The sequence below is a fragment of the Grampus griseus genome (assembly GCF_964374135.1).
Source record: "Grampus griseus genome assembly, chromosome: 13".
NCBI classification, from domain to species: Eukaryota; Metazoa; Chordata; class Mammalia; order Artiodactyla; family Delphinidae; genus Grampus; species Grampus griseus.
Genome location: NC_139007.1, coordinates 63890349 through 64012244, shown reverse-complemented (window position 1 = coordinate 64012244; position 121896 = coordinate 63890349). Strand labels below are relative to the sequence as shown.

At 40.4% G+C, this 121896-nt stretch overlaps 2 protein-coding genes across 2 annotated transcripts; both read right to left on the bottom strand.

Annotated features, from left to right (window-relative positions):
* Positions 1-768: 768 nt before the first annotated feature.
* On the bottom strand, positions 769-60688 carry ECT2L (epithelial cell transforming 2 like; the record flags this gene model as incomplete). Its single annotated transcript, XM_082668715.1, is given in 30 exon segments — positions 769-896; positions 2576-2748; positions 11161-11249; positions 12571-12630; positions 13331-13380; positions 13383-13436; positions 13439-13485; positions 13584-13657; positions 15348-15495; positions 17377-17459; positions 22511-22577; positions 22579-22634; positions 24501-24604; positions 26599-26781; positions 28351-28384; positions 28386-28444; positions 33973-34101; positions 35950-36052; positions 36055-36097; positions 37059-37227; positions 38033-38188; positions 38191-38284; positions 41980-42069; positions 42071-42128; positions 42130-42180; positions 59321-59340; positions 59344-59397; positions 59401-59433; positions 60587-60589; positions 60593-60688. Coding segments are annotated over 30 exon segments (2508 nt in total).
* A 14966-nt stretch (positions 60689-75654) lies between these two features.
* CCDC28A (coiled-coil domain containing 28A) lies at positions 75655-92102 on the bottom strand. The gene is made up of 6 exons (XM_082669208.1): positions 91961-92102; positions 89890-90089; positions 86554-86717; positions 82168-82322; positions 80364-80386; positions 75655-76220 (listed from the first exon to the last, which is right to left on the bottom strand). Exons 2-6 carry the CDS (start codon positions 90045-90047, stop codon positions 76166-76168), a joined length of 555 nt encoding a protein of 184 aa, XP_082525334.1. The 5' UTR covers positions 90048-90089; positions 91961-92102; the 3' UTR covers positions 75655-76165.
* Positions 92103-121896: the final 29794 nt, after the last annotated feature.

Sequence of the window (121896 nt, the reverse complement as noted above, 5' to 3'; positions counted from 1 at the left end):
TTTAATGCTCTCTGGAGGAGTACATTCATATTAAGGATATATTTGACAAGTTTTTAAATAAAGTACCAGTTATATTTCTTTTTTTTTTTTTTTTTTTTCAGTATGCGGGCCTCTCACTGCTGTGGCCTCTCCCGCTGCGGAGCACAGGCTCCGGACGCGCTGGCTCAGCGGCCATGGCCCACGGGCCCAGCTGCTCCGCGGCATGTGGGATCTTCCCGGACCGGGGCACAAACCCGTGTCCCCTGCATCAGCAGGCGGACACTCAACCACTGTGCCACCAGGGAAGCCCCCAGTTATATTTCTTATACATATTTTTTAAATCCATAACTATTTCATGAAAATGTTAAAGATAATTGGTAAATCACCAACAGATAAAGACATTTCTCTGATCATTTAAGAAACACTTTTCATTATGACTTTATTTTTCATTAGATCAGAAAACAAAACTTTAAATACCCAATATCCTTATTCAGTCTTAGGTTCTGTCAGTCAGATTACTCTAAATAATACTGTTCATGAAAAATAACTACCAAAAGAAGTGGTTCAAAATATCGTACTCAGATTTTTCGTACTGTGCATTTCACATAATTGAGCATAGATGATGAAGTTTAAAAGTTAGGAAGAGCTTTATGGGTCATCCTAGTTCATCCTCCCATCATCCATGACAAATAATCATTCTGCTCCTTACTGGATCTTCTGGAACAGAAAATAACATGCTGTCTGTCTTTGCCAGGGCAGGTTGGAACTCCCAGTGTTTTAAGTCCAGTCTCACTTTTCCATACTACTTTCGATGGCATTTTGGAGTACTGACAACCACAGGAATTTATCATCCTCAACTTCTGTAGCACAAATCCATTCATGTTTTGGACCTTGAAGAATAAATGCATTCTTGATATCTATAAAAAAAAAACATTTGAGGTACACTAATTAGTCTTTGCAGGTAAAAATCAAAAGGAGAAAATGTTTTAAAATTCAAGTCATCTTGAAGAATTTTTCGAAAATTAAAAAGAGATTCAAACATACAAATCCAGTTTAGAAAATAACTTCCTAAATTACTGAATTATTCAAATATAGTCTAAAATAGTCTTGTCTTTATAATTGTTTAATTATAATTAGCAATTATTTTTAAAGACTAAGTGATAGACGATGCAATGTTCTTTAATTCCAGAAGGTACTGGGACCAGTAAAGGTCTTTACTAAGAGTTAACTGTAGATAAGAAATGCTGAGAGCTAGACCTAGGCTGCCTTGGTATGAGGCCAGGACAGAATTAAGCCAGTGACTTAGCTGAATGCCCACTTTTAGCTAACATTATGATGTTCTGACATACAGCATAACTGATTAAGAGGAGGTGAAAGGAGACATGTCATACATGTTATGGGTAACTAACCCTTCTTAGCTGAGTTTGTCTTCTAGGTGAAATGTTTATTCCCACATTTAATGTTCATTTTTTCTCATCCTCAGATTTTAAATGGAGCTGAAGCTAATGGGAAGCAGACCTTTTTAGATAAATTCCTTCTCTAAGATCTTGGTTCTGGCTTTAACCTTAAGTTCTACCTTCACATGCAGTGAAGAATATTGGAATGAGAGGTGTTACATTCAGATTGCCTGGCCTAACAGAAATATAGGAAAGAGATACGGATCCTTTTAAGATTGGGAAGTAGAATGTAAGATAAAAACTAAAAATAGGTACAGTAGGTTTAAGTAGGATTTCTTTTTGTAACAAATGATATTTCTGTTGAGATTATTATGAATGAAATGTTTGTTATTAAATACCCTTTACAAATCGATCCTTTATAGAAGAACTCTTAAATACGAACTTACGGAGGAAGAGGTACAGTCAGATCTGCAAAAATCACTTAGTCCTAGTAGAATGGAAAAATAATAGATAAAAACCTAAAATTGTAACATCCTCAAGCAAAATAGAGTAATGGTTAAGGACTCCAGCTCTCCTGTCAGACTACTTCAAAGAATCCTTCACAATGATGTAGGGTTGTGTTTCCCTTTGTGATTTTTTTTTTTTTAAGATGTTGGGGGTAGGAGTTTTATTAATTTATTTATTTTTGCTGTGTTGGGTCTTTGTTTCTGTGCGAGGGCTTTCTCTAGTTGTGGCAAGCGGGGACCACTCTTCATCACGGTGCGCAGGCCTGTCACTCTCGCGGCCTCTCTTGTTGCGGAGCGTGGGCTCCAGACGCGCAGGCTCAGTAGTTGTGGCTCACGGGCCTAGTTGCTCCACGGCATGTGGGATCTTCCCGGACCGGGGCTCGAACCCGTGTCCCCTGCATCGGCAGGCAGATTCTCAACCACTGCGCCACCAGGGAAGCCCCCTTTGTGATTTTTGAAAGCTGTTTTCTTAATGTCTAGGGTGTGTGTCTGACAATGCCAGCATTCCTTTCTTTTGCTATTTTAGAGGTAGATGAAAGTTTACATTAATGAGACCCTAGAAGTATTTGGGAAATTATTTGCAAGCTGTCAAATTCTAGTTCTTGTCCTGCTTCTCTATTTTAATAGTTAATATGTTTTATATAATGTAGCTTTCTAAAGGTATTTAACTCTTGGGAGGAAAAGAGTACATACATTTGGAATCTGGAATATCTTCTATGAGTAGTCTGTGAAGGGCCACTGATGCAATGAACTGGTAGGTTGATTTTGAAGTCCTTTCAAACGGAGTATGAGACGTGCCCCCACTAGAAACAAGCAGTGCATCGTTGAAGAGGAAAAGACTGAGATCACAGGTATGTTCATAGAGCCTGGGTTTAAAAAGAGAAGGAGCAGTTTTAGAAGTTTTACGTACGTGTTTTGTTACACAGTTCACCATCTTTACGCTCATAAGCTGATAGTCAAGGTTCTTCCCTACCTCAGACCTTTTGAATGGCTTATTGAAGTTCTCTGTATATTTTCCTCCTGGTGTGAATAGTCCCTCTGTCTCTCAGACCAGTCATGTGGGTGGGCCTCAAGGTTCCTGGTGAAATGGTTTGCGATTATCCATTGGACAAGTATCCAATCAATGCAGGAAAAATGAACACTGCACTTTCCCAACTTGATGACATGAATCAGGTTAAAGCTCTGTTTTTAAACTTTTGTCAGAAGGTTGGTATTTCGTGTTGATGTATTTAGGCAATCTGGGGAAAATGCGTTTTCATTTGGTTTGGTTTCATCTTTAAGGGTAACACGTTGGGTTAGAAAAAAGCACAAGAATCAGTAAGGTGCAAGGTGTCTTAAGTAGGAAGCAGGGGAAAGAAAAGCATTCACTAAGTAGGAAATAGGGATTTTTCTAATTTTGATTGGAGGAAAATTGCTAAGTATGAAAAGCTGGAATTAAGTAGCTCTTCATTTCCACAGGGGTTGCTACCATGGTCAACGGTAGGCATGTTTATCAGCAGGCAAAATATTGTGTCCCTAACCTCCATCTAGTATCTTCTGTTGGTGGACCCAGGTCACAGTGTTTAGTAGGTTTCACTGTACTCTAGTATGGGTTATCTCATGTCAGTACTCAATGGAGCATCAAGTGATGTGCTAGGGAGGAGCTTCGGGGAGCCCCACCGAGCCCCCCCCCATCTCCACCCCCACCAGGAATGGCCAAGTACAGCAAGCTCATTATTTTGATGGAGGATGACTGAAAAAGAATATGTTTTGCTGAGAAGCATCAAGCAACCCACAGGAAGTTACTGTGAGGAAGTGAGTCAATTTACTGGCTTTTTCAGAGGAATTCTCTTATTTTTTATCTTCATCGTCTTTGTTTAATTTTTAAGTTGTTGATTTAGATCCACATAAAGTTTTACAGCAATGCTAAAGTAACATCAGAATATACTATCAGCTTTTTTCGTGCACTGTTCTTTTGTTTCACTTTTTCTTTTTGCTTGGCTCACTCCTCCCTCCACTCAGGTCACCCTAGTGCACATCTTTCCACTTTTCTTTAACCTGCCCAGGTAGTCACTCACAGATGTACCTGTATATGCATCTACTTACAGGTAGGGTGCCATTGTTTCAAGTATTATTCGAGAATTTTTTCTTGATTTTCTCATCAATGGAAATCACTTCAAGTTCTTTTTAGTGACTAAGTGATACTTAATAGTGTGGATGAACCATGATTTATCCGACTCTTCCCCGTTTGATGGGCATTTGCTTTGTTGACAAGCTCAGGTCTCTTTCTTCCCTCCTTCCCTCCCTCTCTCTCTTCCTCCTTTCATTTGTTCTTTCTTAATTGCCACTGTGATCAATGTTGGGATAAATCGATTTCCTTACATATAAACAAATTCCTTACATGTGCTGTTATTTCTATCAGGATTCCCAAGGGTAGGATTGACTGGCCAAATGGCATATATATTTTTATCAAAGACTTCCAGATTGTTCTCAATAAAAGCTGCTATAATTCACATTTAGAATCCACTTTATATTATAATGGCTCTGACATATATAGTACAAACTTTAATGTGCATCTGAATTACCCAGAGATTTTATTAAGATGCAAATTCTGATTTGGTAGAGCTAGACTAGCCTGAGATTCTGCATTTCTAACAGCTCCTGGGTGATGCTGATATGCCGACCACACTTTGACTAGTGAGGCACTTAAGTTGTTTATTTATTACAGTCATGCGTGTGACGTAGGCAGAGGACTAGATCGGGAGTTAAACATTTTTAAGGAGTGCTATACTTCAGGTTCAGCTCTTTGGAGCGTGTTGGGAAATGCAGGTCACATTAGGTGTGTGGATAGATAGAAGTGCAGTGGTCATCCAGCCACTGGAGCTAACTTCCTTTTTCAAACATTTCCTTCCCACCTCTGTGATTACTTAGGCTGGAAGGAGTGGGATGCTTCATATTTACTCATAGTTTATAAGAAATAATGTTCTAGATCAATTTGATAGCTTATTCTGAGAATAATGGAGCACATAGAGCTAGGGATGAGGGAGAGGGGAAGCAAGAAAGATGGGGTGCGTTTAAATCGGTGTGTGGTGGGCTGTATATGGTGAATGGCCACTTTAAATAGGCAGAAGAACTTCACCCATATCCTTGACCCTTTTTTGGCAATATTTTTACTACTGATAAGAATCATCATATCATTTTAGAAAAATGTTCAAAGCTATAATAAAACTTTGCCGTTCTATCTGAATGACCAGGGAATGTGCCTACAAGAGTGTTTTGAAGAAGTAGCTTTGAAAGGGGTGTTTGCTTGGTAAACAGATGTTTGGTTTTTTCCTTTGGAAGGGACAGCATTGAAAGTAGAGGTAAATGAAGGAGAATTCTAGTTTTGTGACCCACTTGGACTGAGTGCGTGGATGGCCCAGAGGAGGGAAGGAGCAGGCACATTAACTTGAGCTTGGAGTTGAGGCCACTTGTAATCTGAGGACATGAGAAGGGAAAGATAAATGCACAAAGAGGTTTTTATTATTTTAATCTGATTAGGAAAGTGCTATTTAAATTATATATAAATGAATTTTACCTACAATAAAGCTTTCCGAAAGCCATTTACACACCCCCCCCAAGATCTCCAGTAATTTTCATCCAAAGACAAAAAACAACAGAATCTTTTTTAAAAAACTTAGTTCTTCTGCACGTGTAAAAACAAGTGATTTTGCCCTTCGTACCGACATAATGGAGCAACTGAAATGGGAGCTCTGGATCCTACTAGGGTTTCATAAAGCTGCTTCTGCTCACATTCAAAAGAACCAACTCCAGGGTTAGAGTTCTTTCCTTGAACTTGGATAGGATTTCTTTGCTAATTCACAAATAGGCTCAGTGACTCAGCCAACCATAGTTTAAATTCTTAACACCATTCGAGAAGTGTTTTGTTGTTTAATTGCTACATTAGCCAGACCAAGAGACAAAGTACCCAACTTCCATAAATACATAAAACTTTGAAAGTAATTTTCAGAGCACAACCTTTGGCATGAACAGACAACAGTAGGTCATTGGTTCTGTGAGCTGACCTGAGCCAAAACTCTGAACGGTGGATCATTGTGGCTTTTTGGGTTGCCAGGATAAAAATCAATTCGGAGCCAGAGTCCAGCATCCCTGAGAAGTCTGGGTATTTCTCTCTCCCCAGTGCCTAGCTGCCCTGGAAAACGACTGTAGGTCCCTCTGGGTAAGCCAAAAGGAATGTTAACAGTGTGCATGCTCGGTAGTGTGGTAGTGTTTTTCCTCAAGAGGACTCGGGGGTCTGAGAAGTGGATGGCTCTGTTTGGTGGTTTAAAGCCATGCCTGTATTCACCAGTCTTAGAGGGCTCCACTTTTGCATCTTTGGCGACACGCCCATTAGAAGGAGAACAAAAATAAACAAAAATGCTAAAAATCAGCAAGCTTAAAGTCACATAGATGAAAATTGGTGTTTCTGAAAAAAACAATAATATAAAAATTCCAAGGTACATAATGTATTATAAAAGCTTAACAAACCCAGAACTCTGAGGGCTGTATCCGGAGAGGGAAAAATGCCTCCAGATTCCCTAACTCTAAAATGACTGCGACTTCATCTCTACCCCAGAGCAAATTTTTTCATTTATAGTACAAATATTTACTTGTTCTTTTTGTGTCACTGCTCTTGTTTATTAGTAATTTGTTTAGTACTTTTTGCTATGTTGGTGAGTTTATTATGAGGAAGTCTCAGTTCATCTTTCCACCTGCTGGTCTAATCAGTGGATAGAACACTGAGACCTGGTTTTGAATTCTAAACAAGCACTTGTTAGTAATGTGACCTCAGACAAGTTACTCAAGTCCAGATTCCCCACGCATAACATGGTTCCATTCCTACCTTCCTCACCAAATGATTGTAAAGAGTATATCAAATGAGAGAAGTTAAAATACGTGGTGAACTATAAAGCTTTAGGCTCATGTGAGTTGGCCCTGTGTGCAAAATATAAGCAGACTTTCCCCTAGTAGAAATCCCTGATAGAAATCGTGGGAATGTCATTTCTTGGGTTTCATATGACTTCCTAAAATGACAGAAAACAAGGTTTCAGCCTAAATGTTCTGAGATAACTTTTGGAATATGAACCTTTTTTGCATTTACTTAACTTAAATATTAATGTAAAATTACATTTGTATTTACTGCTTGGCAAATCACTGAGATAGTGCCTACTTAAACATAAATGTACCTTGTAATTAGAGTGTAAAATAATGTAGTATTCCCCTGTTTTCCTGAAACTCTCAAATGTACTGTTGTCCAAATACTAAAGCAGAAGTCTAAATTCTAATATTTGAGACTTCTGGTTGGATGTGTAAAGAGCTTGGAAGTCATCACTTCCATCGCACGACAAAAAGGAAGCTGAAAACTCAGAATCAACAATTCTTCCTAGATCCATCGAAGAAGTGAGGTTATAAAGTAGATTACCACCCCAAAGCTGAAGAGACGAGCTGATACGTAGAATCACAGCTTACTGAAAGTAGAAACTGCTGTTGGAGCCAGCATCAGGTAAGAATATTAAAGCGTAGTTGACTAATTGCTAGAGCCTGAGTGTGAACTAGTTCAAGAGGTTACGAATTCCTGGAGGCCTAGCACTGGCCCACACCACACCTCCGCACCCTTGCATGAGTTTAAAACTTGCAGGAGTTTTACCTCCAGGAGCCTCACCAGATTCTCACTGTGACACTCAGAAAAATACCCTCATTCTTCCCATGGGGAGGGAGAAAGTAACTATTTGAAACATGCCCAGAGTCCTATTCTATTCTCTTAACAAAGGCCTGCCTTCAAGGGAAACAGTTTTACCAGAATCTAACCAAGATGAGGAAAGGGAAATACCCAACCCCACAGCTACCTCTAACCTTCCTGTCTCGTCTTAGAGGTGACTAACAATAATAATAATAATAATAAAAGTAAAAAAGCTGATAGACACTTGTAAAGGTCATAGCCCAGGGGTACAGTCTCACTAAAAACCTGAGACCTAATGATAGGACATACAACTCTTCCCTTCCCCTCACATCTTCCTACCACATCAACAGGACTCCTTATAATAACAAGGTATTATAGCTGAAAAGGACTGCAAGGTTCAAGTCCTATTTAAGGAATATCTAGGAAAACCCAAAGACAACAGGGGAGACAAAAATGAAAATTTCAGCCTCTGACACCACAGCTACAACAAATGGTAAATACAGGCTAACATTTAGCCAGATAAATGTAAAACCTCATACTAAAGACCTATTGGCCTCATTTCCTTTTATCCAATATATGATGTCTAGCTTTCAACAAAAAAATTATAAGGCATGCTAAGAGGCAGGGAAACACAGTCTGATAAGACATGGCAAGCATCAGAACCAGACTCGGATATGGTAGAAATGTTGTTAGAATTATCAGACCAGGGAGTTTAAAATAACTAAGATAAGCTAAGTTAAGAACTCTACTGGAAAAAGTGGACAACATGTTAGTACAGATGGGTAATATAAACAGAGAGATGGAAATTCCAAGAAATAATTAAAAAGAAATTCTAGAAATCAAAAACACCATAATAGAAATGAATAATGCCTTTGCTGGGCTCATCAGCAGACTGGACATAGCCAAGGAGAGAATCAGTGAGCCTGAACTACATCAACAGAAAGAAAAGAGAAGAGTAAAAAAGAAGGGAACAATATCCAAAAGATGTGGGACAATTACAATGGGTGTATAAATGTCTAATGGAAATATCAGATGGAGAAGAAGGATGAAACAGAAGAAATAGTTGAAGTAATAATGGCTGAGAATTATCCAAAATTATTGACAAGCACTAAACCATAGGTCCAGGAAGCTTAGAGAATACCAAGAAGGATAAATCCCCCCAAATCTATATGTATCACATACAAATTTGAGAAAATCAAAGAGAAAGATAAAATCTTGAAAGTATCCAGAGACAACAATGAAAAACAAAACAAAATGAAACATCTTTCTTATAGAGGAACAAAGGTAACGATTACACTGGATGTCTCTTTGGAAACCATGCAAGCAAGAAGAGGGGGGAGTGAAGTAAGTGTTGAAAGAAAAAACCCCACCAAACTAGAATTCTGTAGCCAGAAAAAGTATCCTTCAAAAGTGAAGGAGAGGGGACTTCCCTGGTGGTGCTAATGGTTAAGAATCCGCCTGCCAATGCCGGAGACATGGGTTCGAGCCCTGGTTCAGGAAGATGCCACATGCTGCAGAGCAACTAAGCCTGTGTGCCACAACTACTGAGCCTGCGCTCTAGAGCCCGTGAGCCACAGCTACTGAGCCCACGAACCGCAACTACTGAAGCCCATGTGCCTAGAGCCCGTGCTCCACAACAAGAAAAGCCACCGCAGTGAGAAACCTGTGCACTGCAACAAAGAGTAGCCTCCACTCACCGCAACTAGAGAGAGCCTGCACCCAGCAGCGAAGACCCAACGCAGCCAAAAATTAATTTTTTTTAAAAAAGTGAAGGAGGGGCTTCCCTGGTGGCGCAGTGGTTGAGAGTCCGCCTGCCGATGCAGGGGACACAGGTTCGTGCCCCGGTCCAGGAAGATCCCACGTGCCGCGGAGCAGCTGGGCCTGTGAGCCATGGCCGCTGAGCCTGTGGGTCCAGAGCCTGTGCTCTGCAACGGGAGAGGCCACGGCAGTGGGAGGCCTGCGTACCGCAAAAACAACAACAGCAACAAAAAAAAAAAAGTGAAGGAGAGGGACTTCCCCCTGGCGGTCCAGTGGTTAAGACTTCACCTTCCAATGCAGGGGGTGCAGGTTTGATCCCTGGTTGGGGAGCTAAGATCCCACATGCCTCACAGCAAAAACAAAAGAACAAAAAAAACATAAAACATAAGCAATATTGTAACAAATTCAATAAAGACTTTAAAAATGGTCCACATTAAAAAAAAAATCTAAAAGAAGTGAAGGAGAAATAAAGACATTCTCAGACAAACATTGAGGGAATTCATTGCCAACAGATCTACCTACCTAGCAAGAAATGTTAAAAGAAGTTATTCAGAGAAAAGGTAAGTTATATAAGTCAGAAACTTGGACTTACATAAAGGAAGAGTGTTTGAAAATGAATATATGAAAGTAAAATAAATTCTAATAATAAAAACTGGAATAATCCCTAGCATGTCTCCTACTACACCAGTGCGTTTAGAATTGCTGGCTTGACAGCTAGTTTCCTTCTACCACTGTAGCTCATTTCTATTGCTACTGACCAAAAACAACAAAACAAAAACACCGTGACAATGAGAAAAGTGATACGACTATGTGATTTGATTTTCATTTAATATCCACTCCAGGTGGGGATCGAGGTGAAGGGACTGGAAGGGACTGGTTTCTTCCAACCTCCCCCGTCCCCCGCCACTGCCACCACCCTGCCCTGGGCCTTTGGGAAACATTCACTGAAATATTCATTGAAATAACAGGCAAACCAATTTTCATTTCTTTTATTGCAGTTAATTCCTCTCCATTTGGTTGCTCTTTGTTGAGTTATCATCTTTGCCATTAATACTGAAAACATAGATTGGCAAACAATTTTCTAAAGCAGGAATTGAAAACCTATGGCCTCACCCCTTGTCTTCTGTAAATAAAGTTTTATTGGAACACAGCTACACTCATTCACTTAGGTATTGTATTGTTTTTGAAGATTGTATTATTCATTATGTATTGTATTTATGTAGCTGCTTTTGTGCTACAACAGCAAAGTTAGGTAGTTGCCACAGAGATCATTCAGCAAGAAAGACCTAGAATACTCTACAGAAAAAGGTTGCCCATCCTTGTTCTAAAGGAGGAAAGGGAATGCTAGCACCCTCTCGTCACAATAGCTCTTATACTGTGAGCACTGCACAAACTAGATATGTGAGACCTCAATACCATGGTGGTCTTAGGGTGAGACCTTCTGAATACTGACCTCAGTAACTAACTGCGGACAATCAACTGGTCTTCTCTTTCTCAGAGTTGAGCAGATCATCCATTTGGTACCCCGCAACACCTGGCTCTCCTCTCAGTAGGAAAGTGACCAAACTTCAGAACTCCTCTTTCAGTGGAGTTAGTGGTCCCGGCAATGACAGTTCAGTTTCTTCCATTCTACCCAGTAGCTGCCTGGTATGCGAGTAAGGTGATAAAACACCTTACATCATCTCAGAGAGGGGTGTGTGTGTAACTTTTTAGTTCAACACAAAGATTTATCGTAAATTTACAATATGACAGACATTGTACTGGATTCTGGGTACAAGATAAATATGATACAGTCACAGCCATAGGATAGTTAAATATTTACCTTAAAGAGAAACTTAGTTCCTCATCACAGCAGTGAAGTTGGGCTACATCTTGGACCCTAATCAGATATCTGTTTACTTCTGATAGAGTCTATGAAATAAAAAACAAAATTAGAAATATATAAATTTTTAGAAAATAATTTCCACTACTGAAGAACCATTTTATATCCCAGAAGATGTAAGTGTTGAGTAGAACTCAGTTCAATTATGAAAAAGCATTGTTTGTCAAACAGTGAAAACTGTATTTTTAAACTATTGAAAACATTGTTTTATTATAAATGCTTTCCTAGCATCAAAAATAAGGTGGGGGTGGGGTGAGTCAGAAGGGATCTATGGAGAAAAGGAGGTGAATGAAATGTTACAAATTAAGAAGTCAGGCCCTTTTACTGATCTAGCCATGGAGATGATCACTTGATGTGTATAGTGATCCAAAGGTAAAGTTCTGTGGGCTCTGTGAGTTCCAAGATTTTGGATTTTCTGTAATCCAATCAACTCCACCTCTTTCCCTATCAAAATGTGCAGATCTAAATTAGGCCCAAACAACTCCACCTTGCTCCCCAGTTTGAGCAAATAACAATAACACTTCCAGTCAACTGATATTTTAATTCAATATAATTCATATATTGAACTCCTAGTATATGCTGAACACTAGAAGACACGAAAATCATAGTTCATACCTGATGGAGCTCCCAATCTTGTGAATAAAGGACTGAAGGAAAACGTGGCAGAGACCTTCAGGGTGCTGCAGAATACCTAGGAAGGGGCAGCTCACACTGGAGACGTTGTGGGATACTTCACAAGGCAGACGAAGATTGAAATGGATCTTAAAAGGCTGAATAGGAGTTTATCCAGTGGAGTAGAAAAAGAAGGCAATTTCTGAGAAGGAAGAGCATGGGCAAAGCACGAATGTGTGAAGAGAGGCTCACGTTATTAGAGAACCGTGAGTAGATTTATGTGGTTTGTCATAAGGTGCTAGGCGAGGCAGTGAGAAGGAGGGTAGAATGGGACCAGATGATATTCCGTAGGTAACAGATAGCCAGCAGAGGACTTCTAGGATTCCCGCTGATGTCCTCAGTGGGCAGAATCCTGCACCAGATACTATGTGCAGGGAGATATAAAACAGTAAAGACACGGCCCCATTCCTCAAAGGGGGTCATGATCACAGTAGTCCCAAGAAAGGTGCTAAGACTGCAGAGAAGTTATGGGATGGGGTCAAGACCACATGTGCCTCTTCTCATCTAGCATCCTTGCCAATAACAGGGATGTGGAATATGAGAGCTTGGCAGCCCCTGGCACACAGCAGGCACTCAATGGATGTTAGCTGAATCAAAATCTGTATGTCTCCTTTTTGCCAGTGACTTGAGGTTATAATTCATGAGCCTGAGATGGAGCAAGTGCATCAGAATACATACCAGGCACCCACAGATGATTCTCTCTATGTTTGACAGCTGATCTTTCATATTGATGTTCTGCTTCATCCAGAAAACAAAGTGATTTTAGGGAAACTGAAATTGTGATGTTTTTATACATAAAAAGTAGATTAAAATATTTTATGGCACTTGATAAGGGCACGGTATTTTCATAAACTATTATGAGAATCTCCATTTCCTGTACCCAATATGTTTTAAAACAATGAGGCTAGCGACAACACTGTATTCAAAAATTTCTTCTGGGCATAATGAGCTGTCATTTACATTCAGCCCAGACTCCCATGCACTGTGCACGTCACAGTGATGTTTTCAGAATGATAGCACCGTACTCCAAGACGCTGAATTCCTGCAGAATATAGTTGTGATTGCTCTACTTACTTAGGCAGGAAAGTTAATTAATACATGAAAAAGTACTTTCAGAAACAAAGGGTTTTACTCTTTTTCTTTTCTTTTAGTTATCTAGAAAAATCACCCAAATACTCCATTTTTTAAACTTTTATATTAATAAAGATTTTATTGTACTTCTACAGGTATCTGAAAACATTGTCTCATGTGATTTGGTTTAGAATAGGTGCCCTCCGTGCTCAAAATCACTGAATACAATGATTTCACATTAAAAGGATGAAAGACTTTGAAGTAAAGAATACCCCAGGAGGATAAGGTATTTCAGGATCTTTGAGTTAAGAGTACACAAAAGCACTGTAACATTTTTAAAGGACACAGGCTCTTAGCAGCAGCCAACCTGATCTATGTAACCTTTGTATTTCTTGATTACTTCAATTGCAGTGGTCGAGTCCCGTGGTCAACATGTTCTGCAGAAGTGTGAAGCCTCAGAGCGTAGAGAAGAGAATATATTCTTCAGACCTTCGGGATGGGTGCAAAAGCAGCTCTGGAAGGCTGTATGAGGCACAGACAAGGGAGCCCTGGTCTCTTTCTGACGGCCAGAGAACGCCCATACTTGGGGTGCCCCGGCTGTGCTCTCCCTCAGAGCTTACCTCAGCATCTTTGTAACAATGGTCTTATCATGCCTCTTCAGGAAAGCTCGGAGTGCTGGTATCATTTCTCTGCACTAAAGGTGAGCATTATATTGTCAAATCTCTATAAGACAGTTTGGAAGCATTCAGTTCCACCAGGCGAGCACCATCTGTGAAGCGCTCAAAAGCAAAAAGGCAGCATCTACATCTAATCACAGTGTTATTAACACTATAGGTGCTTACTGATATCCCAAGTATAGTGTTTTAATTGTACCATAAACCTAACCCTATTCATTGAACTTAATAAGTATAGAAAACTGAAAATGGGCTTTGTGTGCAGGTAGGTCTGGATTAGAATTAGAATTCTAATTTAATTCTATCTAATTCTATGTGACTTTGTCAAGTTACTTAACTTCTCTGAGCCTCAGTTTTCTCATGGATATCATATCTAACCTTGCAGTGAGTGGGGAGGGGGCGAATCCTATCCGTAAAGTGCCTGTCACACAATAAAGGTTATTTCCTAATAGTAAGAGACTATTAATGGGTTCACCTGTAATACTGCTGTTAAGCATGTTTTCCACAGCAACATTAAAAAGGTGCTCCACTATACTTAATATCTGTTTTAAAATGTATTATTCATCACCATTACAGCCCCCAGGAAGTTACCTCATTTTTCTCAGATGGAAGTGATGCTAATTTCTAGAAGTCAAATAGTCACTGATTTCAGAAATGTTAAGAGCTAACGTTTATTGCATGCTTACTTATATTCACCCCCATGCTAGTGAAATAGATACATTATTATCCATAACTATAAAAATGTTGGCACAAATTTGCCTGTAATAATATATGATGCTTTGTTCCAATTCTTGTCCTAAATGTCAGTTGTATGAAATTGCTTTATTCATGCAACTTTCACATAATCGAGTTGTCCTGCAGTGTTTAAACTCCCCAGGTGGGGCAGGAAGAGGACAGCAAAGGGCAATGTCTGAGGTCAGGAATCGTCCAGAGACTTCCCAGCCCCGGGCTTTCCCTTCAGGGCCTCAGTGCGGACAGGTGGACATGGCCACAGTGGACGTGGGGACGGTGGCAGAGTGCACCACCACGTCACAGGGTGCCTCTCCTGCTACCCTTTTGATGTAAACTGAGGAGGGAAGAGAGGTATCCTACTGCCATCAGAGGAGATCCCAACAAGAGCAGCAAGGGGCATAGACGGGAGCTGCATATTTCCGCTCAGACGGTGTACGGCAGGAGTCACAACAGGGACAACTGTTTATAATGCACTCGCTCGGGAGTGTACGACAAAGGAACTCCTCATTTCATCGTGAGATTTCACACATTGAGTGTTTTTATTCCAATGTGTGGATTATGAATTCCTTTTCTCCATGAGAGAGCTGGACTCGCCCAGGACGCCCAGGCCTGTAGTGGCAGCATGGAATCAGGGTTAACAGTCTTGCTTCTGCCTCATTGTGAAGCATGTTCCTGTAACCGAGCCCCAGGGTAACTGGGACAGGTGGGAGTCTGGCTTTTTGCATGAGGATAAGTTCAGTCCCACAACCGGTTCCAGGGCGCTGCTGGGTCAAGCACTGTGCCAGCCCGTAGCGACACAAAATTAGGTAAGTCAGGGTCCCCGTCCTCAAGGAGCTCACAGTAAACCAGAGAAGATCTGGAAGCCAAGAGTAGAGAAGAAGTCTTTCCTGGTAATTCTAGTCCTTCGGGTTACACATGAAGCTTCCTCTCAAGCTCAGAAGGGCTAATAGGTGCCTGGATGGTCACTCAATCTTTTACCTTCTCCATAGTTTTCAGAATAACAGGGTAATTGTTGAAGAAATTGGTGTATATGTTCAACTGGCTTCCAAACTTTATGAATATTTCTCCCACGCAGTGAGCTGGGCCCCATTCCTGTAGTCTGTCTCTCAAGTCATCTAGAAACCACCTGCAATATGAGGAAAGCGTGGCCATGAAATATTGGCTAGTGACAACCTATAAACCTAAGAAATAAATTCGTGGTCAGTCGTTTAGGGCAGGGCTTTTGTCAAATCCTTTTGTCTTGACACTGAGCGGTTCAGATTTGACAGGAAAGGAGGAGATGGGAAGTGAGGACGCAGGTTGAGTCAGGTGGTCGTCCACCGAAGACCTTCCACCAGTTTCCACCGAAACTCAGGCTCTTCTTTCTGTGTTTAGGGAAAAGTACCTGTGAACCCGCCACTCCTGGGTAATTAGGTTGCCTGGTGGTCCGTATTTTCTATATATCAAAGTCCTGTTTTATTTTGTAATGCAGAGGGAGAAGGCATACACTGGTGTAAAGAAATCCTACATCCTGATATTAACTGTGCTATGTTTATGTATGGAGAAATTAATTTTCCTTACTGAGACTAGGTAATTCCTTTCCTTATATTTGTACTTTTGAAAAGTTGTAAAATTAGTATCTTTACAATAGAAAACAATTACAGTATTCAATTTTTAAAAATCTAATGGCCTTGTAATATTTGAGGCTAGAATGATTAAAACTCCTAGAACACAATTTCCTCTTTCCCCTCCAGCCCTAGGTCTGCCCCACACTGCCCCAAATAAAATATGGTAATACTAACGTGTAATGCCATGTGATCTTCACCTGAAACATCAACCATAATTTCATGAACTAAAATTAAAATGTAAAAGTAATTTAAGAGAAAAATCAGAAAACTCATTCTGTTTGAAATACTATAAGCACTGTTCTTGGTTAAGTTTTATCTTTCAAACACATGGTCTGTATATAATGCCTATTTAAACATATCTAATGAGTTAAAAAATACATCTATATCCCACTTGGCAGTTGGCTTACAGCCCACATTATATTTTATGTGTATTTACATATTTTTAAAATGCTGGCGTTATCTAATATTTATCATCATTTTGACTTAAGGTTTCAGTTGTCAAAACTTCTGTCGTTGTCTTAAAACCATTGTCAGGTATTATTACCAATAGTCGGATGAGATTCTATCATGACTGCACTATGTAAATGCCCTCCTCCTTGGTGGTTCCCGGGGTTGGGTTTGGGGATGAGTGAGCGCGGGGCCGGCGAGGTCCACGGCGGCACCATCCACTGTAGGCGGACCAGCCCTGGGTGTTGTGTGACCGGGAAAGAGCCTTGGGGCTGAGCTCCGCGCTGCAGGATTCAAGATTCTCTCTTTGCCTGTTGTCTAACCTTAGGGAAATCCTTTAAGTTTTCTGACTTTACTTCTTCCTCTACAAAATGTGGGTTCTAACACCTGACTCACAGGATTCTGTGGTTGAAACGTGATAATAAATGTGGATGTGTGTTGCAGAAATGCTAGACGGCACGCATGCACTGTGTGTTACTGTCGCACAGGACCAAGCCTCTGCCTATCTGCACCTGCTTCACCCACTACTACCCTTTCTAAACGGAAAGACAGAGCCCTAAAAGTTATATTGATTATACTCAGCGTTTGAAGTCAGACCATAGCTGATGGGTCGGTTAAACCCTGTGAACCTTCACGTCCACGTACCACTTCTTTAAATGCCATCCTAGCGTCCTATCAGAAAAGCAAGGAGTAGCACAGAGATGGCTCTTGCTGCCGAGATGTTACACGTCCATCCTCTTGCCTCAACTTCTTTTTAGACCAGGATTTATTCAAAAGAAAAATCTACTGGCTGGATTTCCCCCAGTTATATTTGGAGGGTTCTTTCCCCCTGAGAGAAACTTTCAAGAAAAAAGGAAAAACAAACCAGAATAAAGGTTGAAGCTTTTTTTTTTTTTTTGGTCAGGAGCAAAACAAATAGAAAATTCTTATTATGTGATAATTGGCTTACCAACTCAAGCAGCAACTCAAAATTTGGACCGTTTTTGCCGAGACTTGATTTTGTGTCCTGAGGATTATCTTCTATAACATTTCTTTCCTGAGGATTAAATGCAGACTTGGTTATTTGGGGCGGGCCCTGGGATGTCTAACTACCCAGTCAGCGCCAAGCCCCCTGAGGGTTCAGAAGCTCTGCCCTTCAGCCATAACCATAGTGGCCCTGAGACACAATGAATTAAGCACTCGACAAATTTGATGCCTCTCTTAAATTAAATGTTATGTTAAAAAAAATAATAACCTTTTGCTTCCTAGGAACTGCACGATACTTGAGAAAGTAAATTCAGTGCAGCTCCCATTCCCCTGGAGTCAGGAGAGGGATTCTGCTCTTCAGCTGCTCCTCCCAGGTGCCTGGGACCAGGCCTCTGCCTCAGCTCTGCTCTGTCACCAGGCAGCAGAGTGCAAACAAGTTATCTTGCTTTAAAGCGCCAGAAGCAAAAGCTCACAGTACTTTGTAAAATTCACCCCTTTGTTCACCTCGTGAAAAAGCGTCAGAAGTAATTCACATGCCATTTCTAGATCTGTTTCCACATTAAATATGGCTTATTCTTTCTTTACTTTGCCTTGTTAATTGTTCTTGTGGCTTCCATATGATTTAGCACGTTAAAAAAAAAAGCCCCCCCCTTCGGCCTGCAGCATCCCAGGGTCCACCCCAGCAACGGAACAATGGTCCCATGTTTGTGCTGAGGCGTATGATAATTAGTGGCCACTACTGCTGCCCTTCCTAGTCAAAGATAAAACTATCTATAGCAACCCATTGATATGTAGGAGGGAGACTGAAAAAAAACACCAATTTATAAGCAAGACTCCTTTTGCCTTACTCTACTCAGGCAAAAACAAGTTTTTATTCTGTACCTGCAGCCATCCCTTATGGCTGCCCGAAGCCTTTGTATGAGAGGTCCTGGAACTGCATGCAGCCAGCCAGCGCCTGAGCCTGAGCGCTTCACAGCTGCCCCACAGAGCCTTTCTGCCATGTCCTTTGTCTTCCCCGTTCGGGGCTGACCCATAGCGGCCTGGCACGTATTTATACTTAAATCTACTTTGAATTTTGACACAATAATTTCTATGCATAGAACACTCTCTTCTTTCAAAATAAATTATAGTGCTGATAATTTATATGGAGAAATGATAACTTCAACCAGTCAGGGTGACAGCCGTAGTTGTGTAGGTATACGTGGTTGCAGGCGTAAAATGAAAATGAAACTCAACCTGCCTGGCCGAGGTTAAGAGAGCCCAAGCGGTACAGATCGGATTGTGGATCCCACAGACGAGGGAGGCCCCCTTATCTGGGATATCATCTTTTTGTACAGGCCCCCATGAGTGCTCAGGCATTAAACTTAAGGAGTGGACTCCTCGACCCCTCTGGCTCTCCTAGAACCTGCTTGCTCATACTGGGGCTTTGTTTCATCTCTGGCTCAGCAACAGCTTTTTAAATTTTTTATTTATTTACTTTTTGGCCATGCTGAGTGTCTTGCAGGATCTTAGCTCCCTGACCAGGGATCGAACCTGGGTCTCCTGCAGTGGCAGTGCAGAGTCCTAACCACTGGACCGCCAGGGAATTTCCAGCAACAGCTATTTTTTAAAGGTAAAATTTTCTCTGTGGCTAAGAAATCAATTTGATGCAGTAATTGTGTTTGAACCTAAAAACAGTGAGTTCTCTCATATTATCCGTCTAATTATTAGGATTTTTAGAGTCTATTTTTTGGATAAGATACCATCCCCTCTTCGTTTTTAGGGATGAATTGGGATGAAGTAACAGGGGCAGCAAACTTTGCACATTTTTAAGAAAACAATTATTCGGAGTTGCTGGGCCTTTGCCTTGGCTCTGTCCATGACCCGTAAGGGAGACCTTGGATCACACGTTAGGAATTTTCCTCTAGGATCTTACTTATTGCTAACATCCTAGTTATTGCTGGCGCTTCTCCCAGAAAACACTTGGCTGCCTGAATTAGGGACCAGAAATAGTTGTGAAAATGACAGGTACAACTATGTCATACGTCATTGTCAAGAACAACTATGATTCTGGCTGTGACTCATCACTGTGGTTGTATAGTATCAGTGTAAACACTATAGGCATATCGAGGCCAGGAGTTAACTACTCACTGGGCAGCAAGATGATAGATAGATAGATAGATAGATAGATAGATAGGTAGATAGATAGATAGAGTGAGTGAGCTATATATGTATCTGTCTATATGTATATACGTGTGTGTGTGTGTGTGTGTGTGTGTGTCTGGTCCTGGATATGGCAGACAAGCCCTCTTACACAAGCCCCTGTGGAAGGGTCTTTCAAACAATTATCTCAGAAGAAGGCATTACTTTCCACTCCTATGGCTGAGAGTTTGTGTGCTCTTCTGGACGAGCATCTACACCTTTAAAAATAAACCCCGAGGTGTGGAGATACTCAGCTTCTCTATTTTATCTGAATTCAGCACCTACGTTTAAGCTGTGGTTTTCCTTCCTAGGGTCCCCAAATTTGTTTCATGGGCATCACGCACAAGCTCTCAAGTGTATAACAGAGAACCAAATAAGGATCTAACACCTATTTTTTCTGATTTGATTTTGAAAAAGGAAGATATCAAAGACATTCCTAGGCACTAAGGTGTTTCACATTTCTGTAGTTTTATTACAGGCAGACGATGTAACAAGAGCAGGCCTGACTTCCAGCATGGAGGCAACTTTAAGCCCAAACTTTCTGCATCATTTTATTAAAGTGATTAGATGATTAGGTTGAAAAGACTTAATTCGGTGTGGATTTTATTTGGCAGTGGAAAGAATGAAAGTATCTTTGAGAGGAAATGTTCTAGGTGACCATTCTTTTAGGGGCCAGAGATTCCAGAAATTGTTCTCAACAATAGTAAGGTCTTTCAGATGTAAAATGAACACTTCACAAGAAGAGGCACTTACAGTTTTGTTCCTTTTGCTTTCTTCAAGCTATCCTGCTCCAAAGAAGGGCATTTCTGGGGCCTGTATGTCCATGGTTGAGGGTGACAGCTTCATTCTTAAGAATAAAGGTTGATGGAAGAACTTCAGTAAGGTTTCCAGGGGGTCAGGAATGACCCAGATGTTGTAAGGACTTTGGAATAATTTGGAACCTGTGTGATGTGGTTACATGTCGATTATTCCCTTTAGTGAACCAAGGGGAAATTAGTGGTACTGGAGCCCTGGGTGCTATATTTCAAAGGTTTTCACAGGCTGAAGGAGGGATGGAGAATACATCCACCTTTTTGGGAGAATAATCCTCAGAAATCTCAAAGAGATAGTGGCCACCATAACAAGGCAGAAGGACTCTGAGAAGCAGAAAGAGCATCTCGATTAAATGCCGCCCCTTGTGCCCCACCCCCTCCCGTGCATTCTGCTAACAGGCATTGATCATGCTGCGCCATCTGTGTATGTGTCAGTCTTATCCACCTCAACGGCAGGGGCTGTGTGTTATTTTATGTCTATCCCCAGGGCTAGCACAGTGCCTAGCACGTGATTGCTTCCTATAAGTATTTAGGGAACTGAACTGAGAAGCTGGGGACTTGACCTCTGCCTGAGAAGTGGTTTGTGATGGTTAATTTTATATGCCAACTTGACCAGCCCACAGAGTGCCCAAATGTTGGCCAAACATTATCCTGGGTATGTCTGCTAGGAGGTTTTTGGATGAGTTAACACTGAAATCAGGAGACTGACTAAAGCAGATTGTCCTCTCTAACGTGGATGGGCCTCATCCAATCAGTTGAAGGCCTGAGTGGAACAAAAAGGCTGATGCTCTTGCAAGTAAGAGAAAATTCCTCCTACCTGAAAGCCTTCAAACTGGGACACTGGCTTTTCCCTGCCTTTGTATTTTAACTGAAACATCAGCTCTTCCTGGGTCTCTAGCCTGCCCTGCCTTTGAACTGGAACTACTCCGTTAGCTCTCCTAGTCTCCAGCTCACTGACTCACGCTGCAGATCTTAGAACTTGGCAGCCTTCATAACTGCATGAGCCAATTCCTTACAACAAATCTCTTTCTCTATATATACACTCACATCCTATTGGTTCTGCTTCTCTGGAGAACCCTGATGAATACATGGTCCGTGAGCGTTTCCTGAAGAGAGAGATTTAGGGGTGGGGCATCAGGGAAGCAGGGCTCGGACCTCTAAAGGGTTTAGATGTCCCTGCGAATGTGTTTATTAAGACTCCTCTCGGGGAGGATGCTTGTGGTTGGGAAGAATAAGCCACTTCAGGGGGAGGAGGGGCCGCTAAGGTGCACAGTCTGCTAATGACGGAGGGCGGGGGCTGAATAACTGCAGGCCTTCCGTTCTGCTGAGCAAGTCTGGTGGAGGGGACGCTGCCTCCAGCCGTCCACCCTGTTTGCCCCTCCCTGCACTGTGCTGTCCTCTAAAGCCAGGTGGACAAAAACTTCCAGAATATCAGGTTAATGGGGCAACAAACGATTTGCCTGCTGGGGGAACCCACAAGTCTATTCCTCCTAACACTGTCCATGGTGACTTTGTGTTGGGGGTGGCATCCAAGCCTTCAGTCATCACAGATGGGTGCTTTTTCAATGGGCATGAAATGACATTTTCATAGAAATCAGCTCTCTGAATGACGATGCAATTTTCAGTGTTTCCTGAATCCAGATTATTTCACTTACCCAAGAATGTACGGATTCTGAATATAGTACTGGCAAAATTATTTTTTCTTGACTAAAGAACTAGCTTCAAACCCACTTTTTTACTTTTATGAATTTGAATCTCAACTTAAATTTAAAAAAAGAAGAACCATTTTTAGTTTCACCAAAAAAGTGTCCTGGGCCACAGATGAAAAAAAATTCTTTAGGTTATGTTGGGCAGAATGCGAGTATCCAGTTCTTCCCCCAAAAGCCAACTAGTTTTACTCCTGTCAGTGTGATGCCACGTATGCTTGTAAGTGGCTTAGATGTTCCTCACATTATGAAATTACAAAGCATACTATTTTAATAATAATCCATGAAAAGGAAGTTCTTAGGAGAAATGACCAGGTGAAAGCTTTCCAGGTAGAATTATCATTTTTGTTTATGAATTTCTTAAGCACATGTGTCTAGCTGTACAGTGAAGCAATGGCATAAACATGCAGGAGCAACTTTACCTTCATGAGTAAATTGCACGTTGCCTTTGGGTCACATTTTGTCAGAATAAAATTTCCTTCAAAGTCTGCTCTTTCTACTACATTTCTTCAGCAGAAAATATGACAAAAATTCCAGAGGGTTGTCCTGAAAAATCCACCCCCCCCCCAAGAAAATTTCTATTTCAAATACAGGTCAACAGAAGTGCAGCAGAAAACACATTTTTTAAGTAGAGTTTTCATCTCTCTACCTAATTAATTTGCAAGTCCAGAAAACAAAGTAACTGTTATTCAATTAGAGTCAGTAAATGGAGCTTTCCAGTTAATCTTGATTCTCAGCTTATGGTCACAGTTCAGTTAGGATGCCAAGATCTTGTGGGAGGGTCTCAAGATCTTCAGAACCAAAGTGGCCCACACTTTTTAGCCAAATGAGGAAAGGGGACAGGACAACTCTTGTGTCTTCACAGGAAAAAGAAGGTCTGGGGGAGAGGCTCCAGCAGCAGAATTCCCGGGGAAAACACCCCGTGAGACTCCCAAATTTGGTTGCCTCTCTGACTGTAGGTTTGAGCACCACCAAAATTATATCATACAAGGTTATTTTAAAATAATTTGACAGTAATAAGTACCATGAACCTACACCAAACATGTTGACTAATTCGTTGGTGTTTGGGGACGGTGCGGAGAATTTCAGGGCCTCAGGATCATCCCTGTAAACGTCTCTGATCGTATTATCAGCAAAGTTTTCCAGGGCCTTTACCACTGAGCTGCCTGAGGATTGGCTAGTGCGGTGGGAGCTGAGTCTCCAGGGAAGAAATTCATGGCTAACGGCAGCTCCCCAGGGTTCTCACTGGACAGCGTACCCAGGAGATATCTGGTGCTTACCCAGGAAGCCAAGTGGAAACCACGATAGATAAGGAGAGAGTGTCCAAAGACGTCGTTAAAGCACCCACAAAGTGGAATTACTACAGTGAGAGGGAAGGATTTGAGAATTTTTCCTTGGAAAACTAGAGACCTTACACAGCATCAGGTATGTTAATATCGCCCCTACTCCTGTCCTATTCTCAACTGCCTCTGAACTGAGCACTGCATACAACTGTCCCTCCGTATCCACGGAGATTGGCTCCAGGATCCCGACAGGTGCCAAAATTCTCGGGTATTCAAGTCTCTTATGTAAAATGGTGTACTACTTGCATGTAACCTAGGACATCCTCCCGTATACTTTAAATCATCTATTACTTAATACCTCGTACAATGTTAATAGTTGTCAGTGCACAGCCCAATTCAAGTTTTGCTTTTTGGAACTTTCTGGAATTTTTTTCCCCTATATTTTCCACATGTGGTTAGTTGTCCTAGGATGCAGGACCCATAGGTGCAGAATCCATGGATACGTATGGCTGACTGTATTTTATTTTCCTATAACCTTGCCATGGTCTTGGGGCAGAGTGTGTTCTGTACACTGCCTCTACTCACTGTGTCCTGGTATGTGGACTGACCTTTGTAGAAAAGCGTTCAAGATTTGTTTCTGATGAAAATGCTTCTTCAGGCTTTCCCCCATGCCTCTGCCCAACCAAATTACTGATTTGCTTATTTCCGTTCTTGTGTTCTCTTTCCTCTCTTATCTAGCCTTCCTTGCCCTTCATCTTTTTATATCTGATTTCACACTTTCTTAGGTTTTCTGCCATAATTGTTTTAACTGTTGAATAATGTTTATGTGAAATATAAGCCACTAAACATGTTTTTTAAAGCCACTTCTGACTGAAATTAATCACAAGACAGAAAACAGTGCGTCATGTGATCAACTTTAACTTATCGAGATTTTTCCTATATGTCTATTTTATGCAGCTGATACATCTTGGGTTCAGAATCTCTCAGTGGCTTTTTTTCATTAATTGATGCACTTTCTCTGAGGAATTGCGTCCCAGAGGGATAAACTGGTAAAAAACCATAAATGCAAACTAAAAATTTATTTAACGTTGGGGTTTTTGTACTTTGTTTTATTCAAAGGAACACTTACAGAATTTTCTTTTGAAAGTTCAATCAATCCCTCTGCCAGAGCTTGTATAATTTCTCGGTTATTCAGAATGTTAGCCATACTCATGGTGTCAGATACAAATTGCCCTGAAAATATAAGGTGATAGGCCTGTAATTAAAATATGTAAGAGATATGATCAAGAAGAAAACTCAGTCCTCACAGTTGCTTGTTAGTGGATAAAAACGCAGACTAAGAATAAAAATTCTACTATGCGGGCTTCCCTGGTGGCGCAGTGGTTGGGAGTCCGCCTGCCGATGCAGGGGACACGGGTTCGTGCCCCGGTCCGGGAAGATCCCACATGCCGCAGAGCAGCTAGGCCCGTGAGCCATGGCCGCTGAGCCTGCATGTCTGGAGCCTGTGCTCCACAACGGGAGAGACCACAACAGTGAGAGGCCCACGTACCGAAAAAAAAAAAAAAAAAAAAAAAAAAAATTCTACTATGCCATGTTATCTACCATGATAAAGTAGAAAATGAGCAAAAGCATCTAGATGTGTAGCGTATAGAACGTACCCACCCTGACAAAGCTGGTATTGAATGAAATCTGTAAATTGGACAAGGAAAGAACATGTGAAAAAAAACCTTATAAAGTTTAGATTCTCAATTCCACCAGAAACGCTTCCATATTCTGCATTAACTTTGTGCTCAAATCCGTAAATATTTTAAGTCCATAGGGAATAACATACAAACATACATACATAGACATCTTCTACATTTTAAAAATATTTTGAAAAACTTGCATTTATTTGAAAAACAACCTTTTTCCATTTGACTTTTCATTGCTTATGACCTACATGACATACTTCTATCATTCCTCTTGCCACTTTTCTTTCTAGTCCTCAATATCTGTGAAAGAACCAGGAAAAATAATTTCTCCTTGTTTATAGTCTCATAACTTTTAAAATACTGGTTGAACATCCACTAAATGTGGTAGAGTTAAAACCAAGAAGACAGGGCTTCCCTGGTGGCGCAGTGGTTGAGAGTCCGCCTGCCGACGCAGGGGACACAGGTTCGTGCCCCGGTCTGGGAAGATCCCACATGCCGCGGAGCGGCTGGGCCCATGAACCATGGCCGCTGAGCCTGCGCGTCCGGAGCCTGTGCTCCGCAACGGGAGAGGCCACAACAGTGAGAGGCCCACGTACTGCGAAAAAACAAAACAAAACAAAACAACAACAAAAAAAGCCTAGAAAACCAAGAAGACAAATCCCTGCTTTGGAGACCTTTGTGTAAATAGATGTAGGCATATGTTGACATAAAATATCCCCATGCATATTTGTGTGTTACAGCTCTTGTGTAGACAGTAATTATGTTAACAGATGTCAAATAAGGAGCAGGGCAGGGGAAGGGAAGAAGCAAGGCATATGACTTGATTGGTACAGTGCTTCAGTGACATGTGAAGAGTTAGGGAAAAATGAGTAGGCAGTTAAAGACACAGGAGAAACCTATTTAAATAGGTGGGCTTTGTTTGTTTGTTTGTTTTAAAATACTTCATTTTAAAGAACTGACTGGTTTAGATGAAGATCTAAAGTTGAAACAGGAAGTGGTTTCCAAAAGACTTTCTTGTGATAATTGGATCATGAGTATGACGTGTAAATGAGAAAACACATTCAGTGATGTCCGATAGGCTTGTCCATGGAGCCCATCACCAAATTAAATATTTTAGATAGAAAATAAATAGAACTTAATTATAGAACAATTTAAGTCATGGGTGCTGTGGTCTAAGAGATGCTTAATTGGGATGTTGGCAATTAACTTTTAGAGCAAATTGTAGAGGGAAATGGACCGAACTCTCTGGCTTAGCAAACAGTGAATTTTGCCTAGGTAAACAATTGACTGACACAGAATTAATAAGATGGTAAAATTTGAACCCAGGAACTAGCTTCAGCATTTTGAAGATGAATATATTTTTTCTTAGTGGATATTCATGATATTTTGAAAGGAGATATGAAAAACAAAGGGAATAAAGTTTACCAAAGATGCTTAAGAGTCAACTTTTACTTGTGCATTCCTACACTTGTATTCACTCTGGATGTGTAACAGGCTTCAAAATTAAGCTGCAACAGAAGTAGCAAGAGTTCTTACCTGTCATCCTGCCACTTACGTTCTTCTGCAACTCCTTGAAGAGAGGACTTAGCTGTTGCCTTACTGATTTCAAGGTGTCTTCCAGGAAGTCGGTGAGGCTGGACCATGTCTGCAGCTTTGATTTGCTGAAGTAGGTGGAAGGGGGCGCCTTTTCCCACTGCCGTCCCAGCCAGTCACTAAGAACTGACATTATTTTCTCCTTTTAGCATCGCAGACTTAAGCTCAGATGAAAGAATTCTTCCTGTTTACAGTATGAAAAAAAACTTAATTGCATTTATATCAGGCTTATTATCCTTTCTCATTAGAAGACTAAGATAAACACCCATAGTCTGCTTTCAAAGGTAAAATTAGAAACGCAAAAAGGATGCAATGAATAATTTCAAATGCCTATCTACTCTTTGATGGATAAGGCTGACATGTTATACTGTATTTGAAGTCAAAAATTAAATAGCTGCTGGATTTTTGCATCAGAAAGCAGAATAGACATCCAAGTAAGGATATACAATTGTGTGTTTACATCCTAAAAATAAAAATACAGAAAAACCCCCCTCTGCCTGGTTTCTCCATCGTGTCATCCAAAGTCATCCCCATTGTAGCCAAGCCTGTATCTTGTTTACATCATGTCAAGCTACTCTTTCTCTACAAATATCTCTACAAGACTGTACTGGGGGCTTAAGAAAGTTCCTGTCCTTGAAAATCAGTGACTGAATGATACAGGACCAAATGAAATTTGATTTTCTGTCCTAAATGGACAGTTTGATTCTTCTCCCCACATTTTTTGCTGATAAACGTGAAAGTATTTGTAACATGTTCTTCTAGAAGGAGAAGAAGAAGAGTGGGAAAAGGAGGAAAAGGAGACAGAGGAGGAAAAAAAGAAGAAAACCTGTTTTATAAACAGCAGTGTCTGCACCCCGCTGTCTCTGCAAGGCTGATTCCTCCCTGCTCGGGGCCAAGTATGCTCTCATTGGATGATGGTGCTATATAAACTAAAATTAACAAACACTTCTGCTACAAAACTATATTAGGTCAATGTGCTTTTTGTTGTATCTATATGGAAACTTTCCCCTTACAAGCCTCCCAATCATGCCAGCTTTCCTCAGTCTTGAAAGGCCCTTAGCGTTCAGGATTAGAGAAGCAATGCTTTATATAGTTTTACATCACTCTGAGTCCTCTTTGATAGAGGGTGAGGGATTTTTGAAGGGGTAAATGATTAACATTATTATAGCAAAGCAATTTGGCGCTCTCTGTTCATCAGCCTATGTTACATTTTGATCCAACAGTTGCAGCTTTAGTATCTAAGTGAAATTTTGCTCTCAGGTGTATTTTACCTTTGTTCTTCCTCTCGGATAATGAAACTTGAGCTGGCCCCTTCACCATCTCTTTATAGCTGCAATTCATTTTTCCAAATGAAAGCACATTGATAATGTTTTACTAAGAAAAATTGTTCTCTGTATTTATTATTTCTCTAAATCAGCTACTATACATCTTTGTTTAGCTGTTAAAGCTAGTGTTCTCAATGGAGTTTTTGCAAGTGATGGTTTGAAGCAAATATTTGCAGTAATAATCCCCTTCTGAGCAATAATAATCCCCTTCTGAGTGATGAGAAATGACCTAGTTTGGGAAGTGACAGCATTCCTTCAGAGAGGAATGAACCGTCGCCAGAACCAGGATTATGAGCTGTGCTTTGTCCTTGGTGATCCTGGAGTTGGTGGCTGTCATTGGGCACGGTGGTCAGTGCCCATATTCCCTTACTGTGTTGGTACGAGACGGTGGCAATCCCAGTGGGGGGCGGTCAATAACGTGCCAGTCAGTTGAGATAGCTGAGAAAGAACTTCTGTTCCTGCCTCTGCACAGCCAAAAATACTTTCATGAGTTTGCTCACAGGTTTTGCCATGAACAGTTAAATATTACTTAGAAGCACTAATGAGCTGGCCAAGAAAGGCCACTTGTAGGTCTTGTCTTCAATTCAAATCCCTCATGGAAGAGTCCATCAGCACTTTGCAGTTCACCCCTAAGTGCTGAAGTCCAGACACTTCATTCAGGAGGACTGACAACAGGTTGGAGAAAGAGGCGAGAAGTTTGACCTGGTGCTAATTTTCAAATTTGGAATTCTCAGGCCAAAGACAGAGAAAAGTCTACATATATTTTCTAAAATAGTCTGATTCAAAGAAGTCTCATTATAAGGGGATAGATTTAAAACTGTTAAACACATAATGGAATACAATGGTCAAATTTTAGCATTAATTTTACCCCTTCTTTGGAGACACAGCATATAGATCGAACTACTTCAAATAAAACTATAGGGTAATATATTTGAATTCTTTGTGGTCTAGGAGTAAATAATTACTCCAACTTGTTTCAGTTGCTTGCAACGAGATGGTAGTGGCTCAAAGGTCGGGGTGTCTCTCACTTATTGGTGTCTAATGTTTTCACTGACAAATAGATCAGTGAAGTTAAAGAGCATTCATAAATGTACCTACACGTATGTAGTCAATTGATTTCAACAAAGATGCAAATGAAATCCGCTGGGAAAAGGATGGTCTTTACAAGGAATGGTGCTGAAATAATTTGATAGATGGCCACATGTGTTTAAAAAAAAAAACTTCAATCCATACCTTGTGTTCTATTTAGAAAAAGCATAAATCAAATGGATCACAAACCCAAATTTCAAACTTAAGACTATAAACAATTTAGGAGAAAACACAGAAGTGACCTTGGTTAGGTAGAGTTTTTAGATATGACATCAAAAGCATGATTTATAAAACTTAAAGACTGATAAATTTGACTTTATCGAAATTAAGAATTTCTTGTCTTCAAAAGAAACTGTTCAGAGAAGGAAAAGATAAGCCATAGACTGGGAGAAAATATTTGCAAACAACTTTTCCAGAATATACAAGGATCTCTCAGTAAAAAACAAAAAAACCTAATTTTTAAAATGAGCAAAAGGTTTGAACAGACACTTCACCAAGGAAGACAAATGGCAAATAAGCACATGGAAAGATGCTCAGCGTCATTAGTCATTAGAGAAAATGCAAATTAAAACTACAGTGAGATACCACGACACACCCATTTGAATGGCTCAGATTAAGAAGACTGACCCTACCAAGTGCTGGGCAGCTGGAGTGGAAATATAAAATGACACAACCACTTTGGAAAACAGTTTAGCTTTTCTTTTTTTTTTTCCTAAAGTTAAACATACACCTATCATATGACCCATTCATTCCACTCCTAGGTATTTTCCCAAGAGAAATGAAAGCGTATGTTCACAGCAGCTTTACTTGTAAAAGCCCCAAACTGGAAAGAACTCAAATATCTATCAACAGGTGAATGGAACAAGTTGTGGTATATCAATACAATATAATCATTCCCAGCAGTAAAAAGGAATGAACAATTGATAACAGCATGAAGTGGATGAATCTAAAATAATTATTTGGAGTGAAGGAAGCCTGACAAAAATGCATGCATACTGTATGATTCCATTTATGGAAAATTCTATAAAGTGCAAACTAATATATTGTGCAATCAGTGGTTACCTCAGGTTGGAGTGGAGAAGCGGAGTGAGAAATTGCAAAGTGGCAGGAGGAAACTTTGGGGGACGATGAATGTGTTCATTATCTTGATTGGTTTATGGTTTCACATAGTGTGTAGACAGACATATGTCAAAATTTACCAAATTAGGGACTTCCCTGGTGGCACAGTGGTTAAGAATCCTCCTGCCAATGCAGGGGGACACAGGTTCGATCCCTGGGCCGGGAAGATCCCACATGCTGAGGAGCCACTAAGCCCATGTGCCACAACTACTGAGCCTGTGCTCTAGAGCCCACGAGCCACAACTACTAAAGCAAGCGTGCCTAGAGCCCATGCTCCGCAACAAGAGAAGCCCGCGCACCGCAACGGAGAATAGCCCCTGCTTACCGCAACTGGAGAAAGCCCGAGTGCAGCAACGAAGACCCAACACAGCCAAAAATAAATAAATAAATAAAAATTTAAAAATCACTTAAAAAATTTATCGAATTACACACTTGAAATACTGTATATCAATTGTACCTCAATAAAACTGTTTAAACAATTTAAGTAACACCGAGAAAGATGAGTTTTAGGTGTCTGGCTTACGCAGTAACTGGTGAATGATGATATCTTAAGTGAGGAATCCTGGGGGAGGGGGAGGTTTGTGCTGGGAGGCAATCAAGAGTCTGCTGTAGGCGTTTGAACTCTGAGATGCCCATTAGCCATGCATACTAAACACCCACATGAAGATGTCGAGTAAAGGCTAGATATGCGTGCAGCTGAGAGATTTTAGAGCTGGAGACATAAGTTTGGGAGTCTTCAGCATCCAGGTTGAATGTAGAGTCATAGGAATAAATGAGGCTCCCTAGGGGAAGAGTGTAGTCATGGAAAGGATGCGAGCCCGAGATCAAGTCCGGGACACATTTAAGGGTCTTGAGGAGGAGAAGCGGGAGCCAGCAAAGGAGTCTGAGAGCAAAGAGACCCCAGAGGTAGGAGGCAAACAAGGAGAGGGTAGTATTGGGGAAAGCACGGGAAGAAGAAGAGTTACCAGAAGTCTTCATCCTCCTCAAATGCCGCTGAGAGGTCAAGGCCCGGTAAGGATGGAGAAGGGACCGTCGGATTTGGGCACATGAGAGTCACTTATAGTTTTCCCAAAGTGATTTCAGCAGAAGGAGACCACTTGGACGAGCTTGAGGGGTGAGTGAGAGGTGAGGACGGTGGAGGCAGTCAGCTAGACCAGCGGTTCTCCAAGGGTGGCCCCCGGGTTAAGCAGCATTCGCATCACCTGGGACCGTGTTAGAAATGCAAATTCTCAGTCCCTGTGCCAGACCTACTGAATCCGAAACTCTAGGCTGGGACCCAGCAATGCGGATTGTAACAAGCCCTCTGTGAGTCAAATACACGTGAAAATTTTGAGAACCACTGGTATAGTCCACTCAAAAATTGGTGAGACAAAGTTTACGGTCTCTCTTTGTGGTGGGGGGGAGCGAGAGGGGAGGAGCTACTACAGGTGTTCTTGATTTGATAGGAATAATCCAATAAAGAAAGAGGACTCAGGCTGTGGGAGAGGATTTGAGCATAGGAGTGACGTCTTGGGAAGGTGAAAGGCGATGTGTTTACAGAGTCCAAGCGGAGTAGTTGATGTTTGATTCGAGCAGGGGTGCTTCTTCCATCGTAACAGAAGGGAAGACAGAATGAAGGTAAGAGGTGGGATAGGTGGTGGATTTTGTGGTGGGCGGTAAATTAAGGAGTTTCCTTAGGGAAGTAAAAGGTGAAATCAAGTGAGAGAATTATTGAAAGATTGACTAAAGGAGAGAAGGGGGCTTCCCTGGTGGCGCAGTGGTTGAGAGTCTGCCTGCCGATGCAGGGGACACGGGTTCGTGCCCCGGTCCGGGAAGATCCCACAAGCCGCGGAGCAGCTGGGCCCGTGAGCCATGGCCGCTGAGCCTGTGCGTCCGGAGCCTGCGCTCTGCAACGGGAGAGGCCACAACAGTGAGAGGCCCGTGTACGGGGAAAAAAAAAAAAAAAAAAAAAAAGGAGAGAAGGGACATCATAGTCATTTTAAGAGTGGGGAAACGAATTTACCAAGGAAATGTGATAGGATTGCTTATCAGAGCTGCAATCCCATTTGATATTTATGCCATTAAAGTTAGAGCAGTAAGAACGGTTGTGTTACTCTTTCCAACAGTCTTCAGCTGCTTTAGTACAGGCAGGCATAGATTATGCAGATGGTCGTGTTTTAACCAGCATTGGGGCTTAGCCAAATGAGCTGGGATTTGGCCAGGAGAAAAAGAAACAAAGAAGTTCAGATTCTTTGCAAGAGAGTAATGATAATGACGAACCATTAAATCCAAGTTTAATGAGGAAGGAACCAAGGTCGAAGCCATGGTGATAGAGAGTGAAAAAGTGGGAGTGTGTGCATTGGAGGTCCTCAGACGAAGAACTGATAGAGTGGGAATACTTGAGTATATGATTTGGAAGTTGTATTCGGAGAGACAAATGCTTGAGATCAAGATTTCAGAGGTGATACAGCTACCGGGGAGGACAAGCTCAGGAGTGATGCCTGAGGTGGTGGGAAAGAGATTTGTGACTGAGAAGCCTGGGCCTTTTGACTGAACCAGGGGCTTGATGGTTCACCCAGGTGGAAATTATATTTGACACGAAGTTCAGCGATGATTTTGGAGCCCAGAATGGCGGTGGGAAATCCATTGTTTGAAGACCATTAAGTTTCACTTGAGACCATTTTTGTGTCACCAAATCTATTATTCTTTTCCCTTTTCACCCTCATTCTCTCGGCCTTTGAATACTTTACTTTCCCTCATCCTTTCTTTTTTTCCAAAACAAATTTTAGAAAATTTGTTTTGCTCTCATTTTAAAAGTAACACTAGTTCACTACAGAAAATAGAGGCAAATAAAAGAGATAAAAGAAAAAGGAAAACTCACTCATCCAACTATTGTTAGCATGTTGGTATACATCCTTCCAAACCCCTTTTATACACACACACCACCACCACCCTCCCCGACACATACACGGGATTTAAGCATTGGGATCATACCTTCCATATTCTTTGTAACTTACTCTTTTCAAACTGATTTTAAAAGTAGGAAATTTGAAAAACACATCCAGAAATAGATGGTGTTAAGAGTTTGCTATATTTCCTCCTAGAGTTTTCTATGCCTATTTTCTACATAGTTGAGATTATATAATTGTAGTAACTGTAAAAAAAAAAAAAATTTTTTTTTTTACAATAATTTATACTTTGTTTTCTTTTAAACGCCTTTCTATCGTTTTGCTTTTTCCTTTGCCTCGTGGAATCCTGCCAGGGTCATGCTTTGTATGTACTGAATAGTTCAGTGAAATCTGAGGATTAAGAACTTTAAAACTCACAGTTCCCTAAGGAATGGGTAGTAAGAAACAGTTTGAGAAACTTTAATTTCACACTCCCTCTCCTCTGCTTGATTAAAAAAACAATAAAAACAGACAAACAAAAAAACATAGCCCATGAGTCCATGAATACAGAGCTTTTATGTAACAGATATCTGTTAAATATGGCTGATATTAGACAGGTAGGCACTTAAGATTATCAGCTACCACACATCTCTACAAGGCACTCCACCGTTTTTAATACTCAGAAGAAACAGAAATACATTTCCTGGCTGGCTCTTGCCACTAGTGACTTTATTTCTTTAGGGACAGTTACTCTGACCACTAACCCTGATGCCCTTTCCCCCTAAATACCTGAGTATGTGAAGTATAAAGAGAAAAAAAAAAAAAAAATGTGACTGAATCATTTGAACTGACGGCATTTTATAAATCCACAAAATACCATCACGAGGTAGGTATGACCACTACCTCTCAAAACTGACCTGATGCTCCGAGTCGTACAAAGAGGTCCACGTGGCCCCCTTCTTCTCCAGGGGCCACATAGCTTCCTAATTTCTCCCAGAAGTCTCTCACTTCAGGCCTCAGTAAATTTTTAATACCAATTTTATAGCCTGAGGGGGGAAAGATCAAAATGTCATATCTGCTCTAACACTGTTCACCACCCTCTAGAAAATGAAACCAGAACTGTAGGAACCAAAGCCCATTACTTTAGAACACTTATTAATAAATTAAAAACAGTGAATATGTAATCTGTGATTTTTAAAGACTATTGTTTTTCTTCAAAAGCTATAGGAGGAAGATTTCCCCTTCATTTGTTCCTTTTTAAATTATTTTGTTTCTTTTCTAAGAGGGGAAATTTAAGGGCATTTGTACCTCCACCACTCAGAGAGAAATACTAACAAATTATTTTCCTCTAGCTTTTTTCCTTGTACACACCCATGCACAGAGACATATATACTGCTTTTAAAAATAATAAAATCGAGATCATACAATTTTGTAATGGACTTCTTAAAAAGATTTTGGGGGCTTCCCTGGTGGCGCAGTGGTTGAGAGTCCGCCTGCCGATGCAGGGGACACGGGTTCGTGCCCCAGTCCGGGAAGATCCCACATGCCGCGGAGTGGCTGGGACCGTGAGCCATGTCCGCTGAGCCTGTGCACCCGGAGCCTGTGCTCCGCAACGGGAGAGGCCACAACAGTGAGAGGCCCGCGTACCACAAAAAAAAAAAAAAAGAAAAGATTTTGTTTTCCTCTTAATTATGAATTTTCAAATGATCAATGTTGATAAATATTTCCCATTTAAATAAATATTAAAACCACTGTTCTTTTAATTCAACAACCAAATAAACCTTTCATTGTGATATAGTTAATTCATTAGCAGCAGACAGGTTGGAAAGTCATTGAAGGCATTGATTTTTCCCAAAACTTCATGCCACTTTCTGGAGGTCACGGTTCAACTGAATAGAGAACCGCCACATGGTTACATTCTGGTTTTTACCTAAACCTCCATTACATTCATAGTCAAATAAGTAATTATGGCATAGTCTTATGTAAAGAAGACAAATAGGAGAATGGACTCATTTGATTCCAGTTTATTCACCCTAACTCTGTCACCAGTTATCCTCTGTGCCCAGCATTATGCATTTTTAAACATTAGAGAAACTATCTATGGCCCACATGGAGATCAAAGCTCTGATCTTGCTTTCACGTGGATCCATTAAGCTAGCCAGTTGTAAATGATCCAAGTCAATTCCTAGATGCCCAAAAAGAAAAGCGATTTCATACCTTGACAGCAACCATTTGGTTACAAATAAGAAATTTTTGCAAAAATTTTCTAGGTAAGCCATTGAATGTAGTCTACTAATGCCATCCCTTACATATGTGCTTATGTGTGTATTAATGCATGTATATATACACATATACACATATACATACATATATAAATACATGCTTCCTATGTCTTCTTTGTGCTTCCTTTTTCTTATATTGAAATTTAAAATATATAACTTCATTATAGAAAGCATATTTTCATCTAATGGCACCCTCGTTAAATAGATCACAAAGTAGGATTTCTGACATTTTTCTTTTGAGAGATGGTAGTTACATGATATTATTAAGTTCCTTGGTCATTCCAAAGAAAATTTAAAATAATTTGTGTCACTTTGCTCTTTTACGGATTAAGTGCAACGAATTCGATTCAGTAAAAATGTATTGGACACCTACTAAATGCAAGGCAGTTTGGGTCTTTAATACTTTTTAAAAAATAATTTTGATTTATGGTTATTTTTATTGCTTCTGATTTTAAAAACTGTTTGGGTCTGTATCTTTCCACCTAGATCAGACTGCTTTTCTTTTAGAAGATGAATCACTTTCGTACACATGGTGACCAAAAGATTGCCATACGTCCTCTAGGGGAGATGAAAAAAGACCCAATTCAAAAAAGGACCAGCCTCCTAACACACTCTGTACCTCATATGCAGGAATCCGAGACGATATTAATATGAAGTGTGGCTGGAGAGCATGTGAAGAGCTGCTGTCATTTTTATAAACTCCATGCCAATTTTTTTCTTTGATAATAAAGGGTAGGAATGGCATCCAAAAACATTGCTTCTGTAGGGAAAAAGGGAGAATAAGTGAAGTTTTGATTTTCTCTTAATTTGACTTTGACAAGTGAGCACCAGTATGTCCTCTGGACATCAGCTGTCCTGTACAAGGCAAGCAGCCTGAGTACCTCAGTCTCTCCCTGCGGTTTTCAGGGACAGCGGCAAATGGGGCTCCTGGGCGAGTGGGTCCAAAGCTGCCCTCTGGGCCTCTCCTCCTGCATTTGTGGGATGCCAGAAAGGGCTCTTGGAACTTACTTTTGTGGGGCACTTAAAACCAACGTAGTGACATACTTAAGGGCTCAAAATGACATTTGTAGAAGGAGCAGTCAAAAGATTTTATTTATTTATTTATTTGCAGTACGCGGGCCTCTCACTGCCGTGGCCTCTCCCGCTGCGCAGTACAGGCTCTGGACACGCAGGCTCAGCGGCCATGGCTCACGGGCCCAGCCGCTCCGCGGCATGTAGGATCTTCCTGGACCCGGGCACGAACCCGTGTCCCCTGCATCGGCAGGCGGACTCTCAACCACTGCGCCACCAGGGAAGCCCCAAGAGATTTTAAATTTCCTTAATCACCTGTGCCTCATGATTTTCTGAGTAATGTCCATTCTCTCCACAGTCACCCCTCCCCCATCACCATTCAGATAGGCTTACTCCTTACAAAAAAATTTCTGGAAAAACGTTACTTTTGCTCAATAACTTTATACAGAAAATACGGTACGTCCACAATATAGCCTCTTTGCGGGGTTAAGAATATTTAAAACGTAAATTTTGAATGTTATGTATCTCCCTCTTCAAGAAGCACGTTTAAGACCACTGTTCTTGAAGATTAAGGAACTATTTCTATTGCTATTTCATAGGATAAGAGCCATATAATTACACAAGATCCCTGCATGTTAGCTGAATTATTCTAGAATGAATTCTTGGTGTCAGGATGGTCCTCCACCTTCAGTAGATGGAGGTTTGCTTACCGCTTGGGCAAAGCTTCTAAAGATGCAAAAACAAGCTGTTTCTCCAAAGTGTCCTGTAATCCCACTCGATCCCTCACAGTTTGGGAGAGACGTGGTTGGCATTTGGATTCAAACAATCTAGAGCAGCATGTTCCATTCACCCAAGGGGGTCGAACTTTGAACAAATTCTCTGAAAAACAAACAGCAGCAGGCTCGGCTGTTTACTTCATGCTTCTCCCAGCCAAGTCTACACAGTTAATGGCATAAAAATAGAGCTGTTCCAAGGCAGTATTCCAGATGGCAGTAATTAGAGCCACTTTTTACACACTCTTTGGTTTTCTTATCCTCTCGGCTCTGTGGCTGCAAGTTACCAGTCACTTCAGGTCAAGAAACAAGCTCAGAGAATAAGCAACTCTTTTCTTGTAGAAACCAGTTCATCAGTTTGTAGGCTTTACCTCATTTTTGGCCTTCTTGGCTTCAAGTAATTTCCCATTTGTTACAATCTCGCAGAGGGTGAGTAAGTGAAAACAAAGATGGGAGAACTCTAATCAGGTTTGCTCATTACCTTTACACACCGTGTAAATCAGAAGGCTTAGCTCAGAGTGTCTCATCCTTACTCCCTTTCCACTTAAAAAAAAAAAAGTCATTATTCCTGCTTCTGTTTCCATTTTCATTTTTCCTCCTTTTTCACGGATCCTAATTCTTCCGAATTGTCCTGATCCTATTTATTTGCTTTTGCCTGTATTCGTACTTCTCTCTCCTTATTTTTGGTCTCACAGAGGCACTGACATTTGACCTTACATATTTTATCAGAAATCTTTTTGTTTTTCTTAATTAATAGTGAAGAAAAAAAGAGTTTGTCCTGAGATACTTTAGAGAATGCCACTTACAGGCTGTTTCAGAAAGACCTTGCTATCTTCTGTGGGAATTTGTATGTTAATCCATTGGTTTCTACAATACTTGGTTAAGATATAAAGTTGTAAAATGCCACTCACTCTTACGTAGTGCAATTTTCTCCCAAATTATTTTCCTTAGGCACTTTTCTCTTTGCCTCTCCTGTAGTTGCTCATCTTCTGTTTTGGGTTCATTCAGGGTCCCATAAAGAGCTGCGGCTTCCCTAGGGGTTAGCCAATCTAGGTTGGACACACAGCAATGTAATGGTGCTTCCAAGCACCATACTCATTATCTGTTGGTGTATAGGGCAGAAACCATCCAAACTTCATGCATTTGGACATCCATAAGCAATCCTTCAGAAAAAGAAATGAGAAACATAAGTTACGAGGACCATTTCCCAGTAATAATCTTTTCCAGTACACAGATCATTTTTTCTTATTACATTGAGATTTCTAGTGCAGTTGACTTGCCATCTAAAGTTGACTCTGAGAAATAAGAAGCGTACACCTTACTACACAGGAAAAATATTCTTTGATGAACATGTTTATTATATATGAATATATGTATTAGTCATCTTTGTACACTTATTCAATGCTCTCATAGCATTTGGTTACTTTAACCCCAGATTTTGAGAATTCTGCTTCTAGCAATTGTACAGTAGTTTGTCACAGACCAACCCTCCCACTGGGACCCATATGATATTGCCAATAGGCAACCAATTTTGAGATACGAAAACTGCAAATTTCATGTAGTTTCATCTAATCAAATATCTAGACAAAATACTATAAAACAATGACTTGAGCTACCAATTCAATAAGGACTTGTGCAACCAAGACCTCAGAGAGGAGGGAAACCCAGAGAGGTAATATCCTGATTTGGCCTCACTTTTCACTTCAAGGCACTTGACAGTTCCAAACTCAGCCTTAAAACTAAGGCTGAGAAGCAGAGAAGGAAGTTAAGACTGAAAGACTTAGAAGCTGTTAAGAATTTTAGGCATTTTCGCAGGGAAGAGAGGAAACAAATTTAAATTCAGGGCCCACTAAGGGAAATAGCCCTGGTAATGACACTAGGCTTTTAGCTGAATCCTTTTCAGTAAGGATGACAAGGAATTAGACTGAAACTAGCTTTGAAATACTCTCTGATTGAATTTAAGTGAGCGATTCCTAGCCTAACCAAATGCCAGAAGCAAAAGCAAGATCTCTCTGGAGAAAGATAATATCATCCAGCAACTCAAATTATTGCATCGATTTTTTATATTCAATATTTGGTACTCAACCAAAACTATCAGGCACACAAAAAGACAAGAATTGTTTGTTTCTTCTTTTGTTTTTTAATAAATAGAGACCCTCAGAAGATCCAAAAGTTGTAATTATCAGACATGAACTTTAAAAAAGCCCTGTAATTACTATGCCTAAGAAATTAAATTGCTGGGTGGAAAATTTTGGCAAAGTAAGCAAATTGACACTCTAGAACTAAAAAATATAATAGCAAATTTAGAACTCAATGGACCAGTTTAAGAGCGAATTAGAATCCAGCTAAAGAGATAATTAGGAAACTGAAAGCTAGCCCAGAAGAAAAATCCAGACTGAAACACTGAAGGCCAAAATGATGGAAAAGGCACATTAGAGAATATGAAACTTACGGGACATGGTGAATCAATTAAATGTATTGAAACCCAGGGCTTCCCTGGTGGCGCAGTGGTTGAGAGTCCGCCTGCCGATGCAGGGGACATGGGTTCATGCCCCGGTCCGGGAAGATCCCACATGCCACGGAGCGGCTGGGCCCGTGAGCCATGGCCACTGAGCCTGCGCATCTGGAGCCTGTGCTCCGCAAAGGGAGAGGCCACAACAGTGAGAGGCCCGCGTACCGCAAAAAAACAAAAAACAAAAACAAATGTATTGAAACCCAGGAGAAAAAGAGAGAAAGTGGAGCAAAAGCAATATATGAAGAGATAGCATCTGAGAACTTTGCAAAACTGATAAAAGACATTAAAACCCCCAATTAAAAAATCAATGCAAAATACAAAACAGGATAAATACACACACACACACACACACACACACACATATACACACACCCCTCCAGGTACATTGTAACAAAACTGCAGAAAACAAAAGACAGAGAAAAAGATCTTAAAAGCAGCTAGAGAAAACAGAAATATTACCTTTAAAGGACCAAAAATAAAACCCCCTACTTCTCCAAAAAAATTATGAAAGCCAGAGAACAATGGAACATTTTCAAAGTTCTATAAAAAATGAACTGCCAACCTAGAGTTCAAATTCCCAGTGGAAATATCCTTCAAATTTGAAGGTGAAATAAAGACATTTTCAGACAAAAACTAAGAGACTCTGTCAGCAGCAACCTGCACTAAAAGAAATATTAAAGAGAATTCAGAAGAAAATTGATCCCAAAAGGAAAATCAGAGATGCAGGAAGGTATAAAGAACAACAGAAAAAGTGGTTACTTCCATGGTGGTGCAGTGCTTAAGAATCTGCCTGCCGATGCAGGGAACACGGGTTTGATCCTTGGTCTGGGAAGATCCCACATGCCACGGAGCACCTAAACCCATGCACCACAACTACTGAGCCTGTACTCTAGAGCCTGCGAGCCACAACTGAGCCCGCACGCCACAACTGCTGAAGCCCATGTGCCTGGAGCCTGTGTTCCATAACAAGAGAAGCCACCGCAATGAGAAGCCTGTGCACCACAACAAAGAGTAGCCCCTGCTCGCTGCAACTAGAGAGAAAGCCCACGTGCAGCAATGAAGACCCAATGCAGCCAAAAAATAAATAAGTAAATAAATAATAAAATTACTTTAAAAAAAATAAAGTATATTTTCTGACCACAATGCAACTTTGAAAAAAAAATTTTTTTGAAGTGGTTACTCATAAATAAATATTAACTATATAAAACAATAGTAGTAAAGCCTTGTGAGGTTAATATATATATTTTTTAATGTGTGTGTATTTTATTTACGTATGTATGAGTAAAACTAAAATATTTGAAAACAAAAGCGTACAAACCGAGCAGGGAAGCAGACGGAGTTTAAGAGTTCTGTGCTCCTTGCATTACCTCAGAGGTGGCAAAATAACCCTGGATAAGTGGTGTAATCTCTATGGTAGCCATAAGAGAACTGCTAAAGAATTTACAATTAATCTACAGAATATTTAAGCTAATCCTAAAAGAGACAAGGAGAAAAACAAAATATAAAATAATAAATAAAAATAGTAAAATGTTGGACTTAAGCCCAAATATATCAGTAGTTACATAAATGTGAACAGACTAAATTACCCCAGCTAAAAGTCAAAGATTGTCACCTGTTAAAAGAAAACCACCACCACCATATTCTGTTTACAAGACATGTTCCTTAAATATAAGCACACAGAAAGGTTGAAAGTAAAAAGAGAGGAAACAATATACCATGGGAACACTAAGCTTGGATTCATAAATGCTCTAAATCCAGGGCTCACAGTTGCCTTTTGCATGTGGCTCCTCCATGGAGAGCCAAGTATTCTCCAAGATCAGAATCTCAACATAAGCCCATTCTGGAAAGTTTGTATAAGTTAAAGGAGTAAATTATTGACTTGTATTTAAAGTATGTCTACCTTTACATTTCATTAAGTCTTTTAAAAGAGAGGAGACAAACAGGCCAAATGCAGAGATAATGGCAGAGGATGTAGATCTAGATTTATATTCTTCAACGGAGGTTAGCCAAAGAGGAGCCGTTAAAGTTGTGGTTGTATAGCAATTTTTGAGGTGGGTTATCACGAATAAAACAATATCATGTAAAAACCAAAGTTTAAGTAATTCTTCACAAAAAAATGGACTTCTTAACCAAGATAATTAGTTTCTAAATAACTAAATTGAATATTTAAAGATTATTAAAATTACATGAATTATTACAAGAGTGTATATCCCCCTGACTTATAAAATAAATTACTGTATTTAATTCATCCCCATTTTTTTCTCTTAAGGGTAAGTTAATTATGGTTCAGATATGCTCAGTTATTATCTTCAGGAAAGGGAGCTACCCCAATCACCTCATTACAGATGACAGCTGCATTTGGGCCCTATTACTAGGAAATGACAAGTGGTAAAGCTGTTCAGTTAAAAATTTCCAGGGCCAGCTGACTTGTGCCAGCTGCACACAAATCTTTTGGAAAGGAGAAGATACATAGAGAAATGAAGCGTGGTAGAGAAATCCACTTTGGCCACTTGCATCCTTTCTGAAAACCAGTCTTGGACAACCCTAAAAAGAAAAATGTAGAAATTTAGTTCAGATCACTAATATCTAAAATTGATTAAAATCCAGTATAAATATTGGTCACTGTTCTTTCTCTAGTGCTCTACCTATTAAAAAATTAAGTCCTGAAATAACATAAGGCTAGATTTTTAAGTATCCACTTTCAACGATCCATTCTAAACAGCAAGATGCATTACAAAAATATCTAAAATCCACAGGGGAAAAAAGTCTGAAATAAACATAGTTGTATGATATAAATCTGGATTTTTTCCTTTTTCTTTACCCAAATTCAATAAATCAGCAAGTCCTGTCGGCTCTATAGATATATATCCCCCAAATATGTCCCCCATCCCAGCCACTTCTCTCCACCTCCCAGCCTTCACTCTAGTCAGGGCACCTCCACCTCTCTCCTGGGCGGTTGCATCTACCTCCTGATTGCCTCCCTGCTTCCACTCCAGTCTTCCTAGAGCCCATTCTCCACACAGCAGCCCAAGTGGTTTATAAAAATGTAAATTAGATAATGTCACTCATGCAAGTAAAACCCTACAGTGACTTCCCAATGCAATTAGAATAAAAACCTATAGCTCCATCACACTTAGTAGTGAAATAGTAAACGCCTTCCTCCTAACAAAGCAAGGTTGACTACACTCTCTACTTTAACATGGAATAGAGGTTCTAGCCAGTTCAATAAGGAAAGAAAAAAATAATGAAAGGTATACGTATTGGAAAGGGAGCAGTAAACTGTCTCAATTCATGTACCATGTACGTGGAATCTATAAAACAACTATTTAAATTGTTGAACTTATTAATAAAACATTGTTGCTAATTTTCTTTATTTTTCAAATGTTTATAGAATCTATAGCAACATCCCCTTTTTCATTCCTGATATTACTAATTCACATTTTCTCTCTTTTATCCTTGGTTACTCTTCTTAGGAGTTCATTGATTTTACTACTACTTGTAACAAACCAGCTTTTGTTTTCATAGATTTTCTCTATTGTTTGTTCATTTTCTATTTTATTGATTTCCACTCTTATTTTCATTTCTCTCTTTCTATGTACTTGGGTGTAATTTGCTATATTTTTCCCCTAGTTTTTTTTTTTTTTAATTTAATTATTTTTGACTGTGTTGGGTCTTTGTTACTGCACACAGGCTTTCTCTAGTTGCGGTGAGCATGGGCTACTCTTCGTTGTGGTGTGCGGGCTTGTGGTGGCTTCTTTTGTTGCAGAGCACAGGCCCTAGAGCACACGGGCTTCAGTAGTTGCAGTGTGTGGGCTCAGTAGTTGCAGTGCACAGGCTTAGTTGCTCCTTCCCAGACCAGGGATCGAACCCGTGTCCCCTGCATTGGCAAGAGGATTCTTAACCACTGTGCCACAAGGGAAGTTCCTCCCCTAGTTTCTTTCTTTTTTTTTTTTTTTGGCGGTACGTGGGCCTCTCACTGTTGTGGCCTCTCCCGTTTCGGAGCACAGGCTCCGGACGCGCAGGCTCAGCGGCCATGGCTCACGGGTCCAGCCGCTCCGCAGCATGTGGGATCTTCCCGGACCGGGGCACGAACCCGCGTCCCCTGCGTTGGCAGGCGGCCTCTCAACCACTACGCCACCAGGGAAGCCCCTCCCCTAGTTTCTTAAGGGGGAAGTTGAGATCATTAATTTTAAAAGCTTTTTCTCATTAACATAAACATTTACATTATATTGTTTTCCCTCTAAGCTGTGCTGCAGACCACATGCTTAGCCATGTTGTATATTCATTGTCATTCAACTTGAAATATTTTCTAATTTCCCTTGTGATTTCTTCTTTGACCATAGGTTATTTATAAGTGCTGTTAGTTTCTAAATGTTTGGGGATTTTCTAGATGTTTTATTTTTATTAATCCCAAAATGTATTGCATTGTTGTTAAAGAATATACTTAATAAGATTTCAACCATTTTGAAATGTATTGAGTCTTAGTTTGTGGACCAGGAAATGAGGTATAAAGGTATAAATGTTACTTTGCTCATAAAAAGAACATATATTTGGAAATTGTTGTGTCTAGTTTCTATAAATGTTAGTTCAAGGTGGATAAGAAGATTGCTCAGTTCTTCTATATTCATACTGATTTTTTTCTTTAGCTCTATTCCATCAGTTTTTGTTTCATGTAATGTGAAACTCTGTTATTTGGTACATAAACATTTATAATTGTTATGACTTCTTGATGAATTGTTACTTTTCTTATTATAAAATGTCCATCTCTACCTATCTCTCTGGTAACACTCCTTGTCTTGAAGTCCATTTTGTCTGATATTAATATTGCCATCCTACTTTTATATGCTTACTATTTGCATGGTGTATCTTTTCCTATCCTTATACTTTACCAATCAGTGCCTTTATATTTAAAGTGTATCCCTCGGGGCTTCTCTGGTGGCACAGTGGTTGAGAGTCTGCCTGCTGATGCAGAGGACGCTGGTTCGTGCCCCGGTCCGGGAAGATCCCACATGCCGCGGAGCGGCTGGGCCCGTGAGCCATGGCCGCTGAGCCTGCGTGTCTGGAGCCTGTGCTCCGCAACGGGAGAGGCCACACAGTGAGAGGCCCGCGTACCGCAAAAAAATAAATTAATTAAAAAAATAAAGTATATCCCTCATAGTCAATATACAATGAAATTTTTTTTAGCTCATTTGACGACCATTGCCTTTATTTGAGGGTTTAGTCTGCTTGTATTTAATATAATTATTGTTATAGTTGAACCCAGGTCTCAATTTTGTTATTTGTTGTTTGGTTGTCCCATCTGTCTTATGAGCCTTTATTCCTCCTCTCCTGCCTTGGTTTGAGTTAATACATATTTTTGTATTTCATTTTAATTCCTTTATTAGCTTTTTAGGATATCTTTGCATTAGTTTTATAAGTTGTTGCTAGGAAGTATAATATGCATCTTTAATTTTTTGTAGTCTACTTAGAGGTAATATTCATATAAAATTAAAGACCAGTGCAACAATATAATTCTCACCATGGTTTGTGCTTTTGTTGTTATCTCTACTGCATCTACTTATGTTATAAACCCCACAATACATTGCTTTTGCTTCAAATAGTCATATGTCTCTAAAATAACTTCAAAATTTTATATCTTCTCACACATTTATCATTTCCTGTTCTCTTCATTCCTGTTTATAAATCCATGTTTCCATCTGGTATCAATTTCCTTAGCCTGAAGGGCTTCCTTTAGCATTTCTTTACTGCAGGTCTTCTGACAACAAATCTTGTTAGTTTCCTTTTATTTGAAAATGTCTTTATCTCACATTAATATTTGTAATACTATTATGACCCCATTAATTAATTCAAATAATTATCATCCTGTAGCCAATCTGGTTTCTGCTACATCCTATTTTTCTTCTTCCTCCCTCATGCCGCTATTATTTTAAAGCAAATCCAAGACATCATATAATTTCTTTTTTTTAATTATAATTTTAAAAAATTTATTTATTTACTTTTGGCTGCGTTGGGTCTTCGTTGCTGCACGTGGGCTTTCTCTAGTTGCGGCGAGCGGGGGCTACTCTTCATTGTGGTGTGTGGGCTTCTCATTGCCGTGGCTTCCCTTGTTGCGGAGCATGGGCTGTAGGTGAGAGGGCTTCAGTAGTTGTGGTGTGTGGGCTTAGTCGCTCCGCGGCATGTGGGATCTTCCTAGACCAGGGATGGAACTTATGTCCCCTGCACTGGCAGGTGGATTCTTAACCACTGCGCCACCAGGGAAGTCCCAAGACATCATATAATTTCATCCATAAATATTTCAGTGTGTATCGATAAATAATATGTTGTTTTTTGGTTTTGGGGGTTTTATTTGGCCACACCTCGCAGCTTATGGGATCTTAGTTCCCCGACCAGGGATAACCCAGGTCCTTGGCAGTTAGAGCATGTAGCCCTAACCACTGCACCACCAGGGAATTCCCTATCACTAAATAATAATAATAATAAATTTTTAAACATATACTGCATATAATACTATCATCATACCTTAACATTCAACAATTTCTTAATGTGACATTCATAAAGAAAACTTTTTAAATATGACATCCATCAAGAAAGACTTGTAAGTGAGGATCCAGAAGAAGTAAACTTCTTACAAGCATGCCACCTAAGCACAGACAGATCTTGAATGAATACAAAATCCAAGCCCCTACTCAAGTGGCCATCTTGGAAGCTATATAGATCTTAGGCCAAAGAAACATTTCATGGCCCATGAAGGATGTACTGCTGGCTCTGCAGCTAACAACTACACACAAAAAAGGACACTGAATACCTGATTGTCCTCTGTATATAATTAGCAATAAACATCTGCTACAGCCCCAAGCCACCAGATAGCAATCCAGGTATGAGTAAATCTAGCTCTTCCCTGAAACTCCTGATTTCCTCCAAACTCAGCAGAATTACAGATATTTGTGGCCAATCTCACAGCTGATTGGAAACTTTGGTATAAGAACCTACCAGAACTCATTTACCTAAGGCCACTGGGAGTACAAGACTTCTTCTCACTACTAAGTGGCTACTGCTACCCAATTACTGGGTCCTAATGGACTCAGATTAACTCACTGAAAGAAAAGTTGTAACTCTGAACAGACTTCGTCCTGCAGCGGATCTTCTCTGACCTGAATTCCCATAGAGTGGGTCAAGCCTCAGAAAGTTTCAATGTGAAATGAAAATGACACCTCCAATTAGGTACAAACAAGACTTTAGTTACCCCCACCAACACATTGTTGAATATCCATTAGACCCAGAGACAGTCTTGACCATGAATTAACAAACTTTTGGCTTAACTGGAGCCTCACTTACAAGTCTTGGGAAAGGAAATGTTCTACCTTGCTACACAACACCAATTCATACATGTAGAAGGAATTAAGAAATGAGAAAATCACCACTTGGTAGCTATCACAGTAATAAGTGCTTCAGGTAAGAATCATCAATGTATGCTAAAACTAGTAAGTAAAAGTCTGACAAGGAAAAAAATACTTGCATAGATTCAAATACTTTTTAATTAAGTTAAAAGTAATCACTCAAATACTTTTTAGTTACTTATTAATTAATAAATACTAAATACTTAATAATTAACCATCTTAGCCGATGGTAAAGTTAAGATTATAAACAGTAGGCCAAATTGACATGCTATTCCCCCAATATGATCCACTGAGAAGAGCATAGCATTAAGTCTGTGTTATTCCTGCCAAGAACGTATGACCTCAATGTCGTCTTGAGGAAATATCAGCCAACCACAAACCGAAGGTCATTAAACAAAGTAGCAGATCTATGCTCTTCAAAAGTGTCAAGTAAGAGGGTGAGGAAAAACTGAGCAATTGCTCCACATCGAAGGTGGATGTAGAGACATGAAAACTAAATACAACAGATGACCTTAGATTGGATTTTGGACTGAGAAGGAAAGGACAATTATAAAGGACACTGTTGGAACAATCAGGAATATTGAATGGAGTCTGTGCACTGGACAGTAGTGCTGAACCAATGCTGATTTCCCAACATTGCAGGATGCACTGTGAGTTTTCAGCAGAGCGTGCTTGTTTTTTAGGAATCATACTGAAATGCTTAGGGGTAGTGGGGCACTATGTTTACAACTCACTCTCAAATATTTGAAATAATAAGGTAAAAATGGTAAAATGTTAACAATCAAGGAATCCAGATGAAAAGTTTAGAGGAATTGTTTACACTGTTTTTGTAAGTTAAACATTATTGTAAAAAGTGGGGTTTTTTGTTGTTTTCTTGTTTGTTTTTAAGAAGCAGCTACCTGCTTCACTTCCAAGGTTTAATGATTGCCTGTTATTTTTGTGTGTTTCTACTCCCCTGACTTTAAGTCACTGCTTTTTCTTGGTCCTTGTCCATGCAGCTTTGTCATAACTGGAGACAAAACAGAGTGGCTTAAAATGTACCTGTTGGCAGGGCAGTCTGGAGAGAGGGTGGGAGTCGGGGTGTAAGCAGGAAAAAGGAAGCAGGAAAAAGAACGGAGTTGTGTGTGTGCTGGCAGCACAGGGTACTCACAGGCAGAGGTGTCCCTTAGGGGTCTTCTCAGTATGGATAGAGATTAACGTTCAAACTGAATGAGACTTGTGACCACACCAAGGACAGTTAATCCCAGTGGATTCGTGACCTTAGCTCCTGCTTCATAGTCATTCCACTGGCCCTTGAGAGACAACTTGCTCTCATTTGGAACTCTAAGACAGATCAATAAAATAAAATGCAAAACAGAAACGTTTTCAGCCTCCTTTTCAGAGACGGGTCTCAGTATCTTCAGAGTCTTTGTGCCCATCCTCACAGCATCTACTGTTCCGTCCCAGCCAAGCAAAAGAGAATTGCTTTTTAAAGTAAACCTTAATCATACATATTTTATATTTGTTCCTAGTCTGTGCTGCTGCAAGGACACATTCGAGTATAATGAATTTTAAGCAAGAAGGAAAGAAAATGCTTCAGTCACATTAAAAAAAAAATCAGTACATGAGGAGCAGAGAACTAGGGTGGTTTGCGGTAATGAAATTGTGGCTCATTGCATTTTAGTTAATGTCGCAAAGTAAGAAATCCGTGAAGAGAAATACCAGCATGTGAGGAGACAATGAAGAAAATGTGTTTCGCTCGTTTGTTGTGACAAAGATAGCTTCATTGGAATAATTCATGATAGTGCCTCGCAGCGCCACGCACAATGTGTGCTTTGCAAAACTAATAAGCTTAGCGATATGGGACTTGAATCTAATTCTCTGCTCTGAAGTTTGTGATAAGAAATAGAAGGACGCTGCCCGAATTGTGATGAAATGGCTGAGGAGCAGATGGGGGAGGTGACCTGGAGAGGGCCGAGTGCCTTTGGCAGAGGTCCCTGCACTCTAGTGGCCGAGGCGGCACCTCCTCGTCTTGTCTGGTGGCTTGGCACACGCTCCATGGCGTGGTAAGGGTCTGTGTTGGGTGGATTTCCACATGGAGGCCAGTGTCACACAGCATAACGACCAGGTCTGGGGTGGACAGAAAATGCAGAACCGTGCGCTGAGCTCTCCAGTGAGTGAGAGCAAAGCTGGTGTGGGTACAGCAATAAGGAGGGTGACTGAAGGGTTTTTTATTTTAAGCTTTAAAAATAATTTGTATATTCTGATTTGTAAATAGTTAAATGGGTACATAAAAGCATAAAAAGTTAGGTTATACTTAGTTGGTACAATTATGGGTGATTGGTAGTTTCCTCTTTTTGCTTATTTAAACTTTCCAGTGTGTCTCCAAAGGCCTGATTTTACCACTGAATGGTAAAAAATGTCTTGTCTATTTCCTACACATCCTTCAGAATCCAGCCTAAATGTCAAGTCCTCAGGGAAGGCTTCCCTGAGCCCCTGGACTAGGTGAGGTCCCAGTTACTTTTCCTTTGTCACTTAGCATCACCGTAGCTATTTCTTTGATATCTATTGGGTTGGCCATGCCTGCCCTTGGGTGGTGGAAAATAAAGGATAATGCATGCACATGGATGTGACATCACTACATGAGTGCAGGATGACTTCCCTTGTGTGATTCTTATTATTATATGGCTTGTGGCCAATGAAGCAGTAGGGTCCTGAGGAAGGAGTAAGAGACTTTCTCTGGAACCAGCATGGCAGATCCAAGTCACGTGGCTGGTAAAAAGCGATTTTTGCAACAATGTAGGTAACACTATAAGGCGATGTTAGTGGGTTGTTTTGGGGTGGTATTTCTGGGGTACTGCCAGAATCCTCTCACCTTCCCAACAGGCTGACCGTTCCTGCTCCCCAAACACTTCCCCGTGGGACGCTACTCTAGCCCACTGAGCCCTGCCTACTCCACGCCGTCTCATATTCTTTGCCGAAACCTGTATCCTTTACACTTGATGTGCACTGAAGTGTAACCTAAGCACTATTTTTGTGTTTCCTTCCTTGCTGACCCTCAAATTTAGTCCTTTTTTGGACTCATTCACCATTTAAAGTCTTTCTCTTCCACTGGACTGGAAGCCCCATAAACAAAAGGTATGGCAGCCGTCTTGTTTGCTGCTCTGTCCCCAGCATCTGGTATGGTGCTTGTAACTTAGCAGGGGGTAAATAGATATGTGTACATTAGAATAAAGAATGTAAAAAAAAAGTTGAAAAACAGGAAGAGAAAATCACTGCTTGTATTAATTTCCTGTTCATTATAACAAATTACCACCAACTTAGTGGCTTAAAACAGTACAAATGTATTCTCTCAGAGTTTTGGAGATCACAAGTCTGAAATCAGTTTCACGGGGCTACAGTCAGGGTGTTGGCAGGGCTGGTTTTTTCCTGCAAGCTCTAAGGGGAGAACTTGTTTTCTTGTCTCGTTCAGGGCCTAGTAGCTGTCTCTATTCCTCAGCTCAGGTCCCCTTTATCTTCAAAACCAGAAGCATAGGATCTTCAAGTCTCTCCATCTCTCCCATCATCACATCATTTTCTCTTCCGACTCTGATGTCTCTTGCGTCCCTTATAAGGATCATTGTGACTATGTTGAGCTCCAGTGATGCAGGATAATCTCCCCAACACAAATTCTTAATCACATCTGCAAAGTCCCTTTGCTGTACAAGATAACACTCATAGGTTCCAGGGATTAGGGCCTGGACATCTTTGGAGACAATTATCCAGTCTACCACAGTGCTCTAACTTCTGAGACATGCAAAACACCCCCACTTATTTCCAGCGGTGCTACGTTGTACCGTCAGATATCCAGTGAGGTGCATGAACATCCCTCTTGTTCCATTTTAGGCCAAGTTTTAGTCTACTAAAATATGAACTTCAGAGGGTAGGGGTCTCTTACACTCTGTTTCGTGTGGAATCCCACTCACCCAGAACTATGCTTGCTATACAGCAGACCCTCGGTAAATATTTGTTGAATGCTGCATGAATAGACTTTAGCTTTTGTCATCCATCATTTACTTCCTCTTCTTTAGATAAAATAACCTCAGTTCCTATTTGGTGGTCCATGTGCTTCTACAGGAGCTGACTTCATTCCTGACTCCACAAAGCACATGGTCAAAGCTAATGAAATTCATGTGGGTCAATCCTGTGGCCACAGCCACTGGCAGGAGGGGCATGGACCCAAACTGGTCCAGAGGGAAACCAAACAGAGAATTCTTTTCTTCTGGACACAAATGAGGAACCATAATAATGACGCCATGACTGCTGAAGGCAGAGCAGAGGGCCAGAAGGAAACAAGTCGTTTCATTGCTGAATCTCTGGATCGAGCTTCAGCTGCAGCCAAACCTACCTATGGGTTTTCCAATTGCATGAGAGTCAAATATTTCTTTTATTATTTGTGTCAAGTTTAAGGTTACTTATAGTGAAACATTCTAAAACCACTAAGAAGTATTGCAAGTGAAACATGAAAAATCTACAGAAACAGAACAAATAATTTTGTTTTGCTAATAGAGAATAGGAGCGATGGGACACTCATACCATCTGTGTTCCAGCCTCCAAGAAGGAGTAGATGAAAAGGTGGAAGAAGCCTTGGGGCCTTTAGGTCACCCAGGCCTTGTGTCTTACCCTTGGCTGGATACCAAATCACCATGGGAACTTAGTAAAAACAGCTTCCTCAGCCCCATCCCAGGTGTTTTGAGCCAAAATGTCTATGGGTGAGGCTCATAGTTCATGTTTTTAACAAACTCCAAGTGACTCTAACGGGTTCACCCTCCTCAACATTGGTGAACTTGACGGCCCACTGGTAGAAGAGGCAGCCTAGCAGATGCTGATGCCAAAGTACAAAGTGTTGAATACATGTATGGTGTCCTTAGGAGAATGTATAATCCTATTTGAAGCCCTGATTTAATTAAACACTTAGACTCTGCATGAGGGTCTGATGCGCTCTCTCCTATGTGTAAAGGACATCAGTCTGACTGCTAAATGCTTTTTGTTTTTCCAAACCTGGCCGGTTCTCTGCTAGATTCTGGAGAGTTGGTATAACAAGAGAAGTGACAACTAGATACATGGACTATTATGGACCATTTTTAAACCTATTTATCTTCCTTTCACTTTCCTTAAATAAGGGAAATCAGGATAGCTCCAGGGTTAGTGAATTCAAGAACTCAGTGTCACTAATGGCCAAGGATTTTCTATATTTTCACTCTGCCTGCTCAGTAATTTGTTTTGGTCCCTCCAACTTGTTCCCTGAGGTGGTTCCCAAATGACTGACTGTTGTGAGCAGAGATCTGCACACAACAGAGATCACAGGCTATAGGGCAGAAGAGGGCATGTCCTTCCCTCTAGTTCCTTTTTAGGTCCCTTTGAGAGTGAAGAAAACTCTCCCAGAAACTCTAGCAGCCACTCTCTTGTGTTTCCTTGGGCCGAATTAATATCTACATGCCCTTTCTAAACCAGACGCATAAAAGAGGATGGAATGACCATGATTCTGTCCAACCCTGACTCACTCTTTGGGGGTCAGTGTGACCCACCACCCCTGAAGTACATGATACCTGAGGGAAAAAAAGGGTTTTGTCAGGAAGATGGAGAGGAATTGGGGAATGGCATGGGTGTGTGGGTGTGTGATGGACAGTGTCTAGCCCACTAAACAGGAATTGGTGCAAGAAGAGGAAGGATCTCTAGCTGCCCAAGCTTCTTTCTGATCTACCCAACCCTTAAAGATGCCTGCCCTTTCCCTTCCCTTCAGAGCACTTACTTATCTCAGTCCTTGCTTCCTGACACTTGAGATACTACATGGGGATATTTCATAAATGGATAAAAGTAGTTTTAATATCTGGTAGTACAACTCTTACTAATCTTTTTCTTTATATTTAAATTTTTCGTAGCTGTTGTAGTCCATTTTCTTTTCCAGATTAGCTTTAGAATCCGTTTCTCAAAGTCCATAAGAAAATGCCATTTTGGGATTTGTACCAAGATTGAATTGAATTGAAAGATTAATGTGGAGAGAATTGGCATCTTGAAACATAGCATATCTATCTATTTACCCAGGGTTTTTTTTTCTACTACCCTTTAATACAAATTTCTAATTTCCTTCATAAGGGTCTTGCACTTATCTTTTTAGTTTTATGCAACACACATAAGGAAGCAGAGCTGAGAGAAGGAAGAGAGTGAGTGAGCCCTGGTAACATTGAATCTAAGGATCTAGCGCAGCCTAAAGTAGACAAATCTTAAGTCAATAAATTCCCTTTTCTTCTTAGGCTGGTTTGAATTCCATTTCTGTTATTTGCACTTGAAAGCATTCTGACCATGACATCAAAAGAATACATAGAGAGGGTAGGACAAAAGATGACAGGCAGTCACCGGGCACTTACTCTGTATGTAATAAGAGCATCCTCCTTCTGCTTCTAAGACTTGCTAGCCGTTTAGGTCTCACAGGGAGCTACGTCTACTCTAATTCTGCCTCAACCCTCCTGAAAATTTCCTAAAGAGATTTTAAAAGACAGAATGGAGACAAATGGTCTCTTAAAACCTTGTCTCCATTTTCCAGTGAACTATCTGTGGATTTGGCCCTTCGCAGAGGGTAAAGGATACTTGGTAGATCTGGAAGCTAACATCATGTCCTTTATGAATGGCTGGTAGTGTCATCAGGGCTGCTACACTTGGGAAGTTGTGCAATGAACAAGTTTAGGAGGTGCCGTTCACACAGCTGATAGAGTGAAATAGCGTCGCCTGGAGGTGTGCGATAGGGCAGGCTTGGGTACTATTACTATGCATAATTCCTTTTGGAATTGCTTTATAGAGGTCTTGAATTAATTAAATAATGAAAAGTCTTCAATGAAGCAAAATATTAGTAATATCTTGTGTTCTAAAACTTGTAATATCTTGAAAAAAATCCTTCCTCTGAGAGAACTACCAAAGGAAAGCTTTGTTCTGAGTACCTTTTTGTTATCATCGTCATTAGGAGTGTTTTACACATCTTCATTCATTCAAACAAGCATTTATTGTGTGGCTACTATGAACCTCGTATTGTTGTAAGTGCTAGGGACAGAAAGAGTTACCAGAAAAAGTCCCTGCCCTCAGGGAGCTACCTTCTAGTGGAATAGGCAGATGGTAAATGAACAAGCAAGTACTACGGTGTATAACATAATGGCAAGTGGAGCTACCATACTGTAAAGAGAAGTGAAACATTACAGAGGGAGAGTAGCAACACTTATAAAACCGGAAGTGAGGACTTCAAGTGCAGGGGCTTTGCCTAATGTAAGCCGGTGACCGTCCTACCACCCACTCTCCCTCTGTCCCCACCTCCACCCAGTAAAACAGCTTCGGGGTTTGGCTTCTCCTTTCAAACTCCAGGATTTCCTTTCTTAGCTTCATCCACCCCTAAAAGCCACCCAACAGCAAATGCTAATATTATATGTGGTTGCCCACGACCATCTGATCTATGTGAAAGGACAGAAATATGTCCAGAATATGGGGCTGAGGGGAGGGAAGAGTCAGGATGACCCACGTTTCCAGACCTGTCTTGGATATTTAGAAAACAGTGGGTCTCTGAATACTCCCCTCTCCCCTCCACCACCTCCACACAGAAATGTCCTTCTTTCACATGGACGTCAGTAACTCAGCGTGATGTAGCTGTTCTATATTTAAGGTTAATCTAGAAGTGTGTTGTCTCTGAAAAATTTATGTACCAGATTTCCTCAGAAATTACAATCGAGATAAACATCCTCAACTGAGCCCTCTCAGGGGCTGCAGGGAAGATGGGGTGGGTGTACTGTGGCGAGAGTGCGGGACGGCGGTGTTCCCTCTTAACTATACATGGGTTGGTATGTTTTTTGGTACATTTTTCTGCCCTCCAACCCCCCTTCCAGGTGACTCTGATGGAGACAAGCAACAAGAGCTAATCCTTGTTCGGTGGTGATCTCCCTCTCCCTACACACACACACACACACACACACACACACACACACACACACACACAATCCATCCATGTCTTAGGACTGCAGTTACATGAATCATGAATGTTGCCCCACCCACCAGGAAAAGCTACAAGTTTGAACAGCTCCAGCCCCGTAATGAAAGGCCTTTGTAGGAGGCATTACCTCTTGCTGAACAGAAGCAGTTTGAAACCGGTCCCACCAGTGTGACTAGGAGACTGATTCAATCTTCTCATAGGTTTCTTCAAGTGTGGCAGACACAAACAGCCCAGTTTCCTTTAAGGAGTCACAGGAAAGGTCAGCCTACTCAAGTGGCAGGGGGACAACACCACTGGAAACCGTCAGACGTGTGGACAGATAAGCATAATGTACAGTGAAAATGCCACGATAGAGGTTTGTAAAAATGATGGGGGTGAAAGATGAGCAGGAAAGGCTTCCCAGTGGAGGTGACATTTAAGTTGAAGTGAGAGGGAGAACTTGCCAGAGGGAAGGTTTAAGAAGATGAACCTTTGAAAAATGTCTTAAATATTATAAAACTCCATTTAAGAAAATTTCCAAAGTCTTAACAATATGGAATATTTATTAGGATAGAAAAGAAAAATCTTAGATATTTGAATATATCTCATAGAGATTAAGAAGAAACTTTTAATGAAAACTGTGACAACATATTTCTGACTGGTACTTCAATATCCTGTTTAAGCTTTATAACTGCCTGAATTAAAACAAAGTTATTCAGAAATTATAAAACAAAGCATCTAAAACAATGGCTTCTCTGTCTGAAAAGCAAGGTATTGCACAAATATAGCTGAGCTTACATGCAAAGATTTCAGGCATTCGAATAATGCTAAATTCTTTCTTTTATTCACAAGCTTATTCATAGTTATGGGGGAACAGGGACTAGAGGAGTAAATATAATTCAGAAAAAACACTTAATAATTAAAAGTTGATTGCAGTGCTACCATTTGATCCAGCAATTCCATTTCTAGTTATATACCTAAAAGAAGTAAAGCATCCATATAGAAAGACTTATACACAGTTGTTCATAGCAGCATTACTTACAGTAGCCAAAATGTGGAAACTACCCAAATGGCCATCAACTGATGAGTGGATAAATAAAATGTGGCATATCTACACTGTGGAATATTATTTGGCAATAAAAGGAAAGTCTTGATATATGCTATAAAACAGGTGAACTAAAGGCCACATATTGTATGATTCCATTTATATGAAAAGTCTGGAATAGGCAAATTTATAGAGAAATAAAATAGATTAGTGGTTGTGCAGGGCTGGAATTGAGCGGGATTGGAATGGGAAGTGATTGCTAATAGATAGGGGGTTTCTTTTGTGGGTGATGAAAATGTTCTAAACTTAAATTGTGGTGGTGGTTGCACAACTCTGTGAATGTACTAAAACCAGGGGTCCCCAACCCCTGGGTCATCAACCGGTACCAGTCCATGGCCTGTTAGGAAGCAGGCCGCACAGCAGGAGGAGAGCGGAGGGCAAGTGAGCAAAGCTTCATCTGCCGCTCCCCATTGCTCCCCATTGCTCACATTACTGCCTGAAACACCACAACCCCAGCCCTGGAAAAACTGTCTTCCACGAAACCGGTCCCTGGTGCCAAAAAGCTTGGGGACCCCTGCTAAAATCATTGAACTGTGTCCTTTAAATGCATGAATTTTATGTGTGTGAATTACATCTCAATAAAGATGCTTTAAAATTTTATTGCATTAACTTTAGGCTAAAAATGAAAATAAGTTGGGCTTTTAGATTGGGTTAAAATCAAGCACAGCTCAAACTGGATTAGACCATCTGCACATGGTGTCTTCAGCTGTCAGTAAGAAGCAAGAAATGGCTGACCAAAAGAGATGGCAGGAAGTCATGTAAGAAAGACTTCATCCAGACTGTGGGGAATGACCTGATGGATGTTCAACAACAAAAACCACCACTACAAATTAAAGATCCTGGTTTCAGGATGCCAAACCCAGAGACCAGAAATTGACATACAACTTCCCCCGAAATTAGTAGCCCAGAACATGTAATAACAGCTTCATGGGACTATGAAATACATATAACTCTGCAGAAACACAGCTGCTGTCAAACAAAGCAGCGTAATTTCACTTAACAGGTTAGTTCCATATCCTTCTCCCACAGAAAGAAGAATTCAGGTGCCAGACAGTGAATGAAGTTTCCAGTGAAAAAATGTCAGGCCTACTGTTGATGAGCCTCAAAATATACCACAAGATCACTAATGACCTCCAGTGGTTACAACTAAAATTGCTCGGTTTGTGATACATGAGACTAGAACAGGATGGCCCACAAAGCAATTATGGATAAAGGGTTTGGTCTCTTATTTTCTTATCTTGAAAGCTGCAAAATTGAAGTCAAAGGAAGCCTACCCAATGACTACCATAAAAATCTCCCTTCCTCCTGATTTTTTTTTTTTAATATACATTTATTTATTTTTGGCTGCGTTGGGTCTTTGTTGCTGTGCATGGGCTTTTCTCTAGTTGCGGCGAGCAAGGGCTACTCTTCAATGCGATGCGCGGGTTTCTCATTGCGGTGGCTTCTCTTGTTGCAGAGCACAGGCTCTAGGCACGTGGGCTTCAGTAGTTGTGGCACGTGGGCTCAGTAGCTGTGGCTTGCGGGCTGTAGAGTGCAGGCTCGGTAGTTGTGGCGCACGGGCTTAGTTGCTCTGCGGCATGTGGAATCTTCCCGGACCAGGGCTCAAACCTGTGTCCCCTGCATTGGCAGCCAGATTCTTAACCACTGCTCCACCAGGGAAGTCCCCTCCTGATTTTTAAGCATTGACTGAAGAGCCTCTTTGTCTGTGGCCTGTCTTTGCAGCCTCTTTTGACATGCCTGGAAGATGGCTGTCTCCCTCCAGTGACTTGGTGACTCCATCAGGGATAATCCACTAGGAGCCCCACGGATGCAGAGAAAGCGGACGATGGAGAAGGTGCGTTCGTAGGTAGGAGAGATGAAATGACTGTGTGAAAGTGTAAGAAAGACTGAGAGAAGCAGGTATTGTAAACTAAAATTACCCAATTTGGTCTTGCACAACTCTTGACACTTTTTGGTGAATATCTAAGAAGTTTGAGGGTTAGCCTGTCCCCCAAGCCCCACCACCAGGTTGTAGTGAAAGCAGCCCCAAAGGATGCCCTACCTGGAGTTTCACTGAACAAACTTTAGTAAATAAGCCCAAACCACTTCATACAGCCTCCTCTGTAGGCCTGACAAAATCCCAGCTCTCTGCCTTTTGGGTGAAAGATTCATTCAACTGAGAAAGAACAATGTTCCATGAACAGGATTCTATTACTATCCTTTTTGTTGGCCTCAGGCTACCAGAAAACCCCCAGTCAGACACGGCCATGTTTTGGAGATGAAACCATCCTTAATAAGCACCAACTGGCCTGGCTGGATTCTTCAGACAGGTCCAGGCCTGCCGGAGGGCTCTCTGGAATATTTTGGTCAGTCCACATATCTGAATACCTTTAATTTCACCAAAGACAGGCCATTTCTAGCATTCAACCAGCATGTTAACAAGACACTAGTTGCTCTGATAATAACTAATATCTAATATTTGCTATGCTAATTAGCAAAGTGTCTGGTAATAACTAAAACACTGTGACCTTTCCAATACAGTGCTAGCTAATCACCCCTAGAGTACTAACTCTTGATCAGAACACTAGCTGCCCCTGGGTGTAATTTCAACTAACACTTTCACATGTCACACCAGCCATGCTGGAGTATTTTGAAATAAATTACAGAGATAATAGGATGCAAGGGAAAGAATAAGAAGAACCAGGACTTAACGGCAATCAGTGACCACTGCCATATGAGTCTTACCCATATTCCTAAATGCTGCTGCCACTGTCATTTCTCAGATATTTTTTGGATCCATTCATTCATGTAACAAATATTTCGGAGTACCTACTTCAAATATCTTATCTGTCTGAGAGTTCCAAGGAGAATTTAATATACTAAGAGAATGTTAAAAATTCATTGGCTGGGGCTTCCCTGGTGGCTCAGTGGTTGAGAGTCCGCCTGCCGATGCAGGGGACACGGGTTTGTGCCCCGGGCCGGGAAGATCCCACATGCCGCGGAGTGGCTGGGCCTGTGAGCCATGGCCGCTGAGCCTGTGCGTCTGGAGCCTGTGCGTGTGGAGCCTGTGCTCTGCAATGGTAGGGGCCGCAACGGTGAGAGGCCCTCGTACCACACACACACAAAAAAAATCAGTTGCTTTTTTTCTGTAGAAAAAAAGAAACTCTTAAAAGTTATGTGAACATTTTATGATATTTTATTTTCTTTAAGATAATTACATCATTAGGCTACATTTACCTTAATTGTAATTTAGTGCATCATAAAAAAATCGTGAATAAGAATTCTTGATGTTGCTTGTTAGTCCAGAGGTCAAATCAATGACTTATAAGAGCAACTCTTTCCTGAAAGAGCGATAAGGGAGAGGAAATGACATTTTCCTTTACAGTTCAATATGTTCTTAGTTGCTAAGCAATCCATAGGCAACCTAACAACCTCACAGCTAATATTTGCATTGCACGTTACAGTTCACAAAGCACTTTCACATATGTAGTAAGGGTCTCTCCCTTCAGCTTAAACTCCTTTTATCTGGGGATGCAGGCAAGCCCAGGCTTGTTGGGTGGGCTGGTGGGAAAGGCTGGCAGGGATGTAATTGCAGAGGGGCTCAAGGAGGGCCCAAAGAGATACTGGATCCTCACTATTGTTTCCACCTAAGCTAATGTGGTCCGGGAAACAGATCCCAAACATTTCATCTTGAAAACACATACTGGCTACTTGCTTAATTGTGAAAACAGGGCCATGTGAAGTAGGTGTGATTTTACTAACCCACAGTCCTACCTCTTCATAGCACCCACCAAAAGGAAAGTTAGTAAATTTTGCTGAAGAGCCATTGTTAGGAGTGTCTCCATGAAAGACATACACCAGGACCAGCGTCCCCCCAAACCAGGACTTCAGTCCAGCTTGGCTCAGAGGACATATATAAACCCACTGTCTTTATTACTAGTCAGGCTTTGGTCCCAGCCCATCTGGTCTCCTTCCCTTGTGAATGCGCCTGGACCACGCAGGAGCTCTGAGGACCCAGGCAGCCCCCTTTTCCAAGAAGGTCTGGCAGAGCTGCCTGGGCCATTCCAGTGACTACTTCCTGCGTTATCTTTCAAAGGAGGGGCATCCCCTGGCCCCAGGGAACCATGCAGTTGGCACAAGAGGGAAGAGAGAATGAAAGAAACACATATCAACACTCTCCACACCAAAATACCACCAAAGCACCTTCTCTTGTCTCCTCCCCCTTACAGCAACCAGGATGTGTCCTGGAGGTTTCTGTTTCATCTCTGGAGGTGCTGACAGGGCAAAAGTGGGAGCAGCTCTTGCACCTCCCATAAGATTGGAGTCGTGGACTGGGGTGAGGAGAGACTGTCTTTGGGGTAGGTTTATTTTTGTTTAAAGTGACTCAAAAACTAAGTTCTTTACAAGTATTTATTTTATTTTAAATATGGCAACATGAGACCCAATATATCACAGTAAAATTCACCTTAGAAAGCTTGTCTTATTCTAGAGTATGTGACTCACCTGTCAATTTAATGACTTGTTGCTAAAAGGTGTCCAGGCACTGAATCTTGTGTGGAAGCTCTCCATTTCCAAGCTTTCCCTGGGAGAATTCCCAGCTGACATCTCAGCAAATTATTTTCGTCCACACCTAGAACATCCAGTATATTAATGTTGTCCATATAGGAATAATAGAATTACAGCAATTCATTTACATATATTTGTTTATATAGATACAATTAGAGCAATTCATATATATATATCCATACAAATATACACAGAGAGTTCATGAACTCTAAATCATTGCGATTATTCTCTCCTCAACTACCTGGACCCAAATGTGAATCCAAACCAGAGCTGTTTTTTACTTGGCTGGCAAAATGACTCAGAAATTGGAATGATTCTTTATCAGCCATAAATACTGAATTTTTCTTTCTCTGGAAAGCAAGAATCTGAAGGGCTCAAAGGGGGCGCCCCCACTCCCACCCCAGTACCTAGCTTTTGAGGACATAAGTCAAAAAGGATATAGAAGAAAAAGTTAGGCTAATATATTAATGATTTATTGCTGCATAGCAAATTACCCTAAAACTTAACAGCTCAAAACAACAAACTCTTCTTATTATCTCAAGTTCCTGAGGGTCGGGAATCCAGGCACAATCTAGTAGGGTACAGTATTGTTAGTCTACTAGGGCTGCCATTACAAAACACCACAGACTGGGCGGCCTGAACAACAGAAATTTGTTTTCTCACAGTTCTGGAGGCCGAAAGTCCAAGATCAGCATTGTTGTTTCTGGTGAGGCCTCGCTTCCTATCGTGCAGGCAGCAGTCTTCCTGCTGTGTTCTCACAAGGCCTTCATTCTGAGCACACACGGGGTGGGGTGCAGGAGGCACTCTGGTATCTCTTCTTCTTCTTCTTATAAGGATACCAGTCCTATTGGATTAAGGCCCCCAACCCTATAACCTCATTTAACTTTTATTACTTCTTTATAGGCTCCACCTCCAAATGTAGTCACATCGGGGGTGGGGGCTTCAACATATGGATCTAGGGGTGGGGGGACACAATTCAGTACATACCAGGTACCTCTCCTTCAAAATCTCCCATAGGCTGCAATCATTGTGTTGGCCAGGACTCCAGCCCCATCTGAAGGATCTGAAGCTCATTCATGTGGCTGTGACCAGGATTCAGTTGTTCGTGGACTGTTGGGTGGAGGAATCCTTTGCTTTCCTTGCCAGATGGGCTTCTCCATAGCGCAGTTCACATGGCAGCTGGCTTCCATCAGAGGAAGCAAATGAAAAAGCAAGAGAGGGCACACAAGAGGGAAGCCACAGTCTCTTTGTAACCTAACCTCAGAATTGGTATCCCATCACTTTTGCTCTGTTCTATTAGGTAAAAGCAAGTCACTACGTCTGGCCCATACTCCAGGGGAGAGGATTACACAAGAGCGCAGATAGTAATACAATCTACCACAGTTCACCCTTTGGATCAGTTCCCTTCCTTTCCCACATGCAGAACACGCTCATCCACGCCTTAAAGCAGACAACCCCAAAGTTCGATCTCATCAGTATTTTGAGCTTAGATCCCAGGAGATAGAAATGATTCATAACAGCCTCTACAGACCCAGATATACCTACTCTTGATCTCGAGAACTCTGAACTAAAAAGAGAAGCTATCTGGTACCAGCTCCTACACACAATATATATAATGGTAGAACAGGAAAAGGATAACTACAATAAATATTCCCATTTGTAAAGGAGAAGAACGATATATAAAAGAGTTAATCCGTAGCAGTTCTGAGATCCTGCTGTAGAAGGCTGGAACCCAGTTATCATTTTTAGTTTCAAACAATCACATTCTCTTTTATACCGTGTAGGTAACGCCTTTGACAAAATGGCTTTCTCAATATCTATCTCAAGTTATTTGATTCCAGGCAGTGCTATGTGCCACAATTGTTTAGAGACTTGTCTCTCTCTCTCTCTCTCAATTTAATTGCAAGTAGTTTGAGCCTATCAGACTTTCCTTAGGAAGAGCCAAACCCTAAGTCTCCCCTCTTTGAGATATTTTCCCAGCGTGAAAGTATTTGCTGGGTACCACCTTATTCCATTCAGAGATCCTAACAATGGTGTGACAACCATACTCTTCCTGACTTGGTCTTTGCCGCTAGGCAGAGTTTTAAGCAGACTTTTTTGCTCAAAGGACTTCTCTGTTGCTTCTTAACTAGTTGAACATGTGAATCAGTTGCACCTTCCAAGCTTGCAAAACCCTGAGTTTTTTGGTTGTCTCTGATTTCCTTTTCATTCCTGCTTGCAAACCAGCCAAATATTTTCTGAGCTCCTTTAATTCTTGTAGTACCTTGGCAAATGCAGCCAGTAGAAATGAACACATTCTAATAACAGTCATTTTCTACCTCTTTGTATAAAGTACAAGCTCATTAGGTATGTAATATGCCTTTTAAGCTATTCTAGACTATACTTTTATACATTTTTTTGGTAACATGGATTGCTGACTGTCCAAGTCTCCAATAACAATTTCATGCTGCCAGACTGGATGTTAATGTCACATAATTTGGAATGTATTGATGTTGGTATGGCAGCACCTTACTCCTGGAACCAATATTTGTATCTACCAAACATTTAAGGAAGAAATAACAAACTTATTCCAGAGAATAGAAAAAGTGGTAATTATTTCCAGGTCCTTCAATGAAGTCAGCATAACCTTAACACCAAAACCCAACAAGAACCTTATAAGAGAGGAATATTATAGGTTTATTACCATAAACATAGGTCCAAAAATCCTAGTCAAAATATTAGAACACCAAACCCAGCAATGTATTAAAAATGTTAATATATCACCAGCAAGTTGGAATGTAAATTTGATTTGATATTACAAAATCAATGCACTTCTCATCATTAATAAAACAAAGGAGAAAATCATGAAAATCTCAGTAGATACAAAAAGTGCATTTGATAAGATTCAACTCCCATTCATAACAAAAAAAATCTTACCAACCTAGAACTAGAAGAAACTTCCTAATCCAAATTAGGACATATTATAAGAAACTAGCAAACATTAAACTTAATAGTAAAATGTTGAAACTTTCCTTATAATTGCCACTACCATCTTTATTCAATATTGTTCTGGAATTCTGTCCAATGTAATAAAGCAAGAAAATTAAATTATAATCATTGAAAAGGAAAAAACTGTCATTATTTATTAGTGGCATAATTATATGTAGAAAATACTGAAGAATTTACAGGTAAATTGTCAGATTTAATGCATGTTTAGGAAGGTTGCTATACACAAGGTCAACATAAAAAACCTGTATTTCTGTATACTAACAACAAATTTTTATTAAAAAACAGTATGTCATTTATAATAACTTTTAAAAATCCAATTTAAATCAGAGGTACAAATGTTCCACATAGAATACTAAAAATTTTATCAAGAGAAATTTTTAAAGATCTAAGTAACAGTAATGTCTATATAGATGTTTAGTTGTACCAAATTAATCTATTAATCAAAACCCAGCAGTGGGGTGGGGTGTTTGTGTGCACGTGTGTGTGTGTGTGTGTGTGTGTGTGTTTGACAAACTAATTATGAAATATGTATGAAAATGCAAAGGGTCAAGAACAGCAAAGACAACTTTAAAAAGAATAAAGTAATAAGACTTACTCTACATGGTATCAGGACTTATTTACTATAAAGTTAGTGTAAATAGACCATGAGATATTGGCATAAGAATAGACAAATAAACCAGTTGAGTCCAGAAACAGACTCGCAAATATATCTCACTAGATTTATGACACTAGTGGCGCTGCAGAATAGTAGGAATGGAAGATTCTAGTCAGCAACACATGGAGTAGAACCACTGCATTCCGTTAGGCCCAGCTGATCCTCAGAATCATAACAGTAAAAGATTGTTTTAAGCCACTAGAGTTTGGAGCATTTTGTCATTCAGCAATAAAAACTGATAGAAAAAATTCATACCTGGAAGTAGAGTATTGCCATAACATAACTTAAAGCATATGGCAATGATGTCGAAAAAGAGCAGCAAGTGGAAATTGGAAGGGTGGTGAGGAGACTGTCAGTGGAGCCTAGAAGAACAGTGAAGTTGCTAAGAAAGGCTAGAAAAAGGATCACCTGTGTTATGTAGCAGTGGAATGTTTAGTAACACTGTTGCCTGCATTAATGTGGACAATAGGAAATCTACCAAGGAATGTGCAGACCTGGCTAAAGAGATTCCAAGCAGGATATAGAACGTTCTGACTGGCTTCTTAGCTGAATATGATACAATAAGAGAGACATGAACTGACCTGAAAATCTAGTTTTTTAGCAGAATCTAACAGAAATAAAGAACAGTACAGTACAGTACAGTATCTCCAGCCAGCAAAAAGTCTCAAAGTAATAAATGGCTTCATTTCAAAGACCTCCTTGATAAGGTCTTTGAAAGGTTTAAGGTGGTGTGTCTCATAGACCCTCTCATTTAGAAAATAAAAGAGTTCCTAAGAGTCTTAGAGACTTTGTCCCACAGCACCCTGATTCATATCCCAAGGCAGCCAGGGGCCTATCTCAAAGGGATTTGTGGATGCAGCCTTTGTTGAAGAGAATGGATTATAATAAGATACACAGAAAACCCACAAAATTGTCAAGAAGATTGTTCTGGTGAAAGCATGACCAGCTTGAAATAAAAGGGACTGAGAAGGCCTGAAATAGTCTCTGAGCCTCCAACTTTCTACAGGTAAGAAGCAGGCTGAGAAAGCTTTGCAACTGCAACCACAGATAATTTCTTATTGAGAAAGATGGGTGACGCAGAGGACAGAGCGAAGAGTCAGTAGTGCAGAGCCAAGAGAAGCTGAGATCAATGGATCAGGAGATTACTCCCAGGGAGTAGACCTGGACCATAATCAAGGAATCATCAGGACAACTGGTCTGGCTGAATTTCAGAATTGCTGTGGACCAGAAACTGCCATGTGACTTGTTTCCTGCCTTTGTGAATAGGAAAGACTGCTGTGGTTACCCTTTTTGTGTTTCACTAGTGTAATCTAGGTGTCTGGGAGACAGCTAAACTCACAGGTCTCCAGTTCAAGAGCAGCGACAGACAAGGAGCCTCACTTGCAATTGGGCCTGATGCAGATCACGAGAGACTGGACTTCTAGACTGATACCATAATTGGATGAGACCTTGGGTGTCTTGGGATGGGGTAAATGCATTCTGCTTGTGAAAGGCATGTGAATTTTTGTGACCAGAGGAAGCAACGTGGTATACTGTCTGTACATATGGCCAGGAATGATTGCTCCCATCCAGTTCTCCCATCAAGAAGTGGGGTCTTATTGCCCTTCCTCCCCACAAATCTGTACTAGCACTGCCTTGTTATAACCAATAGGACGTTATGGAAGTGATGATATATGACTTCTGGTCCTGGGCTTTGAGACTTGCAGTTTCTCTTCCTGCACTCTTGAGATCTAGCTGCCGGGTAAATAAGCTTGGGCTAGATTACTGAGTGAGGTGAGACCACATGGAAAGACAGAGGTTGAACCAGCCCCCAACTATTTCAGCCACCCCAGTCAGAGCACCAGATGTGTGAATGAAGCCATCTCGGGTATTCCAGTTCCAGCTGAGCTCTCAGGTAAATGCAACCAAACGAATGACCCCAGCCTACAACAGCAAGTGGAACTGCCCGGATGAATTGTGAACCCACAGAATTGTGCCAAACAATGATTCCTGTTTCAGCTTTGGGGATGGTTTGTTATCCAGCACAGACTGACAAAGTTGTGTGTTGGTGAGCATCCAGAACTCATATATAGTTGGTCAAAGTGTAGATTAGTATAAGTGCTTGAAAAACGGGCATTATTTCCTAAAGTTGAACATATGCATACACTTGACCCAACAGAAAAACATGCACGTGTGGACCAAATATATCCACAAGAATGTTCATAGCTGCTTTGGATAGCTCCAAACTGGATACAACCCAAGCATCCATCAACGGTTGAATAGATAAATATATTGTCATATATTCATGCAGTAGAATGCTACAGCTCAATGAGCAGGCTGCTGCTACACACAACAGTATGCATGAATCACACACCTAAGACATTAAACAAGGGAAGCTGGAAACAAAGTAAAACATTTTGCATGGTTTTTTTTTTTTTTTTCCTTTTTTGCGGAAAGCGGGCCTCTCACTGTCGTGGCCTCTCCTGTTGTGAAGCGCAGGCTCAGCGGCCATGGCTCACGGGCCCAGCCGCTCCACGGCATGTGGGATCTTCCCGGCGGCATGTGGGATCTTCGCGGACCGGGGCACGAACCCGTGTCCCCTGCATCGGCAGGCCGACTCTCAACCACTGCGCCACCAGGGAAGCCCCTTGCATGGTTTTATTTATACAAAGTTCTATGCTCTAGTGGTTGAAGTCAGGATAGTGGTTACCTTTGGGGAGGAAAGAGAAGGTAATGACTAGAAGGGATATGAGAGGGGATTCTGGGGTGCTGGTATTGACCTAGGGGTGGGAGCCTGGGTGAGTTCACTTTGTAATTCATCGAGTATTACACTTATAACATGCATATTTTTCTATATCTTCTATTTTGATTAAGAAGTTTTAAAACAACATCAAATACTACTAAGTACCTAGAAAAAGTAAAAGTACAACTTTATAAAGATAGAAAACTTTACTGAAAAACAATTTTTAGAGACCTAAATCAATGGAGAGAAATGTTTAGAGATATGTATTAGAGATTCAGAAAAATGAAGAGACTAATTCTCTCAAATTGATCTACAGATTCAATGCAATCTCAAAAAAATCCCAAAGTGATACTGTATGTGTGTAACTTGAAAAGCTGATTCTAAAATATTTATGGAAATTTACAAGGCTAAAGTAGTCCAGACAGTCTGGAAGAGCAAGAGAGGGAGATGTGTTTCTAGATATCAAGACTTATTATAGGAGAGGAGGGATAAATTGGGAGTTTGGGATTAACATATACACATTAACTGAATCACTCTGCAATACACCTGAAACTAACACAGCTTTGTAGATCAACTGTACTTCAATAAAAACAAACAAACAAAAAAACAAGGATATATTGTATAGCACAGGGAATTACAGCCATTACCTTGTAATAAATTTTAATGGAGTACAATCTGTAAAACTATTGAATCACTATGCTATACACATGAAACTAATATAATATTGTAAATCAACTATACTTTAATAAACAATGTAGAAAAACTTATTATAAAGCTGCACTAATAAGATGACATTGTATTAGCATGGGGACAAATAACTAATCAGGGGAGCAGAAGAGAAGGGTCCAAAATAGATAGACTCATGTATACATGGGCACTTCTTAGATTTCAAATCAAAGAGGAAGAGAGAGAATTTTCCATTTATAGAAAACAGAGTATCTATTTAAAAAAGAGAAAAGCAAGTGGACCACTTTCTCACACTGTACCACACGTACATCAATGTCTGGAGGCTTTTTACATATAAATTCAATTACACGTGGCTTGTGAGTGCCCAGAAGACAAAATTAAGAACAATGGATGAGGTCAGAGAGATGGATTTTGGCTCAGTCTAAGTGGGAAAACAATCACTTCAGCAGCATTAGCTGTCTTGGGAGGTTATGTCCATTACAGAAGATGTTAAAACACAATTGGATGACTGCTTCCACTGAAATTCTAGCTGAGATTCAAGCATCAGAAATGTCTAAGTTTCTAAGCAACCCTCTGTTGCTATAAATACCAAGAAGAGAGGGAACAATGTGAATTTCTTCAGCCTGGAGTAGCTGAAGAAATTTTATTGGCAAGTCAGAAGAATCTGAGAATAAGCCAAACGCTGGTGGTGCCTCTTCGCTTATTACACTTCAATGAGACAGAAGCACATTTTAAAAATGAATATCTCGGAAAGTCACGTACCATATTAGGAACAGTTTTAGAAATATTACAGAAGGGCAGCATGACATGGTGAGCACCAAATTTGAATTCCTGCTCTGATCCCCCTAAATTGAAGCCTTAGGGACTTCACTGGTGGTCCAGTGGTTAAGACTCCATGCTTCCATTGCAGGGGGCATGGGTTTGATCCCTGGTCTGGGAACTAAGATCCCACATGCTGCACGGCCAAAAACAAACAAAAAACCTCAACCTCCCCACCCCAAAATTAAAGCTTTACAAGTAATTTCATCTCTGAGCCTCAGTCTCCTCACGTGTGAAGCAAGGCAGTGATGTGTCCTGGCAAACTACAGTACAAATAATGTTCAGATAAAAACCTCATGGCAATGTGGAAAATTAAATACCTCCCTCTGAATCAACATTAAATCAAAACAAATCCTTAGTTTCATAAGATGCCCAGCTGTTGTTATGTGAAATCTCTCCAAGAGCCAACATAAGGGATTTTTATTTAGCAACTTCTCAAAATTGGTATTATCCTCTGTGGTAAGGTATTACTGAGTTACAAAACGAGCAGAACATTACAGAAAGAATAGTTGCTATCTCTGCTGGTGGGCTTCAATATGTGAGTACAGTACATCATATACAGATATAAACATAGACACAGATACAAATTCCCACAGGATTACATTCATTCTCTTAAATGAATATGTTACTTTATTGACTAGTTATTTGATCCAGGGAGAGACGGCATGCTGGCAATCACTACTTCTTTAAATGGAATGATTTCTTTTCATAGTCCAGCATTTAAAATCTCCCCAGGGACTTCCTTGGTGGCACAGTGGTTAAGAATCCGCCTGCCAATGCAGGGGACATGGGTTCGATCCCTGGTCCAGGAAGATCCCACATGCCGAGGAGCAACTAAGCCCGTGCGCCACAACTACTGAGCCTGCACTCTAGAGCCTGCCAGGCATAACTACTGAAGCCCGTGCACCTAGAGCCCGTGCTCCGCAACAAGAGAAGCCACCACAATGAGAAGCCCATGCACCACAACGAAAAGTAGCCTCCACTCACCACAACTAGAGAAAGCCCACATGCAGCAACGAAGACCTAACGCAGCCAAAAATTTTAAAAACAAAATAATTTTAAAAAATTCTTTCAGCCTCTAAAAAATAAAACACAAAACTCTCCAAATAGTAGCTCCATAAGGTATTAATAGGTATTTCCCAGAAAAGCAGCATCTGTGGTTAAATATGCCTGGAAATGATTGATTGAACAAAATTAAAACTTTTTTTGTAGGATGTTTTGCAAATTTAGTATATTGATGTTCAGTCAATCTCCAAGAGAAGGAGGTAATATGTAGCATATCTCTTGTTCATTGTTAAAGGAGCCTATCATGAAGTGTATTAGTTGTCTAGTGTGGGTATCATGGTGGGTATCTAGTGCTGTGTAACAAACAGTCCCAAAACGTAGTTGCTTTAAAAAAGCATTTATTCTCTCACAGTCAGGGGTCAAGCATGGCTTAACTAGGTCCTCTGGTTCAGGGTCTCTCACAACCCAAGTGTCAGCTGGGGCTTTTGTCATCCCAAAGCTGAACTGGGGAAGGATCCACTTCCAAGCTCGGGTAGAGGGTTGTCACACGATTCAGTTCCTCACAGACTGAGGAGAAAGGGCCTCAGTTCCTTGCAGGCTGGAGGCTCCCCTCCCAGGTGGGCTTCTCCACAGCTTAGCTCACAAAACGGCAGCTGGCTTCCACTCAGGTAAGCAAGCGAGAGGGCAAGAGAGGGCAGGCAAGATGGAAGCTAGAGTCTGTAACAAAATCTCAGAAGTGATATACCATTGCTTTTTGATTCGTCAGAGCAGGGGTCAGCAAACATGGTCAGCAGGCCATATTTGGCCCAATGCCCATTTTTGTAAATAGTTTTATTGAAAGACAGCTAATCATATTTATTTACATATTGCCTGCGGTTGCTTTTCAGTACAACAGCAGAATTGAGTAATTGGGAAAGAAACCACATGGCTCGCAGAGCAAAAAATATTTCCTACCTGGCCCTTTACAGAAAAAGTTTGGCAAACCCTGCATTAGAAACAAGTCTAGCCTCCACTTGAGGGGAGGAGATTCAAAAGGGCATGAATACCAGGAAGCTGGGGTCGTTGGGAGTCATTTTAGAAGCTGCCTACCTTGTAGTGCCTGCCAACAGGTAGGGACTTGGCAAGTAGTTGCTGAGTGAATAAATGAATAATTGTTCACATCCACCAATTTTCTAAATTCAAGGGCTGAAAGAAAAGTTGCTAGCCAAGAAAAAGCCAAATTCCTTCACCGATTATTAGGATTTGACAACTGCATCACAACTGTAACAACTTATCAACTTGTGTGATCTTCTTATTAGTAATTTCCATCATTATGTCAAGTGAGTTAGATGGCAAAATAAGCTTAGGATTGAATTCATATGTAGATCGGACTGATTATTCTTTCACAACATCAGCAAATTGGAAGAAAGCGTACGTATTTGAGATGAGAATTCACTCTGGGGGCAAGAATATTTATTGTGAATTATGTTTACAATCGGACAGCTACAGTATCTTCTAATACCAAGAGAGACTCAAAACCTAAATGTACAAAATCAAATTCTCATCCATTTTTTTCATCTTTTCTCCGTGTGCTTTCTCCAAAAGCCAAAATACTGTACCACAAAGTTCTTCCTTGATCATTTAGGATCTCTCTTGTTCTAGTACAAAGTAGCGAGTCATTCTTGGAAGAGGAAATGCCCCGCTGCTGCTGCTTTGCTTACAGCCTAGTTTTCCACTGAATTGAAACTCCAGTGTGGGTGACACAAACTGGAGAACTATTTCTTACCTCACTCTGTAAAACAAGGGCTCTAAATATTTCTAAAGTTTGGTGCAAAAAAGGGAATAAAATAGGAGACCCCAATCTGTGGTTTTTCTCATGTTACTGGATCCAACAAACATATTAAGTAACTAAATCAAAGTGGGGAGGGGGACATGGAATAAAGGCTATGTTTAACATCCTACATTTTTTTGAGTAGCTACTCTGACTGGCACAGTGCTAGTAAGTCTCTTTCCCATACACAAGCTCATTTATTTCTCACATTCATCCTGGGAGTTTGATTACAGATGAAAAGAACAGGGTAAAGAAAATATTCCAAGGTCACACAGGTAGTAACTGGTATCAAGTTTAAAGGTTATACTGGATTTTTCCTAACATGTGAGTGTAACTTGAATTGGATGTATGACTGGTATGGGTTAATTTGGAAATATACTTTCTATCCCATGACTTATTATTCTTTATAACTGACATATCAACGAGAAACTCAGCAATCCACACTTGCACCTCCATGCTTAGGGAGAAAAAGGCGGGTGGGGGGTGGCGGGTGGTGCCTGTTGTGTGACAACCAAAGCCAGGTTAAGGGGTGAGAGGGCTGGACAGCTGCCAGTCCATACATAGAGCTAAATCATCACTGGGATCAATCAAAACCCTGTTGTCATTAACTGTGTTTCCACAGGTGATTGGTTACACAGCTGGAGGAATGTAAATTACTCGGGTCCTACTCCACTGTGCAAGACACTGACTTGGAGTGGAAACTGGAAACAAAACATTGTTCCCTGGCACAGAGGTACCTACATTTGAGTACTTTGGCAATTCACATTGCAAGTCGTACAATGATTCATTTATTTTCTAAAAGTTAATTCTTTAAATATGCCTCCTCAGAGGTTGTGTGGTTCTAAAGATTGCAGAAAAGAACTGGTATACAGGAAAAGTGAGTGTGATTTGTGAAAAAATAGAAATGAAAGATAATTCCAGTTAAGTAAAATGTCCTATATTCGGGGCATGTAAAAACATGCCATTTTGAACATAAACTGGTATATAATTTTTATTAAATGCACAAATAAATAATGAAAGTAATAGCATGTTTTGAGGCACAGGAGGAGTTTTGTGGCCAAAACTGGACATAATCAAATGCTGGATTTGCTCACAGCTATAGAAGCTATAACATAAAAACATTAAAGCTATAACATAAAAATTATAACAAGAAGTGACTGTACTATTTAAATTCATTCAAGAAGAATAATCAATTATTGTTGTTCTAAAACTTCCAAGTTCCAACCCCTACTTTCTTTCACGTAAATAATGGTTTTTAGAGCACAATTTTTGAGGTTCCTATGATGCACAAATGTCAAGACGGGCCTGAAAACAATTACACGGGTTGTGCTGCACTTGAATGCGTGTGTTGTTAGGATATTCTGTTCTGATACATGGCAAGGTTGATTAATAAGCAGAGCATGGGTCCTTTTAAAAAGATAAAATATAAGTATCACGATTTTAACTAAGATTTGATCTTATTGATCTATATATGACTATAACCCTATTCATCAAATCTTAGCATATTAACTATTCAGAGCTATACAGTTCTAACCACTTACTGTATTCGCAGTAGATTCTTTGTATTTCTCTTTCACTACCTGCCCCCCGATCCCTCTCACTCCCCCCCGCCTGGTGACCCCACTTTTCGGACTCTGGCCGGAGGAAGAGGGTGAGAACTGCCCGAAGGAGGGAGGGAGTCGCTGTGAGCCAGCTCAGAATCCTATGAAGATCAGTGTTTTCCAAACTTCTCAATAACTCAGTGACTTCATCCCTATCTCAAATGCGTGCTCTGCAGGAGATAAGAGTTTACTGGCCACAACCCAATTCAAACCTGACCCTAGGCAGGGACAGTGGTATTCCTCCCAAACGCCACTTCAGTGCTGTGGTTCTCCAAGGTCACCGAGGGGGAGCCCAGCGAGGGCGCTGCTTTGGGTCTTCCCGAGGCTGCACCGGGAACTAAACCGCCCGGGAGCTGGGCCCCCATGGCCCCAAGAAAAAGCTGTGCAGCCCGGAAGGCAAGCGCTTTACCTCCGGGAGGTGGCGGAGAGTCGCGGCTCCGAGCGTCTGCCTCCTCTTTGGACCGCGTGGAGCTGCAAGAGCAGGACCCCGGACGCAGCCTGAGGGGCAGGGGCGGGGCCGGCAGCCCGCCGTCTCCATAGAGACCGACCACATGGCCCCGCCCTCCCCCCCGCCCCCCCGCAGCTCCCGGCACCAGCACCCACACAGGGTTCCAGAGCGGCTGGAGGGACCGTGTGACCGACGCCGCCTTCCCAGCTGGAAGGCCCAGAGGCCAGGCGGACCAAGCCCCGAGAGCGCCAGTGCCCTGCTGGCCAACGCCCCCTCCTTAAGGGCTGCACTGGATTCCGGCCCGGGCGGCGTCTCCGTTTCTTTGTCACCCTTCAGGGAGTCTGCGGTGGGATCCCGGACATCACTGTAGTTCCAGAAGCCCCTGAAGACACGGAGCAGTGGGGCCAGACCCCGACAGGAGACTTGGATACAGAAACCGACGTTTGCTTTCTCTCAAAGAAAGCCAGCAATTTTAAGGCTGTGTGATGGAAAAGGTGGGGTTTCTTATCTTCAGCAAATCCTCATAATATTTTAATACTTATTGCCAATTTTCACATTATACAGGAGGTACCAAAGCCAAAGCAACATCCTTCTTAATTAATTTCTACTGGTTCTGGTCAAAATGCCTTTAAGTATTTATTGTGAAGCCTGGAAGCTTTTTTCAGTTATATGTAGATGAATAGTTACCACCGAGGAAAGATGTTCACAACGTGCAAAGCAGGTTAGAAAACCATGTGAGTATTACTACCTAATTTTTGTAAATAAACGTTTGTCTAAGAAGTCTGGAAGTATGTAAACAAATGTTAAATGGTTTGCTCCTGTAGTACTTGAAAAAAATCAATTAAAAAAATTCTACAATAAATATGCAACATCTATATAAATAATAAATTTTATTCTGATCCAGGCACCTCATTTTTTTCCCCTGTTGCCTTTAACATGTTTTAGTTGTGTGAAAGGATACAAATTAGATAAACTAAAAATTTGTTACCTGGGACCCACATGGGGTTCACTGACACAAAGGACAAATGAACCAGCTGAATAAACAAGGTCAATCTGCTGTTCTGTCACTAAGCCACAGGAAACAGCTTTTGCTTTACTCTATGTCAGGACCCATCCAAGAAAAACACGTCAATTGGCAAAGTTTCCTTTTGCTCTGTCAGACCCTAGAATGCTTTTTCCCTTGGAATCCCTATTTGCTCAATCCAACAAAGCAGTTTTGAAGGTTACATTTAATGTTCTGGTGATTTTCTCAGTTTTAAAAGGGGTATTAAAAGGACTGATTAGATAAACTGATCAAAACTCTTGGAACGCAGAATGCCAAAAATTACTGAAATTGAGACTTTTAAAAAATATTGTTCAATGGGTCCCCACCCTCCCCATCTCCCATTAGGTGCTTGTTTCTGTGGCCTGGAAACAAGGAGGAAGAAGCATGGACCTATTCTACAAGGTGAAGGCAAGTGAGCTATAAATGAATAAACAAAGTGTGGTATATCCATACAATGGAATGGGATTTGGCCAGGAAAAGAAGTATTGATAACATGCTACGACATGGATGAAACTTGAAACCTTGAAAACATTATACTAAGTAAAAGAAGTCAGTTACAAAAGCCATGTATTGTATGATTCCATTGATAGAAAATGTTCAGAATTGGCAAATCCGTAGAAACAGAAAATAGATTACTGTTGTCAAGGGCTGAGGGCTTCGGGAGCTAGGGAGTGACTGCTAATGAGTTTCTTTCTGAGGTGATGAAAATGTTCTAGAATTAAATTATGATGAGGGATGCACAACTCTGTGAATCTATCAACCGCTGAATTATATACTTTAGAAAAGGTAAATTCTATGGCATATGAATTATTTCAATAAAGCTATTTAAAAACTAATGTTAATGTTCAGCTACTGTTTGCTGAACATTACTGGTGTCAGCTATTGTGCTAAGTATCTTATATGTACTTTTTTACTTCTTCATAACAACCACTACAAACTGGTCATTAACCTCATTTTCTAGATTAAAAATTAAAATTAAAATAGCAACTGAGTAAACACACATGAACCCAAAGCTAATGGGCAGAATGCAGATTCAAATCAAGGTCTAAGCAAGGTCAAAGACCATATGCTCTTTTCATTATGCCAATATTTAAATGTGTGTAAGTTGCAAGATTTGCAAGAAAGTTACAGAACCTCAATTTTTTAAATACAGTTTACCTTTGAGGACTGAGCCCTTGTATTCCCAGATTGAAGACTACAGGTTTCTCCAAAACAGAGAGAGAGACTAATTTAAAACAATCACTTTATTAAAAATAGCAAATTTCACAAATACTCATTTAACATTTTGTTGTCACTGGCCACTGGAAAACACACCGGGCGTGTGTACTGATTATCTAACGTAAACTGAAGCTGGGCTCCCACAAAAAGCCTGGGCATCATCAACTTATGATCAACGGTGGAATAAGTTTGGTGAGCTCAGGAAGGATAAATTGTTCGGCCCCATCAACAACATTTAGCACAGTGCATTTCAAGTATAACCCGTAAGGCAACAATATAAAGCATAGCAGCAAAAGCTCTGTATCACATTTCCTGTTATGCCTTCCACAAGGCCGGGGCCTCCAGTTATGGTGAATTATGGCAAGTCGAGTTCACTGAAAGCAGCATGTGAAAGCAGTCGCCGCACTTGCACTTTAATTAATTCCTTATTGTGGAAGATGATTCTGCTACTGGATTCAGCTAGAAGAGTAAAGAATGCTGCTTTTCTTCAAACCATGAGAAAGCGACTGCGTTTCATTTTAGCCAGCAGAAGTATTTGGAACATCTTGTGCATCTGCCAAATGGAGTTTCTGTCTGGATTCATCAGTTAAGAAGATTCTCATTCTCTAATGAGTACTTCTTTTAAGTTTCTGGAAATTACATTCAAGAGCTAAGAGACAGAGGTAATAAAAAAAGAAGTATGTTTAAAGGGAAAGTGCCTATGCTGCTATTGAGAAACTTGGATGTGGTAAGACAATCTTTAAATGGAGTAAAGTAATTTTACTATGTCTAGAATTTGAAGATTTAAAAACAAATCAGTGATTCTAGACTATGTTCCAGGACTTCCCTGGTGGCGCCGTGATTAAGAGTCCGCCTGCCAATGCAGGGAACACAGGTTCAATCTCTGGCCCGGGAAGATCTCACGTGCCATGGAGCAACTGAGCCTGCTCTCTAGAGCCCGTGAGCCACAACTACTGAGGCCCACATGCCTAGAGCCTGTATTCCACAACTACTGAGCCCATGCGCTGCAACTACTGAAGCCCGCACGCCTGGAGCCTGTGCTCCGCAACTACTGAAGCCCGCGCACCTAGAGCCTGTGCTCCGCAACGAGAAGCTACCATAATGAAAAGGCCATGCACCGCAACGAAGAGTAGCCCCTACTCGCCGCAACTAGAGAAAGCCCACGCGCAGCAACGAAGACCCAACGCAGCCAAAAAAAGAAAAAATAAAAATAAAAAATAGGGCTTAAAAAAAAGAAAAAAGACTATGTTCCAGGTTCTAATAGAGCACAGAATTATTTTAATGCAGCAAGAATCATTTTCATGGTAAGAAGCTGATTAGAGGCAAATATGAAAACTTACTGGATTAACAAAATTCACTTGAAAAGACAACACCACTTCATTTCCTTGGGAAAATAATTTCTTTGTGAAAGTCCAAGAGAATGAAATAAAATCGTCATAGCTCTAAAACCTTTCCTATAATCCTCTGAATTATTCTTCAAGAAAACTGGAAATAGAATAAAATTCCTGCATAGTTTATTCCATTCCCTTCTCATCACTGCCTTTCATTTTCCTCTTTCATATATATGATCCACTTGCCACCTGTTTTTCAAGACTCAATTCAAGACTCAACAATGATCTGGATATACTGAGGACAACTAAATGCTAGGAATACGTGTACAGCAGACGTTTGCAAAAATGTACAGACATGAGCTGTGCCGTCAGAGACATATCTTGTTCAATTGGAAGGTTGAGATTTAACACATATCAACAGATAATGAAATGACACAGAATGCTAGTTTGGGGTACAAACAAAATGCTTTATGGAAGTGGTCAGCTTGAGTGTTATTTGATAAGGAGAAGGGGGAGGCCAGAGCAACTCTAGGTAGAAAGTACAACCTGAACTAAGGCATTAAGGTGAGCATGAACTTGGGCATCCAGAGAGCCAACTTGGTGGGAATGAAAAATAATGAAAACTATAACAGGATGAATATGCTGTGATCAAATTACTGAGAACCTTTTAGAAATCTGATATAGTAAAAACTTCGTAAGAAACAAGAATGGCAAGATGAAAGTGATGTTTTAGGAAGAATAACTCAGTGGCAATGTCTAAAGTCTACAGCAGTACTGTCCAATAGAAATATAATGTAAGCCACAGACATAGTTTTAAAAATATTTTACTTATACTCATAATCATGAAATTATCATTTCAACATGTAATCATAAAAATATTGAGATAGTTTACATCTTTTCATTCTAAATCTTTGAAATCAGGTGTGCATGTTATACTTAAAGCACATGTCAATCCATGTTGCCGACACTGCGTGTGCTCAGTAGTTACTTGGCTAGTGGCTGCCATATTGGACAGTGCAGCTCTAGGGTTTCTAGAGAACAGAAATTTGCAAGATTGTGGAATCAGGTGATGAGGGTAGAGAATGAAGGAAGAATACAAAACAGAACTGATAACACCTGACAATTAACTGTAATTAAGAGACAGCAAATAATTTCCTGTCCCTGTCCAGGCTAAACGGCAGATAGTGCCAGGACTGATTAGCAATGTCTGCTATAGTCACAGAAGGGATTTTTAAACAATCTTGAAGATTAAAATAATAGGGGCACTTGAGAAAACCATAATTCAAAAAGAGACATGTACCACAATGTTCACTGCAGCACTATTTACAATAGTCAGGACATGGAAGCAACCTAAGTGTCCATCAACAGATGAGTGGATAAAGAAGATGTGGCACATATATACAATGGAATATTACTTGGCCATAAAAAGCAACGAAATTGAGTTATTTGAGGTGAGGTGGATGGACCTAGAGTCTGTCAATACAGAGTGAAGTAAGTCAGAAAGAGAAAAACAAATACCGTATGCTAACACACATATATGGAGTCTAAAAAAAAAAATGGTTCTGATGAGCCTAGGGGCAGGAGAGGAATAAAGACGCAGACATAGAGAATGGACTTGAGGACACAGGGATGGGGAAGGGTAAGCTGGGACAAGTGAGAGAGTGGCATGGACATATATACACTACCAAATGTAAAATAGCTAGCTAGTGGGAAGCAGCTGCATCGCACAGGGAGATCATCTCAGTGCTTTGTGTCTACCTAGAGGGGTGGGATAGGGAGGGTGGGAGGGAGGCGCAAGAGGGAGGAGATATGGGGATGTATGTGTATGTATAACTGATTCACTTTGTTATAAAGCAGAAACTAACACAACATTGTAAAGCAATTACACTCCAATAAAGATGTTTAAAAAATAAAAATTATAGGGGCACTGATGACAGAGAGGAAAATTAGGAGGGGAAAGTATGAATACGGAAAGAACATTTATTACAGATGAGGAAACTAGGGTTGCTAGGCTTTGCTCAAGGTTACACAGCTGCTTACCAAGACCTGAGACCAAGCGATTCAAAGGCCATGCGCTTGCAGTCTACCACCACGGCCTGCTGAACCGTTGGGGCTGAAGTGAGGAAAGCGGGAGACAAATGAGTCTAAATGTTTAACAGAAACTCAGATAAGAGGAGAGGAGTTATGTCATAAGCAGAGAGAGAATATAAAGCATAGAATATAATGTAAAACAAATACAAAGAAAAAAAAGAACCGGGAACTACTCCTAAGAAAAGCCTCCTAATTAACTCCTATCTTACCCCCATATTAAACTCTTTCTTGGCAGTGGTATCTTACATTAATATCTCCTACAGTTTATGTGGCTTCTCAAAACTGTATTTTCTTCATCTGTAAAATGGGGAGTATAACACCAACTACTTCCAAGAGTAGGGCCAAATGAGATAATGCGTGTAAAACACTTCATATAATGCTTGGCAAATAGTAGGTATTCAACAAAGGTGAGATATTAATTACTATTACTGGATTTGTATATATCTTCCTATTTCTTCATTGTTTTTACTGCACAATTCAGCAGTTAGTAACAGTATATGTTATTGCAATAAGAGTGATTTTTTAAAATATCTTTTCTATATAGTTTGGAAATTTTCATATACACATGATTACATGTAGCAGTTACCCCGTATTAAAGACGATACTCTGAAATGTTAAACAATCTACCCAAATTTACATTAGCAAAACGTGGAACCAAATTTCGAAAATCAAATCTCTTAACTCTACAACCAGTATCCTTTCCAGTGTCTCACTATTTGGTTCAAAGAGATGTCTTACCACTAAAATTATTTTACAGGCAGGATCACTGTTTTGTTGTTCTTATATATCTCACATTGTGCCTATCAGTATGTTCAAAAATACATTTTAAAAATTTCTTGAAATAATTGCTCTAAATTGAAATGTCAAAACATGAATATTTTACATGTGCCTTTGTGATTTCCTTTAAGTTAATCCTATAATACACTTTAATGCATCTAAAATATTCTAGTTCTAATACTAAATTTAGAGTACTGTGTTATGTCTGCTATCCCACTTCCATTTAGCTTAAGAATCTAAGATTCAAAATAATGTATACGGCAACTAGCCCAATTGTTAATTCTCTTGATTAAAACATTTTAAAAATTTGTCTTAAAAACCCAGAAACCATACAGAGCAAAGCACAAACCATAGAAAAACAAAATTTCAGCATACAAAACAACTGGGAAATTCCATTTAGAAACTAAAGGGAAAGATGGCCCCAGTAAATAGCAGTAGGTTTCTTCACTTGATTGGGACTATTCACCAAAAATTATAATCTGTGAACTTTTCACTGTTGATGTTAAGCAAAGGATACATGGAAGAATTCAATTCTTCTAGCTGTAACACAAAGTAACAAATTTAATTTTTATAAGATAACTATCATAGATAATTGTTAACCATACATTATTAAAGACATTATTTCGCATTTAAGCTTTCTTTAAACAAAAAAGTATTAAAGAAAAAACTTTCTAAAAATTTCCAGACTGGGAAATTCACTTATGCAAAATAATAATAAAGTAGCTTTAGTATTTATGAAATAAGAATATAAGAGAATTAACACCATATGATAAAAACTGAAGTTTTATAAGGATTCTTAAAACCATGCTTAATTATAATCATCTCTAATAATAGATTTTTTTTAAAAAGCTGCCATTTTAATGATCAAAATCTTTAAAAACTTTATGAATTACAAAAACGATTTTATGTGATATTCAGTTTTTAGTATGAGGTAGAATTAACCACCCCTATTTTACAGAGAGAAAAATCTGAGTTACAAAAACATTAAATTGCCCAAAATTATACAGCTCTATGTAGACCCTGGACTAAACAAAGGCTCTCTGGTTTCAAATTCAGTTTTCAGCATACCACAATCACAATTAAAAGTATAGGTTTGAGGGCTTCCCTGGTGGCGCAGTGGTTGAGAGTCTGCCTGCCGATGCAGGGGACACGGGTTCACGCCCTGGGCCGGGAGGATCCCACATGCTGCGGAGCGGCTGGGCCCATGAGCCATGGCTGCTGAGCCTGCGTGTCCGGAGCCTGTGCTCCGCAACGGGAGAGGCCACGACAGTGACAGGCCCGTGTACCGCAAAAAAAAAAAAAAAAAAAAAGAATCCTATATGGTGTTACTGGTTGAATTGTATCCTCCCAAAATTCATGTTTTAGTCCTAACCCTTAATACTTCATAACATGACTATATTTGGAGACAGGTTCTTAAAAGAGAGAATTAAGTTAAAATGAAGTCATTAAGATGGGCCCTAATCCAGTATGACTAGTGTCCTTACAAAAAGAGGAAATTTGGACATAGGGACCCACACAGAAAGGAAGAATGCCATGTGAACATGAAGATAGTTTTCAACAAGCCAAGGAGAGAGACCTCAGAAGAAACCAACTCTGCTGACACCTTGGTCTCCAGCTCTCAGCCTCCAGAACTGTGAGAAAATTAATTTCTGTTGCTTAAGCCACCCAGTCTGTGGTACTTTGTTACAGCAACCTTTGCAAGCAAAAACACATGGCAACCTGCTAAATTACCATAAACACCAAACACACTATAAGTAACTACCACCTGAGTAAATAAGGCAAAATGCATTAATCATGCCAGGATCTTTTGACCTACTATCTTCTACATCTTAAGATCTTTTATATGTACAGAAGCAAGTATTTTCCTTTTAGATTTGCCAATATCCCAGAAAATGTGCTTAGATGTAAATATAAGGATATATTGGATCCCAATATATCCTTGGATATATTGCTTTCAAAAAAGAGTATGAAGTCCAACATGGATAAAACTTGAAAACATTACACTAAGTGAAAGAATCCAGACATAAAAAGCCACGTATTTTATGCTTTTCATTTATATGAAATGTCCAGAATAGGCAGATCTATAGAGACTGAAAATAGATTGGCAGTTGCTGGGGGATGGGGGAGGAGAGCACTGAGAGGTACAGGATTTCTTTTTGGAGTGATGAAAATGTTCTGAAATTAGATGTGGTGATGTCTGCACAACATTGTGAATATACTAAAAATCACTGAATTTATACTTTAAAATGGTTAAAATGGTGAATTTTATCTCAATAAAAATTTTGATTAAGAAAAGAGTAAAGAAAGAGGACTGTACTCACATCAGACAGAAGCCTATCCAGATTGGAGTCACTGGCTGCTTTTCTCTTATCCTCAGGAAGTTCCTCTAGCTCCCCATAGAGCTCCAAATTCAAGCGAGCTAATTTCTCCTGCATTCCCCGAACATGTTCCATCTGTTCAATGGAACATTCATTTCCTGGGGGAACATTCCAGAACATTAATAAAGATTAGGATAGGTCAAACTAACTGTCTTGAGGAGAAACTTCTAAAGTCAAGGTGCTTAAAAGAAATTGGTTTTCCTTCTTTTGTAAATTACATTAATGACTGCATATTTTCTGTGTAAAATTATAAATCAAATCTCCAACCAGGAACACAACAATCTAAAAAATAATCATGGGCATTAAAAAATGATATAGAAAAAAAATTTAAGAATGAAAGAACCCTTTAGGTAAAAAAAATTTTTTCAATAGTAATATATAGAGGGGTGTTAACACCATCTATTCACGTCCTAGTTGACAACTGCCATTAAAACTGAGTAACCCAGGGGCTTCCCTGGTGGCACAGTGGTTGGGAGTCTGCCTGCCGATTCAGGGGACACGGGTTCGTGCCCTGGTCCGGGAGGATCCCACATGCCGCGGAGTGGCTGGGCCTGTGGGCCCGTGGGCCTGTGGGCCCGTAGGCCGTGGCCGCTGGGCCTGCGCATCTGGAGCCTGTGCTCCGTAATGGGATAGGCCGCAGCAGTGAGAGGCCTGCATACTGCAAAATAAACAACAACTTAGTAACCCAACATTTTATAATGATCTGAGTGAAACTAAGAGTCCTATAAGGACTTCAACCATGAATCATTCTGCCAACCAACCGTGTACTCCTCCTTTAAGAAATATAAGTGAAAATATTAATAAAGTGTGAAGAATGTAATGAAGCATGAGAACCACAATGTATACACAGTAGAGAAAGACAACTTATTGCTAAAGGATAGGTCTTGCGTTGTTTATTGACTAGACTCCTCTGAGGTAGCATTATCTGCCCAGATCAACTGATGTATATACGTGAAATATTACATATTTTCATTCCGTTTCGGTACAGCCTCTCCAAATTCTTGATACTATCATTTTCCCCTCCCAAAACCTTTGATTTTTCTCAAAGGCATAATATAGCTCAGCTAAAGTTGAAGTATGTATCTTGAATAAATATGAATTAATGTAAATTATACTATCTTTTCCTCTAGCCAGCTTTATAACATCTTCATAAATTGACTATATTACATTATGTTAAGGACTACTAATAATTTTAAAGCTAGTTACAGCTCTTTCAAAATCATCCTTTCTTCATAGTAAAATATCTCATATTTCCTCTATTTTAATGATGTTTTTCAACAGTTAGCAACCTGGAAGGTCAAGTGGAAGAACTACCTCAAGAGATATATATGTGTGTGTGTGTGTGTGTGTGTGTATATACATATAAAGATGTACATATATTATATAGACAGAGGAAAACAATATAGAGTAAAAATATAAAGAGGTAGAAATCACAAGGAACAAGAGAAGAGAGTCAGGGGATGGACCCAGGTGACCTAACATGAGAACAACAGAATCTCCAAAAGGATAAAAAGGAACAGATGGAGGAGAAATAAATGACCAATAGAAAAAAATGTTCCTTGAGATGAAAGATGAGTTGGCAGATATGAAGGGCTCACTGATTTCCAGGCAGGGATGATACGGTCCTAAGCATATTCTGGTAAAGGCTTAAACTTTAAAGATAAAGAAGAATATCTTTCAAGCATTGAGATTGAAAAAAGTTACTTGGTAAGAAAGAATCCAGGGACTTCCCTGGTGGTCCAGTGGTAAAGAATCCGCCTTACAATGCAGGGGATGCGGGTTCGATCCCTGGTCAGGGAACTAAGATTCCACATGTCGTGGGGCTGCTAAGCCCACACGCCACAGCTACCGAGCTTGCATGCCTCAATTAGAGAGCCTGCGTGTTGCAAAACTACAGAGCCCATGCCCTCGGGAACCCGCACGCCACAACTACAGAGCCCACGTGCCCTGGAGCCTGCACACCACAACTAGAGAGAGAAAACCCGCATGCCAGAACTAGAGAGAAGCCCGTGCACCACAACGAAGAGCCCCTGTGCCGCAATAGAAGATGCCGCATGCTGCAACTAAGACCTGACTCAGCCAAAAATAAAATAAAATAAATAATAAATAAATCTTTAAAAAAAAAAAGAAAGAAAGAATCCAACTGGCAATCAACTTCTCATCTGCAATGCTTATATATAGCAAACCATCGAATAACAGAGACTTCAATCCAAGAATACAAAGTCACTTAAAAGTTAGGGCAGGAAGGGTGTTGGGGAGAAAAGTGAAGAAGTAAAATTGATCCAGAGATTATATCTCAAGGGTGGGAGAGAAGAGAGGGGAGAGGGAAGTGAAAGTATTCTAAAGATGCCACCTTACCGGGATGGAGTAAAGCAAGGAGGAAGGGATGTCATAAAACATCTTTGTGAAATAAATAACGTGTTTTAATGTCTTCTTTTCAAATAATAGTATAACCATGACTGGAAACCCAGAGACTATAAGAAAAAAGAGACATATTTGAGTATACAAAAATTTAAAACTTTTATAAGGTGATGTATACCATAAAATCCACACTAATGTTGCTTAAAATATAGAGACACACTAATGTTGCTTAAAAAAATAAAAACAAAAGAGGTCAGAGGATTAGTACCTAAAATATGCAAAGGGCTCTTAGTAAATAAAAACAAAAGGATAAATAACCAAATAAAAAACTGGGTAAAGGTCCTAAAAAAGAGCAATCCAACCGCTTAACAAACATTCATGGCTATTCAAACTCAACAGTAATAAAAAAAACTCTTTACACCAACAGGCTGGCAAAAATGAAAAGGCTGGTCATACCTATTAGCTGGTGGGAATTCAGGGAAAAGAGTTGTTTCATAAATTGCTAATGAAAACTAAAAGTGCAATAGCTTTTCTGAAAAGCAATCTGGATACTTTTATTAATATTAAAATTACCTCTATGCTTTGACCCAGTAATCCCACTCATGGGAATCCATCCCAAAGAAATCAAAACAGCCACATAAGGATATATGTAAAATGATGTTCACTACACCACTGAGTTTAGCGGCTCCAAACTGGAGACGAAGTAAATGCCCTTCAACAGAGAAATGGCTGAATAAACCAGGGTATATTCACAACTTGAAAATTATGTAGCCATTTAAAAAAAGAATGAATTAGAGCTATACCAGGTGACTCAGAGAGATTGTCATCAGGTATTGTTATTTTATTTATTTATTTATTTTTTGTGGTACGCGGGCCTCTCACTGTTGTGGCCTCTCCCGCTGCGGAGCACGGGCTCTGGACGTGCAGGCTCAGCGGCCATGGCTCACGGGCCCAGTCGCTCCACGGCATGTGGGATCTTCCTGGACCGGGGCACGAACCCATGTCCCCTGCATCGGCAGGCAGACTCTCAACCACTGCGCCACCAGGGAAGCCCCATCAGGTATTGTTTAGTGAGCAAAGCAAGACACCGAAAAGTGTATATAAGATACTATTTGTAGAAAACAATGAAAAGAAAAATCTGTGTGTGTGTGTGTGTGTGTGTGTGTGTGTGTGTGTGTGTGTCACACAGTTAACTGGTTGGGGCTGGGGGGAGGCGGAGGCAGTAGAGGGCGTAAGGGAAGGGGTAGGGAAGCCAAGTAAAAGAGCTGGGGAGGGAAAGACAAGCACTTAAAAACACAATATTTATGTTGATGACATTTATGCTTTTGTGTGAGATTCCATATGTGTGCATTCAATAAGTTTTAGATTGCTTTTTAAAAATGCAAGGAAATAATTTTTATCATCAGAAAAAGCTTATAAAGTGAGCTGGAAGCTGAACATGAAATATCTGACCATACACTTTGTGAACTCATAGACAAAAATACCTATTCAGAGTTTTATTGGGACGATCAGTTAACTGTTCTTACACCTTCATCAAGCCAGATTCTTTAATATTCGAAAGTCAGGCATTGTGAGCAAGAAACAAGTTTAGGCTTGAAAGGGTAAAGAAAAATGATCTTGAGTCTTTCTAAAACTGAAACACTAAATCTAAAATATTTCAGTTGACAGAGAATGTCCCTTTTGTTTGTCACACTTTCAAGATACTTAGTCCCTCAACAGCAATCCTACTTTAACAATTCAACTAACTCTCTCTTTTTAAAAAACTTTTTCCCTGAAATCTTACAAGACAAATTATATCCCATGACAAACGAAATCTAGGTTGATTGCGTTTTATGCCTCTGGACTGTTGTTGTTTTTTTTTAAATAAAAGAAAATGACACTTCAAAAAGGAATTGCAAAATACATGCAGAAAATATGATGCAAACATCTTGAGAAGAAAAAGAGTAGAGAGAAACAGCTATGGATTACCGAATGCTTGGAGTTTTCCAGAGTGGAAGTCATTCAAAAGGCTGAGGAGCCCCCTCTCCATCTCCTGGACATCGGAGACGTCGGTGAGGAAGGAGTGCTGGATCGGGGTTGACTGAGCGCCTTTGCCTTCTCCACCCTGAGGTTTGGTCTTTTCTTTCATCACTCTGTAAAAAGGGTGCAATAAAAAATTAATTGCCTATAATTACCTTTAAAGAGAGATATTTTTTCAGGCTGTTCTAGATTAAGGAAAAAACAAGACATCTGAATAAAATCAATACTAAATAAAAACAGCCATTTCAAGGAACAGGCTATGAAAATCTCAAACAAATGTATAAAATACAACTACTAAGGTATATAAAGAGTTTGAGTAATGTACTTTTACTCTATGGTAATTCCTTGGACTGCAAAAAAAACTGAAGAGAGAATTAGTAAGTCTTTTTACTAGCCTGTGTTTCATATTTCACTTCTCCGTAAACATATTCTGCCTTCCCATCTAACTTTATCCTAGCTGTTCCCTCAACTATGGGCTGTCCAACAAGTGGTTATGGGGCCCCTACTCTGTAGCTGACATGGTGCCAGACACTGAGTATATGAATGCGTGCAGGCCATCAGTGACTGCACTGAACCACACCCAGTCTAAGGAGAAAGACAGACAGAAATTCACAATCAACATGTGATGGAGCGCTAGAACCTGTTGGTCACACCCATAGAGCTGTCTCTAATCTCTCCTCCTCCACTGCCACTGTCCTATACCTGACCCAACTACTCCAGCAGCTTCCCAGCTGGTCTCCCGGCCTCTACGTCTCTGAGCCCACAGAGCAGTCAAGTCAATTTTTAAAAAGTAAAGTCAGATCACATAATTTACTTAATGCAAAGCTTTCAGTAGTCAGATAACCTGAAGAAATTCTATCCTCTCTTGTATGTCAATGCTCTACACATTCTGAATCTCTTTTGCTTCCTAGAAATCCCTTCTCTCGTCTCCTTGCAGCTAATCCTCTGCCCACGTTAGCATCCTTGCCAGGCTACCTCCCACACATGCTTCAAGTCTCAGTTTAAATGTGATCTGCTCAGGAAGGCCCTTTCCGAACCCCTAGACTAGGCTAGTTCTCATTACACACGTCTAGCATATGCCAGGCTCTCAAACTCTGGAGTGATGGTGCTATACATACTGTGATATGGGAGCAGAGAGAAAGAACAGTCTACTCAACCTAAGGGTAGCAGAGAAAACTTCCTAAAGGTGATATGTGAGTGAAGGCTTAAAGACTAGGAGTGAACCAGGCAAAAATGGGAGAGGGGGTTGTGTGTTACTTTTATAACCCCGACACGTGCTATAGATCCTGACGTAACACATATATTCAGGACTCAGTTAATTTCTACATAACATAGCATGAAGACCTCTTCCCCACAAGTGCACTCGCCACAATGTGGGTAAGACGAATAGGGTGTACGGGGGGCTGTGAGTGTGTGGGCAAAGGTGGCAAGACTAATTAATTCCCGTGAAAAGAAATCAACTTAGAACACATAGGCCGTTGACACTAGGTCACTAACAGTTCTTCACAAAACGGGATTTGTAATTTTACATACATGGTATTAGATTTACTATCACTATCTAGTATCTTGCTACTCAAAGTGCTGTCCAAGACCTGTACCATCAGTATTACCTGTGAGCTTATCAGAAATGCTTAGCTGAAGCCCCATCCCGAACTAACTGATTCAGAATCTACATTTTAAAAACATTCCCAGGAGATCCATATTCACATTAAAATCTGAGATAAACTACTATGGACTATAAGGTTTCAGTATAGCAAATTTTTTTTTTTCAAATTGGAAGCTTTATCCAAGTAAGTGTTTTGCATCAGTTCATCACTTAACAACCTTCTCAGAAAAGAAAATAAAAATCTGTTTCTTCTTACTTCGGTGTTTTTGATCATGTCACGCTGTCTCACTTTATGTTAAAATAATTCAATTAAAAAGCACTCACTGAAATTATACTATGTGCAAAGCCCCACTCTGAATACTGTCTGGCACACAAGACCCAGCCCTCAGGAAGCCCACATTCTAGAAGAGGGTAGAGAAATAAAAGTGCAATGTAGAAAAGACAATGAGATACAAATAAACTGATGCAAAAATTTGGAAAAAGGAATGATTTCCTTTCAAATCTCTTGGCTTTCCTTCCTCATCAACCATAACCATATTCAAAATCTGATTCTAAATTAAACTCCTCCAGGAGGAAAACCCCTTTCCAATCTGATAATATATTAAAAAGAAGCCCTTATAACTTTTGTTTTTCATTTAGTCCTTATTGGAATGTTCTTTTCCAAGGGTCTCTGGCTATGTCCCTTTCGTTTCCTCAAAGACAGTGTGAGATCATCACCAGCAATCTTGTCTTTTGTGTTAATCCAGTGGCTACAAAGTGCTACAAGCATTACTTCCTTAACTAACTCTCATGATGAGCTTGCAGTTAGAAGCTTATTTAATCATAATTATCTAGAGGATTGAGATTATGAAATGCTTTTTCTCTTAAGATATTATCCTGCTTTCCAAATATCTAACCCTACAAAATACTCATATATGCAGCAATAATAGGTAACATTTAAACTTGCCCCTTTTCCTTTAAAGCCTTAAGACAAATATTAATATGTTCACTAAATATTAATACTGATACTTCTAGGTGGTAGGATTTTAGTATTCTTCTGTTTCTTCTTTGAATTTTTCCTGTGTTTAAATATTTACAATAAATACAAATCACTTCTATTAAAACAGTGAACTCATTCTTTAAAAAAAAATAAAACTACCAAAGCACAAACACTCAGCTTAAAAAAAAAAAAACAACCAGATATGTCTTTTCCATTTCTGGGTAACTCATCAACTTTGTCTGCAAGTTTTCTTGCTCTGTGTTTTTTTTTAAATATTTATTTATTTGGTTGCATTGGGTCTTGGTTGCGGCTCAAGGGCTCCTTACTTGCGGCATGCAGATTCCTTAGTTACGGCAGGCAGGCTCCTTAGTTGCAGCATGCGTGTGGGATACAGTTCCCGGACTAGGGATCGAACCCGGGCCCCCTGCATTGTGAGCACAGAGTCTTAACCACTGTGCCACCTGGGAAGTCCCTGCTTTGTATATTTTAATACGAGACAGAGTAAGAGCCTTAAAGCCAATCATTCATTCTGCATTTTCTAATCTCTATACACTGTAACCTTCAAAAATTTTTTTTCTAAATCACATGTAATATGTGCCTCAAAAGTCAAACCAAGAGGAAAAACATGTTGTAAGGATTAGTGGATTTAGTATTTACTTTATAGCATTTTGCTGTGATAATGTGAAAGAAGAGAATTCACCTTTTTAACTTTGGTCGCTGTGAAGTTGACTGTGATGCAGGATTTGAAAACCCCGTGCTTTTACTAACTGGAATGGCATTTTTTTTGGCATTAACACCCTGAGTAGAGTGGGCACTAAAAGACTTAGGACTCCTCCTCTTCACTTTGCGCTCCTCCATTGTTTTAAGTTCCTTACTGCACCAAGGCCAGCTTCTTATAACCTAAGGAAATACAGCAAAATTATACATATATGCTATAATACGCCAAAATGAAAGGGCTTCAAAGACCCACTTCACGGGCTGTAAGAGGATCAAGAATTTCAGAGGTCATTAAAGAAAGTTAGAACAAGGATTCTTAAGCTTAGTTTACTGTATTATGTACACAGAATCCCTAACCAAAACTGCCTGTTAGACAAAAAATTTTTTCACTGTTTATTAATTCATCCCACAAAAATTTACTCTCTTCTACATGTCAGGCACTATTGGGGGCATTGGGGAGACAGTACTGAACAAGACAAAGTCCCTGCCCTCAATGTTCCCTACATTCTTATGGAAGGGGAACAACATATAAACACTAAACAAATCATCCAGCCTGACTCAAGCTTTATGTGCCCCTTAGGTCTCCCTTCTAAAATGTATTCTTTGAAAAACCACCTAGATACAAACAGATATATAATTGACATGGGTACCTGTATTTTAATTAGCAACTAGAAACCTTATTTCAACTACCAAGTAGAAATTCAGTTGCTGCCTAGAGTTAATACTGATTCTAGTTCCTTGATCAAATGAAGTTCTGTAAAATTAAACTTGTTCCCTCACAATTTTAAATTTACTTTCTCTACCTATTTCCAATGAAACATGAAACTTTATTATATATGTTTAGTTTTGTCAATGTCAAAAAAGTTACACTATGAAGTTACAGGTGGTCCTTCCATAGAGAATATGTGTAAAACCTTCTATTTATCCAGTACTTTCCCTTTATGTATTAACCAGCTTTATTTCTCTAACAGCCACCCATCTAAAAATATCCTTCCACATTTCCTTTTTATTTATGCATAATATTAAATTCTTCCTAAATATATTGTTTCATGCATCATAAGATGAGAAATTTATATGGCTATTCTTCTCATCAGATTGTAAAGTGCACTAGGACTGTTAGGTCTTTTATTGTATGTTGTGTTGAATTTAATCATTCTATGACCATTCAAAAAGTCTCAAATCCACTGATGTCACTCCTCAAGTAATTATTTGAGAATTTTAATGAAAACAGATTTTTTTGGGCTACTGTCTGAACTCCGAGCTACTAGCACTGTTATTTAAATCATTGAGCTCAGTTGGCTCAGGCTGACTCCAGACAATCATAACTGGAGCTAAACCTCCGAATGACCAAAGGCTGTAAAGGAGAGGCTCTATTGCCCAGTCTCTAATCCCAGATAACGAAAGTAAATCCGCTTAAATCTTGGCTAACAATTTTTCCTTTAAGAAGCATTTTAAGTAACAGAACAGACATTTTGGGGTTGTTTCAGCATGCAACACAAATTAAATGTTTAAAAAATAACTGAATAGAGAAGATGGGATATCAGTTCCCCAAAGGGGCAAGGGTCCGTATAAATTTATGATACACATAAACACACTGGTTTTCGAATTTAATTATGCTTATACACAGTTGGTGACACAAGAATAATAATAATAAAAAAAACCAGGAAACAATGCAAATAAACCAACAGTGGTCTAAACTATTGATAAGATGTTCTGAGGGGCCAGGGCTCGAAAATTATGCTTTTTTGGTTAGATAACATCACTACTACAAGAGCACCGAAACCCTTCTTTTATACCAAGCAGCAAGGAACCATTCAGAGAAGACCTTCATAGACTACAGCTCGTAGTCTAACTCACACATTAGTTTGAGAGCCAGGAACCCACAGCCTCCAAGCCGGACCACTAGAAATTCCTCTTGACTTCACCTCATTGCCCTTCCCTCATCAGCCTGCACGGAGAACCTTCCCTGCCCAGAATCCGGTAGCGGCCAGAACCGGTGGTGGGAGGGGCCTACAGGGGGACATTGCGGGGGTGCCTTTGCTTCCACTTCATACCTGGGGAAGAAGGGGATCGGGGTCCTCTTCCTCAACCTGCAAGGACCCCGGGGCCTCTGAAGTCACCGCCGCAGCTGCAGCCGCCGATGCTACAGCTGCAGCTTGAGCCGGGGTCACATCCCGGAGCTCTCGCCTTCACAATGCCCTTTGTTTACGGAAGTGACGTAAGGAGGCGGAACCTCCGCTTACTAGCCGGGAGCCTCGCCTCTTCCTGTTCCACATGTGCGACTCCCGTCTCCGGCTCTGGCATCGTATTGCTTCCCCTGTCCTGCATTCAACTGTAAGTTCGACGGGCATGGAAAGGAGGATACAGAACTGGCCTTTCATTTTGGGCTCAGTGGCCCAGAAACTGGGACGGTCAGGAGGGGAGGTGGAGGCAAGAACCGGAAATGTAGTACCTTTTCCGGAAGCTGTCCCCCCCTCCATGTCAGCTCCCACGCACTACAATTCCCAGCACGCTGTTCGAGCAAGCGTGGAGGCGGAACCAGATTGTCGCCATAGCAACTGTTCCGGATTGTTTCTGACGCCTCGCCTGGACTTTGCAAGGTAAAACAACGTTGGCTTGTAAGGCCGCGTGAAAAAACGTGATTCTGTTTAGCAACCCCGAGGCTGAGCCCCTGAATGAAATGCTATTACTGCTGCTATAAGTAGCTACTGTTCAGGCACTTGACAGACGTCATCTCTAAACCTCGCTGCAATCTATGAATTAGGTGTTAGAATCCCCCTTTTAGAAATGAGGAAGTTGACACTCAGAAAGGCTGCGTCTCTCTGTCGCCAAGACAGTTCCTCCCTACCTTTACTCCCTCTGGAGAAGGAGTTGAGGATTGAGAGAGATCGAACTCTCCTAAATGAGGGGAGAATCCATGTTTTATTCCCTCATCTGGGGAGCCTTCCCCGTTGGGGGTGGGAGATACTAGGTTCATAGACCTTTAGATTGAAGAGACTAGAAAGCACCATGTACTTCTCCCTCGTTTGCTAGTAAGGAAACCGTATCTAGAGGTTGTATCAATGCCCGAGAGGCAGAGCACAGACGAATATAATTATCCTGGTTTCTAACATGGGATGTTCTACCGCCACCCCCTCCACTTTTTAAAATTCTGAAATGTTTTAAAAAGAAAAACAGAGTAAACATTCGTGCACCCACTATCTAGAATTAACGGATGTTACGTTTTATCATTTTATATTTTTAAATGAAGAAATATACCATTACAGATAAAGCGGGTGCTACCTATTCTCAGTGCCACTCTACTTCCCTTCTGAGGGGTAACTACGGTCTTAAATTTGATACGCATCTTGCTAATCTAGGTTCGTATACTTTCACTGTTACTATGTATTTGTAAACAATATATAGAATGACTTTGGGCTTTTGAAGTTTTACATGAATGCTTTATATTTTGTGTATTGATCTACAAGTTGACTTCTCACCCAAGTCTGTTTTTGAGATCTATTCACATTGATACAGATGGCTAGACTTCATGTGTCTTAATTATATAGTATTCTATCAAATAGGCTTGCCACAAACTATCTGAGAATTCCCATAGTGATGGACGTTTAGGTTGTTTCCCATTTTTCACCGTTACAAACAATGCTGTAGGGGGCAATCTTCTCAGTATCTTTTCTCAATGTCTCTTAACTCATCCCTGAATTGTCTTATCTGAATAAGCAGAACTTGCAAACTGGTGATTCACAGACTATTTTTATTTTTTTTTCAAGTTGGTTACTAACAGTTAAAAGCGAAGGAATTAAAAATGATGTCAGCTCATCCATTTGGCATCCCAGTAATAAATGGGAAGATCTGACCACACTAGATCTGCACAACAGACTGGCAACAGTAGTTCAAGACCAAGAGCAGCTGCCTCCTTTAGATCAGTTCAGGTGATCTCTATTTTTCTCTAAGACACAATGTGTTTAGTATCCCTCTGAGCCCTGTGGTATTTGCATTTGCAACATAATACAGTAATGAGATAGAGTCATAGAGGTACTTTTATTTGAAATCTAGAGTTCTTGAAAGAAATCTTGTTCTTTGAGATGTACTAGATTTTCCTTTATACTGCAAAGATCCTTGCTTTGGATTGTTAAATGCACACCTTGTGTAAATTAATCAGATATTTTCTTCCTAAAGACAGTATGTATTTCCAGGATAGGCGCTGTGATCAACAAGACCAGTCTCCTCACCCCCCACTAATGTACTCTATATAGCATATTTTCAGGACTTCCCTGGCAGTCCAGTGGTTAAGAATCTGCGCTTCCACTGCAGGGGGCACGGGTTGGATCCCTGGTCGGGGAAGATACCACATACTATGCAGTATGGCCAAAAAAAAAAAAAAAAAAGACTAGCATATTTTCAAAAATATTACTTCTTATGGAAAATTTCAAACATATACCGAAGAAGACAGAATGGTATAATGAACCCCTAAGTATCCATCATCTAGCTGTTGACTCATGGCCAATCTTGTTTCACTTATGCCCCTCCCCTGACATTTTCTCCTGTCCAGTAATATTTACATTGAAGCAAATCCCAGATATCACTGAATCTGTAATATTTCAGTATGGATCTCTAAAAGACTTTTAAAAACTTTACCATAATATCACTATTATTCCTAACACAACACTAATTGCTTAATATTTTCAAATATGCAGTGTTCAAATTTCCAATAGCATCATAAGTGTCATAATTTTTTTTTACATTTTATTAAATCAGGAATATTTTTCTGTGACGTCCTTAGGTGATGAATGGGTTTGGAAGCCACTGTTGTACATCTTCATTTGTTGAGCTGCAAACTGGCAATGTCTTTCCCCTGGAGGTTACACTCTAAAGGAGATGAAAGGTATCTCAACCCAAAGCAAATGGCTATTCTACCTCAGTGCCTGGAAAAGAGTCACGCCTTATTGTCCCTTGTGGTTCTTTTAGGGAAGAGATTTTTAGGTTTTGATTTTTTAACTTGGAAGCCTATCTATCATTTCCAAGGGTTCCTACATCTCCTTTTCCTCCTATACCAGAATGCCTAGGCCAAGATGGATCAGAATCAATGCTTCTTTGCATGCCTGACTCAGGAAACAGCTAGTAAACAAGCCTTAAAGCAGAAATGAGCTTGCCGTATTCATGGAACTGAAAGAATGCCAGTCAGTGTGGTGGTGTGGATTCTGGTCTACTCTAAGATGTACATTTTAAGCATTAGTGAAGGGTCCCAAAATAAACACAGGGACCCTTAAAATTGTAAGTAGTTTACTGCTGATGGCTTTGGAAATGCAAACAAGGGGGTAAACAACTGATCTGACAAGTTACAGACTTAGACATTTACAGAATTCTCACATATATGGTCTTTGATTAATCTGTCTCCCTCAATAGGCTTTAAGTTCCTTGAGGGCAGATATTATTTTTTATTTGATTTTTGTATCTTAAGCACATTGCATTGTGCATTACATAGAACATGACATAAGGTAGGTGCTCAATAAATGTATGCGTTATGAATGAATGAAGTTCTCTGATTTTATTTCTGAAAGTAAAGTGTTTCACATAATTCTTCTTTAAACCCCAAAGTCCATAGATGTAGGCCCAGTCATAATGCCAATCAGATGATGTCACTAATCCCCAGGCAAGGGCTCTTTTTTTAGCTGGGCAGTTTGTGTTTTGTTTCCCAAGCCTTCATACCAAGGGATCTAATGAAGGAACTAATCCTGAAGCTTAGGGAAATTGTTCCCCGGGTGATTATTTTAAAAACTTAATATTTGGTATAGTTTCGGTTTGTGATTCTACAAAATTAATGTTTTAATATAATTTCGTATTCACACTTCCTTTTTAAGGGCAGAAGTAGTTAACAGGTTTAGGGGATGGCTGTCAGCAAGATACGAGGACAATTCATCCTTTCTCTAAGTTCTTGTCAGAGGGACACTCCACCTTTAGAAGAAGGCTTCCTGTAGGCTTAACCGAAAAACAAAGTATACCGGGACCAGCAAATTAGCTACACTGCATTACAAGCCTTCCATCAGTTTTATTTCTTTTTGTTGAGCTTTAATTAAGTAGCAGTATTATCATGAAGCATCACAAGATTGCTAAGAAATGCCTGTTGGGATAGCTTACAGAATAGCAGTACGAGATGCAGGGGAGGAAGGAGGGAGGAAGGAGGGAGGAGCGAGAGAAGAGGGAGGGCGGGCGGGAGGGAGTAAAGAGTAGGAATGGCTCCCATAACACTATTTATATCTCTATTTAACGAAGAAATTTTGAAACGTTACCTAAATCCTAAGCTGCTACCACTCTGTCTTTTGAGTTGCCATAATTCCTATCAATGGGGAAATAAATGTTTACATTGGGGCAAGAAAAGGGATGAGACTCTAGGTAGATGGCCCATGTGTGTCATAATACAGTAATGAGAATTGAATACGTACAGGTGAACGGGAGGCTGAGTTTGGGGATATGAGGTTGACAAAGGCGAATTGTTCTGTATGATAAAGTGGGGGAAATTGTTCTCGGTGGCAGAGGGTGTGGATTGAGAAATGTTGCTCATAGTTAGCAAAAAAGTGGGGAGCAGAGGGGGAACGGAGGGACAAAATGGTGGGAAGAAGAAGAGCAACGAGGGCTGTTATCCAACTGTAACTGTTAGTGTGGCTGTAATTACACACACACACACACACACACACACACGTTCTTGATGCTTCCAAACATCAAAATAAATCCGCTGCAAGCTCAAGACTTTGTGTAAATTAGTCATTATGGAAATCAAAGGAAAAGCTTTGTATTCTACATCTTTAGGAGATTTGGAGAACAAGGGCAGTATGTATGGAATAGTAAAGTAATCCATAAACTAAACTATGTCAGATGAAGCAGGAGCTAAGAGTCCAAGGTGAACGAGAAAATTACAAGCCACAGTGTCCCCTACAATCTTAGAAAGAGGGAGAGACATGAATTTTCCACCATCTGAAGATTGGAGGTTTATATTAATTTCATTTTAACCTTAAAGGGCAAGGGTACCTGGGATGACACCTGGTAATCTGCTGGTCTCTCCCACTAGTCTGTTACCTACCTGAAGGAAGGAACTATATCTTACACAACTTTATATTCCCAAGGTCTAGCATAGTGTCTGTCATACAGTAAAAACCTAGAAAATGTTCATAAAATGAGTGAATAAATCAGGAGAAAACTAGACTTATATGATGGCGAGTAGCAGAATGGCATTATTAATTTAATCAAGTGTCACCATAACTCAGATGACTAATTCATAGAAATTACAAGGATTCTTAGTCATACCTACCTCTGGCCTCCAGGTGGCAGTATTATCTCATATTAAATTGTTTGAGACCAGATTGCATTTAACATTTGAGGGGGGAAAAAAATAACAATAAATGAATTAAAGAATTCTGTAGCTTACTTCTGTAATTGTACTGAGCAAAAATAAGAAATAAAATGTACTTACATGAGATTATAGATTTCTTCTCCAGTTTCAACACAAATGAGAATTACCGGTCATTCTCTAATTCAAGTTTTCTAATTTCCAAAACTTTGAAGGTAAATACAAATTGGTGTACTTTGCTTACAAAACACATGTATTTCTTTAAAGTATGGAATGTGGGGGGGGGGCAGTAATATGTCTAGAAATAATTCATCTACCAACAAACAAGTTGACCAGATTGAATACAGGATGGTCAGTAAAACTTGAATTCTAGATAAAGAATACTTTATTCATATAAGTATATCCCATGCAATACTGGGGACTAAAAAAGTACTGATTTATCTGAAAATCAAATCTAACTAGTCATCCTATATTTTGCTTTGCTAAATCTTGCCATCTTACCAACAACATTTTGTTGTCGTCGTTAATTACAAAATAAGCAGAACTCTCCCAGGTCTGCAGGGCCCAGTGCTGTTTCCTTATTTGGAGAGATGAAAGGGAAGTAGCTTGGTAGGGTCGGCTTCCTCGCTGTAAGTCTAACTTTACCGTTCTTTGTACTCTACCCGTGCAGATCAGAGTTCCCCAGCTGAGTAACTTATCTTCAGGAAACTGACCTCTCAAGCAAGTGCAGATGGTATAGCCTAAAGCGGTGATTTTATACAAACACAGTGTTTTATAGCACTTGTGAGTCTGGTTGCAAAAGCCAAACCATGAATGAGATTCTAGACTCCGTCACCTCTGATTTATACTTTTCAGAGGTACCTGATCCATAACAGCTATGACAACAGAAATAGGCGAATTGCTTATGAAATAAATCCTATTTCAAGAAAGTAAAGAATTTTCTGGTAAATTCAATCATATGTTATAGTTCTATGTACATTTGCATTTTTAATATAAGCATTCCCTATCTTCTAGATAAAATGTGCTTCATAATGTCATTTATAAACATTTCTGAATTTAAAATAAGCTTTCCAGGGACTTCCCTGGTGGTCCAGTGATTAAGAATCCACCTTCCAATGCAAGGATGGGTTCTATCGATCGGGGAACTAAGATCCCACATGCCTCGGGGCAACTAAGCCTGCGCGCGCCTGCAACTATAGAACCCACGTGCTCTGGAGCCTGCGCTGCACAACTAGAGAGGAGCCTGCACGCCGCCGTAACAAAGAGCCTGCGTGCTGCAACTAAGACCCATGCAGCCAAAAATAAATAAATAAATATTAAAAAAAAAAAAGCTTTCCATAGAAACAGTATTATGAATGGTAGCTCTTCAGGTTACCTAGTAAAAGTGTATTTAATTATGTGACTGAACCACTGTATTTTAAATTAAAAACAGGTTTTTAAAAGGTAGTTATAATAATAGTATTTTAAAGAGTAAGAAAGAAAAAAGGTTTTAATTTTTTTTTTTTTTTTTTTTTGCGGTACGCGGGCCTCTCACTGTTGTGGCCTCTCCCGTTGCGGAGCACAGGCTCCGGACGCGCAGGCTCAGCGGCCATGGCTCATGGGCTCAGCCACTCCATGGCATGTGGGATCTTCCCGGACCGGGGCACGAACCCACATCCCCTGCATCTGCAGGCGGACCCTCAACCACTGCACCACCAGGGAAGCCCAGAAAAAAGGTTTTAAAACATTGACTATTCGTGTTTGAGGAAATCTCAGTAATCTCTTTGGCTCTTGCTCTGTCCCAGAAGTCATTCTAAGTGATTTAAATGAATTAACCCGTTTAATCCTCATAGTTATCCTAGGTGGTAGATTTTGTTATGATCCCACAAAAGTCGGGCAAGGGTTAAATAGCTGCCCAAAGTCACACAGCTACCGAGTAGTTGAACTGGGACTTGGGCCCGCCCACAGCTGCATTAAGCCCTGTACATCACAGCTGCGTTGGTGTAAATACAGAGTTCAGTGAATTGTGGGAGAAGATTCTGAAGGGGACATCTGATCACTGTCTAGGGTAGTACACCGTATTGTTCACTGAGCCTAGAACAGTTCAAAGTGAAGGGCTGGTCTCTTCCTTAATTTAGGTGTATTTTGAGTGCTCCTTTTGTGCTTACCAACCAGAATGGAGCTGTTTTGGAGTTTATAGATGCAAAAAAAGAATGTCAGAAAGAGGAAGAAAGATTTACCTGAGGTAACTGGATAAGAGTTAATAAAAGGTGGAAGAAGATTAAGGGGCACATGTGTGTAGGTATGAGAAAGAAATTTCTGGGGTGGAATAACTGAGTTGAGACCTGAAAAGAAAAATCAAAAGGAGAAGAATTTGACTTTGTTAATTAACTACCGGAAAAGGAAATGGGAAGTGGAAGAGATATTGCCCCAAACTGTTGCTAGTTCTATCTAACTCGCTCAGATTTGTGATACCTGAGGTAGGTCATGCATGACCCAGTTGTGGCAATGGTGCACTTCCTGAAGGCCGTTGCTCAAGGCACAGTCCCTCATGTGCTGAAGGAAGAGTCAGACTCCAAACCCCACTTAGTCGTCTTTAGATGCTCTGTCCACCCTTTACCCTCTCCCAAAGAGATAAGAGGTAGGAGGCAGGAGGGAAAAGAATCCTGGACTTACTCTTTGGGGAACAGCCTTCTGACCTTGCTACCTGGCTAGTTGGATAACCTTTGGCCTCTGTTTCCTAAACTGGGAAAACAGGCATGATATTACCCACCTTGTGATATAAGCACCCAGCAAATATTAGCTCTCACCCCATTTAATCTTCATAACTCTATGAGGAAGGTATCTTTCCCATTTTACAGATATGGAAAAGGAGGCTCAGAGGGGTTAAGGTCCTTGTTCAAAAGTACGTGAATGAGGGCTTCCCTGGTGGCGCAGTGGTTGAGAGTCCGCCTGCCGATGCAGGGGACACGGGTTCATGCCCCGGTCCGGGAAGATCCCACATGCTGCGGAGCAGCTGGGTCCGTGAGCCATGGCCGCTAAGCCTGCGCGTCTGGAGCCTGTGCTCCGCAACGGGAGAGCCCACGACAGTGAGAGGCTCGCATACCACAAAAAAAAAAAAAAAAAAAAAAAAAAAAAAAAAAAGCACGTACGTGTGAGTACAGAGGTGGAGATAGGATTAAACCCTGTCGTTTAATCCTAATGACTGTTGCTCTTTCCTTTGCAGTATTGCCTTCAGTAGAAAATGCAACCACTGAAATAAAAGGGATTACTTTTTTTCCCCTATAGTGAAAATAAAATAAAGCCTTTTTCTACTTCAGTCCTGATAAATAGGAAAAAAATAAATAAAACCCAGAAATATTTTTTTTCCTAAGATAGCAAAAATGGAAAGGTTTTCTAGAGCAAAATATACTGTTTATAAACATTCCAAAAAGCTTTCAAATTATGAATAAATAGACACTTGTAGCCTTCATTCGTTATAGTAACTTTTATTTTTAAACTATTCTTTATTACACAAGTAATACAAGCCTATGCATTCAACATGTGTTTACTGAGCATCTACTAGGTGTCAGATATTTTTCTAGGCTCAGAGAACAGTACAGACAAAAATCCCCATTCTCATGGAGCTGGTATTCAAATGTAAGCATGGCAGATTGTACGAATAACCATAATAACGAAATCTCTTCTATAGAATAGAAAGGATAAGTATTATGGGGAAAATAGACTTGGGAAAGGGGAATAGGGTTGTGGGTGGCCGTTGCAGTTTTAGATAGGGAGCTGTGTACGGGAAGGCCGAATTGAGCAGGTGAGTTGTGAGCAAAGACTTGAAGAAAGGGAGGGGGTGAGTCATGAGAACATCTGGGGTAAGAGCAGAGCAAGGACCAGTGCAGTGGCAGAAGGTGGGGGCATGCTTGGTGTGTAAAGACCAGTAAGGGGAGCAAGCTGGCTTGAGAGGGCTGAGCACGGGGAAGGGCAAGAAGTGGGGAGGTGGGAGAGCAAAGGCTGCGTGGGTGGGAGGTGGGAAGAAGTGGCAGATTATGTGGGGCCTGGTGCGCCATGTTTAGGGTTTAGGGTTTTTTCCCTTTGAGAAATGGAAGCATCTGGAGAGTTTTGAGCAGAGCAGTAACATGATCAAGCCTCCGTTTTGATAGATCACTACCTCAGGCTGCTGTTGGGAATAGACTGTGGGAGTAGAGGGGAGGAGCAGGGAGACCAATTTGGAGACCATTGAGGTGATCCACGTGAGAGATGATGGTTTCTGGACCAGGGTGGCAGCTGGGAAGGAAGTTAGAAGGGGTCAAAACCTAGATCCATTTTGAAGGTGAAAGTAACAAGGTTTGCTGAGAGATTGGATACGGGGTGTGGGAAGATGTCAAGAATCACTCCCAAGTTTTTGGCCCGAGCAACTGCAAGGAAGGATTTGCCATAGACTAAGATGGCAAGACTTGTGTGTTGGAAGCCAGGGAGGGCAGGAAGTTCATTTTGAGATATGTTGTGTTCAAGGTGATGTTTTAGGCATTCAGGTGGAGATGCTGAGTAAACGATTGTATGCTTAAGTCTGGAGCTCTGATCCAGCCCGGATGTATAAATTTGTTCAGCACATAGCTAGCATCTACAGCCGTGAGACCTGATGAGATCACCAAGCAAACGCAGAGAGAAAACTCCTAAGGACTGAGCCTTGGGAAAACAGGAACTGGCAAAATTAGGAAATCAAGACAGAAAAGACTAAAGAAGGAGAAGATTAGAAATACCAGACAATGGCTACGCCATTCGCATTTCCATGTATCTCATTCCAGACCTTTTTTCCTTGCTTGCGTATGGCTTCCTTTTTTAAAAGTTCACTTAGAAATATAATCTAAAATTTTACTTTATAGATCCCTTTAAAAATAAATTTTGAGTGTATCCATACATGTATGTGATAGTCTAGTGAAAGGTAATAAAAGTTTTATGATGAAAAGGAACTCTCTCTTCCAGACAGCCTGGTTAGTGGTCTCATCTCACATGTGGACAATATATGAATTTATGTGTATATATACACACATGTATTCACACATGCTTAGGATATGCACATTGTTCTGCCACTTTCTCTTTTCACTTAACAATGTATCTTAGATTTTGTTCCATATTGACATATGCAGAGCTTGCACTTTCTAGATATACTAGTATATTAAGATTGATTAATATGATAGCTACCCAGGTTATTCTAGTCAAAACGGTCAGGTGACCTTGGCTGGAGAGACCCCCACCACTGCATCTGCCAGAGCTTTAGGTCTGTCTTTCCTTTCATCCCCTTTCTCCTTCTAATCATTCAGTTCTTGGTTTCTTCGTTTTCTCCTTATAGAAACATATCTGCCACGGATTGCTTCCTCTTGGGGTTTCTTTCTGCTTTGTCATGTGAAAGTGTAGCTATTCATTCACTAAATATTTATTAAGGATTTTCTACCTCTTTGGAACATAATGTGAGTCAGGAGACAGAGTCTGCAGGAGCTCCTGTCTAACTGGAGGTGCAGGATTGTAAACAAGTGATTATAGTGCCACTTTATATATAGTGCAGTAACAGAGAGAGCAATGGAATGCTTTGGGAGCATGGGGAGGGAGGGGGGAAAGGAGCGACTAACCTGGCATAAAAGGTGAAGCTACTATAAAAAAGACTATTTAAAAAAAATATATAATACATGTAAGATATATGATAACATATATATGCTCATACACACACACACACACATATATACATGGCTAAACAAGACAGCTTCTGTCCACAGACCTAAGGATAAGGAACAGACTCCCCGGCCTGGGCGAGCAGGGCCTTCTGGACCTGGCTCTAGGATATCCACACCCCTTTCCTCTGTCCCTGCCTGCCATTCTCCGTCCTTGGAGGCACTTCCATAACTCTGTTCTCACACATTCTGTTCCCTTGGCCTGGAACGCCTTTCCATATCTGAATACCTCTCAAGAGCACAACAGTGATAGTGATAATATCATTGTGAGAATGACAGTAGTCAAACAATACAAATAACTTTAGAATGTATTATGCACAAATTTACATGCAGTCTCATCTAATCCTTTTAACAACCTTATGAGACAGATACTGTTTTAACCCTATTTTTAAAATAAGGATGTTGAGGATAAAAGATATTAAACAGCCTACCCAAAGTCACACGACTAGTCAGTAGCACAGCGGGGATTTTTACCTAGCTCTAGCTAATTCTAGAGCCCACCTCTCAACTTTGTTGCTACTCAAAATTAACTCTTTAGGGGCTTCCCTGGTGGCGCAGTGGTTGAGAGTCCGCCTGCCGATGCAGGGGACACGGGTTCGTGCCCGGGTCTGGGAAGATCCCACATGCCGCGGAGCGGCTGGGACCGTGAGCCATGGCCGCTGAGCCTGCGCGTCCGGAGCCTGTGCTCCGCAACGGGAGAGGCCACAACAGTGAGAGGCCCGCGTACCGCAAAAACAAACAAACAAAAAAAAATACAAAATTAACTCTTTAGTAAAATAATCCTGCAACGTAAATATCTTAAGCAAAAATTTCCTCATATGTACTCCAATTATTTTATCGCCTCACTTATTAGTGTAATATCCATTACGATTACTTTTTACTTTTATTTTTCTTAATTGCAAAAGTAATGTTTATTATAGAAAAGTCAAAGCTATAGATAAGCAAGATAACAAGAATAAGGTAATTATTATCCATAGTCCCACATTCTGGGGAAAAAGGACAATTTTAATCAAAAGACTACATACTGTATGATTCCATTTATTTGGCATTCTGGAAAAGGCAAAAACTGTAGGGAAAGAAAACAGTGGTTGCCAGGGGCTGAGCTACAAAGGGCATTAGGGCTGATGGAAATGTTCTATACCTTGATTGTGGTGATAGTTACACGACTGTATATATTTATCGAAACTAATAAAACTGCACACTAAAAAAGTACATATAAACTATACCTCAGTAAACCTGACTGGAAAATAATTAACATTTTCCTGTATATCCTTCCACACTTTTCCCTATGCATATATATTATAAATATATATACTTTTAAAATAGTTTATATATGACTTTTATTAATATATTTGTTAGAATATTTCAAGATTTACAGAAAATTGCAACATTAGTATAGAGTTCTCATATCCACCTCCTACATAGTAAACTACTTGTATTAGTGTGATACATTTATTACAGTTAATAAGCCAGTGTTGATACATTATTATTAACTAAAGTCGAGAGATTATTCAGATTTCTTTAGTTTTAACCTAGTGTCCTTCCTTTCCTGTTGTAGAATCCCAACCAGGACCCCACAATACTCTTATTTCTCGTTTCTCTTTAGGCTCCTCTTGGTTGTGAGTTTCTCAGACTTTTCTTGTTTTGATGACCTTGACAGTTTTGAAGTACTGGTCAGTGATATTGTAGGATGCCTCACTATTGGAATTTGTCTAGTGTTTTTCTCTTGATTAGACTGGGGTTATAGGTTTGGGGAAGAAGGCCACAGAGGATATATGCCATTTTCATCATATCTACATTAGGCTTTATAACCTACTTTTCACTCAAAAAATGTATCAAATGCATATTTGCTACTCACTACATGTAAATCTATAGCCTTCTTAATGGTGATAATAATATTCTGTTGTATGGGTGTAGCAAAAGTCGCTTACCCAGCCACCACCTCTTCTGGACACTGTAGTGTTTTCACTATTGCAACAAATGCTACTCTATATATTTGTTCAAACATCTTTGCAAACTTGTCTGAGGATTTCCTTAGGTTAAGTCCTGAGCTGTGGAGCTGCCGAGGTAAATTGTATTCACTTTTTGTTGGTTGTTTAAAATGCTTTTGATACATAATACTGAAGTGCCCTCCAGAAAACTTATTATTAATTTGAGCTTCTAGCAGTCATGTTTCAGTGCTCTGTTTCCTCACGTTCTAGCTAATGCTGATTATTATTCTTTTCAACCTTTATTATTTATTATATTAGAATATGTATTTCTTATTATTTTTTTCAACCTCTGTCAATTGTAGTAGAAAATGTATCATGTTGCATTATATTTGTGTATTATCTTCTGTCAGACAATGAGCTCCTAAAGGAAAAAGACTATATCTTATTCATTTTCCAATATCCAGAGTCTAAGTTACTGCCTGAAAGAAATAGGGGATATGATCTGACAAGAGAATCCGTGCTAAGGAGAGAAAGGGTTTTCACCATCCCTGGGTGCAGTTGCATCCTCTGAGCCAATGACCTGTGTGCATTATGTAATTGAAAGGTGTGGCTCTAATAGTGTGAGCTTCAGACCAGGAAGGAGAGAAATCTACACTAGACCAAAAGAGGGTAAACAGGATCTTGCCGTTTTCCTCAAATAACAGGCATGATGGCTGGGGATTTATTTTACCAACTCTGAAAAGGAGTATCACCTGATAGTTCCTTTAAGCTGTAATGCTATTAAAGCATTACATATCACAGCCTTTTAAAACAATTAGATATACTTGTGATTTCGAGATCAAAAAGAAGAATGTTCAGTCAATACCATCTTATATTTGTGGCCTTACTTAACAGTAAGGGCTGCCAAAAATTTTCTTCTTCTTTTTTTTCTGCACACTTCTCCAATATTTTATTTATACCTTTTCTTATAAAACCTTGACTTTCTCCCCTTCCCCATACTAGTTCTTCTTAAATCTTGATGTCACTTATAAATGTATTATGTAACCATAATGATAAATGTCATTGTTTCAATTTGTTACTGGAAGGGAACGCTATACAAAAAGAAAAGGAATCTATATTTTCATAGTAAATATCAATATTTTTAGTTTTGTTTTCTAGTTTTGCAAGATTGACTCAATAGGGTCTGAAAAAAGGAAAAAATGTTTTTGAGGTCTAATGTAATTCATCACTCTTCTAAGATTATTAAATTTTCAGTGGGAGATTTCCTCAAGGTGCTGCTAGATAGAGTATCCCTCACATCTAAGAATTTCCATATGTTCCGTACAGGGCCTTCACCATCCCTCCTAGTTAGCACTTAACCCCTTTTGAGTTATGGGAGTTCCCTTACTATATAATCTAGGCTGACAAAGAGGGGGCCCCAAGTTGTAAGATAGGATAAAAAAGAGAGCCATCATCATTAGGGCATGATAAGAGAAATTATCCAGTAAGTAAGAAATTATCTTACTCCAGACAAGTTCCTGGGGTAAGAAGTGCTGTAGTATTACGTAATTTTTTTTTTTTTTAATTTTTGGTTGCATTGGGTCTTCATTGCTGCGCATGGGCTTTTCTCTAGCTGCAGCAAGCGGGGGCTACTCTTCCTTGCAGTGCGCGGGCTTCTCACTGTGGTGGCTTCTCTTGTGGAGCACAGGCTCTAGGTGCGTGGGCTTCAGTAGTCGTGGCACGCAGGCTCAGTAGTTGTGGCTCACAGACTCAGTAGTTGTGGTGCATGGGCTTAGTTGCTCCGTGGCATGTGGGATAAATGCTTTAAAATTATGTCTTTAGTTTTTTCTCTCATGTCCTTAGTAATTTCTCATACTAATTGTCTTGGTTTGATTACTTAAAAATTATTCGGTGATTTTTTTCATTGAAGCATTATTAATAATTATGGTATTTGAAAAAGTAACAGTCTCTATTCAAGTTAGATTAGTTTATGTTTTAATGGCATAGTTTTTGTTGCTACAAGTTATATTTATTATTCACCTAACAGTGCCTAGACAACCTTACTATTAACTCCTAATCTAAAATTTAGTAATGTGTTAAGATGAATAGAAGTCAAAAGAGTAGGAGATAGGAAACAATGAAGACTTTAAACATCATTTAAATTATCAACGTTGTCTACCTGAGACTGTAATTGAGAAAGAGGGGGATCAGAATTGAGTTACAAGAAGTAGCCTCTTACTGTTTCTATCTTTAAAGAATCAAACCTGATAAGGACTCTAGAATGTTTCCTTGACAATCTGAGGAAAGGAACGTGGGGCTCAAAGTCTCCTCAGTCACGCTGGAGTTTAGGCATTTAATGATCAAATGATGATCATCAGGCATTTAGGTAAACTAAAATGAATACATCTGACTGCATCCCATCACTTCAGTTCCAGAAGGTTAAATCTTTCAGAATAACCTGAATATTACAGCTACACTAAACCTTTCAAATATGAAGTTAGGTATATAGAATTCCCAATATAGTATTTCAGAAAAGAAGTTCCACAAGGCCTGTGAATCTCCTTGACAGAGTAACATGCAGAATGATGTCAGCCTAGTCAAATGTTTTGATAAAACAAGACTTTCAGATGGAATGATAAATTTAGCCATTGTATAAGTCAGTCAAGATTTTCTGAACAACTCTGTGACCTTAAGATGGCAGAGGCAAACTTTCCCACGTGAAACAATGAGAGAACAATAAGTAGTAGCCTCTCTTCCTAAACTATGTTCCCATCATGTCTCTATCTTGCTTAGAAGCCTCCTGTCCTTCCCTCTTTCTTAGAGAAGCATCTCCCCAAATCTGTGCCATGGAACACTGGTATTCTAAAAGATAGTAATAGATCTTGCTGAAAAATAGATGCCTGTGGGAAAAAAGAATTCAAAAATGTGTTTTTAATTCTAGGTATGTAAGAAAAACTCTAGGGACTTCCCTGGTGGTCCAGTGGTAAAGAATCTGTCTTGCAATGCAGGGGATGCGGGTTCAATCCCTGGTCAGGGAACTAAGATCCCACATGCCGGGGGGCAACTAAGCCTGCATGCCACAACTACTCAGCTCACGCACCTCAACTAGAGCCCGCGTGCTGCAAACTACAGAGCCCATGAGCTCTGGAGCCTGTGCGCCCTGGAGCCTGCACGCCACAACTAGAGAGAGAAAACCTGCATGCCACAACTACAGATAAGCCCTTGCACAACGACAAAAGATCCCCGCGTGCCTCAACAAAGATCCCGCATGCTGCAGCTAAGACCCGACGCAGCCAAAAATAAATAAATAAATAACAAATAAATAAATCTTAAAAAAAACTCTAAACACCTTTAAGAGATTATTAACATGGAATAATTTGCCTTTAAGAAATGGAATGCCAACTTCTGTACATCAAAAATCACTTTTAAAACGTTAAAAGACAATAGAGACTGCAGAAGTTACACACTGTACATTTAAGTGACAAAAGATTGGTATCAAGAATATATTAAAGGACTTACCTGGTGGCATAGTGGTTAAGAATCTGCCTGCCAATGCAGGGGACACAGGTTTGAGCCCTATTCCAGGAAGATCCCACATGCCGCGAAGCAACTAAGCCCGTGCGCCACAACTACTGAGCCTGCACTCTAGAGCCCGCGAGCCACAGCTACTGAAAGCCACGCACCTAGAGCTCGTGCTCCGCAACAAGAGAAGCCACCACAATGAGAAGCCCACGCACCGCAACAAAGAGTAGCCCCCTCTCGCCACAACTAGAGAAAGCCTGCGCTCAGCAACGAAGACCCAACGCAGCCAAAATTAAATAAATAAATAAAATGAAAAGAATATATAAAAAAATGAGCAAAAGGTATGAACAGTAATTCACAGAGGAGAAAATCAAAATGATCAGTAAACACATGAAAAGATGCTCAAATTCACTAGTGATGGAGTGAATGCAAATTAAAACTAAAAATACCATTTCATACTCAGATCGGCAGAAAACCGAAGAGTCTGATAATGTCAAGCGTTGTGAAGAATGTGAAACAGAATTCTCATACACTGCAGGTGGGAATATGAGTAAGTACCACCCTGGAGAGTTGATTGGCAATATCCAGTAAAGATGTGCTTAACTCATGATCCAGTAGTTCTAAGTAGAAGCACATGTGCACAAGGAAATAGACAAGAAAATGTTCATGGCAACATTGTAAGAGCAAGAATTATAATATTCATGTCTCAGTGTGCCTAAATGGAATGGATATGTTGGGAAATAGTCGTTCATTGATTCAGTAAATATTTATTGAGCTCCTGCAGTATGCCAGTGCTGTTCAGGGTGCTGGGTACACATCAGTGAACAAAACAAAAAATATCTGCTCTCACAGAGCTCACATTTTATTGCGGGGGTGGGAGGTGGGGGCGGGGAACGGTGAGATGTGTTGTGGAGAAAAACAAAGCAGAGGACAAGGAGGGACCAGGGGGAGGTCTTGGGTGCTCAGGAAGCTAAGACCCTGCAGAGTGAGGGAGTGAGCTGCACAGACATCGGGGGAGAGCGTGGGAGGCACAGGAGGCTGCAAGTGAACTTGAGGCAGGAGGATTCCTGGCGATTCTGAGAAGTGGCATTGGTGGGGTGGAGGGTTGGCAGGTGCCTGGAACCAGGTAAGCCTGAGCCCACTTTGAAGACCGCTGCTCTAACCCATGGGGCACTCAGTTACTGAGCGCTCACGACAACGCTCGGCACCATTCCCAGCTTTTTACATGTATCTTGTCATTTCATGTTCACAGTCTTCTTACGTCTTCTGAAGGTATTTAGCCTCATTTCATAGATGAGGCGTGTCGTTTAGCATATGCTAATGTATTCCAGTGAGTGTAAGATGCTCCAGGTCCCCTGGAAGTCGAATCTTCCACCATCTGGGGCCTAATCAGTTCTAAGGAGTTTGTGTTGTATCCTCAAAGGCAATGTCATTCTTTTAAGGTTGTGCCCTGCCCCCTTCCCTCCTGTCTCACTACCATTTGGGTGTAAAGATACTCTGTACAAGGACATGAGTCACTGCAAGCAGTGGTGGTCTCTGGGGAGGTGAACTAGAGTAACATGGCTCAAGGGTAGGAGGTAGGGAAATGGGCTTTCACTCTTGACCTTTTGTGCAGTTACAATTTTTTTTTATCAGTATACATAATACATTTTGCAAAAAAGTAAAAACTGAAATTAACAATCTGGAGGTGAACTATTGAAAATGTACAGTGATTTTTGGAAGAGCCTATTTCATATATTATCGCATATGCAGTGCTTGCTTTGCTATGATGCACCTTGTGAAATGTCATTTTGTTTTGTGAAAACAAAATGAAGGAGCAGACTTGATGCAGCACCTGATACGAGAACCTGACCTGAAACATTACCTTTAGCATCAAGCAGCCACATTATGGGGAAAAAAAGAGCCCCTTTCACATTTAAAAAGATTTTTGCATGTTATTTTGTATAGTAAAAATATAACATGAGAGATATTTAACATTAGGTATCATTTGTTTTTAATAAAATGTTTTGATTCTATAAGTGGATCTGTTAAAAATGGAAAAAAAAACCCATTTTGATAATTTCTTATCATTCATTTGAGGGGACATTTTTGGCCACCTATTTTAATTTGGGCAGAAACTGTAACTACTGATTTTCTGATGGTATTACACGAGGATGTTATTACATCAAAAAGCATTTAACTCCTGGTGGTCAATGTGAAGACATTGTAACGTTAAAAAGCACTCTGGGGTCAGTTTGCTTTGACAAAGAATAAAGATGAAACTCCTCAGCCCTTCTCATGGTGGTTCCCAGCCACTGTGCTTTCCCCTTTTGTGAACCTTCCTTTACCCAAAGTATTCTATCCTTTGTACCCTCGTTCCATTTCATTTCTTACATTTTCCAGACTTTGTTCTTATTCCTTCTTTCATATTTGGACCCCTCCCACTCCACTTTTAAAACTGTGCTTTAAGGGCCAGAATAGATCTGCCTTTTTCTTTAAGCTTTCACTGACTGTCCTCAACTGCAGTGACTTTAACCCCCTGCTAAAATCTTATCATGTACCATTTCTTTACCTCACTTGGTCATTATCATTTACTGGGTGCAGAACGCAGAATAATGGCCTCCCAGCGATGTCCACATCCTAATCCCCAGAACCTACGAGTATGTTAGGTTACATGGTAAAGAAGAATTAAGATTGCAGGTGGAACTAAAGTTGTAAATTAGGAGATCTTAAAGTAGGCAGATTATCCTGGATTAGCCAGATGGACCCGCTGTAATCATGAGTCCTTTAAAAGTGGAAGAGGCAGAAGAGGGAATGAGAAAGATGCAGTGTGAGGACTCAGCCTGACATTGCTGGCTTTGAAGGATGCCATGAGCCAAGGAATGTGGGTAGCTTCTAGAAGCTGGAAAAGGCAAGGACACAGATATTCCAACAAGAGTGTCTAGGAGGATTGCAGCCCTGCTGGCACCTTTATTTTAGTCCAGTAAGATCTGTTGCAGACTTCTGACCTCCCAGACTATAAGATAATAAATCTGTATTGTTTAAACGACTAAGTTTGTGGTAATATGTTACAGCAACAATAGAAAACTAATATACTAGGATTACTTAGTTACCTTTTTAGGTATTTTGACATCATCCTCTTAAGTGATTTTAAGTTCTGAGAAGATTGGGTACCAAGCTTCAAATATCTTTATAGGCCAACATTACAACAGGGTCTTGAGCCCAGTGTCATAATCCGATACTAAGAATTCAGGAAAGAGAGGAGAGTTAACCCACTAAGAAACCCTGTACTGATTTTTAGATGTCATATCTACACACACAGCCTTTATGCACAGGGCAATCATTCTTGGCTTTACTAGTTCTGATAGGGGCCATAAGTCTTTATGCTGGTATTAAACAGCTCTCCTGAACAAACTTAAAGGGGAGGATATAATTTGTGCAGCTTCCTAGTGAGTCATTTATTCAATGCACATGATGTGAAGGGCTTCAGATTGCTGTTTAAAAAATGTACTTCCATAGCTTCACTGATGCTTGCGAAGCCAGTAGTTAATATTTACAGTGTGCTTATTAAGAGCCAGGTACAGTTCTAAGTGCTTTACATATATTGTATTATCTCATTTCACCTTACAACCCCATAAGTGGGGCCAGTTATCACCCTATTCTGAGGAAACTGAGGGACAGAGACCTTAAGTTGCCCAATTACACAGAGTTTGTAAGTAGTGGAGCAGTGATTCATCCCTAGGCAGCCAGTCTCCAGAACCCAAGCTTTGAATTTTAACTTGTGCAAAACCAGCAGTTTATCATAAAATCCTTCATACCTCAGGCCTGTGGTGTTTAGGTAAAAGTTCAAAAAAAATGTTAGTTATAGGGGCCTCCCTGGTGGCGCAGTGGTTGGGGGTCCTACTGCCGATGCAGGGGACGCGGGTTCGTGCCCCGGTCCGGGAGGATCCCACATGCCGCAGAGCGGCTGGGCCCATGAGCCGTGGCCGCTGAGCCTGCGCCGCAACAATGAGAGGCCCGCGTACCGCAAAAAAAAATGTTAGTTAGAGGTGGCCTCCTTATTCATTTTTCCCACCTCTTTCCAATCAGATTTGTTTCCCGATCAGAATTTGGAAAATATACCCAGTTGGCATCTTGAACTTTTCAAAGTTCAGGTAGGAATAGCATAATTCACCCTATTTACATACAGGATTTACTCACTTGTCAACGTTTGGATTTGAAATTGAATTTGACATTTGGGTTCCCAAAGAATATATTTTTATTCCATTTCTTTACACTGGATTCTTATCCATAACGTAACATACATCAAAGTATAAACAGTGAATATATCTGGTTGGTGAAATTTTGGGTGATTGTTATGTTCTTTGACCTTTGTTTTCCAAATTATTTTCATGAATGTGAAACTTTTATGATGAAAAATGCTATATAAATATTAAATCACAAAATGGTTCATACTACATAGATTTTATGTGTTTTTCTTCTATGCTGTTTTTAAAATGTATTCCCATCTTACTGATGCTACTTCAGTGACATCATCCTATTCTATAATATGAAGATATAATTTACTTTGCCGATATCTAATCACCTTTTTTTCACATTTCAATTGTGAGAAACAATGCCACAGTAAACATCTTTGTAACTAAATATCCATGCACTTTCATTATCTCCTTACGATACATTTCTAACTGTGAAGATGCTATGCCGAGGATTTGCAGGTTTTGTAGAGCGAATTTTCGTGGAATTTTAAACATATGCCAAATTTCCCTTCAGAAAACTTGTACCGCCTTTCTCTTCCCCACTAGCAGTGTTTGAAAGGTTAGGTTTCCCCCTCCCTTGACAATACAGGATATTTTACCCTGCATTGTTTGTGAGTTTAAATATTTCCTTTTTGTATATTTGTGAGTTTTTTTTTTTGATTGCCTAATTTGATTTTTTTTGGTCCATTTAAAAAATCTGTCTATTTTCCTTATTGATTGATAAAAACTTCTTAAAGACATTAGCTCTTTGCCTTATTTTTTTAATGATTATTTTCCCTAGCTTTTCTTTGCATTTTGTTCATGGTGGGGTTTTTCTGCTTGTTTGTTTGACCTTGAATCAGGGGGAAGAAACTGTACAGACTCCTTGGTTCATGACACACCTTTATCACTCTTTCATTTAAGGCTCTTCTCATGTGTTATCTATTATTTATTTTTTTCTGTTTTCCATTAGCCTTTGTCTCCAGTCTTATGGTTCTACCTACCCCTGGCCCTGGACTCCTGCTCCAAAGTGTGATGTCATTAATATATGTCCTTGAATATGTATACATTGTTTAATTATATAGATAGAGAAATATATTATAGTGTTATTTTATGTGCAACTGTTTTAAGTTTTCCTAAATTATACTCTGCTATAGATCTTGCTGTGTCCCTTTTCATTTTCACTCAAGCTGTGATTTTAAGATGAATTCCTGTTTTAGTATATGTATCTTCAGTAGTCCATCGAATAAAACTACAGCATTTAACTTATCCCTTCTGATGATGAAGACATAGCTTGCCACCAGCTCCCATCTGTGCTAATAGCGTTGGCTTGACTATCCCTGTGTATGCCAGTAGACACCGCTGAGTGAGTGTCTTTAGGACAGAGTTCTCAACCATTTTTGTGCTGTGACCTCTGTAGCAGGCTGGTGAAGCCAGTAGACTCATCTCAAAATATGTTTTTAAATGCGTAAGACAAAGTACATGGGACTGCAAAAGGTATGCTTCTTTGTTAATGAATTAAATATATGATAACTAATAACTAGCCATAAATAAAAATGAAAACATGATTTCTGTTCATCCCAATGTCACAGACACTACCAACGTTAGTGCGGTTAGTTGTTTACATACCTAATCAAAGAAAACGCTAGATTTCTATATTTAGCATATATTAGCTCTTCGTTTGGGAGGATTTCCCTTTACCTGCATCTTTTTGGGCCATTCCTGTGTGGAGTTGTGTGTGTCCGCATTCTGTTTTTGGCTCACACCAACATACCTGTCTGACAACCAAGCCTGTATTTTATCTTCCTCCATCATTTGGTCATAGGTGCAAAGTGAGGCATTGGTACAATAAAAGTAGGAGATGTGGGAGCTTGGACTACCTGTTTATGTAATTTACTTGAGCCCTGGGGACATGCGGGACCTTATCCTGTATGTACCACTTACGTTTTATGGTGGGTTACCGCTACACCCATCTGAATTTATGGTTTAGTGGATCTTCTAATCTCTAATTCATGATGGGTAGGTAGCTCTGGTCACACAGTCACTTGATGTCTCATGACAGGAAATCAGTCTCTACTGGGGCCTAACTGTACACCAGGAGCTGCTTTTCTTTTCTTTTTTTTTTTTTTTACGGTACGCGGGCCTCTCACTATTGCGGCCTCTCCCGTTGCGGAGCACAGGCTCCAGACGCGCAGGCTCAGCGGCCATAGCTCACGGGCCCAGCTGGTCTGTGGCATGTGGGATCCTCCCGGACCGGGGCACGAACCTGTGTCCCCTGCATCGGCAGGCGGACTCCCAACCACTGCGCCACCAGGGAAGCCCAGGAGCTGCTTTTCAAATGACAAGTAGTTCTCTGCCGCCAAAAACATCACTTTCCACCAGAATCCTAGGGTCTGAGTTGCAACTCTCCTATCGAGGTTCTCCAGTGATCCTTAACATCCTTAAATCCTTAAATATCAACTATACTTCTAACATCATTGGTTCTCGGTTAGCATATGACTTGAGTGGCTTAAAATTGCAGATGCATGTTCTCTTTCTCCAGGCCCCACTTGCTGGCAGCCCTCTGAACTGCTTGATAAGTGGGTTGGGGCAGTATTCCCAAGTTTAGTATATACTGCCTCCAAAATCTAAAGAGGCCCCCAATCCCTGTGCCCCTTGGTGGTGGTACAAGGACAATGACTTGTCCTGTTCCTTAGGTGGTCTGTCTGTGACATCCCAGGCTACTGGCCCTCTGAAAGTTTCACTGAAGTAGCAGGCCTGTGAATCTTGGTAGTGTTTATCTCTCACCCTCTGGCATCCAGAGTACTTGTCACTTTCTATTCACCAAGTCTACTTAGCATGATGTCATAGTGGACCAGCTTGATTTTCCGGAGAATATCAAGATGATCAAGAACTCTGAGGACAATATTATGAAGAAAGCAGAAGAGTTTAAAAGCCCTGAGTCAGGACAGTAAAATATACTGCTGTCCTTCTCATGTAAAGGTAAATTTTTTGGATCCTCTTTATTGTGGGGCAAGAACTATGTACTGTATGCCAGAGCTTGTGTTGATCATTTCTATTAAACATACTACATCCAGCTTATCAGTTTCAGTTGGAGCTATCAAGTGGTTAAGTTTAAAATATCACCATTAAGCAACATGATCTATCTGGTTTTTGCGGCAGTCATACAGGTGAATTAAACAGGGAAACCAACACAGTGCATCCTCTAAATATTTGAGAGCTGTGTGAATTCTTGAAATTCCTCTTGGGATGTGTTTGGTTTACTATCTTGGCACTTAGGCTGACTCTAGTGGGGGGACATTTTCAAGGATTTCTTTGTAGCCCTTCTTACCATGATAATTTTTACATAGTAGGTCACAGAATGTGAAAGTTCTGCCAAATGATAAGTATGTCCATTCGAATTTCACACCTGGGAACTAGGGAAATAACCACAGAATAGATTATTTCCTATCTTTAGGATTCTGTTCTATTCTGCAGTTTTGGGGATCACAGTAACCATGGACTAGTGCCAGGCATCAAAGATACCACCTGGCATCCATGAGTCCTTACTCTACCCAGAGGTCTATGATGGCATCTTGGGTTTGATTGTTTCAGTGTCAGTTCAGGCCCTATTATGTAACAGTCCTCAAAAAAGTCTAGGAAGAGGGACTTCCCTGACCATCCAGTGGTTGAGACTTCGCCTTCCAATGCAGGGGTTATGGATTCGATCCCTGGTCGGGGAGCTAAGATCCCACATGCCTCACGGCCAAAAAACCAAAACATAAAACAGAAGCAATATTGTAACAAATTCAGTAAAGACTTAAAAAAAAATGGTCCACATCAAAAAAAATCTATTAAAAAAAAAAGTCTAGTAAGATTCTTTTCTCCAGTGTAAAGTTTCTGTTCTAAATGGCTGCAAGAGGTTTTAAAGAAAGATTGGAAGAATTTTTTTTGTGCAGACTTGAGGAGGTATTATAAAGTCCTTCCTCAAGGAGACCCATACCCGCCTTTAATCATGGGATCTGGTCTACGAACTGGCTTAAAACTCAATGGGAGACCACAATATTTTTCTATTTTGCAGCTGATGTCAGTCTTCTCAGCAGTTATTTTGTTATTTTGTTTTTCATTTTCCAAGGTAAATAAGTAACGCCTTGATTGGGTATCCATCCCTCTGTCTTGCTCCTAGCAAGGTCATAATCTGTAACCATTACCACAGCTTTCTGTAAAGACACTGTTTGCCATTCCAGCCTTGCTGTCAATTACGGTAGTTATATCCATATTGACTCTGTCAGGTGCCATTCCCAGGCCTCTGCCGTTCTAGAATCTTATCACCTCTATTGAATGCTGGTTGCAAGGCATCAGAGGAAATGTGTCATGAGTTTCTCAAAGATCCCAATTCAAACTGCTTGATGCATTTCTCATTCCTTTAGTGAAGCCAATGTCCTCTAGGGCTTCCCGGGGTATATGGTCAGACAGTGCGTTCTCAGATCACGTGTAAGAAGTGTGATAAATCTATCTTAACATTTTCACCTCCCTGACCTTTATGATCCCTTCCTTAATATTCTGCCAAAGTAGTTCTGGCATCTCAACCTTGCTTACAGTAAGACATCTAGATGGCCACACTTCAAGAGCCCATCTCAGCAGCATGTTAGAATAACTCCAGATTTCCTTCCCAGGAGGCGTAACCCCAGGTCACAGGAGAGTGCTTCAGTGTCAGCAAGTTCTCCACTGTGCAGATTTGTATTCTTTGCCCCTTACCACTACCCCGATCGATTGAGCACTCTCGAGATACACTCCCACACGTGCTCTTGCACTTCTTGCCAGCCTTTATTATTCTGGTCCTGTGATTGTTTTGATTGTATAAGCTATTTCCTCCCAGAGTGGGAAATGTTTTTTCCCAGTAAACACTTGTTATTCCTGAGGCGGTGAAGGTTGTAGCGGCATATCTTAAACAGAAAAAGCATTGTCTTACAAAGCAACTGACTCAGGTGAGGTTTTTGTAAAGCTTCCAGCCATTGTGAATTTTTCTCTCTAGCAAGGGGGAAAGGATTGGTGCTTCTGGCAGAAGTTTCATGGACATTTGGGGATTCAAGATATTCTGATGTATCCACCCAAATGTCACTATCCCGGATGTCAGGATACAGCTTTCCCTAGCAGGGCCCTGACTTTGGCACAGAAGACTTTTTGAGCTTGTGTCTTCACTCTCCTTTGCAGTTTTGCCACTCTTACAGTTAAGTCTGAGGCCTAATTTTTTAAGCATATATTGCCCTACAGCTATAGGAAATGAGGGTCATTTTATTTTTCCCCTTTCTCTTTTTATTTCCTTTTTTTAAATAAAGGTAAAATTTACATATAGCAAAGTAAATACATATTAAATGTAGAGCTTAGTATATGTTTACATTTGTGTATATGCTTATAACTGCTACCCCATCAACATACAAACCATTTCCAACACTCCAGAAGGCTTCTTCATATCCCCACCCAATCAACATTTTCCCCAGAAAGGCATCAGTATTTGATTTCTTTCATCATAAATGCATTTTTCCTGGGAATTCCCTGGTGGTCCAGTGGTTGGGACTCTGCGCTTCCACTGCCATGGGCCCGGGTTCGATCCCTGGTTGGGGAACTAAGATTCCGCAAGCTATGCATCATGACCCAAAAAAAAAAGCACTTTTCCTATTCTTTTTAGAATAATTTTTTAAAAATAAATTTATGTATTTATTTTTGGCTGTGTTGGGTCTTCGTTGCTGCGCACAGGCTTTCTGTAATTGCGGTGAGCAGGGGCTGCTCTTTGTTGTGGTGCGCAGGCTTCTCATTGTGGTGGCTTCTCTTGTTGCGGAGCACGGGCTCTAGGCGCGTGGGCTTCAGTAGTTGTGGCTCGCAGGCTCAGTAGTTGTGGCTCGCGGGCTCTAGAGCACAGGCTCAGTAGTTGTGGCGCACAGGCTTAGTTGCTCCGCGGCATGTGGGATCTTCCCAGACCAGGGCTTGAAACCATGTCCGCTGCATTGGCAGGCGGACTGTAAACCACTGCCCCACCAGGGAAGCCCTTTCCTATTCTTTAACTTTGTAAAAATGGGTTCGTGTTTTGTACTCTTGCTCATCATTATGTCTGTGAACATATTATGTTGTTGTGTGAAGCAGTAGCTCTTGTTCATTGCTGTTTGGCATTCCATCGTTACCATAGTTCATTCATCTGTTCCCCTATTAATGGACATTTGGGTTATTTCCAGTTTGTGCTATTATGATAAAACTGCTATGCACGTTACTTCATGTGACTCATGGTGAACATAAACACTTATTTCTTTGGGAAGTAGAATTTTCCCAGAGTAGAATTGCTCAGTTATTGACCATATGTACATATACCTTTAGTTAAATACTGCCAAGCAGTTTCCCAAAGTTGTTGCACTGACTTTAACTCCCCTTCCAGCAACAAATTCCACTTGCTCCACATCCTCACCAGGTATTTACATCATCCTGACAGTTCTTTTCATTTAAGTCATTCTTGTGGGAGTGTAGTAGTATCAAATTATAGGTTTAATGTGCATTTCCTTGATGAATAGTGAAATTAAATCATCTTTTCATATGCATTTTGCCATTGTTTATCCTCCTTGTGAAAAGGATTTTGGAGGCAGTTGTTTTTTTTTTTTTTTTTTTAATTTAAGTATAGTTGATTTACAATGTTGTGTTAGTTTCTGTAGTTTCTGGTGTATAGCAGAGTGATTCGGTTATACATACATATACATATTCTTTTTCATACTCTTTTCCATTATGGTTTATTATAGGATATTGAATCTAATTCCCTGTACTATACAGCAGGACCTTGTTGTTTATCTATTTTATATATAGTAGTTTGTGTCTGTTAATCCCAAACTCCTAATTTATGCCTTCCCCCCACCCGCCTTCCCCTGTGGTAACCATAAGTTTATTTTCTATGTCTGTGAGTCTGTTTCTGTTTTGTACATAAGTTAATTTGTGTCATATTTCAGATTCCACATATAAATGATATCATGTGGTGTTTGTCTTTCTCACTTTTTAAATTTAGCATGATAATCTCTAGGTCCATCCATGTTGCTGCAAATGGCATTATTTCATTCTTTTTTATGGCTGAGTGGTATTCCACTGTGTATATACCACATGGAGGCAGTTTTCAAAAATCCAGCTATATGAGTTTCTTTTATTCTTATTGATTTGTAAGAATTCTTTATGTGTTCTGAATCCAAGTACTTCATTGAATACATGCTCCAAGTCCTTGGCTTGCCTTTTAACTCTCTTAATGGTGTCTTTTGATGAACAGAAGTTCTTAATTTTAATGAAGTCCAATTTATCTATCTTTTCTTTTTTTAAAATAAATTTATTTATCTATTTATTTTTGGCTGTGTTGGGTCTTCGTTGCTCTGCGTGGGCTTTCTCTAGTTGCGGTGAGCGGGGGCTACTCTTCAGTGCGATGCACAGGCTTCTCATTGCGGTGGCTTCTCTTGTTGCGGAGCGCAGGCTCTAGTCACGTGGGCTTCAGTAGTTGTGGCACACGGTTCAGTAGTTGTGGCTCGTGGGCTCTAGAGCGAAGGCTCTGTAGTTGTGGTGCACAGGCTTAGTTGCTCCGTGGCATGTGGGATCTTCGCAGACAAGGAATCAAACCCGTGTCCCCTACATTGGCAGGCGGATTCTTAACCACTGCACCACCAGGGAAGTCCTATCTATCTTTTCTTATAGTTAGTGCTGTGTATGTTCTGTTTAACCTCAAGGTCATGAATATGTTCTCTATTTTCTTCTAAAAGCTTTATTATTTTTTTTTAATTTTTAAAATTTTTATTGGAGTATAGTTGTTTTACAATGTTGTTATTAGTTTCAAGTGTACAGCAAAGTGAATCAGTTATATATATACATATATCCACTCTTTTTTTTTGATTCATTTCCCGTATAGGTCATTAAAGAGTATTGGGTAGAGTTCCCTGCACTTAAAAGCTTTATTGTTTGTTTGTTTGTTTTTCGGTACGCGGACCTCTCACTGTTGTGGCCTCTCCCCTTGTGGAGCGCAGGCTCAGCGGCCATGGCTCACGGTCCCAGCTGCTCCGCGGCATGTGGGATCCTCCTGGACCGGGGCACGAACCTGTGTCCCCTGCATCGGCAGGCAGACTCCCAACCACTGCGCCACGAGGGAAGCCCAGCTTTATTGTTTTAATATTTACATTTAGGTCCATGATCTACCTAGAATTACTTTGGGGATATGGTGTGAAGTAGAGGTCAAAGTTCACTTTTTCCATATGGATATCCAGTGGATCCAGAACCAATTATGGAAAAGACACTGACATGGAAGACTTTTTATTTTTATAGTGGGCTTTGCGTTATAGTTGAATGACATGAATATGTTTTCTTTTATCAAGACTTCTAAAGCAGTTAACAGAAGCCAAACCATTCTATAATTCTTGTAATTACTATTGCCATCTATTCCAGTCCCAAATTACCACATAACCGCGCTATGCCTTCTACTGCCACCACATTACAGTCCAACATGGGCGATTGCAATTTGCGAAGCCATTGTTACCAGAGATTATAACCATCTCACATACTACCAACAATGGGGTTCTTTTTGCTGCATGACCAGTGGGTGATCCAGGTTTAGAATCCTGTCTTTTTTAAAAAATAAATTTATTTTTAAATTTATTTTTGGCTGCATTGGGTCTTCATTGCTGTGCGCGGGCTTTCTCTAGTTGTGGCGAGCGGGGGCTACTCTTTGTTGTGGTGCGTGGGCTTCTCATTGCGGTGGCTTCTCTTGTTGTGGAGCACGGGCTTTAGGCACGCAGGCTTCAGTAGTTGTGGCTTGTGGGCTCTAGAGTGCAGGCTCAGTAGTTGTGGCGCATCGGCTTAGTTGCTCTGCGGCATGTGGGATCTTCCCAGACTAGGGCTCGAACCTGTGTCCCTTGCACTGGCAGGAAGATTCTCAACCACTGTGCCGCCAGGGAAGCCCTAGAATTTTGTCTTGAGGGTTTTCTTTCTGTGGCTACTTCTGGTATCAACTTGTTTATTCTGGGTTTCTCCCAAAGCAGAACCTGGGTCTAGGGTTACATGCAAATAGTTTATTTGGGCTGTGATTCAAGGAAGCAGAAAGGAGGGACCAAGGAAATTGAACTAGGGAAGGAGAGGAAGGCACACTGGGCTGCATTATTAGGAGACTGGTTGGTGCTTGTTCCTGCTGAGAACTTCTGCAGACCTCTGTCAAAGGGAGAAGATGAGAAGCATTTCCCCCAACAGCTGGTTTGTGCTTCTGGGTGTGTTGTGTCAGTACCAATGAGCTACCACATTGTCCTATACCACTGGCCCAGAGAAACC

What these genes read in the sequence shown, in the direction of transcription:
- CCDC28A (XM_082669208.1), bottom strand. Translation starts at nt 90,047, where the DNA reads ATGGAGGAGCGCAAAGTGAAGAGGAGGAGTCCTAAGTCTTTTAGTGCC. An exon ending in CAGCGACCAAAGTTAAAAAG is followed by an intron (nt 86,718 to 89,889) that starts GTGAATTCTCTT and finishes CCCTTTTTACAG; the next exon opens with AGTGATGAAAGAAAAGACCA. An exon ending in GAAGAATTGAATTCTTCCAT is followed by an intron (nt 76,221 to 80,363) that starts GTATCCTTTGCT and finishes TGATGAATCCAG; the next exon opens with ACAGAAACTCCATTTGGCAG.